The sequence below is a fragment of the Homarus americanus genome, unplaced genomic scaffold, assembly GCF_018991925.1.
Source record: "Homarus americanus isolate GMGI-L3 unplaced genomic scaffold, GMGI_Hamer_2.0 scaffold22250, whole genome shotgun sequence".
Taxonomy (NCBI): Eukaryota; Metazoa; Arthropoda; class Malacostraca; order Decapoda; family Nephropidae; genus Homarus; species Homarus americanus.
Genome location: NW_024741189.1, coordinates 11604453 through 11746273, shown reverse-complemented (window position 1 = coordinate 11746273; position 141821 = coordinate 11604453). Strand labels below are relative to the sequence as shown.

Genomic DNA, 141821 nt, shown 5'->3' with positions numbered 1-141821 from the left:
CGTTTCTATGATAAGTAGATAACAACTTCCCAGAAAGTAAAAATATTTCACATTTTCAGACACAAATTTCGTTTTCTATGATAATCTAGTTTGGAAAATATGTTAATATTTCCCCAAAGTCGATAATCTACTTCCACGAAGTTGCTAATCTACTTCCTGAAAAGTAGATAATCTACTTTTCAGGAAATGAATAACCAACTTTCCCGGAAAGTAGATATTTCCCATTTTCTATGATACAAATTTCCGTTTTCTATGATAAGTAAATATAACTTTCCCAGAAAGTAGAAATATTTCACATTTTCTGTGATACAAATTCCCGTTTTCTATGATAATCTAGTTTGGAAAATATGTTAATATTTCCCCAAAGTCGATAATCTACTTCACGAAAGTTGCTAATCTACTTTCCTGAAAAGTAGATAATCTACTTTTCGGAAGTGAATAACCAACTTTCGGATAGTAGATATTTCCCATTTTCTATGATACAAATTTTCCGTTTTCTATGATAAGTAGATAACCAACTTTCCCAGAAAGTAGAAATATTTCTCATTTTCTGATACAAATTTCCTGTTTTCTAGGTCCCAGTAGGTCGAAATAGGTCCAAAAGTAAAAAAAAATAAAAAGTTAGGTTAGGTTCTGCAGGGTTTTGTCCAACTTGGACAAAATTGGTTAGAATATTATATATTATCTTTTGTAAGCCTTGAATATCATAGGTCCACTGTGGCTAGGCTATTAGTATTTTTAAATGCTACATTAATGATTTAGTAAAGTTGTGCAATGTATTATTGCATTTTGTTTTTGCTTTTACTGTATGTCTGTACAGAAAAAAAGAATCGTCACTTTCCTCTGACTTCTTGTGTTATATTAAACTGCTTCAGTATTATAATTTAGAAGGATTTAGAACTTAGTATCACCCTTGCAATCACGGTGGTACCTTGTTAATTGATGACTAACTTTTAGGGTTCAGCAACCACTTTTACCCCTTTTTCTATCTATATATGTGCACTCCATTATATGCCAAGTTCTGTGGAAATATAAAAGATAGAACATTAGTGAGTTTCAATGTCAAGTCCATAGAAAACTATATTTTATCAGTTTTACCTTGTGATATTGTATAACAATTGAACTCGTTTGAAATTTGTTGTGTGTTTGTTTTCCCTAAGGATGGAGGTGAAAATAAACTCACAATGGCGTTTTCTATATCCAGTACCTTGTATATATTTCATTTAGTCCATATAGCACTCGGACTTTCAACATATAATCAATGACCTCACCAGCCAGGACTCGAATCTTGACCTTATGCGTGTGACCAGGGAATGCTACCACCCTACCACAGGTAGTGTACAACAGGCAATGCAACCTTCATAATCACACATTGGCACAACACATTAGTGGAACTAAACAGTACACAACAATAAGCCTAACCCACCACATAACAAGGGGTGAACGCTTGGAGCCGACTCATTCAGGGTGCCGGGATGAATGTCTGCAGATCAATGCCTTTGTTACCCCTGGCTACAAACTACAGACTCTGTACTCACCCCTGAAGATGTGAATTACACAGCCTTGAGAACTTCGTGTTTTCTTCTTTCCTTGTAGTTATCAGCATTATATATATATATATATATATATATATATATATATATATATATATATATATATAATATATATATATATATAAAAAAAAAAAAAAAAAAAAAAAAAAAAAAAAAAAAAAAAAAAAAAAAAAAAAAAACAAAACACCAAAACACAAACAAAACGGGGTGTATATGCGGAGGTGAGTCAAGTCCAATGGTCAGGTATTGGTAATGACCCTACAATCTCAAAAGCACTGCAGCAGTCGATAGTCGGGTCAGCACCTGTCTGTTGTGGACTTGATCTCCTCCCGTACAATCTCACCTGAGATGTGAGTACAGAAAGCGCTTGAGAACTTCGTGTTTTCTTCTTTCCTTGTGGTTATCAGCATATACCTGGATCACACGCACCCACAGTGATTTACTTACTCGTTAACCGAATCCATTGTTTCAATGGGTTTTTGGGTAATTTGTTCCAGCTCACCGAAAATTGCCTAAATTCAACCAAAAAGGTAGAATAGTACACTTACTCTGAGGTGTGTATGTAGAAGGCTCCTGGATGATGATGATGGGAATTAGAATGGGGGTGGAGAAGGGAGAAGAGAAGGCATTGGGGTGGAAGAGAAGTCACCCATCGCCATTTAACCCATAAAATTTTAGTTCTCTTGGTGTAATTCAAGATTATTTTCTTGAAATTAACACTGCACTGCATTATACATTGTCAATATGTAAAATCAATTTCAAAATGACCAATAATTTGCTTGCAAACACACAAAACAAACATTTAGTTGGAGTCTCAAGCAAGATATTACCTCCACTGAAAAGACACAGACTGACGCCTGTATGGCGAGCGAGGCTGGATGAACGCATAAAACTACAGTGGTTCATTACACTAATAATTGTTAAAATGACTAAAAAATTTATTATTAAACTTTTTTTTAGGAATAGTATAAAGTTCTTGATATTTGCTAAAATGGTAAGGAATTTAAGCCCTAGAACCGATTACCTACTGTATTGACGGACTAATACTACAGCTGGTGGACTGCCAAATGCAAGCGAAAACATGTTCGGTCGGATTAAAGAAACTGATGTCGAGGTTGCTCGTTAACGAGTTAAGAATCTTATGGAAGGTAACTAGATTAACAAAATCTAGATTAACGAGGACCACGTGTGTGTGTGTGTATATATATATATATATATATATATATATATATATATATATATATATATATATATATATATATATATATATATATATATATATATATATATATATATATATATATATATATATATATATATATATATATATATATATATATATATATATATATATATATATATAGTGCTCGTACAACTCAGTCCGTTCCAGAAGGTCGGATTCGTTACGAAACCATTGTTTCAATGGGTTTTGAATTGGTTCAGCTCACCGAAAATTTCCTAAATTAGACAAAAAAGGTAGAAAAGTACACTTACTTTGAGGGTTATGTAGAAGGCTCCTGGATGATGATGATGGGAATTAGAATAGGGGTGGAGAAGGAGAAGAGAAGGCATTGGGTGGAAGAGAAGTCCCTTGACGCCATACTCACCATAAAATTTTAGCTCTGGTCCAATTCAAGATTATTTTCAAATCAACACTGCACCATTATATATTGTCAATATAAAAAATATAACAAAATACCAATAATTTGCTTGGAAACAGAAAAAAAGCATTTAATTGAAGAATCTCAAGCAAGATATTACCTCCAGTGAAAACAGACACACTAATACCTGTTTGCTGTGTTAAAGGCTGGATGCCGTGCATTAAACTAGTCACTTTACCTTCAATTATGTTCAATAATTGTTAAAATGACTAAAAAATTGAATATTAAACTTTTAAAAATTATTGAATGGTATAAACTTCTTGATATTTACTAAAATAGTAAGGAATTTAAGCCCTAGAACCGATTAATGTATTGGCGGACTGATACTAAAGCTGGTTGCCCGGTCAGTGCCAGCGAAAACATGTTGAGGTCAGGTTAAGTAAGAACCGTTAACGGTGAGATCATATGGAAGGCGGTTCGTTAATGAAATTCTGCGTTAACGAGGGTGTTAAGTTAAGCGAGGGGGTCTTTTCGTAATATATATATATATATATATATATATATATATATATATATATATATATATATATATATATATATATATATATATATATATATATATATATATATATATATATATATATATATATATATTATATATATATATATATATAGCTAAGAGAAATTATTGTCCTAAGGGCAAAAACAAAGGGAATATATTTTCTTTGTACACAAGTAAAAATGTACACCCCACGGTCAGCAAATGTTATTCGCAGATTTGGCAATTCGCGGCTATCTTGAGAACCTTTAACCAGCACCTCTACAGTACTATTTAAGACCTTCATAAATTCTTACCCCACCCTGAGCAAGGAAGGGAGGGAAAAAAATCTGACGAGGGAGACTTGAACATCAAGCTTACAACTTACAGTAAATTTAAAATCCTTTTCAATGTCCATAATTTTTTTCAATAACTACTACTGAGGATTCCATGAAATTAACACCGCGTTCAAATCTGATTTTATCTTTTTATTCTGAAAGTGCAATTAAATCTTGTCTTATAGACCAATACCTTACATTAAATACAATAAAACCGAGATATAGCTGCACTCTCAGTTTGTATATAAGTTTACACAGACAGAGAAACACTTTACATACTCCTTAACTACTTGAAACAACTTCTTCCACAATAGTTGTAAGTATATCTCAATAGTTTCTGTACCACATCCCACACAAGTATCAGATGCAGTGTCAGATTCAACAACTTTTCTTGATGCATTAAGATTTATTATAATTCAGTTATGTCCTACATAGTATATGCCAAAGTGCAGCTATAAATGAAATACCAACTAAAATGGGAATGTTCAGCATGAAAACTAATGCAACTAATCTAGATTAAGTTTGAACCACTAAATGATGGAAATCCATCCATGGTCCAATGGTGCTCGTGAATATTTTATGTAAATGGACGTCTCCAGTTACCATTATTAAAACACATCATAAATCAATCACTGAATATTATCTCAACCCTTGCATCACTTGGAATAATTCTGTTTAAGTTATCTCCAAACCAATACATTTTTTTTGGCTTATTTGCTGGGTTATTTGAACCATGTCAAATCAGATTTCAAAGATCAAATGCAACATTTCAAGGCCTATTCTACTACCTGTACTGCACTCACATCAGGCATAGGTCCTTAGTAAGAATGAAACTATCAAATCTCAAGTTTGATGAGATATCTTAAGTAAAACCATTTATCTAAAGTCAGCTGAGATAAATTTGTATAGGTCATTTATATCAAAATATAATTAACAGTAAATAATCATGTCTATCTGACAGTACCCAAGTTTTTTCCTGTATAATTTTTCCACTTCAACAAATCCAATAATACAAATATTAGCGGTACTAAATGTACTGTACTAAGTAAGCCAAAGCCAAGTATCCACTCCCAATATTTTAGCCTGATTTGTAGACAAAGCGCGACCAATGATGAATTTTGTTGAAGAAAATTAGCCTTCACTACCATCTTTATGAGCAGATCAGAAACTTTAGACTACCTGACTATGGTGTGTGCATTGTACCTGGGTTTCTACAGGTGATGGTATAATTATTAAAACCCCAATTACTTGTTAAACAAATTTGTTATGGTTGTCTAATGACAGTCCAATTCATAGGAGATCTGGCTGTGCAACATTTACTAATTAATATACAGTAATTAGTTTTCTTCTACTGGTGTAAGTAACACTGTACATGTTGTCCAATCTAGCGCGGATGGTCATCATCTTCATCATATTGAGTTTGTCTCGGAGCCACCAGCACCTGGGCCATCCTCAAACTCTGACAAATTAACTTCTTCAGCATCTGTGGGAATTGGAGCTGCTGCTGGTCGTCCTCCCAAAATTGATTCTAATTCTGTGTGTAATAAGCTTGGCTTTATTGATTTTGTTTAATTCCACCAATGTAATAAATATTGTGTTTAAATGACAACCCAATTCACCTTTCTGTTTTTCTTTCTGTACAGTACTCGATAAAATATTATGCAGGATGGCTTGAATCAAGAACAAATACTTGTACAGTGGCCACACAAAGACATCCCCTTCATTTGCTGACATTTATTCATTATTCCTGCTAACAGAAATAGGTGCTGGCACTGTGGGTACTTCCTAAGACCCAAATATTTATCTGGCTTCTACCCATACCTTCACAAAAACTTAGAATCCATTGTACCCATTAATTGACTACTGCAATAATTTAAAATTTAAATAAAGTCTGACCTCAATGAGGATATCTGTCCACATATGAGTGGAAGCCTTATTTGTACATACCAGTAAAAATTCTAGAGATTTACATGGATAAAGAGAGTAATTGTGTTGCTGAAAATCTTCAAGATATGCTTTTTAAAAATATAATGACTAACATGAGAATGAAAACTTTATATGAATGGATACCCAAGCAAATAAAACTTGACGAGATCTAACTTACCTTAAGTTTTCTTCTGAAGGGCACTTAGGAACTCAACTTCAATACTAACATACAGATCTTTTCAAATGGATTTTGTAGATAGGCATCCTTCTATACTGCATACACCAAAACAAAAATAAACAAATACCAGTACATATAAGATTTTTAAAGGCCCGGCATCGTATCACAACTTAAGTACAGTATATATGCAAATAAAGTAAACTCTCTCTAACCCGGACCTGCTTAACCTCGATCCCATTCAAACCAGACTGAGTCCAGCACCATACACAAATACCCAACCCAGGAAACAACCAAAAATCCAATTTGTATAGGGGAAAGTTCTCAAAGCTTAGGGCTGCCACTGTGGTGGCACAGAAGGATAACTCGACTGCTGCCTCTTCAACACTTGTCTTAAATATGAATACAGTAGTGTGCAGTACATATAATCCATGAAATTAGCAGCAAAAACATAACCTTCAGTGGCATGTTAATTGTTAGTGTCCGGCAATCACCCCCCTGCCTCAACCAACCCATGATAATTTAACAATTAATAGGTAATTGTACAGTACTTTATTATTAACATGTACTAGGCTTTACTTTCATCAACAGACATATTATAGTAGTACAATGTATACCATAAGAAACACACTCTACTTTGTAATTTATTCTCTTGTCAAACTCTGATTATATTAGGGTTGTATTAAATAAAATATTTATGGCTATAAAAATTTATATACAGCACTGTATATACTTTTTATCCACGACATCTGTTTTAGTTGCATTGAAAGATAAATTTGATACATTAATGATCATTAATAAATTTCATACACCGATTTAAAAACATCCAAATATTAATACATGATATAATGATGTAAATATCTTATGAAAAACACGTAAGAAATGTTTATATCAGTCTATAAACTCAGCCTTTTATTAAGTTAGAAACACCCTTTTTTTTACCCAACAATCCAAGAACCATTTTCCCAAATAAATACATAAACATGAAAAAAAAAAAAATATACAAGATACAGGCCATCAAATGGAGATATTTTGGGGGGCCACGAGGCTTGAATAGAGCAGTGTAGCATAAGACACAATGCTGCCACATCAAGAGGAGACTTCTAAGTAAATAAAATTAGGTGCGCCAAAATAGCTAAATGAAAGAATACTTTTCCACACGAAAAAACCTTATTACTAAAATATGTCCATATGACATGAATACTGCACAGATGTAAAGACAAAGGCAAAAAATTACAGTAGGTTCGTGGTCTTAGTAGTGTGTGTGAACCCACCATCTTCAAAATTTCACCCTGCAATACTGTATAGGCATTAACAACCTCAGCCAAACCAGATAGCCCTTCTCAATTAATCAATTAGAGGAAGTTTACTGTACATACAGTGTGGCATTTAAAAAAAAAATTTATTTAGTTATTTATTAATGTAGTTAAATGAACTACTAAATTGTCAATACTCAAATCAAATCTTTGTCTTCAGCAAACTACTATCCCTCTCCAATACTGTACAAAAACACTACTATAAAGTACAAAATGTACTACCAAAGGCATCACAAATTATAAATCTACTAGAAATACTTAACATTAGAGAAAGGGTTACTTCTTACCTGGAACTAAAACTGATCCAGGAGGATGTTTGATGACTAAATCTCATCTAAATGTTTAATGAACCCACAGCCTAGAGTGTGACCGTCTGCTTCATCATGAGACTGCCAACCACGCTGGAGTTCATGCTTCCCAGAAATAATAATAAGGTGGTGATAAAGGTTTTAGAACTAAAGATTTTTGGTTTATCCAACACAACAGGAGCTTGACGTATGGCTAGTTCAACACACACGTACTGTACGTCTTACCTGGAGAACAATAATAACATCGCCGGGCTCAACTCCAGGCATCTGATCACCCTCACCACGGAAAGTAATACGTTGTTCATCTTTCATTCCTTTATCTACATGTACCTCCAGTAACTTCGTTTGTGGTGTAACCTTGCGACCCATACATACTTGGCATCGGTCACGCTCATTGATTACTTCACCTAAGAGAAGAAAGATGCAATGATTAACCATATTTTTTAATCATTTATAAAACCACTTATTATTCACATACTTCCTGCATTACCTCCCACTTTAAAAATTTACTTAACCAAGGCAACTTAGATCCACTAAACCTTTTACCCTAATTTTAAAAAGTAGTTATACATTAATCTTACTCAATACTTTTCAATTACATATCTGTATGTGACAAGTCTGGGAAAATTAATGATTGAGAGACATACCATGAATATTTTTATTCAGATTGCATTCACTATGCTGTTGAATGATACTAGTCACAAGATTTTTCTTTTCTTCCCCTCAAAGGTCACTATAAACACACAAACAGCTTCTCACCTTCCCCATCGCAATCTTGGCAACGACTCTGCATCTGTTGCACCATGCCTGGACCTAGCTGGGTAATGGTAACTTTGACCCCACGTCCACTACATGTCCGACATGGTTGCAGCGCTCCAGCCGGTCCACCCTCACTATCATCAGAATAATGGTCATTAAGCTCACTGTTCTTTCAAATTATTACACTTCTAACTTAACAATTACGCAAAATAAACGCATCTGATTATCAAATGTACCTAAAGAACACGGGTTAGACCAGTGATGATAAAAACATGGTCAATGATCCAAAACAAAAACAGATCTTTACGATGCTGCAGAAAATGTTTACATACAGTACTTACCCTCCACATGCAGTGCAGATGGTATTCTTTGAGAGTTGCAGTTTTGATACTTTTCCATTATACAAGTCCTCCAACGAAACTCTGAATAAAAGAAATAAAATATTAAGGTAAGTGAAAAACGAAAATAGAGTAGGAATCACTCACCGTCTATCTATCAATTCATTTTTAGGGGGGGAGAAGTCCATACACAGGAAGTTGTAGATCATCTCCAATATTAGAATATCACAGCAGTTTTCATTATATTAAATGACACGAGCCATATCTAAAACATCTCTGAGTCCATATGAGAGCAGCCATTCCTGCTCCAGGTTCACCTAGCCTAAGTGGGTGGAGTCACAACATAAATTTGGTTAAAAAACACAATAAAAAGGTTAGCTCTTTACCTTTTGTATATATTACAGTGGTCTTGCAATTTTCCTAATTTCTTTCTGTACAGCAGGTCGCTGATTTACACACAAGATACTGTCCCAAAAAGTGTGACATTATTCAGACAATATTGTATATTCCCAGGGCAGATTTTCGGTCACCCTAGCCCTATCCTAAACAGTGGTACCTCTCATCGGCACGAAACAGAGCAAACTACTAAGTTGAAGTGTTATATGGCATGTTAAGTTGGTATATAACATATTAAAGTGCTGTGCAGGTTTAAAATAAATTAAATTTTAAGTCATTCTAACCTAACTTTTTACTCGACTTCATTCAGTAGAATCTCTCATCATTCACAAACTACTAACTTTGTTATAATAGCATACTAAAGTATGTACTGGTAAAAAATAACAATGTGAATAACATTTTTTTAAACAATAAAACAATTATATATCACTAAACATTAAGCACCCCACCCAGAGCAGTGGTTTAGGTCCTCCCAGCTGACTAAAGCTGTGACGTCACACTTGAGTGATCGCCCGATTGTCACACCACAAACCACGGGAATGCCAAAATTATTTTCACCCTTCTTTAATAAGCATCACTTAAATAATTAAATCATAAAGATTCACAGACTTAAACTAATAAAGTATTTCCAAAATCACATCACTTTCTTCTCGGATGTCATTGTCAGGGTTACTCCTCCCCAGTCCCCCTCTCTTTTGCCTTGCCCCCAGCTTGTCTCTCTCCAGATTCCATACTTTTTGAATTTTCACATCTAAATTGATGGAAATACAGGATTTCTTAGATGCAGTATCCAGTACCAGCAGGACTGTTTGTAGGATCTTTTAATGTTGGGATCAAAACAAATCCACAAAGCGACACTAGTTGTTGTCATCAAGGTAGAAAGCATAAGATCAAAATTTTGCAGGCAGGCAACACTGGCCCCTCACCACCACACTGGTGGGGGCAAGATTTAAAACTACGCTAAGTCACACTTCAGCTACTTATATCAAATATTGTTCCCTAATTATATTATTAAACGTTATATCAAACAACGCCATTTGGTACGACATAAATCAGCGAATAAAGTGATATTTCCATTAGCCGGAACAATTGGTGCAGAGCACTTCTGGGAAGGAGAGATTTTCAGGTAATGAGACGACTCTCTCAAAGCTGGAAAAAATCCCTCATCCCCGGAATTTTCTTGGTAACAGAAAAATGTTCTTAGAAGTTCCAGATATTGCACATTAAATCATTTCTTGAGCCTGGAAAAATATCCCCATTCCCAGACTTTTCCAGATACCAGAATTTTTTCTCAGAATTTCCACAAAATGCACCTGATTTTCATCTCTCAAACCCAGAAAAAAAAACTAAATAAATAAATTAAAAATTCCCCCATCCCCAGAGTCTTCCAGATACTGGTGAATTTTTCTCGGAAGTTTTCAGAAAATGTGCCCCTCGGTAAATAGTACCCATTGCTGGAATTTTTGGTAAAATTCCAGGTTTGGGAGAGATTTTCAAAGAAATTTTCAATTCCGCCTATCAGAGAGTTGTGGTTAAGAGGGATTCCAGCTAACAGGGATATTAATGTAATTGCATTTTTCATTTTTTAAAATGTTTTATTTACATTTCATCAAAAATGTAAAGGGGGTTGCCCGACTTACGAATTCCCGCTGATATGAATGAGGTTAAACTTTAAATTTACAGTACTGTACTGTTTACGTATTTTATTTACCCGAGGACTTATTTTTTCTTTAATTTACTGAATTTTGTCATTATATTTCTCCTTTTGTCATAAATTAAGTTAGTTTATATGTATACAAGGACTTAGGCTATGATATAGTGGGATTTTAAATATTGTTCTGTAAGCACAGTATGCACATAGCATGTGTTCCGACTTACGCACATTTTCGACTTAAGAATGTCCTCAGGAACGGAAACCATTAATTACACAGGGACTCCCTGTGGATGCATTTAACTTTGAAGAATTCAAGTACAGAAGTGCACAAACTCTCTGTAATATGTGTAATACCAAAATCGTGGATAAAAATAGTACTGTACTGTAGTTAATGCCTTGAGTAAAAATTCTCAAAATTCTTAACATATTTGTGACCCTTCCTTCCCTGCAATGAGTTCAAATGTTATAACATACCCATGAACCCTAATGCCTGATACTTATAGGTGTCAAAAGATATTCTTTATAAAAAGGAAGTAAAGAAAAGAATTTTAACCTTTTAATGAAAATATTGTCAACAGGTGTTCTGCAAACCCGGAGAATATGGAATACAGTATACAGTCGTACTATATGTGGAAAACTTCAACAGGATGAGGCATCAGGGCACCCAGTAAGATATTATTCATCCCATCAAATAGAAGGATATCCCATACTGTACTCCTTATATAATTCTGCAGGTCACTTAAATAAACCATCTTCTACAAGGCTTTGGATGCAATTAAAAAGTAACTGGAAACCATCACTATGGCTGGAATGCCAATCAGGATCAAGGTACACACCTCCATTACCCGGTATACCTTCCAGTTTTTCATTCCCAACATCTTAAAATATTAAGAGAAAATGATCAACACTTACTTCAACCTATGAACAGTATTCTCGCCCCGTCTTGGTCCTCTTCTTTGTGCGTGCCGTAGGCCTCCTCCTCCAAATCCACCAAACAAACCACCAAATGGCCCACCTCCACCAAAGAAATGACCAAAGAGGTCTTCTGCCCCAGCAAAGTTGTTGTCTCCTTCCTGACGGACAATCAAACATTTTATTTGTATTAAATAACTTCATGTTTGGGAAAACTTAAAAACTTATGTAATAAAGTTGACTACCTGTACTTTAATTTTTTCAGCTATCAATGAAATATATAGCCATTAAAACTTCATAATGCCCAATCAGTAACTGACAAATTTTGATGTGAAACTAAAAAAATTCATAGATTTTCCTTCGCTAAAAAGACCATTTTCAAGAATAGCAATACTGTAACAACATGGACCAAGCCTAAGACCAGAAAATTCAGCTTTCTATGAAAATTAACTATATTTGTGGCCTTCCTTGGAACAGAAACCTGTCTGTTGGAAAACTAAGGGAGGGAGTTTGTCAGCTTAGAAAGGGAAGGTGCTTATTTTTTTCCTTAGCGCACCTCAGGAATTCCTTGCTTCATTAAACATTAGGATATTTTCTTCTTAATTTTAGATTGCCAGGTAAGGAATTAATGCAAGAGTATTCTTTTACTGCTTGTATGGTGGTCACCAGAAACCTAACGACCATGTAAACTGTAGGTTTACTGTATACTTAATTTGCTTTCGTACTGGTACCTAATATTTAATGATGAATTACTGTCACAAGTCACCCATTGTGTTAATGATGAATTACTGTCAAGTCACCCATTGTGTTAATGATGAATTACTGTCAAGTCACCCATTGTGTCAAAAGTGCACTTAAGCTTTATGCAAACATTAGTGTATAGAAGATTTACAAAAAATAAATAAATAAATAAAATACATTAACCCTATCATCGCTCTAAGCCATGATTGTAATTTAGTGCTGCAAAGATAAGACCACAATCTTGGGCCTGACAATTCTTATCTAATTTTCAAATCCTCTTATGTGGTACATTTATAGCTACAGTATTGTAACTTTATTAGTGAGAATATATGCACTTTTTTTGTTTGGTTATTCAGACCAAATAATAGTACATGGGGAAGTGACCACCATGGACATAAAGCACAGTGAAAGGGTAACTGAAATACAGTACCATACTCTATTCTCAAAATCTACTATCTCCAAATTTTGGACATCAACTTACCTGAAGCCCTTTCAAGCCATAACGGTCATAAATCTCACGTTTCTGGGGATCTGTTAGCACTTCATAGGCAAAGGAGATCTCTTTAAACTTATCACCAGCAGCAGGGTTTTTGTCTGGGTGGTATTCCTTAGCAAGCTTCCGATAATTCTGAGGAGAAATAAAACGGAAAAAATTTAAGACATCGTTGAGGGATGACATCAAGCACACAGTATTGGCGATTTTGCTCAATGGGCTAACAATAGTTAGCTAAACAGGTAAAATTTATTATTACAGTATATACATTATACTGTACTATTTCAGAAAATTACAGTACAGTACTAAACATCATTCTTACTACAGAAATCATCATTGTTTTACAGCCATTTTCCACTTGCATGAGTTAGCTGTGGTTACCTGATGGCAGCTCTCCATGCTGCACAGTCTCTTGCAGTTTCTCTTGTCAGGTTCCTAATGTCATGTCTTACAACCTCTCCCTATATCATTCTTAGCCTACCCCTGGTTCCCCTTCCCCCCACACTAAGGCTAATGCATCTTTTAACCCAATTGGTCTCACCCATTCTCTCCACATGCCCAAACCATCTCCACCTGCCTCTATGTAGGACTTTGCCAATACTGTACTGAACTCTCAATACCCAGTTGCCATATTGGCTCTGAACAAGGCCTTCTGTCTTACAGTGTCAGATTGCACACCCACCTTGCCAATCTCATTTCAGCTCACTCAAGTATACTTATGCCATCCTCTATAACTGCTCATATTTCACTGCCATACATCGCACTTGTCGCAACTGCCTCATACATTCTTCCTTTCACTCAGAGGGAAGGTCCTCTTGCTGTCAATAAAGGCAGAAGCCCCCTAAAATTCCTCCAGCCATTTCTGACTTGCAACTGAACAGGCTTCAGCATCCCCACTGGCACTAATCATGTCACCCAGGTAACAGAACTCCTTTACACCATTCAAGGACATCTCCCCAATGTTCTGTTTCTCCAGCCTTGCTGTGGTCACATGGTTACTTGCACATACAGAACACAAAGTCAGCAACATCCTGCAGTCTACCATCTACTCACTCTACTGCACCTCTTATCTACCCATCTTCCACACTCACACTCATTGTACAATATTTCTGCAGACAGCACAGTCATTTTCCACTTTCCACCATGGGTCCCTTTCCAAATAAAAAATCAATACTTTTGTTTTTGCCACATTCACTCAAGCCATTTTTGTCTCCATTCCATCCTTCCATTTCTTAAGACTTCTCCACTGCCTCTTCAATACAACAGTATCAGCTATCAGCACTAAGCCATCAGCATACAACTACTCCCAGGACAGGCCAATCCCAGTTCCGTGATACTGCCTCCAACACCATGATAAATACCTATAGAAAGTGGCTCAAGACATTAATTAGACCTTGCTAAGAATTGAGTTAAGTTTCCATACAAATAAAGCTGGTCAGTAGCAAAACACAGGTGTCCCTCATTTACACAGACTTCTCAACGACCACAAACTTCATTTATTCAGAGCTAAGGTTAACATGTACTCAGAAAACCATTGTGTATGTAATTTTCCTTGGCAGTAATGCATCAAGGAAAACACGTCAAGCACACCACCAGAGCACATAGGAGTTTGTGTGTAGACGTGTTTAATAGTACTCGTGTATCATCCCAAGAATCCCCGGGCTTTAAAGGGTTTAAGCCACCACATGCTATGTTTCATAGTTGGGGGGGGGGGGGGAAGAGAGAAGAAAGAAAGAAAGAGGGGGAGGAGAGAAAAAAAAAATCTGAAACCTGGCTTGATTTTTGTTTTGTGGTTGAGGTGTAAATTATTTTAATTACATCACCTTTTTTCATTATTTTCTGTGGTTTAAAAAAGGGAAACACAAGACTGCTTTTTTATTATTATTTCACTTTCTTTTCAAATAAAACAGATGCCATTATTTTATTAATTTGGAGAATTTTCATAAGAATTTCCAGTCTCATTGCTAGTTTTCTCTCGAGTATTTAAACCAAACTAAGGTTTCTTATGTCACTTTTTGTCCATGATATACACATTTAAGAAGTTAGTTTTTTCAATAAAAGCATGAATTTTCACTTTACAGTATACAGTAGACCCTTGCCATTCGCGATTTTGATGACTTGTGGTAAGCAGATGGTGGCTAGCTTGCAAGCCTTTTCCAGCAGCACAAGTCACCCCACACAGCATCTCGTGTTGTACTCTCAAACTTAGTATTTCTGTGTGAAGTGGCCCCTAAAAGACTGCCTAGTGTCAGTGCTAGTGGATTGAAATGTAAAAGGCAAAAGTCAGTGATGACCCTGATAAAGTTTTTAGATAAGTTAAAAGAGAGGCCGAGTGCTGCCGCAGCTGGTCAGTTGTTTGGTATAGGTATACAGTAGTGCACTAAGGTAGTATAATTTGCTATTTGCGGATTTGCCAATTCGTGCCATTTCTTGGAACCAATCCCTCGCGAATGGCAAGGGTCTACTGTATATATTTTCAAGGAACTCTTAAGAGTTTGATATGGAAAATTCCTGTCTATTTAACAAAGAAAAAGACCTGGAAAAGTTCTTATTTGACCATTCAATTTTTGTTGCAGAAATAACATTGACTGGGAAACAGCCTTTTGGCAATTTATGTTAAGTTAAATTAGTAATGTTTCACGTGTGGTTTTAAGTTACTGATGAGAAAAAAATACTGAAATCTGTTTTTATTAACCCAAAAATATCATCACACGATACAGCAATGCAAATATAGTACCTGAAGTCTCCAGTAATTGGTGAAACACAACTTTAAAGAGTAATACCTAACCCAAACTAACCTTCACAAAATAACCAAGGGGGAATCAAACTGGGAACTAGAAAGCTTTTGGTTAAAAATATACTGAGAACAAAAACATCAATGAAATTTAGAGTCACACCCAGCGACATAAGCTGTTACATTCAACGGTAATTTATGAGGAAACCACTCCCACCAGGAGGAGTTCGCTTTTGTCATTTTCTCCACAGATGTTATTACAGTTAAGAATTTTAAAAGAGGCAACTTTTTATTTTAATTTGTAGTATATTTTTGTTTCAGTTTTTCTCTATTTACTATTATAAATCACCTGATCACCTGTAGAGGACAAGACATGAAGGATGAAGTAAACTGCTGGATAAAACATGGAGAAAAACTGATGACACTAAAATTAAGTCTGTACGTGCTTTGTACGCGGAGAAATTATTTATTTATCACAAAAACTCCTCCGAAAAATCTGGTGTTGTAACTGCGTGTTGTTTGTTTACAACAGACATGCTTGGCACAAGCATACTCTCATGTCCACAAAAAATGTTACAGTCATTGGTACTAGATATCAAAATAAATACTTTTTGTTTAATATGGTAGGGGGTCCAGCTTGGTGGTGGCAGTGGAGTTCCCATACATTAACCATTAAACAGCTGGGGTACCTGGCTACACAGGAACTTGAATAAATATCCTGTACAGTATAGGCTGTGGATATTTATACAGTTGTCGGTTAAAGTGTTTTTTTTTTTTAGACGAACATCAGGATTCGATACAAATGGACGAAACTTTGTGAAAATGTTATTTGCAATTAATTAAATAGATAAAGGAAATAAGAATGCCCAAAACCTATTAGAACTTGGGCTAACCAACCTAACCTAAAGTAACTTACATAACACCACCCAACTTAACAGTAAAACCTTTTAAAACATACATGACACTGAATGAAATCTTGTTTCCATTTATTCATTTAATAGATTGTAAATCACATTTCTACAAAGTATCATCCAATTTCTATCTACTCCTGGTGTTGGTCTAAAAAAAAAAACCTAACCGACAACCAGACAAATATTCACAGCTTTACAGTAACATTTGTTTCGTGGCAAAATAACCGGTAAAGGTGTAGAAGAGGGTGATCACCAGAAGGAATTGTCTGAATCGGTTGAAAATTTTTCTACACTCTAATATTTTAAACACAAAAATGGAAACGACAATGCTGGAACCTAATAGAACCTGACCTAACATACCCATAGGTTGGGTATGTTAGGTCAGGTTTTATTAGGTTCTGTGCATTATCGTGTTAATTTATGCGCTAAACAACTTACCTTAATATTGAGGTTGATATACATCAGCAATGGCGAGGAGGTTTATGTGGAAGAGTTCATCATTTAGGAAACGTCTCTTGAAAAGAGATTCGAGATAAAAAAAAAATAGCGCCGGGAGGAGAATTGTGAAGCAGGATAGAGTAAATAAAAAGATTGTCAGATTCTATTACGTTCTATGCATTGTCGTTTCCATCTGTATTTAACATGTTACTACCATTATATAAATAAATAAATACAAAATGATGCATAGAACCTAATAAAACCTGACCTAACATACCCGGGTATGTTAGGTCAGGTTCTATGCATTGTCGTTTAAATTTTTGTTTAGCATGATATTATTGTGTAAAAAAAAAATTCAACCAATTAGGACAATTCCTTCTGGTGATCACCCTCTTCTACATCTTTACCATATATATTTTTTCAAGAAATATTATATTTGGTTTACAACCTTGTTTTTGCAAGAAATTAAAAATGTAATTATTGACCTTGTAAAATTCAAAGGAATAAAATTAAATTCCGTACAGTACAAAGTTGCTGAGTGGCAGCCACTTAAACTAGAATTGAGAACTCTTGTTATTAGAACTTCACATAAACGTAGTCATCCACTCCATCTTCCTACTTCCAAGTCACACTACAATTAACATGTGTCTCCACTTTTATCACGTCTGTATCACACAATGAACCTAAATTTCACTACAGAAACATTTTTTTGATGTAACAAGACAACTTGCAGTTGAAAAATCACAGGAAGATCAGTCTATAACATACACTTCTACTTACGGTGCTCGGCAGTTATAATACATTAATTAACATTATATATACATCTAAAATATCCCATCTTTATACTTACTCTACGGATTTCGGTATCTGAAGCAGTTCTTGAGACATTTAAAGCTTCGTACAGTTTATTGTCCGCCATTCTGCTGTGTGTCCAGGCAATAGACGCCGAGTGGCCTTCACCCTCGTGTGTACTGTGCTCGAATATTCCACCTCCGACACACACGCCACAAGCGCCTTCACCACCACCCAATACCTTATAACAGAGTCGGATTCCTCTCTTTCCTCTGTTACTCATGAATATAAGGGATTCACTCAATAAGTCTTACAAAAGAGAGGATATTTTGTTATTAAGACTTCTTACTTGTTTTAAAGCCCACTGATATTGTCATTAAATATTTATTTCTGATGGAATTTCATGTATTTATTACATATTTTGTGAAATAGAGCGGCTGTCTGTATGATCATGGGAATGTAACTGTGATGCAATGTCTGCCTAAGGTCTTGTTCGTTGTTTTGTCCATGGAATGAATATCTTTCCTTCGGTTTTGACAGTATCGTTAGTATAAGTATAGCAATTCAAGCACCTAAAACAAACAACAATTAAAGAAACTATATTCAAATGTAAGTAATTCATGTTAAAAAATAAAGCTGAGTTTCTTCCTTTCATATGTTCCTATGTTACAACCAGAGGTGAATCTCGCATAATTTTAAATTGTTATTTCTTACAGAGTCTGCAGACATCAGAGAGGCTGAAGGCCTTTGAAATGTTATATTTGAATGCTAGGAATAAGCTACTTTTTAATTATGTTTTATTTTATCATATTCGCCACTTATTAACTTACTAGTCGTTTGGGCGGTTTATCCAGTGTTAGTACAGGAGGAAACCGGGGACCGGGAAACCCGTGGTGTTTGGTAGGGTCTCACTGGATACACCCTTCCTTCTCTTGTGTCCGGGCCGAGGGCGAGGTTCTAACCCTTGAAGTTGGTGAATCATGAGAGACTGAAGAAATTTGCCAAGGAGGGAGGGGACTTTGAATGCAACATCACGAGTATTGTTAATATACGAAATAACTAATATTTTTCTGTACATTTATGAAGAGCTTATGATGCTTGTATTTTTATTTCGAAAAAAGTAAATCTATTGTTATTGTTTTTTCCCGTTATATTTTTGTAATAATTTATAAGACCAATAGGGGTTCGCCGCAGGGTGTCAAATTCATGGCCCTTGGAATGGTCTGGTGTGGCCCACGGGATGACGGTAAAATTCATCAACCTGTGAAATTATGATAGAAATAGATATGAAGGGAAAATGTAGATATGAATAAGTCAGTAAATTCCGAAATGATCTTTACACCATTGTGGCAATAATTGAATTTATATTGTTAATGCTAGTAATAACACTATTCATTTTATCTTCTTCACCAAAAGATCGGCTCGTTAGCCGCCCGGGCGATCGGTCACGTCTCTGTCACGCACTGTTGGCAAATACTGGGCATGCACCGGCTCCTGAATGTACCTGAACCCGCTCCAGTGTTGGTCAAGTCTTCTCTTGAAAGAGCTCACACTCGGTGCCGTCACAACACTCTCTGGTATATTATTCCAAGAGTTTACAACCCTCACTTCGAAAAAGTTTGCCCTCACGGTTTTCTGGACTTGCGGCTTCTTCAATCTTGAGCTGTGACCCCTTGTGGGGCGAGCGTCCGCCAGCTCCAAGTAAGGACACTCAACTGAGTAGTGCCCCCTGAGATGCTTATACACCTCAACTAGGTCCCCCCCTTGCCCGTCTGTAGTATAAGCTAGGCAAGTTCAGGCGCTCCAACCTCTCAGGGTAGCTGAGGTGCCGAAGTGCAGGCACCAGTGTGGTAAAGGGGAAATGCTTATGAATCAAAATCACTAAATAATTAAAAAAAACGAAGCCGCAACCATTACCACACATTCATTACAATGCGTGCTTTTGGGCTGTTCAATTTGGAAGTACTTATGGGTGAGAACAAATTACAATTATTCTCTCGGGTGAAGATAAATAAATCTTAAGTACCGAACCCGTATTACTGAAGCACTTGGATGCCATCCTCCTCCGATACTGAGATTTTGAAAAAAAAATATATTTTTTGGCCAAAAATGACAAATATTGTAAGTTTTATGCCTTACAGATACTCCTGAACAAGCTGATTAAGGATCTGTTGACCAAAATTTTATATCTGGATTATTACTTGTTCAAATGACTTGCAAAAGTAATTAAAATTTTCTAAAAGCCATTTGAACAAGTAATAATCCAGATATCAAATTTTGGTCAACAGATCCTAAATCAGCATGTTCAGGAGTACCTATACTGAGATTTTGAAAAAAATCAATTTTTTTTTGCCAAAAATCCTATAAGGCCGGATTAACCATGAGGCACTAGCCTCAGGCCCCTCGACTCTCAGGGGCCCCCAAATCCAAACATTTTCGAAGTTGAAGCATATAAAACATGAACTTCATTCAACGATGTCCTAGCAACGTCTCAATTTTCTGTCTCTTATGAACATTAAATGTGTTATTTTGCAGAAGCTTAATATTGATGAAATCATTGATAAATTTGGGTATGTTTTGTTCTTGTTATTTATATATACCTTGAGGGTAGGGGTCCCCAAGTTGATCTGTGCCTCAGGCCACTATTAAGCTTAATCCAGCCCTGATAATGTAGATATCAAATTTTGGTAAACAGATCCTTAATCAGCATGTTCAGGAGTACCTATACTGAGATTTTGAACAAAATCTATTTTTTGGTCGAAAATGAAAAAAAATTGTCTTATGCCTTACAGGATTTTTGGCCAAAAAATAGATTTTGTTCAAAATCTCAGTATAGGTACTCCTGAACATGCTGATTTAGGATCTGTTTACCAAAATTTGATATCTGCATTATTACTTATTCAAATGACTTATAATTTTTTTCATTTTCGGAGAATGACAGTATGAAATATGATCTCAAAGTTCAACTGGAATTAGTTGTCAGTACCTATTCCAGTGACCTGGAAGCATCTATTCTAGATAAATTTTTGCAATTTAAAGACATTTTGTCTTCTGAACCTGACAGGTCAGTGACAAACATCTCCACTTTGCTGAGGTCCAAAGATGGCATTTTGACAACTGCCTTTCCAAACATTAGTATCTTGGTAAGAATTTTCCTTACCATCCCCATTACAAATTGTGAAGGAGAGGTCTTTCTCTACTCTATCTAGGGTGAAAAATCACCTGAGGTCTACCATGGGACAAACCAGATTAAACTCACTTTCATTATAATGCATTGAATCTGGCCTCCTACAATCCCTTGATACAAACAGTATCATTGAAAAATTTTCCATGAAAAAAGTGGTTAGAATTTATTTTGAAATTCTCACAGTTTGCTATACAGTACTTCATGTGCTTGCAAAATTGATTATGCTTCAAGTTAATTGTATTTCTTTTATTATTCCCATATATAAGATGTACATGATATAAAACTAATTTGATTAAAAGTAATGATGTGTCACATTGTGTTGAAATTCTTATTTCTTACATTATGATATTATGTAATATTTGATGACATTTGGCCATTGCAAAATAATTACAGTAAAATTTATATACAGTATATATATATATATATATATATATATATATATATATATATATTATATATATATATATATATATATATATATATATATATATATATATATATATATATATATATATATATATATATATATATATATATATATATATATATATATATATATATATATATATATATATATATATATATATATATATATATATTGATTATTGAAACATGCAAACAATTCTATAAATTTGGGGGCCCACAAGTAGAGTAAATCCGGCCCTGTGGGCGACTGTATTTATGATATTCTAAGTATGGATTTTATTGTTTGTCATAGCAGTAAATATGGCAGCTATATATTACTGAACAGAGGTCGAAGGACATGCACCACTCACGATAACTGAGCATGAGGCATAAGTCTTGAGATAAAGATTATGCACGAGTTGAGTTGTCAATTAAACAAATATCCAACACAAAGTATTTTGTCCCGCCTGGACATTCAAAATATGCAGCAAAAAACAAGATAGTTGAAGAACATCACCAGGGGTTGCCTAAGTGAATGCTCAGGAACGTCAACCAGGCTTTTAAGGGTTAAAAAGATGAATTGCATGTGAAAGTGAATACCATAGGTATGCCTGTCTATTAGGGACACTGCGGATACAGCACTGTACACTGTATACTTAGCCTTTGGTAGTAGTAGTAGTTTATTGACAAATTATAAATACATGGTAAATATATACAAAGAATTCAAAATAAATGTTCGTCCATTAAAATATTTTAAATCAAAACATAACATCTAAGGTGCAATTTTAAACTTAACTAGATTCCTAGTACCTCATGTACATAATTACATAATTCAGGCACATATACATTTTCATTTACTGGAGAAGGTCAGCATATGATACCTTTCACGACAATGTGCAGAGAGCGTACAATCAATCAGCATGTCGTTCATTTTGTACACGACTGTCGTTACACTGACATAATCCCAACTCTGCTGGCGTGCGACTCCACCTACCTGTCTCTACTTTAAGGTTGTGCGACATTAGTCTCAGCCTGGTGAACGACTCGCGCTGAAAATCCGTGATAAACTTCTTACTTAAATATACCTCATGCACTATCATAAAAGAGTTCAGATTGGATATGTATGTAGCAAATTTTGTAGCGCCAGCTGACCTCTCCATTACCAGATTCGCCACTCTGTCTAGTGGGTTTGTGTTACAGTTTAAGGTAATTGCTCTCGCCATGAATCTAAATCCTGGTGTATTTAATATCCTACATAAATCATATACAAAATGAAGAGGTTATTCCACGTCCATTATCTCATGTTTTAATTTCATAAACTTGCACCTCCTCTTTGCGATAATGTCTTGCACTGGGGTAATACCTGACTTGATCATGCAAATTCATACTCGTGTTTTTCCTCATGCCTAACAAGCACTTCACCAGTTTATTATATTGTTTTTCCAATTCTTTCAAGTTATTGGTCAGCCACGACTCAGAACCGTATAATAATGATGACGTTACTGCAGAATCAAATACTTTTTTCTTGTATACAAATGGCATTTGTTTGTTGGCTGCAAAAAAAAACCTGGAAAACTTATTGACCGTGGCTTCACTTGCTGTCTGGTGCAAAGACAGTACACTATCCATTTTTCCAGTCGGTGAACCAAGCCCCGAGGTACAAGTACCTGGGTGTATAGCTCATCTCAATTCCCTCTATCGTCAGACAAAGTGTATATATTTCTTGGCCGTTAACCACAAATTTAGTTTTCTTTTCATTTAGCACCATTCCATACTCTTTACAATATTGTAATACAATGCTGAGTTTCTTTTTATACATCTCCTTATTTATTGCCACTATTACAGCATCATCCATCAATAGTAAACCATGTAAGTTACCCAAGAAACCGTCTGTAGCAATTGCTCTCTTTATCATTTTTATCATATGACCAAAATATATAATAAACAATAAACAGCTCGTCTGAGCTCCCTGGCTGACCCCGATAGACGCATCAACTATTGCTACTTTTAATACATTTTTTGTACACGTATACGGACTTTATCGCTTTTAACATTACTTTTCCACATCCTAAGCTCTTAAGGTGGCCTATCAGCTTCCTACGAGGGACTCTGTCATAAGCTTTACTAAAATCTAAAAAAACACATACTGTATAACAACTTTTTTTATAAACAGCATAATCACACAATAACCTTAAGTAATAATCTGTTCAATATATCCTCTACTTTTTTGTGCACCGGCTTCACATTTATCTCTATTACACCATAATCGAAGTCTGTTCAATATTAACGTACAGTATCATATATTTTCACTAAAGTATCAATTATGCTAATTCCTCTATAGTTATTACACACCATTCTGTTTCCAGACTTAAACAAAACAACCAGTTTGTTAAAACACTACATCATCGGATACCATATGCCAGTGAACATAACATTAAATACTGTCAAGATAAACAATATCCATGATACAGGTAATTTACTAATTATGCCTGGGTATATCCCACTGTAACTCTTTTTTTGTTCATGCTTGTAATAACCTGGTCCAATTCTTGAATAGTAAACAGGTCATCTAATACTCTTCACCATCGTCAAATCCTATGTCTTGGACGTTCGTTGGGTTGAAAAGTTTTTCAGTGTTCTTTAAATTGTTCATCATCCGGTTGTTTCACATTAGATAACTCAATGTTTCCTTTCCAATTAATCGGTTTCCAAATCAATTTAAAATCGTTTTCATCCAATAATCTTTTCCATCGCGGTTGAGTCTCATCCCACACATTTCCATATCCTGGTTGTTGCTTGGCGAACCTGTTAGCTGTGTTCATAATGATGTGACATCCCTCTGAGATAGCTGCACCGACGTCTTCATCACCAGTCACATTGGGTGGTTCCATGTCTCGTAGTGCACTCGCCAGCTCTTCAGTGTCAATTGCCTGATGACACAGAGTCTTCCATAATTTGTACTGTGTCGGTGGTCGGTAGTATGAATGTCCTAACGCTGATGACCTTTCTAACAGCCGGGCTGCAGACACAGGAATATTGTTGTCACTTATTAACATGATGCAGAGTGGGGCGTGGTCGGAGCCTCCAACATCCTGACACACATCCAGTTCTTAAATTAATATTATGCATTCATCCTTCGTGATACACAAGTCAATTTCAGATATCCATGTATCCCTCCGTTTAAATGATAAATTGCCTTCTAACTGCTTTCCGCTACATGTTAGGTGGTTAGCTACAACCATACAGTTGTTGATACACATATTTACCAGTGCTCTGCCGTAGTTATTGACAGTATAATCCTTTACTCCACTGTACTCATATTTCACCATTCTGATCCGTGATGCGCGCCTCGCGTTGAAATCTCTGATTGCGATCACTTTCCCGGGTCCCACAGTGTGCGCAGCAAGTGCACCGTAGTGTGATGGCTGGTAATACGGTGAATCCTCTGGAGGTATGTACACGCCACCTAGCTTGAGGCTCGGTGATCCAGACATCACCACCCAGATCTGGCCTTCGGTATTGGTGTCTACACAAGAGATGTTTTCTGATAATTTGCAGCTAACAAGCATCACTACTCCTCCTCTGTGATGCCCTTCCTTTGATACATTGATATAAATATTAAATCCAGGTACACTCAATTGGAAATATTTGTTTCTAATAGTCAAACTATGTCAAAATTGAGAACAAATTTCAAAATATTTGGCTCCTGGAGTTTATCCTTAAGTCCGGCAATGTTCCATGAACGCAATTTTAACTTGTAAACAGCATCATGTTGTTTACTAGTTAGAAAGACGAGGTGAATACCTGTCTATGATGACGCCGTCCCTCCACAACACTCGATTCTTCCAATCATAATGTATATTCACTCCAACGTTTTCAGGTTTCTCCTTTTCTTCCCGTTCCAGCATCTGAAGACATGCTGCCTCCTTCCTCACAGCTGGGTACACATCCTTCTTAATATATATAGTCAACATTGGTTCTCTGTCGTTTATCAGCTGTTTTACCACTCTCAAAATCCTGTCCCTCTTCCTCTGGTCTTCTACCGTTACATGAATCGGTCTCTTCTTGTGTTCGTTGGGCTGGTCCAGCCACCTCACCTCCCAATTCACTAGGAAGACGGCATCCTGATATCCAGCAGCCTCCAGTACCTTTCGTATCTTATCGTTGTCCGTCTCTCCCGTTTCATCAGCATCCTCTGACAATCCTGTCATCACCAAGTTTCGTCGCCGTTCCTTATTATCCAATGATTCCAGGAATAATTGCTGTTGGTGAATGATTTCATAAGCTTGATCCAGCCTGTCGGATAAACATTTCACCTCTTGCTTCAGTCCTTTCATCTCGGTTAACTCCTCTTTCAAACTCCGAAGCCCCACGAGTAAGACAGAATTTGGTGGTTCTTCAATTCTCTCGGCATTAACTAACGTTTCAGTTGAGCATGGTGAGTTTATTAATTTCATTAGATGCAATTGCTGTACTGTTTCTGCACAAACATATCCAGACATTTTTGGCAAGCGTGTGGTACACAAGGAAGCAAATGGCCAGTACTGCTCTCAACTGCATTCACTTCCCCAGTTGTAAATTTAGGTATACAGTACTATCTATCATAAAAGAAGGGTGGAGAAAGAATTTGTTTTTACTCAATACAATACTTATAATAGCTAATCCACCACTCATTCACAAACCCAGTAACAAATGCAAGTCTTAGTCACTGATAGCATCACTATTGTGAGAAGAGTAAAGATCATCACAAGGAGGGATTTTACAGCCTTCACAAAGCACCCATACTGTAGACCCACAATAACTGTTGGAAATAAATTCTGAACTATAACTAAACAGTCAGATGAACCAATCATTAATTACTTGCAGTAAGAATTTCATCAACAGATAGTCTTACTATTAATGTAACCCTCCTAGATTAGGGAAAAATTAGCTGAAGTAGCAGAAGACAAGTGAGATGCTTGAGTTGGCAGACTGATGAAATTTTTTCTAATATCAAAATGCTTCTCTTACTACTGCCTACAATGTTTTATGGCAGTCAGCTGATGGACAATCTACAACATGTTTTTAATGATTCTTTTGTTTAAGAACCTCTGGCTTGAGGCTTAGCCATCAAACTTGCAAACAGTCTGGTGAGGTTGACTTCTGAGTATGCATTTAACTTCAGCACCCGTTGTACTTCTGCATGGAGGATGTTGTAAGCTTTACGAACAGTGTCATCTCGAAGACCTGGGGACAAATTCATGTTGTTATATACATATTGTGCATCTTGAACAAAATTACATGTACTGTACAGTATTTGAAATAAAATTCTGTCATAGAACCCTACCTCTATTTCTGTCTTGTTCTGTACACACACTGCAAATTAGTTACAGAAAATAAAATGCACAAAAACATTAATTCACTACATTCTGTATTTTTTTTTTAATTAGTTTCCCGGTACATATCTATTTTGATGATCTGACAGCTTGATAGCACCTGTGTAAGACCTTAGCCTTTCAACATCTACTATTTGATACACTCAACCACCTGAGTAAAGCTGATACTCACGGTCATCTTTATTCTTCTGGCATGCTTTATGGTAGTCGAAGATGTAATCATAGAAGCACAGCTGCTTGTAGAGCTGTGATTCAGTATACTGCAAAGAAAATAAAAAGTTTTCAAAAGCTTATGCAAAGTTAACCTCCATCAATTCTTAATCACAATAGCTAAAATACACAAATTCATTACAATTATTTCTACTTATTGATAGAAATGTTGGACTGGTCTGAACATAGGCATACTATGATAGGCACATATTACAGATACTTTTGTTATCTATGTTAGAACACAAAACACTCCAACAGAATTAAACATTCTAATTCTTCTTCCCAACACCAGTCATTTTTTTTTTCAAAATTATTATTTTCACACTCATTGGCTGAAGTACTTACATGATCCTGAAAACTGATTTGGTAATCGGTAATCATGTATAGTATACCTGCATTTTGTAATCATCAACTCCTGTACAATGTAAGAAATTTATGAAAATTGGGAAGGATGCTTCAGAGATTAATTGCATAAATGCATTATGGAGAAAATTGTGAGTATAGAAAGATCAACAGATGTGAAAGAGAAGCTGGAAATCAGAAAAAGAAATGGCAATGGTAATCACTATAAACACAACAGCTATGAGATTATTAAATGTTGGATGAATTAGTAGGAACTATGAGATTATTAAATGTTGGATGAATTAGTAGGAATACTCATATTGCAAGTTACTTACCTCCCTGAAGAGAACTCCCCGTTCACATGAGTTGCATACGGGAAAACCCTTTGAAAAGTGAAGTGGCAGTCGTCGAGTTCTATTACTGCAACCAGGGTCTTCACAAATCAGCCATCCCTGAATAATACACACCGTAGGTATAGACAAAATAATTTCACCATAATTTTTAATACCCCAATGTACCATGCACATTTAATTTTTAATTAATGAACATATTATATGAAGTGCAAGTTGCTTCAAATAAGAGTGAACTTACACTGTAGTACTTTTTAATATGATTCCTTATGTCCAGTCTTAATTTATTGAGAATTGGAGCTGTGTGGGAGTAGATTTCAAATTTGCATTTAGGATTTGGACAATTTTTCAAGGCCACTTCTAGGTTGGAACCAGTACCCTGAAAATAAAAGAATATGAGACTGAATAGAAACCTTAATTTTAACCAAGGTTAAGAGAAAGATAACCTTATCCATGGTTCCCAGGCAAACCCAGATTATAGATCAATTTAGCAGTAGCATTGACCTTCAGAAAGCAGTCATGTGTACAGTAGCTAAAAAAAAAGTATGTGCATATTGTGTGTTAAACACAGATTATAGGTATTGGGATATGGGTGTTGTCTTTTTATACTATGTGATAGTAATCACTTAACTGTTTATTTTATTCCTATATGCCAACTCACCCGTGTTGGATACTGATTGACAGTGGGTGAAGACATGCATGCCAACCCTCCCGAGACATCACGAGTTGTACGTATAATTTCAGATGTCATCGGACCCACCCTGTTGCAAACTTTTTTTTTGCTACTGTACATGCCTTAGTTCATCACAACAAAATGAAAATGAAGATAAAAATAAGAACAATAATGTCCTCATATCAGTTTGAGACTAAGTAACCATCTTAGTGTGATATAAGGTACCAAGATGTCATGTGTACATAAATAATATAAATGACAATTCCTGCTCCTTTCACAAGTTACAATATAAGACCCCTCATAAAAGCTATTACCACAAAATGTATGTAAAAATAAGTAATATGCTATAATTAAAAGAAATATTTACTAGATACAAGGAAAAACATTAAGGCCACTTGCATTGCAGTGCAGCTAAGATTACTAGGAGCCAAGCATAGTTTGGCAGAAAATTGTGTTGAGGGAGAAGTTTGAATAGTAGGTCCACATAACTTCTCTCCCTCATCTGATATGTAAATCTGTGTTTCCCTTGTAGAACCTTTTCTCAGACTACACCCTATTATACAAAGTGAGAAAAGGGTATAGTATGTGAGTTCACCTAGGAAGGTATATAGCTCTCAATTTATTTTATACATATCCATGAGTTGTCTCAATTTTACAATAAACCTATGATGAGATATAAACTATGTCATATCAGAGGTAAGAAAGTTTTTGGTAATGCAAAATCATAAATAGTTACAGTATTTTTAAAGCACATGGATGGCCTAAGAAAACTCTGAAGTTATTCCCAACCTTTAGGTTTAACCCATTAAATTTCTTAAAAGAATGGTAATACTCGGAAGGATAATTTGATTTATAAACCCTGGTACAGCTATGCAAGGATGAGTTGGCACTGTAATTTATAGAAGACAAAGAGGACAATCCATTTGCCTCAATGTGCTGAGCTCGACTGTCTAATGAGATATTTGCTATATCACATGTATCACATAAAAGGACATATCACCCACCACTCCACGAAAAGCGGAGTCCATAGTAATAATCGTGTCACACTCTGAAGATGGGCACTTGAACGTAAACCTCTCACACATGCGATATCGCTCTTCATCTGAAACCTGAGAGGATGAGATATCATCATCTTCTTCAACTTGTCCAAACTGTTTTGAAACTCGATATCCAGAAGGATCCAGGCCTATGGATTAAGGAAATACAAACTAATAAAACTGACAAATTATCAAAACACATAGTGTATTTTCAGCCATAAGGTTATATATACTATATATTTTTTAAATCTGTGGAAAGGTATGCAGTTCATTAGTCACATCTTTATATATATTCAGAAATTATAATGGCCAAACTGGTAAATTAAGTAAAAACCCACATTGGGGAAATAAAAGGTGAAATCTTGGGAGCTGGTATGTTTCGGTCCTAGTACTTGTATTTGGACCGAAAAATAACTTTATTAATTAGTTACCAATGTGTAATATTGCTTCTCTGATCTACCACTTCTTTAAAAGGCAGCATAACAGCAAACAATTTTGTTCATTGATTTTGCATCCAGACATTCTATTCAGTATTCTACTACATTTGAAAAACTCCCTAAGCACCACATAAAATATTCCCCTTCTCTATTCATCAAAACATTTAAAAGTTACAATCATTCCTAAGTCTTGCTCTTACCAGAAGCTTAAGTCTTTATGTAAAAGGCAAACACACACACACACACACCTTAAAAGCAATATCCTCTGTTTTACATAGGTAGGGCAAGACAAGCTCTATGTTAGTATAGTATACAGCATCAATAACTTTACCATTGTTTCAAATATATATTGCCTCTGAGATGTAGTTAATCTAAACTAATATTGCAACCACCTACCAAGGCACTCGGCTATTCTTGCAGCATCAGTCCCCTCTATGGGGTCACAAAGGCGAGACACAACAGGGTGAATCTGATGCGCCAAGTAGTATTTCTTGTCTATCACCAAGGATGAATTGGATTTTAGCTCGTCCACATGATAAGCTCGCTGAACTGCAGCTAAATTGCTGCCATCCTATAGAATGGAAAATATAATATTATTAATGGTTGATGGACTATTTTACAGGGTAGGCATTCATTTATTTATTTTTTTATTTTTTTGCTGCAAGGTGGCCAAAATGTAAAACAAAGACAACCTATCCTTCATCCATTCACTCTCCACGCTGTCATCTTCCCATACACTACTCACAATATTTTTCTTTTTAACTATTACCAGCCTTTGACTGCATGGCACAGTTTTTATTAATCCGGAAATTTTGATGTTAAAGCACTTCTGTCCCTTATAAGATTTTATTTTTTGCCTAGAAGCATAATCTTGACCTGACAAATTAAGCAGAAATTTATAAGCCTCAGTCGCTCCTGGAAAAACAATGAAAGGAGTCAATTGGTGATGCCAAAACTGGCAGACTTCCTGTAGTCTCCTTTCTCCTAATGACAATTTACTAAGGCATCACTTACACCACCACATACTAAGACCCAACATACTTTATATCCTTCAAAAGTTTCAAATTACTTTCTGTCCCCAGTCACCTTCTGCTACTTGTACTTTTCTATCCAGTTCCTCACCTTCCATGTAACAGATACAACTGTATATCAAATATCAGCACAAACACCAACTTCACAATGTATCATAAACTACTTCATATCGAATACCGGCAAACATACTAACCTCACATATAACATAAGCTACAGTATCCCCCTGACGCAATTTCTTTCCTCCTCGAGAGTTCACACGAATAGCCACCTGAACATGTGGAAGACTCTTCTTGTCAGGGTAATCTTCTGGGTTCTTGGTTAAAGTCTTGGTAATGGCCAGAGTCCCAAGGTCAAACTGTCCAACATTGTAGCAAAAAGTTGTGTCAACAAGAAAAGTTAAAGATTATGTGTTTAATATCTCCATAAAAAAAGGGTAATGGGTAAAGTAAAGTTATTACTGTACAGTGAATCCACAGTTATCTGGACTAACTAGGGAGAGGTGGTGTTCACATTAGCCAAAAGTCTGGATTATTCAAAATAGAGAAAAGAATCTACAGTACATTATTCAGTGTAAATAAAGCATAATAAATCTATTCAACCCAAAATATTACTATACTTAATATAAACCCTGTAAATGATCAATAGTAGATAGAGAACATCTTTTGGCTGTTTCTAAGTCATTCTTGTTGACACTAAAATACAAAGACTGACATCGAACTTTAATGCAAATAGCTTTATTTTTCTTGATTATCAGACACTGTTTGCTAAGATATGTCAAACTCCTACATGATCTTTGTTCCAGCAATACCTGTTTCAAGATTATCTATTATTTTTAACTTGACTGAAACAGTTATACACACATTTTCTTTTTACCCCACTCTTCCATTCTTGGAACCCATTTTAAACACTTTTTAATAGGCTAAAAGTTTTAAAGGACAAAAGAGTTTGTGGACATTTGCTCACAGCTCCCCACTACATAGAAGATAAACACCAACTGACACCCAGCAGTTGCCAAACCAGCTGGCTAATCTGGAATCACTGGTGCCTGAATGACCGTACAGTACTTACAAATGAAAAGTGTCAAAACCTTCAATGCAATACATTAAGTGAAAGACATTGATTTCACATCATTTTGTTGATTGGTGGATTTGAGGGATATGAATCACTGTACAGTACCTACTGAATAATAAAAATACATGTAATAACACCAATTTAGTTTTTAAATTTCAACACATCATCAGTAATCCTCCAGGTTACGGAAGGGTTGCGTCCTTAAAATGTTGACTGTAATGCGAACTCTATTTTCCCATTAACTTCCATTATATTATGATATAATATGATAATACACAAAACCCTTGAATTTAACTCGCCACAAATGACGTAGTGCTGCATGAGGTGAGGTGGTGCGATGGGAGTTATTGGGAGATGTAGCAAGCCTTAATGTTTTCTTAACCCAGCTAAGTTTTTCTCCCACATCACACCTCCATAAAACATCAAGTTTTGTATCCAAAATAACAATTCCTCTACGAGCTCTTTTAGTACTACTGTTTTCACTTGCACTTGGTGGCCTCTTTCCACAAATCTTGAATATGGGTAATACACTGGAAAGTCTTGAATAAGATATGTGCCTAAGTGTTAATTCCAAGAGCTGGGGTCAAGACATCAAGCATACACACTGGGAGATATAAACAAACGGAGTCCAGTGGTGTGGGAATGCTGCGTACCAACGTTTGGTGATAGCAAACACCAAGAAACCCACACTAAATTAATTATAATTTTGGCCATTTTTTTCCTTCTATATTGTGATTTTTGTGTTGAAAATTAAGAAAATTTACCCCATTCCGTAAGATCAAATTTACGGGCCGTGGTCATAATTTACAAATTCTGTGTGGACAAATTTCTGTAACGTGGGGGATATCTGTATTACCTTGCTGGCTTCCAGGTCAGCTTTAAGACGCTCTAAGTGCATATGGATATTTTCAAGGCGTTCATCTGGACCTTGATCAGAGAGAAGCTGTGACACAATGTGCCTGTGGAGAGAATACAAAAGTTGTGAGATACAATATCAACAAATCATTTATCCATAACTTCTCCTTCACCTAATGGGCCATTTTCTGCATAGTAGCCCATGTAAATATTACACAAACCACGATCAATCAATACACTGAGTACATGCACACACACACACACACAATCTTTCTATTTCTCTTTAATCATTAATATAATTACACTTTTCACACTTCAAACATTAAGAATCTAAACTCCATTATTAATTAAAACTTACTTTCCACAATCTGATGCAAGTTGGGACCAATCACGTCTCACAATATCTAGACCTTTGAGTTCTTGTTCCTCCACCACTTGACCATTTGGAAGTCTAGTGACTGTGAGGGCTGCATATTTCTTTTTCTTGAGAAGGAGCATATACTTAAACACACCATCCACTTCTAGTTCCAATAACCTGTACAGCTTGTTGACTTCTGATTTGATCTATTAAAGTATTAATTGGGAATTAAAACAAATACTGTACTAGGACCTCATCTTCAAGTCTATGATGATTAAATCTGTAACCCCGAGAATATGAAACATCTGTAAACACATATAGGGTACACATAATATTCATTGTCTTCAGATTATACTATCAGTGCCCCTTTTTTTTAATATACAGTGCTAAAGCTGAATATAGTACAGTATACGAGAAATTGTAAATTCATTACCAATGTATATGTGTTCATGTCTGTTTGAGAAGAAACATTTACATTAATGTAGTCAGATAATAACCTAGATACAGCACTGACAGCAGGTAGTGGACTCAAAGCCTTGGGATTAAATATTTTCTAAAGAGAATGCACAGGCAGATCTAAAAATTACAGCAATTCTGTAAAAAAATAAGACAATAAATACTTACTTTATGACCCAGTTTGAAAACCTGGTCATAATCTGTGCAGTTGCTGTTGATCATGATGGAGTCTGTGTCACCGTATATAACATCAAAATTCATCTTCTGAACAAGGTCCCGCGTGTTCAGTAAAATATCTCGTCCCTTTTCTGAAACGTGCACAATTTATCAATCTCATTAACTTAAAACACACTTATGTTTTTTGTTTTCATTTTTAATCACATTTACTTTTCTTTTTAATTTGCTAGTGTTGACCACCCTCTTACCTGTCACCAGAGCTGCAAGATGACGTGCAAAGAATCTGGAGAAGGAGAATCCGAGGCATCCATACATGCTGTTGGCTGTCAGTTTCAGAGCCTTTTGTCGGATGTCATACTGTGGGGAATATTACTGGCTGTTAAATTAAGTACAGTAAGCCTGGAGGTAAAGAAGGAACTCAAGAGCTAATATAACACTGCCTACTTTCTTTCCTTTCAAAGTTTCACCATGTTCCGCATCTAACAACAACATATAGAAATCATTTATATATAACTCATCCAAATCAATAGTTTACTGTACCTATATCCCAAATTCAGAGTAAACCTACAATTCTTTACCTCCACTTTATATTCAATAATTAATAAATGACATCCAAGAATAAAAAAAATACTGCATAGTCGACCTGCAATTTTTTTGCAATTTAACACAAACTGTTTCAACTAACAATTTAAAGCCTGGTCTTGAATATCTTCACCACACATGTTTGTATATTAAGGGATCATGTGAGGTCTTCTGGGGCAAATGATTTTTCCAATGCATACTTCTGTAGCTATACACTATATCAGATCCAATAAAAATGTACCAATTTTCACCAAGAAACTCTTTTTTTCACTATTGTAAATCTCTCCATGCACTAATAACCACACTCAATCACCCATTTTTCATTTATTTACAATACCATTAGAAATGTTTATCTTTACAATTCATAATTTCTTCATCCCATTCACTCTCAAAATGTGTCACAAAAGAGCTCGTTTTATAATATCCTTCTGTTACATATTATTCATACTTAACCTTTTCTTTAGCCTATAGGAAATTTTTGCACTATAGCACATTACACATATTATAAGCAACATGACCAATATAAACACATACACACAAGTAAATAAATATTACCTTCTAAGACTATAGCTGCAGTTCAAGATATATCTAGCAATTGCAGCATTACTTATGAATTAAAATGATTATGACTGAATCAATTCAATCTTGTGATGCTTTAATTTATCTGAAAAGAGTTAAATATGAACAAAATATTGAAAGGGTCCCGTTTGATGGTGTATCGGCCCAACTATACTTGATAAACATTATATACATCAAGAGATATCCTTTATGTAAATATCAGTCATGATCTAAATAGTAACTTCTGTATTATGAATTCTTATATGAAACTTCTTTAGTTTGGCTTTACTTAATACTAAATTCTTGTCATTGAGGGTTGGGCTTGAAAAAGAAATTAGCTAACAAGAGAGATGGGAAGGATAAAGCTTAACTACATTCTCTAAGTATGTAAAACAATTATTCCCAAACCTGCAGCTTCAAATCATTAGATAGATCTGGCTGCTTCATCATCTGCTTGACTTGTTTCCTGCTCTCCACTAACTTTCGAATCTCTGTTGGTAACACTCCTGGCTCCAATTCCTGATCTGGTAGTGCTGGTAACTCTTCATTAGCCTGTCAAATGGGAAAAGCAAGATTATTAATGTGTACTTGACTTCATTTATATTTGATTTCAATTAAAGTAACAATTCTAGGAAGAAAATACCCAAAGATATAGCAACTAAAATTATGCACTCCACTTGTGGTTATATATATAAAAAAAAATTATGCAGTACATCATCTACAGCTCTAGCTATAATAAACAAGTCCAGCTACTCTTATTAAAGTACAGTAACTACAGTATAACAATTACAATGACAAAACACTGGACATGACAGAAGTTCATGGGCAGCAAATCAAAATGTTTCCTTTCAAGATTGATTAGTCCATCCTGCAAGTACTTTCCCACTATGATAAAGGGATGAAGGGTAGCCAGAATCAGGAACAAACACAGTACAGTTTATATCTTACTTCATTTAATATTGGTTACTCTCACTAACTGTTGTAAGATATACTCTGCACTAGTTAGCCCCTTCCAAAACAAAGCCCAAAGTTGTCCATCTGGTTTAGCTGTCACTTCATATGCTACACAATGGGGGCAGCTATAAAAATTAAAAGCACCTACTGTAAATTTTAAAATATTACCTCTCCATTCATCTGTTGGACTGTGGTAAAGCAGATGTTGTATTCCTGGATGATACTTGGATATAGAGAGTTGAAGTCCATTAACAAGATATACTTGTCATAGAAACCCTTCTTAGGTTCCAGGACTAAACCACCAGTGTATGCAGGTTTTCGCTTCCCCTTTCCCTCCTTTTCATTATCTTCCTCCTCACCAATTTTGTTGTCATTTGAGGGAACCTATTGAGTTAATATGAAAGTCTGAACAAGTCACAATAAAACAGAAATGACCAATAATTAATAAAGGCTAAAAAGACTTTGGATAACATACAGAAAGTAATACTGAATGTTGTTTCAACTCCCATGAATGCTTCTAGTAGTAGTATATGTTAATTATTACTTCAACAAGAAATGAAAATAACACGTATGTCTGATATACAAAGGACTTAACTAAAGTACCTTTTGGTTGGCTTTGCTGTACTGCTTGTCAGGAACAATAAAGTTCTTTTCAGTAAATGCATGAAGCAGGAGAAACTCATTTCTCTCTGATCGACCACCAAGTAGTGTACGTGACATTATGTTTCCTGTTGGAAAATATAATATTTAATAAATATCAAATACCTCTGCTATACTGTACTATATATTGCCTGCCAAGGACATTATGGTAAAGTGATAACTAAGCTTATTTTCATACCTTCCTGATGAGAATAACAAATCCCAGGGAAAAACCTTACTTCTAACTTCATACAGAATTGCTGGTAAAACCATATCTCCTTCTTTTCTCAAATATAATCATTTTAAGATTAATAATGAGCTATAATTCAGAAACACTGAATATGAATTATATGAAATGATCAATGACTTCAGTGAAGGCATCAGAAGACTGACACAAGCATGCTGTTTTCTAAAGAGGCCAAGGGGCAAAGCTTTGGCTAGTGTCTTGCTCTCCAGAGTGCATCCAGGATTTTAGTGTAACCTGATCTAATCTGCATGATTAGTCATTTAGTACTGTAATTTCTTATGAAAGAGCAAAAATTGCACAATTGGTTGGAAGCAACCCAGGAGTGGGTTGCAATGGACCAGAGGTTTACTGAACACATACTCATCAATGACCCTGAAACATTCTATCTTTATCACCCTTTTGTGCTTTGGCACAGGGAAGCCAGAATCAAGAGAAGCACAGGCAATCGCACATTGTCATTTGCCCTGGTTGCCTTATAACACATGTTCTACTATGACATTCCTAGTCCATCTTTACTCCACTCCTACTTTTATATATAATGCACCCCGTATAGTGGATCAAGAATACAGAGACAACATATGGGGCCAGTGGTAGAGCACACCCGCACAAATTGGAGGGGGGAGGGGGGAATTACCTCACTCACTTTCTTATACCCTCAACTTCCATATGCTGCCTACAAATTTAATATCTATATATGTATTTCTTACCAGCTATGTTTGTTATTTGTAGAGCTAGAGGCAGTACATTCAACTCGCACATAAGTCGGAGAACATACAACGCATCTTGCATGGTTAGTGACACAAGCTGAAGTAATGTTGATGATGATCTGCAAATGACAAATTAGTCACTCATCTATACAAGACTTGAGATATTCTATGAAACAAGTATAATATTATCAGCTAAAGTGAAATCTCAAGTTATGGTAAATGTACAAAGCTGAAGCATCTTTTCCATTGTAGAAATACTTACTCATACATCTTTTTTACTTCTTCTACAGTTAATGCCTTAAACTGGTCCACAGGTACACGAAGAACTTGCAAGACCAATGCTCCCAGATCATAACTTTTGGCTCTGATAAGCTCTTTAGAGGAGATCTTTAAGTCACTAACAAGACGACCGCACATTGCTATTTTCTCTGCAAATCCCTTCCCCTGTGTTAAGAGATACATTTAGAAAAACTGGATGATAAGATTATCCTTTTCACATCTATCTATAAACAATAATTCATATCTGCAGCCTATTAAAAAAAATAAAAAAAATAAAATAAAATAAAAATAAATCCAGTTAAAATCTTGTTAACCCCTTCACTCTGGGGACACCACTTATAATATTCTATTTGGCTAACACCAGATGATTTCTTTCAGCAGAAGGAAACCTGTATACAAGTGGTTAATGAGAAACTGTGGGGCTCACATAACAAGAACTTGCTACCCCTCCAAGAGCATTAAAAAAATGGAAACCCTTTTAAGGCAATTCCATACCTAAGGTGACTACAGTACAGGGATATAAAATTTCAGACTGTAATATTAATGTTCAAAGATAATAAGGAATACTAACCGTTAACTTTGGCATTTGTGTCCGCCTCAGTCGACCAAGACGAGACCAATGAGGAATTTTATTAATACCGACACGGTGGAGCAGCACACTCAGGTCGAATCCAAAGAAATCATGACCTACGACAATATCAGGATCTATCTTGTATATTTTAGCCAACAGGAAGCCCAGAAGAGCTCTCTCAGTATCAATCTTCTCAACTTTTACACGGTGTTTGTTGAGAACATCCTTCAGGTCCCAGGGCCAAGTAACATCTACTGGGTGTGTCATTGCTATTGAAAATATGAATAGAGTTAGCAATGGAGGTACATATCTGGATTTATAAATAACATAAACATTAAATACCAAGATGATAATCACTTCTATAACATTTGTGTATGCTCTTCCTCAGAGCTACTAATACCCTGTCTGTTCTCCTTTCTATCAATTAATATTATACTGTGCTGTATTTACAAATTTCTTTTCTCCATTCTCTACCCTCAATTTGAACCTGACCACTCAGGCCACACACATCTGCACAGTATACACTGCTGATGTCCTACTCAATATAAATTTGGGGGAAGGATAAACAACTGACTGACAGTGCTACATTATTTGGTGTGAATGGGGTCTTATTGTGGAAGGGAGCACCATAGTCGAATGCATTATACCAGTAAGAACAAAACAATGGCAAAAATGAAATGTCTGTGTAAGTGAGCTGGAGGATGGGTTGGGTGTGTACAACGATATCACTGAAATCTAAAAACGGAATACTGTATCAGGCAATTTCTAATGGCAGTAAATTAATGCATTGTGCAAATGATACAAGGGAAAGGATATTTAGATTGTCAAGGAAGCAAAAAATACTTTTCACTTCAAGACCAGAGGATTAACCTCCATTATAGAATAACTGAATGATTGAAATGAATAATACTAATACTTACCGTACTTGAAACTTTCAAAACTGCTGCACTTGAAGTCGTAACCAAAGGATATGCTGAATAGTGGTAATACATATCTATAGGCTATACATAACTAAAGGCTACAAATAAAAAAACTGTAAATGTACTGTAAAGCATATTCTATGATAAAGAGAATAATGAGAAAAATATTCCTATTACAATTATAAATATAGTATTAAGACTCACCACAAAAGTGAGTTTGAAATGGAGGTTGTGGCGGAGCTTTGTCAAGTGGAAACTCGTAATGAACAAGACAGGACACCATCGCTACTTCATTCTGGTAAGTCTTGGGGTTCACTGTTGTCCGCATGCTTATGGTCATCACTACCATAGGAGGAGTAGCCAAACCTGATACTGGTGTCACATAGTCTGGTTTCAACGACACTGCCTGGATGTAGAACATTACGAGCATTAACATGTTAAGATCCTTTTCTCTCCATATATAAGCAATTATAGCAAAGACCCACCTGAAAATTCCCCAAACCCCCTCCAGTTCTCGGAGATATGTTGTCATAGGTGTCTCACTCAGACATATAGTTTTTTTTCTTCTTCAAGTTTGGTGAAACTGTGAGAGAACTTAATCACAATTATCCTGTCTAAATGCAGACAAACTGTACTTTCAGCTATGATCATCTCAGTGGAACCATTTTGGTATTGTCCATCATCCAACACATTTGTCACAACATTCTGCAGGAAGCTATTTTGACTCTTATGCAAAATGTTGATTGTAATTAACAGTATAGTAACATTAACTAAAACCATCAACTTCAAGTGTTCATAACCCACCCAACCATAATTTAGGCAAATTTCCCTGACACCTTGTTGAAAGCAGTGCAAGAACTTGGTTACATAATATTGTTTTCAATATTAATAAAATATATGTGCAAACATCTTTCAACTTAAGATCCTGATCTCCAGAACTTGAAAGTCTTTCGTCACACTTGATCAAACAACATACAGCCCACCTATCTTAAGTGAAAAACCAGTTACTGATTTTTTTTAACGGGAAATAGCCCACCTGGGCACAGGTCATCGACCCACAACAGGGCTTAGGGGGCAAAAAAATAAGAGTAAAAAGAAATAAAAATAGAAAAGAAAAGATTATATTAATCTACACCACGAAGATGTCATAAAACCAGCTTTTTGAAGTGCGACAGATTGTACGAGTATGGAAACACAGAAGAAGGCAGAGCATTCCACAGTTTAGCTGTGTGAGGAAAGAAGGATGTACTACAGGTTGTACCTCTCTAGTCCGGCAACCTCGGGACCTGACCGGTGCCGGACCATGGAAATTCACCCTTTTCCTGGATAGATAGTGGCTTGTGCTGATGCTTGGAAGCACTAGCACCACTTTCTCTGCATCATGGTCTCTTTGAAGACATATTGAAGGGTTAAATGTTGTATAGTAGCTTCTCAAATTTTGCGAGTTTTTAATTCTTAACGTATTTTACTGGAACACACACAAAAAAATAAATAAATAAAAATTTTGACGGCGGAAACTTGAATTTCGACGGGTTTGAATGGCCCGCCAACGTGCAGACGACGTTCATAATCGTGTAAACAGCGTCATTTATCTTATGTACAAAAGATTCATTATTGTTTATTACTGAGTGTCTTTTTTATTGAATTAATGTTTATGTGTGCAAAATGAGCAATACAATTCATTAATAATACGTAGAATATTAAAACACACGAGGAAATGACACAGCATTGTTTTCGTTGATTACAAAACCAGTGACTGACTGGTTCTACATATAAAACTGAAGAAAATAAGACCTTGGCTGTAGCTGTAGTAAAATTAATATGGTTGTTTTAAGTAATGTTATTTAATGTTAATAAATGGAATAATAGAAGTAGCTAATGATAATGGTAAAGAAAAAAGAGAGATCGCGTACGTAAGTGCGCATGCGCACACGTGAAAACATATCGTCATTACTTTACTTAAGAATATGAAAGCAACACTTATTTACTGTTCATATACATTTTAATTAGTGTTTCTGAATTTGTTTTTATTGAATTAATGTTTGTGTGTGCAAAATTAACAATACAATTTGTTAATAATACGTGGAATATTAGAGGAGATGAGACGGCTGCCGGCATTGTTTATGTTAAAGCTTACAAAACCAGTGACTAATTGGTTCTACATATAAAACTGAAGAAAATAAGACCCTGATTTTAGCTGTAGAAAAATTAATGTAAAACAATTAATATGGTTGTTTGAAGTACCTGTAATGTTATTTAATGTTAATAAATGGAACAATATAAGTAGCTAACCATTAATGGTGAAAAAAAGTGAGACTGCGAGTATGTAAGTGCGCACATGTGAAAACATATCGTCATTACTCTACATAAGAATATGAAAGCAACACTTATTTACTGCTCATATATATTGAAGGGTTAAATGTTGTACTCTGTATAGACAAGCAGAGAGAGAGAGAGCAGCCGAACTGCCGGATGTAAACAAACCTTAATTTCCCGCGGCTTTTTTTCTTTAAGGGGATTAGCGCACCCGGGCATAGGTCACTGACCCACATTGGGGCCTGAGGGGCAAAAATTTCATACTCCTTTAATAATAATAATAATTCAGACAAGTAAAAAAAAAAAAAAGCTGCCTATCTACCTATTGGACAAACTAAAATCGTTCCGAACCACAGAATGCCGGACGAGAGAGGTACAACCTGTATAACGGGTTATTCTAGTGTGATCAACATCCACAGAGAAACGGTGGGCATCGCGGGCAAGGCGAGTGTTACGAGCCCACGGCCTTGCCGGTGGCACACAGGATGCCAAATCCACCGAACATTGCCCGTTAAAGTACCTGTAAAAGAGAGAGTGAAGCAACATTGCGGCGAAGAGAAAGGGAAGAAAGATTATCAACTTTCTCTCTCTGAGTTCTATAACAGATACATGAACTAACCTCTATTTTACACCAAGACACAGCTGGAGATGGTAACTGAGGTAACTTTACATCCAGCCATCCCGGGCCTTTGATTTGCCGATCAAGTAAGAATATTTCCAAGGGGGATGTATTGGTGCCAAAAACATGACTGAATGTATTACCACGCAAATCATTGGGAAGAACTGGAAGGTTGGCCTGTAACACAGCAAACTCAAAATTAAACACATATTAGTAGCATCTATCTTTCTCTCTCTAATTTTAATAATAATAATAAGAACAATAACTTAACTGCAAAGCCCATGCCATGTTAACATAATAGCTCTACCTTTAGAGAAAGAGTACGATACATACCCGGTATGCAACTCTAGTAACACAGAAACTACGAGAAAAAACAACAACAACAAATGTATGATCATTATTTTACTTTTGAGAATAATCTTCAAGATATATGACAAGAACTGGATAAAGAAAGTTACTCAACAGAAATCAAATACTGTATACAGTAATGCCAACAGACAAACACCACAATTTTCTACATAATGGTGAACTATAAAAACAAAATGACCCATGAAAACATGGTTTTCGAGGAATAACTTACAGAATAACGGACTTCTAAATATTCTGATTCTTGAGGAACTTCAGACTTTTCAAAAGCATACTTCTTGGTGACCGTCCTTGACCTGAACTGAAGAATCTTGAATTTGTTTGACACAGTGGAGTCAAACTCTTCATAAACATCCATCATAGTTATGTCGCCCAATTCTTCATTGGTCTTCAGATTAACTTTCTGAAATATGAACAGAACCATGAAAAAATATTCCAGCCACCACATTTCTTGAAACAACTTCTTTTACAGAGCCGGCTCACCCCACAACCGAACACTTAGGGCACCTCTCAATCTCTAGGGGGTCCTTAAGCAATGTCTTTCTAATTTATTTCTACCCTTTTAAAAATCCCGAAAGGGCTAATGGTTTTCAAACTGGCTCAGGCTCGCAGCTGGGCCGATGAAGCATACCAATGCCAAAAGCATGATAATTGTCTATACAGTGTGAAAAATTTACAGCATATATTTTTTTTTGTGGTGGTGGTGGGGCAGATAGAATTTATCAATGACTATTTGTCATGTATAACATCAATGTTTACTGTTATTTATTGTTTGTTTTTGCCCATGCACATTGTGCCTATATGTATGATGTATGTGTGATAGTGTGCAATGAAATTCAGATGTCCTTAAATAAACGATTTAGGCTTATATGAGTTTGAATGCAACTGGGCAGCGTACAATGAGGAAAGGGAGTGGGCTAAACAAAATCCTGCTTAGGGCCCCGAAACAGGTAGGACCAGCCCTGTGCTTTTAGGTTAACGACAGTATATAAAAGCTCAGAACATGTTACAGTACTTCAGAAAGAAGGAATCAGAAACATAAATAAATTATGAATGTATTTGTCAGCTTTCTGCTGGTACTGAAGTGATTTTAATTTCAGTGATCACCTTTTTTTTTCTTCCAAACAAGCTTGTGTTCTGAAACTCCAAGACAATTCATTTCCAGGCTTAAAACGATTCTGATGCATTCCTTTAGCGGTTTTACACCAAGGCTTTGAGGTATTTTTTCATTGCATTTAAATAAAGAAAGTAATATTTACCTGGTAATAAATGAAATAAGATAAGAGATAACCCCTAGATCATAAAAAATAATTACCTTTTTTCGAGGTAAGATGTATATTCTTCTCTCTACATTCTTGACAGTGACACAACAGCTGATATGGGTCTGAGCTGATTCGACCCACACCTTGCCAAACAGGTAGACTATTCCTGGTTGCTTGAAGTAATCTTCATAGGCATCCAACCAATAAAATCGCAAAACCTGTGGAATTCATATGAACATCATGAAGGAATATCGTTTTTCTGGTTCTAGTCATTTGGATAAATAAAGATTAGTTATAGGTAAAGACACTGTTATTGAAATATTAATATCATGTATACCTGAAAAAGATGATAACAACCAAGCACTTCAATAAAGAGCAAGGATCAATTTAACATAACATATGAGCCAACAAGCCTGAGAATGTTCCTCCCAATCTAAACATTCTAATAAGTTTTAACTTAAGCCATAAATTAAATGGCTGATTCCCCTGACCAAGACCAAAGAACTAACTGTAAATAGATAAATTTTGCCTGATGCTTGGTTTCACTGTGTCCTATAGAACTTTAGTTACTGTATGGAATCCATCTACTGTACTTATAGATGGATGGATGGATGGACAGCATCACAAATTGCCCCCAATACCAAAATATTTTGGTCAATAGGAGCCAATAACAGGGATATCTACCTGGTCTCCTTCGGCATTAGTGGTAAGAGGGAGCTGGGATGAATCAATCTGGACATCCTGGTTGAACTGTGCTTCTTTTAACTCTCCCTTGATAGTTTCCCATCCAGTTGCTAGTTGGCTTTCATCAACTTTGGGTCTGTGGAAAAGATATACATAAAACAAATATCATAAAAATGAAGCCCAAGTATGAAAATTTGCTTGAAATTGAAATAAAAAGTGCAGCCGTCACAAATAGGACAGCAGCACAGTGCCTTATTAGCTAAAAAAAATGGATTACAGAATTTCAATAATGTTCTTACATGTCTACACTTTCTCTTAATAGGCTTTCTTTACAAAACATTCAATCGATCTCCCTCACTCCCTCTGAACAATACCCCTAATGCCATGGAAAAGCAAAAACAAAAAATCCACCTTGCTGAAAATCCTCTGTTAGAGTCAGTTTTCAATCCATCATCCCTTTCTTCTTTCTTTTCTTCATATATTTCCATCTTTTTTTCTTTTATACTCCCTGATTCTTTCATTTCCTCATCAACAATCAATGCCTCCATCTGTAAAAACATTGCCATATTAAATTTTGAATGACTATACAACTACTGTACAGTATTAAAACTATAAAGCTTAACTCTATCCACTGGTAAGTCAAAGGCTTACTACCAACCATATCAGCAACATATACGTCATATTCTTATTCAATCTCATTTGTATATGCAGTATACTTGCAAGAATTTCATTCAATAATTATCTTCATCTTAAAAGAATAAAGAATAGAGTTATTTTCTGGGCCACACAACTCAACTGAGTATGCAAAGAAGCAATGTGAATTAATGTGGAAGCTAGAGGCTAAAGATTTTTTTCTGTACACTGTGTATGCTATTTGAGGAGATGAACAAGTGTGGGTAGAATCCAGTACAGGTATTTGTATTTGTTTTAAACTTTCCTGTTGCCTTCTTCACATGTTTTACATTGCTCTCCTAATAAATTCCCATTTTTTTAGGCTTCTAGATACTGTACTTCCAGTAGATAGAGTTCTGTCAGACAATCTTAAATCTATGATCAGCAACACTGATATAAAAAAGTTAAGTTCAATAAACATTTCAACCTACAGTGTAAGTGTCCCCATAGAATAATGATGATAAAGAAAATCCTTAGAAACAAATCCTGAGATTCCATCCCTCTAAAAACCTATATGTATTGTATTCTATTCAGAAAAATTCTATAACTAAATGCACTCCTCAAGGCACTATAATGTATCAGGCCCAACACATCCATATTTCAGTCTATCACACCTAATAATACTCCTGTTCATTATATTATTGCCACATGTAGCAGTCTCACCTTGTGCTTCTAGGACTCAAAATTATGGAAAAAAAAAAATCTTCAAATCCCAAACTTTTCTCTTTTCCTAACCCCCCTACTCCTCAAAGTTTGGAAATGACCATGAAGCTTCACAAACTTCCCAGAGAAACCCTTGTGTAAATGGTGAACAGTAATACCAATATTCAGTCTGTATTAATTCTCCCAGTGATGACGGTAACCTAAGTCATTACCACAGTAGGATTCTTAGAGGAGAAATGCAGAATTTTTCCATCCAAATATACCTGTATATGTAGGTACTACAGGTATACCATACACTCACATTTTCCATATCAAAGTCCCCATCCATAATATCCATGGAATCAAACTGCTCAATTTGCTGAGATGGTGGATCCTCTTTTATGTCCAATGACCTCTTAGCCTGTGAAAGAGAAACCACTGAAGTTATAAAAAAAAGCTGTTACTACAAACTAAAGTAATTAATGATACTAGTATTGTATATAAATTTAGCTGCTGACCACTCAAAAACAAATGACATTAAATTCAGTACAGTACTTGAATTATTTACAAGATTATCAGAATCCTTCACCCCCCAACATAATGACCCAAATAAATATCCAAACAGTACCCTAGGAGAAGCCCCCTTGACAACATTCTCTTCAGATATACTGCGAGGCTTGAGTAGATTAAGGGATGCCTTGGCTCGGATGGGAGTGGTGATCTGAGGTCTGGCAAAAGGGTTCACTGGCCCTTTATTTGCAACCGGAGAGGCTTTAGGCTTCTCTTTTTTGAGGAAGGTAGGTCGTGGTGGGCGGACTGTGTCAGGTTCTTTGTCAAGGTCTTGTAAGATGTCCCCGAGGACATCATCATCATCAAGTCGCACAAGTGTCTGATAATAAATAATTTTAATTGTCAGTGAGCTACGTGGAGAGAGAGAGAGAGAGAATTCTACAGGAGGAATGTATGTTTGATGATAAAGAGGGAGTTCAGAGACAGTAAAATAATTCTTACTTCAACTTCTGGCAGTGAAATATAAATTGAGAATGGAACAAAATGCTCTAAAATTCATACTAAAGAGGTAATTTAAGTGAGGGTTACCAGAATGGAAAGGATAGGCAATAGTTTGGTGAATAGGGCACTTGGAATGGCAGGGAAGACAGGCAATGCAAACTGTGGAGTGGTAGAGGTTCACTAGGATGGTTCCTTACATCAGAAAGATGTAAAGGAGATACATGGAATAAAGAGGATATACAGTATTTGATATATTTAACAAATGTTTAGTAAGAGGGACACTGCCTACATCGTGGAAGGAAAAGGTAGAGCAGGGGATGAAATAAGGGAAATAGAGGGGAAAGAATGCATGTATTATAATAATAAGGCAGACTGGAGACTCTTCCATCTTAGCCAATCCCCTTACACGGGAGGTTCTGGCATAAGTGAAACATCGTACAGTATATGAGAATAACAAAATATATTGCTTTTAACAAGAGGAATATTTCCACATCACATTCAACTTGGCAATTCATCATATACAGCTTAGCAATTGAACACACAACTAATCAGTTAATAAAACATAACTTTGTAGCTTTTCATACCTCAGCCTTTTTCCTCTTTGCAGGCATGTTGATCAGCATGTTTTTTATATTCCCTGAGCCGTGCCGGACAGTTGATGTCCCCGACGACTTCTCACTGGATCCTTTAAACCTTTTACCAATTTTAGCTTTTCCCTTTTTTGACAGGAATATGTCACCATCATTGTCTTCATCAAAGATTTCTCTGCCATCTTCCACATACCCTGAACCATCTTGAGAAAATATTTTTCTTTTAAATAAATTTTACATTGCATTAAAATCCAAATTCAGTACACTGTATATGAAAGAATTCCTTGAAGCATTTTTGTTTACCAAGGTGTGCTTTTATGAGGCCAATAGCAGACAGGGCAGTTTGTTGATTATCTAAATGTAAACATGGCAAAATAAAAATAAGTTCAGTTGGATAACATACAGATCAAGTGAAAATTTATACACTCCTGGTATCATGTGAAGATTAGCTCCTTCAGTCTATTTCACAGAAAGATTAACCCAACGCTAATTAACTAATATAACATAGAATAACATGATCTAATTAATTCAACCCAACTCCCCAGGCAGTCAGGGTGTTTAATCACAAGTTGAAAAAAGGTGGGAGAGGAAGAGGGCGGGTAACCTTCACACGATTTCTGTACCTAAATTTGACAGCACATTTAGTCTGGGAGCAACCTGACAAAATATACTGAAATCAAGTACCACAATTGGGATAAATAAAGGTACACTGTTCCCATCATTAGACCATCTTTGAAATGCTTGTACAAAACAAGTTATTCATGCACTTCTCTTTCTTGAATACAATGATGTAAATACAGTCCAGCGCTGTATAACTATACTCATCATTTTATGGCTATTTTCCACACCACACTTTCTTAGAGCAACTAGCATACCTTGATTCTATATAAATTACTTGCATACTACAAATAAATTTTCTAGATAATTGTGAATTTTTACCATCATCAATAATCCAATCCTCTTCTAGGCGATCTTGTCGTCTCTTGGAATATTCACGCTCATCTACTTCCTCATAAACATTCTTAACTCCAGCAATCTGTAAAATACAAAGGATTGATCCTGAATGCCTATTTTCAAGCTAAGCCTACTGTCATGCATCACTATGCTTATTATACTGTACTATGCACTGATAAGCACTTGAGAGATTTAGTCAGTGGCAATATGATCACTCTGTGTTAAGGGAAGATGAGGTTAAATGAAGGCAATGTACTGTACAGGTATTAAAAACTATCAAATCAAGAGCAAAGCAAACACATCAAAATGGTTTTAAATTAAGAAAAATTTAGATTCATGAAGGCAACAGGTAAACACTGGTTTAGAAATAGTTGTGATTCAGTGGAACATGTTAACAAACATCTTTAACTCAAATTTGTTGGATTGTTTCAATTACATATTGGCTGGAAACATACATGGGTAAAATTGGTTGGGTGTAAACAGTGGCTGCCTAGTAGGACCAACAGGCCCAATGCAGTTCCTCTATTCTTACCATATGTTCTTAATGGGGAGGAACAACTAAGTGTGCGCTAATTCCAAGGATAGATCTAATCAGTGCATATCATCTGGTGACTAATATTCTAGAGGTGTACAGCATGCCAGGTAGAAGGAAAAATAAATAAAAAGTAAATATGTTAATAATAAAATACAGCACTCTTTTGTTTATTATTTACCCCCCCCCCCCTTTTTTTAACTTACTTCATATTTATGTTTGGATCCCTTTAAATCCTTGAGTCTTTGTAGTGCAGCAAATCGACCATGTTTATCTTTAAGAGTTCGGCGGGATCTTGAAGTTGCCAGGCTCTCAGCAGACTCGTTGGACACTGAATTGAGAAATTCACATTTTCAAGGTGATCTGTAATGCTGTAATGCTGTAATTTCACACATCTGGCCAAAAACACCAAAGAAAGTCCTTTGTGACAACATCAGGAGTAAAGTTGTTTCTCAGACCCTGTGCTTCCTTTGTTACCACATACTGTAATCATTTATCCAAATGGATCCTGGTCATCGATTTCAATTAATACGGTATTGCAGTGAGGGCAACTTCATTATAACCTGAGAAAACCACAACTAAAGTGCAATTATTTCAATACAGTAATATCTCCGTGAGCTGGAATCCCCCAAACCCAGAATTCTCTGATAGCCGGAATTGAAATTTTCCAATACCCAAAAAATTCCGGATTAATTCCGGGGATGGTGGAGCATTTTTCTGGGTTTGAGAGATGAAAATCAGATGCATTTTCTGGAAATTCCGAGAAAATTTTTCCGTTACCCAGAAAATTCGGGGGACGAGGGATATTTTTCCGGGTTCGAGACATGATGTAATGAGCAACTTCTGGAAATTCCGAGAACATTTTTCTGTTACCCGGAAAATTCCAGGGATGAGGGATTTTTTTACGGCTCTGAGTCACCTTATTACCCTGAAATCTCTCATTCATGGAAGTGCTCTGCACCAATTGTTCCGGCTAACGGGGATATCACTGCATTGTTATTACTCATGCAAGCCTGGAAGAAGACAGACTTTTTTTAGGAAATTAGAAGTGGTGATATTTTTTCTTCATATTCATCCCACAGCTTCCAGAGACAGACTTATTTGTCATGATTTACTTTTCTTGTGCATGATTTTAGCAAGTGCTCAGCAACTAGTTGTAATTGCAAATCAACCAAGGTGGTGAAGAAAAAATACCTTCATTTGTTCTGTATTTTGTTTATTTATTAATGTTTTAATCGTTTTCTTTATTAAATAATTAATAATCATGTATAATAATAACACAATAAATTTCGAGTCGGTATACATGTGTAATTTCTATTCGTGTAAAATAATAACTTACAATTTATCACTATAATACCAGTGACTAACGGTCTGTCAGTGGATTCTTTGGTGATGAACCGGGTTGGTGACGAAATGGAGTGTATCCGTAGACCTAATAGATCCTACCTAACCAACCAAAGAAACCTAACTAACCTTACCCAACTTCCTAGCCGGGGGATGTGGACCCCCTTCATATTAAACAGAAAATACCGAGCCAATCAGAGTGCACTCACGGTAAAATAACATTAATAGGAACTTAGCCGGTCATGGCAAAATATCCACTATGAATAAACATTACAGACATTACATAGGCCAAAGTGGGCACAATTAAATGCATATATCTTTAAGAATTACACAGTATTTAGTTAACATAATTATACAGAACACTTTAAGTTGTCAGGCTGAAGATTGTACCAAATTGACATTGTGAATCCTTTTTCGCGTATAACATTGAGAAAATAGTAAAATACAAATTTCGCTGATTCACTGTATTTGTAGACAGGAACTTGTGTATATATCTCACCCTTTTCTCCTTCTGTCTCCATTATGTGTGACAATAATACTACACACAGTAGGAACTTCTCAGGTCATGAAATTGCGCGCGAAGATCATAAACAATAACAACAATCCGGGACAGTATCGTCTCAGACACGTGTATTCTGAAACGCCCAGATTTTCAGTCTCGGACTATCTCTTTTGAACTAAAACGCGGGAAACTGAATTTGAGTTCCTCCTGGAATAGTCTTTTAAAAGGCCCCTATACGTCATTAATAATTCATTAATTTTTTTACATTATTAGCATATATGATTAGTGGTGCTTGCAATAATATTTCTCAATTATATGCAAAAGGTAGTCACGAAACATCGATTCAATATTTTTTTTTTAATTTTAATGGAACCTGGACGGGGGCCCTGTTGCGTCGTAGCATAAGTAGTGTTGGAACCAAATCATATGTCTGTCGTAGTGGTCCCGGCGAAAATGGCGGGTGATCAGGAACAATTTCAGCAACTTCTAACTGGATTATTAAGTGTAGATAACAAAATTCGACAACAGGCCGAGGTGAGTACAATTTGAACATACGAAGATGCATTTGCACAACAATAAGACCGTAAACATTTGTTGAAAGTCGAGAAAAATCTGTCGATGGCAAAGCATGGCGACGACACAGGTCCAACGTGGTTCCAGCTTGACTGTGTTGATTCTTTATCTTTGCGCTGGTAATAAATGAACTCAATAAAGTTGGGCGGTTTTGATTAGTATACGTTTTTGCTATTCATTGCTACGTAATTATTATATAGTAAAATTTTGGAATGTCCCCAAATTTTCAGAAATGTCATTCTAGTCACTCTTGAAGTGTTCAATAACCTACTTTGTTCTTGCTGCATGGAAGGATTTTCTTTAACCCTTTGCCTGCATGGTGAAAATCAACCACTTCTCTGAAAGGTCATTAAGTGGACAACGCTTGCACTTTAAAGCATAATCAGTCGTACTTTTTTTTGTCATGTTAATTGAAGCATTATGGCAAAATGAACTGGGTTTTAATGCCCGTTATGGCCTTTTCAGTGAAAAAAATAATAATAAGGTTGGTCTTAGAATCGCTCTTAAACAGTCGATAATTACAAGTTGTTCTGGTTGTTTCTTATTTTGCTTAAAATTCGTTATACCGGAATATAGCAGCTTTCACCCTCATATTAGAAACCTATACAGTTATGGGTGTAGGCAAATTGCCTTGCATGTTACCTCAGTTTTTTTTTGTGTAACAATTAGGTGACTTATGGTAAAACCTTTTGAAAACACTTGGCATCGTCCAGCAATGTCTTCTAAAAAAATATCAATCTCAATTTTATATCTTCGTAGTGTAGATTAATATAATCTTTTTCTTTTCTATTTTTAATTTATTGTTACTCTTATATTTTCGCCCATTAGGCCTCTTTGTCGCTGACCCGTAAAAAAGAAAAGAAAAAAACACTACATTGAATTTACCCGTACGACTCAGACAAATTTCTGGTAGAAGCCTTATGCCTGTCACCAGCTCTTGATGTGTGTGTGCATGGTCATGGCGTTGCTCCAGTCTCGGCATTTTGCAAAATATTTTTGCTTAAAAATTTATTATGTCGATGAGTCTTCCAGACCACATCTGACCTATTTTTGAATTGCATTGGATATTTTGCCATGACTGGCTATTTTTTTACTAACTATTTTACCATGAATGCGCTCTGGGTGTTATTGCAGTTTCAGCCCCAACTCTCTCTGAGCAATTTTGTGATTACCATTAGTTATATCAAGTCAAGAGGAACAACTTTTTCTAATACCATTTCTGTTGCAAATGGATATTAACCGAGATAATAAATTCACGGTAGAAATTAACAAATCTGCAGTCACCGCATGTCGTCTGTTTTTCATCTGACCCGCTCGGTCTGAGCGTACTCATGCGTCCACAAAAACGTAAAATTACACCATGATGCTACAACAAAGTTGCTTTTATTGGTACCAGATATCAAAATAAGTAAATTCTGTTTAATATGGCGGGGACAGCTATGAAGTTTGGTAGGTTTCTTTGGTTAGTTTGTTGAGGTTTTATGGGGAGATGAGAACTCCAAAATGACCCATTTCCAATGGAAATGGAGGTCAAATTCGAATGAATCTCACCATAGACCATGGGTAAAAAAAAAAATTATGGTCAAACAGTACTGTGGTTGGGGCTGAAACTGCAAATTTACTGCTGTTTTGTTCATTGCTAATGGACAATTGGCTAATCAATGCACTCACGGTAAAATAGCGTTAGTAGGAACTTAGCTGGTCACTGCATAATACAGTATCCACCACCTTTTTTAATTTAGTAACTGATTTAGAGTTTGCCACTACAGTACAGTATGGTATGTATTACAGGCAGGCTGTTACAGTTGTCAGCCACTTTTGCAGAAAGTATATTTCCTTATGCTCATTCCTGATCTTTTTTTTTCTTTTTCTTTTTTATTATTATTATTATTACTATTATAATGATAATAATAATAGTGGAGTTGACTTCTATTAAAATAAGTTTTCATGTGCCTATTTTGAAAATTATATGTTGCTCATAATCTTTAAGCACTCAGTATGGTAAATTGTCACTTTATGCCCGATCACGAAATCTATGACTGAAATTTTTACAGTAGTTTTTCTTACACTGGATATTTTGCCATGACTAGCTAAGTTCCTACTAATGCTATTTTACAGTGAGTGCACTCTAATTGGCTAATTGTCCATTACCGGCAAAGAAAGTGTCATAATATCCACTGCGTTCATTTATTCTATAGATGTTTGAATGATAGGAAAATAGAAACAATACACAGGTTAGGAGACTAGGTGTGGTTGTGTTTGGTTCTAATAGGTTCTGTGCATTGTTTTAATTTCATTAGCTAATGAGAGTGCACTCGCAGTAAAATAGTGTTACTACAAACTTCTGGTCATGGCAAAGTATCCACTGCCTTTTTCTTATGTTTTTCATTATGATTTGAAAGAATCTGACCTATATTTTTTTGCCCTAATGCTTATTTTTTTAGATGTGACCAAGATTTGTAGAAAGTGGGCAGGGCTTCTTGATGATGGGGAAAAATGTGGGTCAATACTGTGTGTGTGTGTGTGTGTGTGTGTGTGTGTATATATATATATATATATATATATATATATATATATATATATATATATATATATATATATATATATATATATATATATATATATATATATTTATATTTATATTTATATATATATATATATATATATATATATATATATATTTATATATATATATATACACAATTATAAACAATTAAACAAAAATTTTATTACTTAGTATCATCCAAAGAACATCTGTGGAAAAAATTACTGAAATCAAACAGCTTATGGTGCTAGCCATGCTTCAGTATTACCCCCACCACACCTTAAGAAAAGGGGGGGGGGGAGAAACACTGAACAAACATTTGAAAACCTGACCTAACCTAGGAAAGTCGCGAGAGCCATAACTCGGATAAATACGGATAGGTGAATTTTTTGCGCATTTGTACATCTCAATAGATATGAACTTTCCTCTGGTTGGTCAAAGCAGATCATGTGATAGAAATTTGAATATAATATTCCATAAGAATCTGTTAAGTGAGCTTAGTCCATCAATGTTGTACAAGTATCTTAGTTGTTTCCAGATCACATCCACTAAATGTAAACATGATGCACTACATACAAATCCAGGTTCACAATCATTTCATGTGCATCCATTGGATAAATACGGTAAGAATTTTGTTAAAATGGGTTATAATATAGGTTGGAAAGGTTAGGTTGGTTCACAAAGAAAATTTATTTTAGTTCCGGTCATAAATTTATGGTTCGGGCATAAAATGAATCTTTGCCCTCATTCATATGTACTCGACCTTCTGCATGTGACAGTGGGAAGTTAAAAAAAATTCAATCTTTCTTCACATGTTGGACCTTTTAATGATGACAGCAGCCTGTTAGGTCATCATTGGCCGTTTTATTTATGGAAGTGGCTATGGAGCCAGGAATTCCCAGCTGGGAAGACTGGAGGCTATGTCGTCAAGATGTTGAGTTAGGTTGGAAGACTCATGTATCCAGATGTTTTTATTTTTATTTAATTTTTTTAAGGGTTAGGTAAAACTTACTCCAAATGAACTAAAAAACATTAAGTTCCTTTGTTTAATTGCTAGAGCTAGGGCCATGATACTTGAGTTGTTGGGTTAAGTTCTTGATGATCTTTTTTGTTTGGCGTGTTTTTACCCCACAATTTCCTTCTGCATTACCTGTGTACTTCAAAGCCCTTCCCTCTGTGTGATCAAAATTGTATTGATAAACTTAAATCCTGGGATTTCCTGTTTTTAAAAAAGATTGTGTTTTCAATTGTACTGTACACTCACCTGCTGATTTTTTAGTAAAATAATTAGCTGTTACCCCCCAAAAAAATATTTACTAGCTTGAGATAGTGGTGCTACTTTGAAATACTGTGTGTGTACATATGTACATTTATGTCTGTTCATATGTTCAAGTTTCCATTCGGTGGGAAAGCACAAGGGTCGTTAGTTCTACCAACGTGCAATAGATGGCATTAGTGCGCTGCTCCCAGCAGAGCCATAGAGAGTGAGTTCGGTCAACTTGGTGGTCTAACCTTATTGCCTGAGCCGGTGCCATGTTACTCAGTGGATGATCATGTTTATTAATAAAATTGTCTTACAGGTTTACAATTGGATAAGCATGTCTATAAACTATGCAGTTATATAGTTCAGCATGAATATAGTCAATCGGAGTATACTGTTTCCTGTGTGACAATTGTAAACAGTAAGGCAACTTGACCAAGGATAGCCAACAAAGCTGTCAGGTGCTTATTTCCAGGAGGGTTCCTGCTTTATCACACTAAGTAAATATGCCTTGCATGGTGTGTATTTGATATTACATGTGCTTTACCATTAACTTTTAGTCCTTCAGTATCACTTATAACTTCTCTCACCAAGAAATCTGAATACAGTATATAGTATACCCCATACTGTACCATGTTGGAGATATTACAGCCTTGCCTTACTCCGTCTAACTGGATCAATTAACAAGATCATTATTTACTAGCAGCAGCCACCTGTTGCCAGTAAAGATTTTAAAATTCTAATGTCGCCTTCCTTAATGCCTATTTTTTCCAAGATCACTGTAAGTTTAGTGTGCTTTACATTATTAAAAGCTTTTTCAAAATCAACTCGGCTGATGTACAAAGTTTCTTTGGGTCCTTAAAGCCCCTTTTATTCACTTAAATTCTCAACCCAAATATAGCTTCTCTAGTTCCTTTTCCCTTTCTAAACCCATTTTGCTCTTCAGATAACCCACTTTCTATTCTAAACTTTATTCTACTTAAAATTATGCTTAATAAAACTTTGCAGGCATAACTCATTGATGAATATGGATTTACATTTGTACTGTACAGTATATAAAATTCATTACATATACAGTACAGTATATATAATTAATCAATTTAATAATAATAATGAGGACCATTTCATTAATAAAGGTTTCTCCATATAATGTGCTTTTAAATATAAATCCAATCATTATGTGGGAGACATCCTGAGAACAGCAGGTGCACTGCCAGAGAAGACCTCTATCCGCTGTTTAACAACAAGGCGCTCGGTTGGCCGATCTCTATCTACGGCTCCGACTCTCAGCATTCCCGGCCAAGAGGCAGCCATTTTACTTGTCTCGTTCGCAGCATCATGGCGGTGATAGTTCATTTCATGTGGCTTATGATCATTATTGACCCTAATATGTCCAAGAAACTTAAAGGTAGTGCCGGTGATGAAAGTGTGAGTAAGAAAAGATGTACGATTACAATGGAAATGAAAGTGGCGATTATAAAGTGGAAAGATGTGAATTGCTCAACTGTTGGTGTGATTTTAAAAGACAGAAAGAATTATGGAGCATGTGAAACATTCAGTGCCTATGCAATCAACCATCATAAGTAAGAAAAGAGAAAAATTGCATGATGAGATGGAAAAATCTGCGGGGTTTGTGGCTGGACGACCAAAATCAACATTGTATGATGGAGTACTGTGCTGTGGGAGTGCTTTACATAAGGTAATTTTCATATTTAACACATTGTTGAAAAGCAATAGAGGTGAATTTGGATTTACGAACAAAAGGTTCTTTACGAACAGACCTCCAGAAACAATTATGTTCATAAGTAGGGGGCTGCATATGTATGTATATACAGGATGAGTCAAAGGTCTTCATACAGAGGCAAAATTATCACTTTATTATGCAATCACTCGTAAGTCACAAAATATGCTCTTTGTGGGCACCATTACATTTCAGCAAGATGGGGTGCCACCCCATTACTGTATCCATGTGTGCCAGTGGCTGGATCAGCAGTTTCTGGCTCACTGGATTGGTCATCTTGGTCCCGTGGAGCGGCCTCCGGACCTCACCCCTCTTGATTTTTACTTTTGGGGGCACTTGAAGGCCATGGTGTATCAGGTGAAGATATAAAACACTGACCACCTAAAGAAATGCATTCGTGATGAGTGTGCACGCATAACACCAGACTTGTTCACGCGTGTTCGCCGTGAGTGGGAGGAACGCATCCGTATGTGCATTCAGTGTAATGGTGCCCACATAAGCATATTTTGTGACTTACAAGTGATTGCATAATAAAGTGATCATTATGCATGTGTATGGAGACTTTTGACTTGCCCTGTAGTACAGTATATGTATGTGTGTGTGAAAATAAATCACTGTAGGTAAGTGTGATCCACGTTTCTTGTTTCCTGTGTTATCAGCATATACAATTATATATATATATATATATATATATATATATATATATATATATATATATATATATATATATATATATATATATATATATATATATATATACTGATAACCAATATATATATACTGTATATGTGTGTGCGTGCGTGCGTGCAAGTAAATCACTGTAGGTGCGCGTGGTCCAAGTATATGCTGATAACCACAATGAACTGTGTGGTTATCAGCATATATATATATATATATATATATATATATATATATATATATATATATATATATATATATATATATATATATATATATATATATATATATATATATATATATATATATATATATATATATATATATATATATATATATATATATATATATATATATATATATATATATATATATATGCTGATAACCACAAGGAAAGAAGAAAACACGAAATTCTCAAGCGCTTTCGTGTAATTCACATCTTCAGGGGTGAGTACTCACCCCTGAAGATGTGAATTACACGAAAGCGCTTGGGAATTTCGTGTTTTCTTCTTTCCTTGTGGTTATCAGCATATACCTAGATCACGCGCACCTACAGTGATTTACTTACATAAATATATATACATACATGTATGAATAGCTCAGTTGCCTCTAATGATGTCTTGAATAAAGACGAAAGCTAAGGTGCTCCATTGTTTCCCCTTTCCCGTGTGATTTTATCAAGATATGAATAGCTGTATAGATTGTATTTGTCAGTACAGTAGATGAGGTACTTTAAAATATCCGATACAATTCTGCTGGAACTATATTAGTGCTAACATTGCATATTGGGTTCTATTTTAATCTTTTCGTGTCACTGAAAGTCCGCTGCACTGTAGAAGAAGAGAACAACACAATAATGAGAGCACTATATACAGGGGTATAGTATTTCAACCATAACCTATGGTCCTCTTCATCAGGGGACTACAGGTTATTCAAAATACTTTACTGTGCAGTGCTTTTGATTTTCCGTGGCTTATCTTCTCATACAGTAGGATTTTAGTGTAATAATTTATGTGGTTTTACATACCATCATCAGTTGTCCATATACTGTACTGTACTGTATGTAGTACTGTATAGTGCCTACAGTATTTAAAATAAACCATGAAATTCGAAGATGGTAATAGATTCCATCCCAGAAAAATGGGCTTTTGAAAACTGGTAAAGGGAAATTGTAACTTTGTAGCCCCTTGCAACCTTTCAGAAATGCTTGGGAGTCAAACCATAGACACCGAAGAAATTTTTGTAATGGAATAGCTAGGCAAATGAGTCGTCAGTAAAACACTCAAATCTTAACAATTTGGTATCAGCATGTACTGTACAGTATTTTGCATTGGTTCATATTCACTAACTATTTCCTTGCACTATAATTAGTTTAAGCCAGGAAAGTATATATGATTGCACAATAAATGCGAATTTGGGAAGCATAAAAAATTGCTAAAATTAGTTGTCTTGTGCCTGATGGGTATGAGGAATAAACCCACCTTTGGAGTGGAGTGATGGTAGGGTCATTGTATCTATATGAAGAGTCGTCATTGCCCTCAATGATACGATCATTTGTACTGCACCACAAGAGGATATGTTTGGTGAAGTGTACCCACATTTTGACAGGTAGCAGGGTAATAATGTCGGGGCCATTCTATGGAAATACCTCCAGGATGGATTCCTGGACAAACAAGCTTAGATATTTACTGTACAGTGAAATTTTTCAAGCATCTATAGCACAGCAATAGTGGTCTTTTTAAACTGGCATATCAGGCAATCTCCAAATTTAAGAAGCTTTTGTCATTATGTTATAGGTCATGGTGAGTGACTGCTACACGATAGATTTCATAACTTCTTTGGGGCTGAAATATTTGTGTGTTGTACGGTGCAATTTTTTTTTCTAATATGGTATTTGAAATTGTAAAAAGAAAAATTGCATCATTAGATAGGTACATGTAGGCTTCCATGTGATGTAAGCATTAGGCTTGGCTTCACAACTGGGTGACTGTAAACCCTTTGAGCTGTGAGAAATTGTTGCTTGAAGCAGTACAGTACAGGGTATCATCTCTAAAATTATCTGTTCAAAGATTGTTGACAAATAATTGTATTATTACTGTATTTGGTATACGTAGGTTAACTATAAATTAGATTGTTTTTACTCTGGGGATATTTGAATTTTACCTTAACGAGCTGTGTAATCATGTTAGTCAAGGAGAATATTAATTGTAATTTAGAAAACAATAAACTGGTTTGTGTAGTCTGATCAGGGATTGGGTTACTGGAAGCTCGAGGTGACATGATGTACATGTCCATCAATCGCGTGTTCCCAGTCATGAAAATATCACGCCACTTGCAAAGTGTATTATTTATGTGCGAATAACTGAGAATTGTACATATACAGTAGTACTGTATTCTGTCAATCCATCCTTCGATTGTCAACACGAATTTAGGTGTGACATGTTTAGATTAGGTCAAGGTATGCGAGATAATGTTAACAGTATTGGTATAAGTGAAGCATTTTGTTTATTTATTGTATGAATTTACAGTTAGGCCCAAGTTATCTATAGTCGCGAGGGCGGTCTATACATGTAATTCCTTTCGAGTCCCGCGTTCTTCAGAAGCTGCTTATTGTGCAAGTATGATAACGAGTCGGTTTGTTTGCATGGTACCAACGTGAAATTATTGGATGTGTGTGTGAATGGGCTAGGACTAGCAGCACCCAATGGTCATTACATAGTGCACCCACACTACACGTTCGCCCGTATTTGTTATCGCGTTTAGAGGTACTGTACCAGAATACTCTGTCCTGCGGTTCATAGCCTTTTAGTATGCCACAAGCCCGTGGATGGCTGATCATTTGTTGCTAGTATTCAAATACGTGTACCCAAGTTTTTTTTTATTTATTTATTTATTTTTTTATTTTTTTTTTCAAATTTGTAATCTTTAATGTTTCGGTCAATTGGCTGGATAAAATATCAACCTAATGGCAGTGTGCTTGATATTCAGATGGTAGTTTCAGCTTTAAAGAGCTTCCGTTGTTTTCCTGGCATTTCAAGCCCATGACCTTTGTAAATATTGAAATGTCTAGTGTACCTTGGCATTGTTCCAGGAGTTACACAGCTTGTCTATATCATTGGTAGGCGCGTTCTCTTAATTACTGTAAATGAAAATAATAAAGTCTAGTGTAGGTCTCTAAATTGTTAACGGTTTCACCTTTTTTTTTTTTCGTTTCATTTGTAATATGTTCATATATGGTGGGTGATGTAAAGAGGATGGGGAGGGAAAAGGAGAAACGTGGTGGCGTGGGTCGCCGTGGAAAGTTGAGAAGGGGAGTTGTAGTCACTTAGGAGACGTGTCATGTTGCAGTTCAGAGTGGCTCTGACTAAAGGGTGCTTCTGCAACCTGCTGTCTTTCCCTCCAAAACCACCTCGCTCATAATATCTTATTTACTGAAGCACGCATGGGGTGGCATGTCCAGTAGTTGTATATTGTTACACTGACTTTTCGGGGATTAGCCCACCGGGGCACAGGTCACTGACCCACATCAGGGCCTGGGGGGGGGGATTAAATAATAATAATATCTATTATTATTTTTATCATTACAACAATTAATAAAATTATTAGTAGATTAATAATAATAACCATATATAAATAAAAAAAACGAAAAAATAAATCAAGAGTGAGAAACGATATACATTATGTATGGAGTGTTGTCCAAGTAAGAGAAACAATTGAGACCCTGCAATTGTGTGTAAATGAGGCAGAAAGTCAGATCGGCAACCTCGGACTTGGTCACAATTTTCGTGATGTCATATGGCAGCAGGATCTACCATTAGACCACATATTGTTTCCAATATCTTTCTAGGCGGTAGTACCTCCCTTTTTGGTAGCTGTTTACTACCGATTACATAATATTGCATAAGTAATGCCACACACGTGTGTGTGGGGTGGGATGGCGTATAGGGTTGATATGGGAACTAGGGGAGCCAAACGTTATGCACCGTTACAGAGCTCTTAATATTTCCTTGAGTATCGATTGGTGCAACACAAACTGACGAATACACTGCATATTACGAGTCTGTGTAGGATGGAGTAACAGGAAAATGCACGTGGTGCACCTTATCTGCGTGACATACGTGGTGCATGCGGCAATCGGTCACATTCTGCTTGCATTACTCACACTTCCTACAACTCTCGCACGGTATCCACCCCTCCCTTGTCCAACATGAATAATTTCTCACTCGCGCTCTCTCTTACAAATCTTTTTGCAGTAACATACAGTTGGGCGAGCGTCTGTACTGTACTTGGTGCGCTACCACAACCCTTCATCGGTCGTCCGGTATTAATGGTGTGTGTGTACATGGCGTTCGTGCTGGCAACGGATAGCATATGTCATTCTTTAGATTATCTGCGGGTTCGGCGCAACGTCCCATCTCCCGTCATTACAGGGTGTGACCGAGGGTGGAGTCGATTGTGTTGATGATGTCCCCACGCGACGTGATGTTTAGCGTTGGCGTAGGATTTTCATTTGAGCCAAGAACATTTACATCGTCTGGTCTTTGTTTTGTTAGTCTGCTCACTGTTGTTGGCTGTCGTTTTAAAAGTCCCTCATTTTTTTTTTCTTATATTATGGCGAGAAGTGAAATGTCATGGCGTTTTCAGTATCCGGCATTTGTTCTGATGGTGAGGGTGGGGAGTTATACGCGAAATAAGTTTGATTGAAAATTTTGCAGCTGAGGAGTGGCAGCCTCACAAAAGGTTTTCAAGATCGTAAAGGCTACACATGTATGGTTTGGTTGTTCTTGGCATTTCATTACATTTATAACAGCCAGTAGATTACTTTATTCGCTAAGATAGATGCCCCTTTTGTTTTGTTAGGGGTAACTTATGATGGTATTTATTTTTTCCTTGATATGATGCAGCAATAGGTTGCCTTGGGTGATAACATCACTTTATGGAGGGGTGCCAATATAAAGGGAGGAACTGATTTTGGAGACCTTAGGAAGCTCTTAAAACGTGGGGAGCACGCCTCGACTGACTTAACTAGTGAGTCACTGGGCAAGAGGCTGAGACAGCCGCCTCCCCCTCCCACCACACCCCCCTTGCTAGCTCACCCACTACCCTCTTCACGCCCTCACTCAGTGTTGATACAGTTTGCAGTGGTACATCATAGTATACAAACTGTATACTAAACTTGCTCACTAATCTTATTTAAGAAGCAACACAAGTGTTCACAGTACCCCTAGAGCTTTGTGTGTAGGTGAAACGTCTTGACATTAACTTCATTGATTTTTTTTCTATCTAAGGATCTGGGCTTACTTGGCAGTGCTCGATTCTAAATATACTGTATATACCCTATGAGAGACGAGTAAGCGAATTGTGATGACCGAGCACAGATTGGGGGCTTAGTGTGGGGTTATAATTACTAAGTGTAAATGCGAGGCATGTGTGAGCTGAGTTAAGAGGAACTAGCTAGTGGGTTGGCTCTGGCGACGGCTGTAGGTGGCAACAGGTTCTCCTGTCATGGTCCACCCCCCACCACTGTTGCACCTTACTCAGATTTATCTTTAACTCACTCTGAGGTTTTATATCTTGTTTTTTGGAGGATGGTGGGTTATCATGAAAGCAAATCTTATCATGGCTGCCCACATGCCGAATTATCTCCGAAGGACGAAAACCCGTTGTGAAGTAGCGGGAACATAGTTTAATTCGATGATGCCAAGTTCTAACCCATCCTTTGATAACATGAAGATGGTTATAATTTGGCCGTGAGGGAGAATTTTTACACGAGTCGTCATGCAGTTATGTACCGTAGTGTGCGGATCCACAGAAAGGATGTTGCCGTACCCCGTTGTGTTCACATCTGGCTGGCGCTGTGTAAGGAAAAGTGTACTGCAGCACTAGGACGTATAAGGCCGAGGTTGGCGCGGTTGGGTTGAGAAGGGCCCTGGGCGGTGTGTTTACATTCACCGCGGAGACTCAGAACGAGTCGGGGTCTGGGCTGGCTGGGACACCCTAGGGAAAAGTTACCAAGTTCCTAACATCTCTTAACATACTCACAGTACTGCAGTATCCCGGTGTCACCACAAAGTGAGAGGAAGGAAAAATTGGCGCTTAAGATTGTGACCAACCTGTATGTGATTCTCTTAGGAGAGGGGGGTTCCTGTCCTGGGGATTGTGAAGGACAAGGTAGCTTGAGTCTGGAGGCTGTCACATGTTTATATAAGACAGGAAACAAGACAATCTAATCTTAGACAGTTCAGTGTTAAGATTTCTACCCCCTGAATAGCACGTGGAAGAATTTTTGTTGGAGGCTGTAGATACAAAACGTTTATCTCGTATACAGTAAGGTACAGCATATTACCATTGGGAAATGTACGTCAACATCTTTGTTAGCCGGTTATCTAACCTACTCTAACCTCGCCGCCCCCCCCTCTCCATATATATATATATATATATATATATATATATATATATATATATATATATATATATATATATATATATATGTGTGTATGTGTGTGTGTGTGTGTGTAAGGTTGGTTAATCTTTAGGTGAAATAAGCTGGGGTGCAGATTCTTCAGGTGATCCTAGATTTTTATTAGTGCATTTTCAACGTGATTTTTTATTTTTTGAAGGTAATTGTAATGAAATGTGGAGAACAGAACGCCTCTTGCAGTGGCTGTGGTAAAGGAATTTTTAGCCAAGTTCAGTTATCAATGACGCATCATGTGTATATACACAGGGACCCACATGGCGCTTGTGTGGTGCGATTGGGTAATGTAATGTTGGCGTGGGAGTCGTAACACCCGCTGATCACATCAATGTTCGCGATTGGTACATATCGCACTTTTGTTCAGTAGGTGGATAGTGTATACTTTTAATACAAATTGAAGTGAGGTCACGGATACCTGTTATGTGCAATATGGATGTAACTGTCGTTGCTCTTGTTTCAATTGGATTGTGGAGGAATTGGTTCGATGAAGAAAAGCAGTTTAACTTCTGGCATTGGACATGTTTCGTGTAGAGATGGAATTTATTACAAGCTACCAGTATCTCTCTCTCTTTCTTTCTTTCTTTCTTTTATAGATCCAGTCTTTTATAATGAACAGTTTTGATATGGATAATTACTGGTGGTAGCGTGTTTGACCCAGTCAGTGAGAGAAACTTGCCGACCTCCCAACACACCAGTGCATGGATTTGTATTCATTGGAAATCATCATACAAGTTCACACTTGTTCAACATTTACGTAGACAGTGCAGAGGTATACATATTTACACAGTAGATAGATATAGGTAGTGATAGCCCAAGATAGCCATTAAGGGCCAATCTCCCTAGCTAGGAGGTCCTTCTCGCGTTCAAATACTAACAGCATCATCACTGCTTCCTTGAGAGACGTAGATGAGGGGTGATGGTGTGAAAATGGAAGACGAGGTTAACTAAAGGTGATATGAATAAGTCGCGCAAACGAACAAATCAGGAGCGAACATACAGCAACTGTTTAAACGGGAGAAATTTTAGATTTAGGAATGTTTCGGTTTGAAACTCCGGTTGTGGATCATTGTAACAAACTACCCAACAGATTCATTAACTAGAACTCGTTGGGAAGTTTCAAATATAAGATGGACTGATTTTTTGATGGATGGTCGGGCGTAACAGCTGCTGCTTAGCATGGGCTTAAAGGCCTAACACAATTTTTCTTATACAAGTTTTTTTTTTTTAGGATTTTGTCAATATTTAGGGTTCTGTGTAGTTTAAATGAGTAGGTCAAGGTCATGCTGTTTGTATATCCCAAAATATTTTTTTTTACGTATTGTCGTGGATGCTGTGCCCAGATAGTGGAATAGAAAAAGAGGCGTTGTACAGTATTTTTTCCAGAATTTCGTAATTTTCTTTGATTAAAAACTTCACACTTGTATTTGTATGCCCCACAACAGAGGCGTCGTGGCAACTACAAGTAGAGTGAAATTGTGTCTATCCGTCAGTCAGGTTATTATGCTTCCCTTTCTAATTCCTAAACCTACATAAAGGCCAAACAATCCCATCTTTTTGTGACTGGTGCAACACTGGCCGCCATCATCACACTTGAGTATCATGAATGCTGTTTGGTGTGGTAATGGACCAGTGTGTTGGCTTGATCTCTCGTCAGTTCCGCTCCGGCATTGTAACAGGTTCAGCTCCGAACCACTCTACCTCTCATAATTTGGCCAGTTTAATTTTATGTAAGTTTTTATTTGTACATAAGCTGTTATTTGCACTAGGACCGAAAATAAGTCAACATAATATTTGAGTCTTTCGATGCTTAACTAACAAAGGAATTTGGCATTAAAGGAAAAGTAAAGACCATCATACCGGACACGATAACTCACGTCAAGTTGACCTTGTGTGTGTGTGTGTGTTAGAATGACATGTTGCATCTTTCGCGTTTGACGAATATCCTAGACACTGACCGTAGCCATGGCAAACATTCCAGGCTTTCACGTTGACTGCCATAAATGGCTTTACTGCAGCAACACTGGATTGGATGTAGGTGGTGATTTATTGAAATTCAGGAGGCGATATTCTGGGTAATGTCTTGAATATCCTCCGAAAACGAGTTGTGTGGCCTCGCACTGGACAGCTGTTCCCTGGTATTGGACGTTTAAGACTGGTTGGGCGTCATAGTTTTACTGATCATGTAACGTCACATGAACTACTGGTTATATAACATCGCGCCAGCTAACCGCTCACTCTTAACTCTCCAGACCGAAAATGTCAGGACAGATAATCTCTTCAGCTAAAATGTCAGAGGCGGAATCACCCAGCTCACCGCTCTGAACTTTTTAGCTTCGCGTTGGTTAATGAAATTTCTCACATTCTGCCCCGCGGGTATCCGTATGACATTACTGTATCTTTGGTGGGGGGCCGAATTACACTCACACTAGCTTCTTTTTTTCTCTCCATATACTGTACATGCTGGTCAGCCAGAACTCGACGGCGGAAATTTCAGCTTTACGCGTAATCAGATGAGAGCTTCGAATAGAAAGCAAGACTCAAACGAATAAATGATATCCAGCTGGATGTGTTTCTAGTCAAAATTAGTTGCGAACACGGGGAATGGGGGCGGCATATCAGACTACAACCACCCACACTTGGTGCTTTGTTGTCATACTGTACTGTAAGCGCCGCTACTATGCACGCGAGTGTCCTTCGGGCCACACACTCACGCACGTATGTTTTGTCATTATATAATTAGAGGATTTTTTTAATTTTCAACACTTAGGGGTGTTTTGTCCACCTTTTTTTTTCTCGCTCGAATCGTCATTAATTGCCGCTTGCAGTCCCCAACCTTATTTGGTTAAGTTACCTTGCCTGGCTCCTAGGATTTTTTTATTATTTATTTTATTTTTTTACGTATCTCAGATAGATTTAGTACATTCGACCTTTAGCTACCGAATTCATACATTACTTGTCAATTTGTGTTAATAATGTTAATTGATTTTCCACTTCATTTCTTGGTCAGTTTATGTTTATTAGTTAGCTGCAGAGAATATACAGTATATAGGTATGATGACAGACAGTTAAAAATTTGAGGGAGAACCAGTTTGTTCATAGTTCATCCCCTGGTTGAAGGGTATATTCTGCGAGGTTGGAGATGTGGGTGGATATTCCAGATTATGTTGCCTGTGGACAGTCATCTTGAGGCTGGCTAGTTTTATTTTGCGGCGGTTGGGGTTGTTGGAGAGCCTTGGTGAGAGTGGGTTTGTTTATATAATATATATATATATATATATATATATATATATATATATATATATATATATATATATAAAAGTTTATATTCGCATGTAGCTGTAAGTATGTATCTGCGTGTAGGTATATGATGGTAGGATATGGTGTATTGTTGGTGTTGTGATGGAAGCAGTAGTAAGGTGTGTACACGAGAGCGACGGAGCGTGCACACCGCATTGTCCACTCACCCACCTCGCCTCCCCTTGTCTTGACGTTCTCTCCTCACCTTCACCACTCTTCCCCCACCTCTCACGCACGCCTTCCATCCCCTCCCCATGGCTGTTCCCAGCCTCCCCTTCTCTGCCACGAAGTTCTCACCCTCGTACTAATTCTGTTCATCCCTCTCCTCTCCGTTCTTTCTTATTCCCCGTCAAAGTTTTCCCATTGGTACTTACAATTAAAATTTTTCTGACCTATTTCCACGTATCCGCATTTTTCCTTTGACCTATATCCGCGTATCCGCATACCTGTTCCATACCCCATTCTCTTTGAGTATTAAATTGTTGTACAGGTAGGGCGAAGGTTGGTGATTTTGAGTGGGTCTTTAGTAGAGATTGTGTTGAAGTTGGTGTTAGCTGTAAGTTGGCGGCGGTGGGGGTCCCCAGCACCAGCCCGACGCCCGAGGCGGAGCGTCTCGCCTGAAGGAACATCAGGGGAGCAGCGGGAGGGCAGCAGCAGCAGGCGGGCAGCAGGTGACGGCTGGGCAGCCTTGTCATGCACTCCATACCTACCTGCCTCAATGCCTTCAATCCTCTCCATCTTCACCGTTCCAAAGTTTGGCCTAATGTGCATTTTGGCGTAGTTGAAATACTATATGAGTTCTGGTAACGACTATCTCGTCAGCAAACATTAGTCACCACCACTTGATAACAGTTCAAAGTACAGTACACATCCCATGATAACGTATGTTACCATGTTCTCTTTTTATCCACTCCTTTATATTTTAAGTAACATGGTGAAAGGTGTTGATAACTGGTCGTGAGTGGACTGCATTTGTACAGAACTTCGATTATTAAAAGTATCGGCATGTAATTCCTTTTCCTAATGAATTTACTGTGCAATATTATCACATACGTCAGAGAATATACAGTAAATACGTATGTGGTAAGAGCGAAGAGCATCATTCATGCTTCAGTGCAGTCTATCCGTGAAATGCAATTGTTGGTACAATATTTTTAATAATATGGAAGAGTCGCGAAAATACATTGGAGATAAAGGGCTCCGTGTTTTGTGTGGTAACTTTGGTGGTAAGGGAGTAGATAAATTATTGGTGATTACAGAAGTGACATGGGTCTTACAAGTTGTTGTTTTCTGTCTAACGTGAATTTGGTCGTAGATTCATTTCATGTAAGGTGAAATATGAGAGAGGGAAATGGGCTGGGGGAGGGGGGGGGGTGCGTGAGTCAGCCTGGTGTTGTAGTGGACTCCAGTACCTTGTGGTGGACACGAGAGCCGCCTCCCTGAGGCTGATGGTCAGGAAGCTCCCCCCACGCCGCTCTATCCGCTCACCCCACCTCCATTGTCGTCCCCACTATGCACCCATTACCACCCCCTGATTCACTCAATAGGTATCCTCGTGTTGATGTGCTCATGTTCACACAATGGAGCTCAGGAAAGGGCGTGTTTGTTTTTCGTGAGCGTAACCCGAGTGTAGACAAACATAAAAATGCGGAGTGTGTAGCACAGGATTTACTCCCCACTGAATACTAATTCATCATGGCTGTTGATAATCACATCAGTATTCAAAGAGGACGTAGTGTTTAAGTTTTATTGACAAAATTATTATAGAATACGAGAAACATGTTAGAAGGTACAAATCCATCAGTATTTTATTGATATCAGTACTTAACTGTTTTTAAGGTAATGGTAAATACAATTACATCGTTTTGGTCACTTAATATTGTAAGTTTTCTAGTTGGGGAAGAAATTAAGATTACTATCAAGATGGGGTGGATGTGGATAGGTAAGAGAAGTGGGGAAGATGAGGCGAGATGTTACCATGGGGACGGCGGGACGTGCGGTGGGGGAGGTCAGTGACCCTGGTGCACACACCCCAGCCAGGCCTCTCAAACCCACCCACAAAACCATTATCTCTTCCAACCACTACCATGACCCACACTGCCGCCACCACTGCTAACTGATGATCACCCATAACCATTTATTGATCTCGTCACCCAACACCACCACTACACATTGTCACCCTAAACCACTACTACCCAGTCACCCTACACCACTTCTACTACCCAGTCACCCTACACCACTTCTACTACCCAGTCACCCTACACTAATTCTACTACCCAGTCACCCTACACCACTTCTACTACCCAGTCACCCTACACCACTTCTACTACCCAGTCCCCCTACACTACTTCTACTACCCAGTCACCCTACACTACTTCTACTACCCAGTCCCCCTACACTACTTCTACTACCCAGTCACCCTACACTACTTCTACTACCCAGTCCCCCTACACTACTTCTACTACCCAGTCACCCTACACTACTTCTACTACCCAGTCACCCTACACTACTACACTCGCCCTACACCACCACTACCCATTGTCACACTGCCACCTCTCATCTTCACCATTAGGAGTCGTCGTCACCACCGTTCATCATCGTCACTACTCATGGACACCACCACATCGTTCATTGTCCTTCCTCCACCCCACAAGAATAAATATTACGTCTTCATCTTAGGCTTGTGTATGTCTTAAGTTCATTAGTATGTAAGATTGTGATGTAGTTAAGATTCAAACTGCAGGTGTTACATGCTCGTTGTTGAGCAGCTGAAGCTGACTACACGGGTAGTTGTGGACGCTAGTTATGTTGTTATAGTTGTCGTTGATGAATGGTCTTTTGGCTAAGGTCACATTTTAAGCATTGTCAACTTGTTTGTAGTTCGTGATTCTGTATCAAGATTGAGGGAGTGAGTGAAGTACCGGTAACTAATATTGTGTAAATGCTTCTGGATATTGGTATTGCCTCAGCTCAACCTCCGCTCACTCGTCCTTAATATAATAAGCAAGTATCGGTTATTAATTCTTTTGTGGCATTACGACTGTTCCATAATATTTCTGGTCTGGACCTTGAAGTCAATAATCACGCTTTGTTGCTCATTGTACAAGAGAATTTCCTACAGCTGTTAAGTCACCATAGTTGAGTGGAGGATACTGTGATCCTTATCTCAAGCTGCCACGTTGGCAGCCCATAAGATACCGGTTTATGATTATTAACTTAACCTGAACTTAACCTGTTACTGTGGAGCTGAGGTGTGACGCAGATGTTACCTGTTTATTGTTACAACATAGCTTCTGATCTGGCAAGGGCACAAAATTATATTGTGTCTTTAGGACTCGGATTTTATTTTTTTATGACCAAGTTACGAAAGCGATGACTAAAGATGTAAAAGAAAATTGTGTACACATAAATATTTCGCGTTTTTAACTCAGGTGTTCTACAAGTTGTGACGATATTCGTCATTTCTATGTATATGTGGCAGTTTTTACCAACGTCTCTATTATAAATGCTTTATAATTATTACTGGCGACACTGAGATGGGAGTGTTGTTTCAAGCTTAGTCAATCAGTTTTGCATGACAACCAATCGTAAATCTCATCATGAAACGAAATTTTCCCAGTCCAGTCAAACGTGATATGACAGGCTTTTTGGTGAAAGTCGGGTGTTGGGCGAAGAATTTTGCTTTAACGGTAAATTTTAAATACGGCACATGTACAGTAAATTTTCACTTGCCGATAATATTTAATATATCATGCCTTTGTTCTTTGTTTTACTGGATTATGCTTATTTTCGCTTGAATTCGTGATTTATAAAATCAGCAGTTTAGTCTGATAGGTGGATTTATATAGTGTACTGGATGTGAAATTATGGTGTTTTAATTAGTGTGTGTGTGTTTGAGACGCTACCACCGACCTTGAATCATGGGAATGCACATTACTTGGTTTACCTAATTATCATGGACGTCAGATATGGCAGGTTTATGTTGCCATATCACCTGTGGTAATGGCAGGCACCCCGGCATTCATACTGATTCTGCTGCATTAGACAGTCGGCCCCTTTTGTAGTGCATATACCTGGATGATTACTGCCACCATCTGAAGAGTGCATATTACTTACCTCGCTTAAAAGATCTCATACAAAACTCGGAAATTTTGGTTGATGACAGCTCCCAAGTTAGATCTCGTCATAACTGTAATCCAAAATTTGCAACAGCGTGCGCCAGGCTTCAGTATGCTGTTGAGGTGTTTATCAGCTGCGAGCAGGTTGTACGTGTCTTGTGTGATAGAATACGGTCTAGTTATTTAGTGCTTGATTTTCATTCTTCTTTGGGTTGAATGCCTTTTTCAGTTTCGGGGTGATCGCGTGCCATGTCTTCGTTTTTATACTCTGCCTGTCTTGCATCAACCACCCTCAGACTAACATATGTCAATACATTATTAGTTGTTGTAATCCATGTCATATATGTCATTCCTGTTGGGCGGTTCTCAGCAACTTGTAATGTCTTTCTTCCCCAAGTAACTTGCTTACGTCTCGCCACGTGTACGTACCATTTCTTCTAATAATGGTCTTTAAAATTTACTCCGTGTCTCATACTATTAAGAATACTATCGTAAAAATGTCTTTTGACGACTTTTATGCTTGCGGAAAGGATTCTACGTGAAGAGGATGCCCATGAGATTGTGCCGATATGATAAAAGTCTACTAGCTCAGGTAACATCACGTTACAGTGCTTTTTGTGTGTTACGTGTTAAGGTTTTGATTGTGTACAGTACGTGTGGAGTGATCAACATATTGAGAATTTTGTGGAATGTGCCATCCTAGGTGTTGGAGTTGAAGGGGAAGTTGAAGCAGACAGAACTCGGGTGTGTGTGGGCGTCCCCGCGCTGGCTTGTGATGCGTTGTCAATATTGGCAGAGGGTTGAAGCACTGTGTTGCGGTTTGACGGTGGATCCCCCACTTCCGTTGTCGGAGGGCGGCTGCTGCTGGCGCTCACCACACCTCACTGTTCCTCTTCGCTGTCACCAACATTCTTATCAACACCTAATTTCTTCCAAGACTCATTTGTTTCATGCTAAAGCAATATGCTTTGGTTTTCTTAAGATTAACAATTACTGTCAACATTCTCCATTTTGGTAGAAAAAGCTATAATTATTATTAGCATGATACCATAGCTGCATGCCAATGAGGTCATAATAGCTGTTTGTATTCCCCCAGTTATCCACCGTGAAAGCAGATGTAAAGTTATTGGCATCATTATGAGTTGTGGGTGTTTTTTGGTCTTATATAATTGCACAAACAAGCAAATAATGTAAATGGATTCATCTTTGAGTTCACATTTTATGGTAACGTTCATATAAATTAACAGTATAGAATGGATTGCGTGAGACACTTTATCAGCTGTATAAATACTGTATGTTGATTAGCGCGAGATCTTAAGATGCAAAAAGGAGCCATAAATACTGTATATGAATTATGTATGCATACACGTGAATCACTGATGGGGAAAGATGACACAAATCGTGAATTTTCTACCCGAGTCGTATCTTTATTTGTCGGGAAGAGAACTGACCTGTCAACCTTGAAATGAGTTGTAACGCTATTTCTCATCTAAGATATTCAGTATGTAATAAACGAATTTGTTTATGCTTTCACTTTGAAAAGACGACAGTGTGTTGGCTGCCAAGCTGTTTTAAGGTGGAGGCGACCTGCTGGGTTACTTCCGCTGGTGTCGTCACCTCCCCCCCCTGATTTTTCTTCTCCACCTATAATTGTTTCCGGCTTCCTACGTCTTAGAATGGCATATTTTTAGAAGGCATTAATTTGGATATCAGAGTTTGTATATTCTGTCAACACTATTAAGATATTTAGTAGTTACTGGTAAAATAAGTTGGATTGGTGACCGGTATGGAATGCGAGCGAGTTTTAACTTTAAAAAATACTCGATGGGTTTTTTGTGTGTGTGTGTTTTTACTCCAAACGGGTAATTACTGTACAAAATAGCGATAATTTCTATAGATATTGCAATCTGTTCTGTCGCTAATTCAAACCTACGTCGTAGGAATGACAAGTAGATAAATGTAATACAAACTGCTGTCATTTAAACTGGGCGGTGATGAAATGTACAGTACTGCAATTGTTTTGGGGCAGTTTATATTAAAACACTGAAATTTGGCTCAAAAGGAACAGTTATTGTGGACTGGGGAAGTTGTGGAATTCAATATTTAATATACAATGTTTACAGCAGAAAGCACACACGATCAAAAAAGTATGCCGCAACGTAACCACCAACTTGAACTATGCTACACATTGCTCGCAAGATTAATGTATTTTCTTCTGAATATTCATATAATAACAATATTTACCCTGAATAAAACAGGAAATGTCGTTAGCAATGTCCATCGTCTGTTGTCAGATTTTTTCGCGCGAATTGTGCAGATATACTTTTGGGATCGTGTGTACATTATGTATGAAGAAAAATTAGAATAGTCCCATTTAAATTGTTGGGGAGAAGGGGACTGCGTGTATAAGCGAGCGTGTGCTGTTGATTTGTAGCACTTGCCAATGGTCACTGACGGGTCTTACAGTTCTGTCCACTTTATGTTCGCGTTGGGTGGTGGTGGTAGATTCTCAGCGTGTACCCGAGTGGAAGGAATACTCTCTTTATTGTGTATGTATTTACTGTATGGGAAGCTTGAATGTGTGAACCATCTTTGTGTTTAAATATATTTATTCTATTGTAGGACGTATGGTAATATAATGTTTGATTTCTCATTTGACCGGAGAGGCTGCATAAGGGTACGTCGACTCAAATTGACTCGCTGTTCACGCCGAAGTACTGTTGTGAACATTCCTCATCGTGTGCATAGGACACAACTTTTTTATACTTATGAACTCAATGGTTGTAACTATTAGGATTGTACCAAATTAAATGATGGGACAAGGTGATAGTTTTTTATGTTTATCATTGTTAAATTATTCCACATTGTTCAAGATATACTGCGACTACAATTTTGGACGAAGCCAAGCTTGGAAAAGGGTTTGTGATATTTTACACCATGAAGCGGCCGTTAAAGAGGATGCCCCTATCCACCATTGAGTTTTGGTGTCTAGCAGGCCATTTACCTCATCCTTGTTCACACTTGGGGTTCAACACCATCAGGAGGTTCTTATCTTAGGGTTACCTTTTGCGTTTATTCACATTCACCTATTAACATATTTTACTGTTTAATTTTGATTATCATGTGTGGCTATGTATATTAACCAAAAATAAGTGCCTGAAGCCTGCTAAAATTAGATGAAAAGTTAACGTTGAGAATCCTAGGGCATAAGTGTGTAAGGCGAATGCTATTGTTCCGCAAATTAAGGGTAGCTTATACATTTAATAGTTTGTTGAATAAATTATAACTACTGTATATAACTATCTGTAACATGAGTTGTAAGCTTGGCGGATTTATAGCCTCATATCTCATATTGTATCAGCTGAACTTGGTGGGTATCAGAAAACCAGTTTTGTATAAGGCTTAACAAACGTATGTTTAACAGGATTGAGATGCAAAAGTAATTGGGAATTAGAAGGATTATGGGAAGGACACGGTTATTTTTAGCAGTTGGTGTATCAGAATGATGATGGACTACGGGGTAAAAACTGGTCTTAATTTGGTTGTTGGACACGTCAAGTAAGAACAGTGATGGCTTGGCATCGGCTGGTGGTGTAGGGTGGCCAGTGTTGAGGGAGCAGGTCATTTGCACCCGCCAGTTTCAGACGGTATGTGAATGTGTCCTTACCCCAACAGGCGTAATGAAAACTTAGTTTCGCCCGTTCATTGTTACCAGTCTTTAGCTTGCTTAAAATGCTAACCGTTAAACAGTCTTTCGTGGAGTAGGTTGTTTTCGCCCGAAAATAAAGATGCATATCATGAGAGGATTAATCTTCTTGGAATGAGTGGTGGTAGATACCGTTATCTATGTCGAATTTAGCCCTGGCGTCACCGTACTATCCGTTCTATATTGTGAAGCAGATTTATAACTACCTGTACTGTATACAAGAATTTTGTCTCGCTATGAAGACGAGTCTATCAAAGTGTGACCCTACCGTTGTGAACAGTCTAAGGCTGGGGCCCCAGGCGGTGGGGAGACTTGGTTCATAGACCCTTTGTAGCCCACTCTTGGTTTTGGCGGGAAGTAAATTCTTAGTCACGTTTTCTCATTTGCACATATCGTTTCTCTCTTTTAAGATATGTTTGATGAGCTGAAGGGTTATAAACGCTGTTATGCAATTAGATAGAACTTACAGGGTAAGGCATAGTTATTGACTAAAAAAAATAGTGTCCTGTAAGACAGCATCATCAGAGATCTCCCTCACACAGCAGTGTTACTAAAGGGAAGTTTATGTTTATTTTTATTCACGCATTATTTCTTTAACATAGTCTTTTGTCAAGAATCACTTGCCCGGACTAAATTATCGGTGTAATGTTGTTGATCTACATACGATTTATTACCTTTTTCAGAGTTAGATGATATTGGTGTTTTTAAGTGGATGGTAAGACTGCCTGGGCTCACAGTTTGAAGGTCAGAGTCTTCTGGCTGGTGCTACAAATGTTTGGTACTTTTATCTTGTGTTTTTGCGTTTTATCTTTACACTTGATTGCTAAAATGTGCAAAAGTAGTCGAGACTAATTTTAAGTAATAGGTAAAAAAAAATTGTTCGATATATACTGTCGCTGCAGTCTGCTTTATCAAGGAAATTTTGGCCATTCATCATCCACGAAAGGAACCTTGCTGAGGATACGGAACTTTTTGTCTCCCGACATGGTATCCAGCAGTCTTGTCAGGGATATATTTAAGAACTTGTTCCAGATCCTGTTTATCAAGTTCATGTAATCATTTCCTAAAATGGTTTAAGCTGAAGAATTCGCGAATTTAGTGCTCATAATGCAGGTTGGGAAGATTCTTTGTTTTTGCATAAGTGGTCGTAGCATACATATTAAGATAGTAACGAAGAGATGTGTTGGATATTGTGCTTAGTGGTGAGGATGTATAGCTCCTTTAATGTGGTAAGGGAGACTACATGGTATTTTAAGATAGTGGTGGGTTGTGGGGGAGATTGCCTGTACAGTATTACCACGGTTGGGGAGGCCGTATGGTGGGATGAATGGATACAGTGTATTGCCATGGGGGGGGGGAGAAGGATTTCGAGTGTCACCATAGTTGGGGAGGCTATATGATATAGTACAAGTATGGTGGGGAGACTGGGTATATTTTAAGTTGCTTCCATAGCAATGGAGGCTGGGCATATTGGAAGTTAGCTTCTACCATGGTGGGAGACGCTGGGTATATGTTGTATAAATAGGACAGTCTTAATGTAATATTGTGAAATGAGAAGAGAAGAAGGTTCACTTATTATGGTTGTTTACTGCCACTCAAGTACAAGGCGCTACCGTACATGATTCACAAATGTTCTTTAAGCCATATGTAACCTGAACCCTGTAATCCACCCTTCTTTCTCGTGGTCTTTGTCAGTGGTACCTTCAACTATACTGTTGTGAATCGTAACTTATCTTGATGCCATGCACTATAACAAATGGATTTTTTTAAAGTTTAACGGATGTATTATAAGTTACATCTCCTTTACAGAATACATATGACCAAATAGCTGCGGAGACAAAGTTCCAGTTATTGTTGACCAATGTAGTAAACAAGACAGCGAGTGAAGATGCGCGTACTATGGCTGCTGTGCTCCTTAGAAGACTTCTTACAACCAGTTTTGATGAAGTCTTTCCTACTGTAAGTAAAGGACTTGACATTTTTGTTTAATAAAGTATAATTTAGTGTTTATTTTTCTTATATTATTTAACAAAATATATATTGTGGTTTACCTCAAGACAGTGGCACCTTGGGTTTATTAAAGAATTCATATTTGCCATTTTTATTTCAGTTACCACCCGAAGCCCAAGGACAAGTTAGAGCACAGCTCCTTTCATCAGTACAACAGGAGGAAGATGGAAATATGCGTAAGAAACTATGTGATATCATCAGTGAACTTGCACACAACATGATTGATGATGAGGGTAACAACAAGTGGCCAGAGTTCCTCCAGTTTCTTTTTGAAAGTGCAAGTTCCCCTTCCATTGCACACAAGGAGATTGCTCTCACTCTATTCAGGTGAGATAATTATTGGAGAGTCCTGCTTTTCCTTATAATTATAATCTTCATGTTGTCCTTGCATTGTATATGGTATTAGTAATGATTAAACAAATAAGTTATGTTTTCAACCACACTCAGTGCTCTGTATAGTTGTGGACATTTTTTATATTTTAGTTAGTATTTGCCAGACTCCAATATAAAGAGCATTCCATGTATCTTTCATCCTAGTCAGGTCTTGGAGGCTCATACTTACGTGTGATGTGTAGTTTACAATTTTACATAATGTAAATAATTCTTACAGTATGTCTCTCTATTGCATCTACTGCTTCAGCTAATCATCCAGGTTCTTGCTGAATGCATACAGTTACCTCTATCACTTACTTGTATGTAATCATTTGTGACAAAAACAGACACAACCCTTAGCTTTTTCCCACGTTGCACGGGGTAGCCAGACTCGTGGGCAATGCAGATTCTTCTATTGCTGTTTTTTGCTGTTGTTTGTTTCCTCTGACTGCAGTAACAGCTGTGTGCTGCTAAGGTTTTTGTGTTCTGCAGTATGGTCTAAAGATTCCCATCTGGTCTACCCATTGCTTCGTACGATCCAATATTAATTACCCATCAGTAGCATGTCCATCCCTATAAACTACAGTGCTTGATACTAGGATCTACAGTCACCGCAACAGAAGTTGAGACCTAGGTGTGATAGAAACAAAATAGGCAATTACTCTATTTATACAAAAATACAGATTGGAAATGCATCCGTAGGACCCAGTCATCTCTTCCCTGGCCTTCACCACATTAGACAACCTTTTCGGCATGCTTTCACACAGGTGTCCATCTCGTGTGTCCACACTTTTTTAATCTCCTCGTCATGCAGGTGAGACAGAGAGGAAATGCCACGGTCCTTGATCTTACTTTTCATCTCTTTCCAGGCATTCTCAATGGGGTTTAGATCAGGACTGTTTCCTGGCCACTCTAGCACTGAAATACCCTTCTCCCGGAGGAAATCAGTCACTTTCTTGGCGCAGTGGCAAGGAGTGCCATCATGCATATAAATGTCAGTTTCGTGAATTTCGTAAATGTCCAATAAATGATCTTTAAGAACCTCAAGTTAGCACATGCCATTCATAGTTATATTTTTAGGGAGAAAGTACAGTCCTCCACACCCCTTGTTTCCACTGAAGCTCCTCCACACCCCCTTGTTACCACTGAAGCTACCCCACACCAGGCTGTGGTCGAAGGGCCTTCTGACGCACACGATGATAAGTTATGATTTAAGAAGTGCTTTCGTCGGACCACATAACCTTCTTCCACTGCACCACAGTCCAATGACAGTATTTTTTAGCAAAGGCGAATCTCCTGTGGCACATGGTAGGGGTGAGAAGCGGCTTGAGTGCCACCACACGGTTGGGCATGTGAAGGTCTTTTTGCAGGCTGTGTTGAATCCCATGAATGGAAAGGTTTTTCAGCTGGGCTGCCGTGAGTCGTGGGTTCTTGAGTAAAGAATTCTTCAGGAGATTTGTGGCAGGAGAAGTCCTTAGGGGGGTCCACGATGAACTTTGTGCACTGGAACAGCTCTGGGTGGCAGGTCCCGGGTGACTGCGAGGGGACGCGTGACAGTTGCTTTTGAGCTGCAAGTACTACAACAAATTTCGACAATATAAGCACTTTTCCCTCCCTTAAAGCCAATATTCTTGCCTTTTCCTCGACTGTCAGTGGTTTGGGGCCCATCCTGGATCACTCAGATGCACACAGGGCAGTGTGATGCAGCAGGGAAGGAAAATGAGGGCCGCAAGAAGTCGAGGCATTGACATTGCATGCTCCCTCTTCTACAACTGGTGGGGCACTGAGGTCTCCGTATGGCCAGAGGCTTGTGAGGATGTTACCAAATGTTTCCAGAATTTCAACTAGATCTGAGGATGATATTTGGTGCAATATTGTTGAGGTCAAACCGAACTCATAATACAGGGGAAGGTCTCAACTTTCGTTGCGGTGATTGTATTATCATGCACACATTCTGCTGCATCCTGTACCTCTCACTCCATCCTTTCACAGGCTCACTGGTCTTCCCTTCTACTATCCACCTCTTAATTAAACACTTTTTTTTTTTGCTAATGAATCAATTCCTTATCCATTAAAATGTCCATGCCACCAAAAGAAACCTTGGTCAGCACTCTGTCCAATATTCCTTTCACATCTTTATTTTATTTGTTTCATACTCCTTACATTTTATTGACCCTACACCATGATCTCTAGCACAGTTCCATCAATTCTGACTTCATCCCCTTGCATCTAGAGTACATGCTTCACATCTTCACTCTATTGTCTATTTCTGTCATCACTCATCTCATGCATTGTTCTCACTGCACCAGCTACCTTCTGTACCACAACTGCTTCATGTTTCAATGTGTCACCCATTTTTCCATTCACTGGTAGTCTACTCCCAGATACCTAATCACTTCTCTTCTTCCAGTCTCCATTCAAGGTAACATTTATTCCTCTTGGTCTCTCACCTCTGGGGGAATTTTTTTTTTTTCATAGCTCATCTTTATCAAGAAACATTCAAGGTCATTCACAACTATTTGCAAGTATGTACAAGTAACTTTTTTCATGAATCTGCCACCAGAGAAATGCCATCTGCAAACACTAGTTGACTTACCTCATAATTGTTCCGAACATCCCTTTCAGTCAAATCTCCTCCTCCGTCACTCTTACTCTCTCCTCTCTAACTGCTCCACCCATGAAAATATTGAATAACCTTGACATTAAACGTTCCCTTTTTAATTTAGCTTCAATACTTACCACATTGCTTACCTTCTCAGACACTCCTAACTTCACACCCCTTATTTTTCATTTGTATATTTTTCCTTTGCTCTTCACTTTTGATTTTATCAAAGCTACGGCATCTAGTTTCATTTGATTAATCAGCTCGTCATTACTTAAGTCAGTTTTCATTTCATCCTTGTTACGTTCAGACAACATGAATCTTTTTTGCTTGTGTGTTTGTGTAATTTTTCTTTTTAATTAATTAATTAATGCAGTGCTGTGGATTGATATACCAACCCCATGCCCCATGAGCTAATTTTTTCAATGGTGTTACTACTACATCCTGGTACAGTATATATTACCAGTAATTACAAAGCCTTCATCTTTTGCATAACCATTTTTATCCATTGACAACTCAGATCCCACTGTTCTCCCAATCCATGCAGAATATGTCTGCTCTTAGGCTTCCAAATGGCTAACCTAGAAATTTTATTTTCCAATCATGTTTAACCAATGCATTAATAAGCTTACTAACATGCCTTTAATTAAGCAGAATTTACCCATACTTCTTATCATAAGGTCACAACTCATGGATATTTGTACGGCAGTGAATTTTCTACTCTTGATTTACCCAACTCGGCCTTTCAAATGCTTTAAAGAACATCATTGTAGGGAATATACAGTACTTCTTGGGACCCAATTTTTGTGGGTGGTGTTTTGTTTTCTGCTTTTATGACGGTGCTCTTGGCCCTTGGCATTAAGCACAGTATAAAAGAAGACTCGTTTAATTTTAACAGCTTGGTACCTGGAGTATTTGGCAATCAGCAACAGCAGCATTTGGGGATGATAAAAGCCATGCTAACCACCTCACTGGCAGACTCTTCTAACCCTCCTGTACAAGCTCTAGCTGTTAAGGCCACAGCGGCTTTTATTCTCCTTCATGACAACGAGCCAAATATCCAGAAGAATTTTGCTGATCTTCTGCCTCAATTCCTTCAGGTAATTTAGTATATGTTGTTATCTTTTAGGTGTTACTGTTGTAGTTATGACCTAATGTCTGCCATAGCAAGTCTCATTATCCCACAAAGTCTATTGGGGTAAAATAAAGAAATCCCTTGAAAATGTCAGCTGCTATTGATTTATTTGTTAAGCCTTTTCAACAAACTAAAGCCCTTTAAAATGGTCTTGGAAACAGCACACACCACTTCAACCTAGTCGAGTACATGGGTCCTCCATATGCCATCTGTTGTTGACCATAAGCTGTTATTTCAAGGCTTTCTAATCTCAAAGACAAGACTGGTGGTTTTTGAGGGGAAGATAACCTGTTTATTTTTCTAGGCTTTTGGTCTCTGGATCCAGAGGGCTTTTCAAGTAAAGAAAGGTTAATGTGAAGATTGAGAGTACAAGTATTCTGCTCAAAATTGGGCCAAGATTTTCTGTGGTAAAGGTTCAGAATGTGTTGGCTTGTGCTATATTTTTACTTGTAATAGAGGGAATCATCTCCTTGTGGGACACTTTTAAGGTGGTTTTACAGCTAGTGTCAGAACATTCCTGTTCTGTCAAGGTCATGAAGTATACATTACAGGTACTGTACTTGATCAAGAAATTTGAGTGACATTAAAATGTGTTTTCCCTCTGGGATTTACCCCAATGGTAAATCTATTGTGATGTGGGGCTATCATCATGAACTGTATTCGTGTCATAGCTAGGTTTGTGTACAGAAAGTTTCTGTAGGGAAAAGTAAATTCTCTTTAGATATAAATGCCTGGTAATAGCTTGACCTGCAGTTAAATGGTACAGTAATCAAGAATTGTCCCCTAATCATGTTTTTATCAAAGACAAATTTTTCTTGCAGATAATTGCCAATAGCATCCAAGTTGGTGAAGATGATGCTCTCTTAAAGTGCTTGGTAGACTTGGCAGAAAGTTGCCCCAAATTCTTGAGGCCACAAGTGGAAACCATACTTCAACTAGCAATTAAGGTAAAAGTGTGTGTGTGTAATAATAATAATAATAATAATAATAATAATAATAATAATAATTAACGGTTTATTGACAAAGTTCTGCAGCCCGAAGGCTGAAAATATACATTGGACAAAAATGACTTATCACAAACAAAGACATGGGGTAGGTGGGTCATTTAACAAAAGCTTTCTTTACTGAAAGAAGAAGGAACATGAATTGAACACACAAATTATTATAGTTTACAGTTGATGGCCCAGGCCTGGGCTGGTCATTGAGACACCAGGCGGTGTGGTGTTCACGTGGTGTAGTAACTCGTCCTCGGGTGTTGATATGAAGAACCTCACGTGGTTATGGAGACATCAGGTGGTGTGATGTTCATGTGGCGCGGTAACTCTTCCTCGGGTGTTGATATGAAGGACCTTACATGGTCATGGAGACATTGGGTGGTGTGGTGTTCACATGGTGTAGTAACTCGTCCTTGGGTATTTTTGTTTTCACAGATTTTCTACTGATGATTCACCAGCTGTAAGCCCATTGAATTATAATACAAAACATTCTCTCCAACTCTAATCAGTGTTGTTAGTCTACTTCCCACATTTAATTTCCCAGCATTTATATATCTGTACCGCTGTATGATATTACAGGTATTAATGCAACATTTTAGTGATCAATTTGTAATTTTGCAGGCTCTGCCAGATCCAAACGTGGGTGATAGTTGGAAACACCTGCTCTTAGAGACGATTGTAACGCTGGCTGAGACTGCCCCTGCTATGGTACGCAAAGCTGGAGCAAAGTACATGAACACACTCATACCTCAGATGCTCAACATGATGACCGATTTAGAGGATGAAGAAGTAAGTTATGTTATACATATTTTAAAAGTCCAAAGCAAAATTAAATGTGATTATAATCTTTTTGCATTATAATTGCTTCTATAACAGTCCTTTGTTCACATACGGTCGAGCAACTATATTTGCATAATTTCTTATGGTGGAGTGCCAATTTGAGACCTCATTATGTAATTTTTATTCACAGGAGTGGAGTGTAAGCGATGAACAAGCAGAAGAAGACAATGATAGCAATTCTGTGGTTGCTGAGTCCTCTTTGGATCGTCTGGCATGTGGTCTTGGTGGTAAGACAGTATTGCCACATATAAATGCAACTCTGTCTCAGATGCTACAGAGTGATAGCTGGAAATGTCGCCATGCTGCACTTATGGCAATATCAGCTGTTGGGGAGGGATGCCACAAGCAGATGGAGGGCATGTTACCTCAAGTATGTAGTGAATGAACACATGTTCTTCCATTATGCTTTTCTCAAACTTCAGTTGTAAATACTAGGTAAACCTGGGCACTGTGTGCCTAATTCTGGTGAAGGGGATTAGCAACAATTAGAACCTTACTTTTGCCCCAAATATTATATTCTGGTATGAGGAGTTTGAGATTTGCATGATATCTAGCTGTTAGTTAAACCCCATGCAATTAAGAAAATTGGGACAGGGTCTGTTTGCTTATGACAAAAATGCCAACTGAGCCGGTATATTTACAAGTACGGCATCTAGGTAAATAAGTGAAAAGCTTCAGGGTGATGCTTTTTATTGACTCTTATCATAAGCTTTTTCAAGATCCAGCAGTGCCACACAAAATTCTTTCCTTTCAAAAACTTATCTCTCATGTTACTTCAACAGGAAACAGCTTAATATAAATATATATATATATATATATATATATATATATATATATATATATATATATATATATATATATATATATATATATATATATATATATATATATATATATACAGTATTATTACCATTTGTAATTTATTGCTATTTCTAAAAATGTCATCAATGTTACAGATTATGGATGCAGTTATTCGATTTCTTCATGATCCTCATCCTAGAGTCCGTTATGCTGCTTGCAATGCCATTGGTCAGATGGCAACAGACTTTGCACCAATATTCCAGAAAAAGTTCCATGAAATTGTTGTTCCGGGTCTTCTCCATGTCATGGATGATGGTGTGAATCCTAGAGTTCAGGTAAGTAAATTAGTCTGTAACAAAAACCACAGCATTCATAACTAAGTTGTCTGTTTGCTGGATAAAGAGAACAATTTGAGACATTAAAGCAATATCTGGTCTTGATTTTCATCATCTTTCAACATGCTAGTATGAATGTATTACAGTATTACTATGTTGCATCACATTTAGTTGGGGAAAGAATAAGTGTGATTGACCAATCTGTAGGTAATTTAACCCAATAACTGCACCAATTGGAAAATCAAGGGGACCCCACAAATGAAAAAAAAAAAAATATGAAATTAAGAAATTTCAGAAACCATAAAAACCATAAAAAAAATTATACTCATCATGGGTGGCAAGTTATGAGTATGATGTGAGGCAAAGAGTAACTGAAGTGTTGGGCCCTTGTTGTGATGATAACGGCATGGTTGTGGTGGTGTAGCGGTGGAGTTTTTTGTGGTGCAATGTGGGTGAGCAGTCACTGAGGACAGGAGGAGGGTAATGAGGCATAAATCATTCCATGATGATGATTGCAAGTTGATATAAGCTATGCCAGCCTTGTGTCTCATTAGAGTGTCTACCAATCATCTACTTTCCATTCTTCGTAAAGAATGATTTTTGGTGGACTGCTTTAATTTTATGGCACCAGTTTAAGGGTTAATTACTGTATATGGTCATATTTTCTCTATAAACAGGCTCATGCCGGAGCTGCTCTTGTGAATTTCTCTGAGGTGTGCCCAAAGAATATCCTTACTACATACCTCCCAACAATTATTGCTAAGCTGGAGGGCATTCTTGCTGCAAAGTTCAAGGAGGTAAGCCATGGTTTAGTGTTAAATGTTATACAAGTTTAAAATTAATGTTTTGTTTGGGCCCTAGAAGTGCTATCATATTTTGTACTTGCATATATTTTTTACAAGTACTGTATATTAAAAAAAAAATTATTATTACTCATTTCTCTTCTTCAGTTAATGGAGTGTGGAACAAAATTGGTCTTAGAACAAGTTGTGACTACAGTTGCATCAGTGGCTGACACAGCTGAGGAGAAGTTTGTGGAGTATTATGATCGATTCATCCCTTGCCTCATGTACATTATTGAAAATGCCAATTCTACGGACTTGAGACTACTACGAGGAAAAACTATTGAGTGTGTGTCACTTATTGGTCTTGCAGTTGGAGCAGATAAGGTAATAAGTGGTGCAAAGTTGCAGTTTATATACATCATGTTTGTAATGCCAGCACAATACTAATGATTCAGAAGATTTGAAGTTATTACTAGTCATTTGTAATTTGAAAACTAGAATCACTGGATTTACATTTCTTTACCTCTTATTACCATATCATTTTATTTTATTTTGTAGAAACCTTTTGATCTGTCTAGCCATGTGTCGTAAATTATGGCAATTCCTTCAGTTCTTGACAGATGCTGGGAAGATGATGGATCTACTACTAAAAGCCCAGACTAACCAGGAAGAAATGGCTGATGATGATCCACAAGTATCTTACCTTATCTCTGCCTGGGCTCGTATTTGCAAGATTATGGGCAAACGCTTTGAGCCATACCTACCACTTGTTATGGGACCAGTTTTGAAGACTGCCTCTTTGAAACCTGAAGTAAGAATATATATATATATATACAGTGGTCCCTCAGTTAACAAACACAATTCGTTCCAGAAGGTCGTTCGTTAACCGAAATCATTGTTTCAATGGATTTTTGGGTAATTGGTTCCAGCTCACCGAAAATTACATACAAACTAAAAATAAATGCAGTAAATTTCACTGACTTTGAGGTGTGCATGTAGAAGGCTCCTGGTTGATGATGATGATGGGAATTAGAAGGGGTGGAGGAGAAGGGAGAAGAGAAGGCATTGGGGTGGAAGAGAAGTCACTCCATGCTGCCATTTCACCCATAAAATTTTAGTTCGCTTGGTGTAATTCCAGATTGTTTTCTTTAAATAACACTGCACTGCATTATATATTGTCAATATGTAAAATAAAATTCAAAATGACCAATAATTTGACTGGAAACAGAAAAAAGTGTAATTGGTAATTTGGATGTTAATCGATTTGCTGATCGTATTCCGGGGTAATGGTTAGCCAGTGTGGTTGGCGAGTTGTCCGGTCTTCTCGGACTATTCCTTGACACTGTGTTTTAATAGGGGAAAATAGGGGAAATTCCTTTGTGGCAAATTATAAATTTCTTGTCTTTGTTATAGCAGAGTAAATATAAAAAAAAATCTAATTCCTGATGATGAGATGACTTGTATGCAAGACTTGTAATTACTTTTAACTTCCTATATTCTAATTTGTAATGTACTGTACTTTAATTTCTTTGCACAAAAGATCATCACAGGCTTACAAATACCCTGTACTGTACTTTTACTCTATGTTCAGTTTAAGCAGAGGAGGTGTTGTACAGTAGTCACCCATCCCATGTGTGTGCGTGAGGAGGACTCTAGTGTTAAATTGAAACTGGACTTGTAATTTTTTAGAGATAATTTTCTCTCATTTTTTAAGTTGGGGAGCAAAAATCAGATATTAAGGTCAGTAGAACATGTAACATAGTGGCCAGAAGGGGTACTCTCACTCAGTGTGCAATCATTTTTATTTTTCTTAATTGCTTCCTATGTCGACATCATTAAAAAGAAAATAATGACTAAGTTTCATCATATTAGTATTTCTACTAATATTTTATTTTACTACTACAGGTTGCTCTGTTAGACAATGAAGATATGAATGCAGTTGATGGTGACGATGACTGGCAGTTTGTGTCTATTGGGGAGCAGCAGAACTTTGGTATTCGCACAGCTGGACTTGAGGAAAAAGCCACTGCTTGCCAGATGTTAGTATGTTATGCAAGAGAACTAAAGGAAGGCTTTGCCGACTACACAGAACAAGTAAGAAAAATCTGTGATATTGTTAATTTACAGCTCCTCCCCGACTTACAACGGGGTTAGGGACCTAAACCCAGGTCGTAAGTCAAAAATGCTTAAATAATACATAGAAAATCTAAAATGGGTGTCTCTTTCTTCACAGCACCACAAAACTCTCACTTTTAAGCTTGCCAGCCATTTTAAAGTGAATTACAAACGAAAATTTTGTCAATACATAGCGCAATCACTGACGTCGGGACTCGAAAATACGTAATTTGACAAAATTTTGGTACGACTGAGGCAGGTCGTAAGTCGGGGAGGAGCTGTATATTTAATGATGGAAATTTGATTTAGAAGGGGATATTTTAAAGTTTCTCTTGGTTTAAGTAACTTTTAATAATTTTAAGATGTAATCACACAGAGAAAAGGGTGATTCACCATTTTGTAAGACTAAATTTTATTTTATTTTTTTCTATTATTAGTATTTATGCTGTCGAGTTAATTTTGTTACAATCTTCTCAGGTTGTGAAACTAATGGTTCCAATGCTCAAATTCTACTTCCACGATGGAGTAAGGACAGCAGCAGCAGAGTCTCTTCCATTCCTCTTAGAATGTGCAAAGATTAAGGGACCACAGTACTTGGCTGAAATGTGGCAGTATATGTGCCCAGAGCTACTAAAGGCAATAGAGACAGAGCCTGAAAGTGAGGTTTTGTCAGAACACATGTATGCCATGGCTAAGTGCATAGAAGTCCTTGGAATGGGTTGTCTTACAAATGACCAAATTAATGAACTGATTAGAATAATTGATAAATCTCTTAAGGAACATTTTGAACGAGCTGTCAAAAGACAAGAACAGCGTAAGGATGAAGATTATGATGAGGTATGTAACATTTTATTTTTGGCATGTTATTAGGTGATGTTACTTACTGATTACTGTTTTGTTTGGATATGTACAACACTAAAATAGAATTTAAAAAAAAATATTTAGAAATTGCAGTACAGTATGTCATATTGTTGTAGGATGTTGGTCATTCAGTCATTTATTTGTTTCAATGTGTATGCTTTAAAACTGAAACATTGCTTATTTAGTTGGAAGTATTTTGTAATTTTTAAGAGGGGGTGTTATCTCCCCATGGCCTTGTAGAGAATTCATAACTTTTAGTTGAGGATTGTAGTGCATTTACTTAGCTAAGGTAAATAATTTTTTGGGCTAGACCGAGAAAAGATGTCATAAAGGGCTGACTAAAAGTGAAATGGATTGATTTCTGAAAAGCAGAAGTGTATATAATTACTGTAGAGCATAGGGTCTTGTGTTTTGTGAGGATATTATAGCAATAAAGTAATGGATGACCACAATGGAAGAAAAAGAGGTATTTTTTCTTGATTCTGGAATGCCCCCCCCTTTCATTTAATCTTAAAATCACTTGCTTTCAGATCATAATCATAAAATTTTAAAAATTACATTTACTATGCAAATGAGACAATTTTAGAGAGTAGTAATTCATAAGTAATATTTCATTGAGTATTAATGCAGAAATATTTTTTATTTGCAGGTTGTAGAAGAACAGCTTTTAGATGAAGATGATGAAGATGTGTACGTTTTAAGTAAAGTTGCTGATATCACTCATGCGCTTTTTGCAGCTTATGGTCAGCATTTCTTCCCATTCTTTGATGCTCTTCTTCCACACTTCGTGAAACTTTTAGGGGATGACAGACCTTGGCCAGACCACCAGTGGGGACTCTGTATTTTTGATGATGTGATAGAATACGGAGGTCCAGCCTGTGACAAATACACCGATCACTTTTTACAGGTAAGTTGTCTTGAATTATTGTCTCAGTTTTTCCAATCAGTTGGGGTTGCTAATTGGTGATCAAAATCTATTGAACTAGATTACAAAATTATATCAAAATACAGTAATATCTCCGTTAGCCAGAATCCCTCAAACCTGGAACTCTCCAATAGCCAGAAATGAAATTTGCTTGGAATTTTTCTGGGAAAGTTTTCTCAATTCTGGGTTTGGGATCAAAATCCGAGGTTGAAAATTCCGAGAAAAAATCTGGAAATCTTAACACTTATTTCTGGGTCTGGGAATAAATTTTCAGGGCCATTTATATTCATGCCTTGCTTCGCTATAGTAACAAAGACCAGCTGGGATGCCAATTCCCTAACAACGCTCCCCACCCCCTGCAATCGGTACTTTCCCGCTCGCTCAGCTATGTCATGTGCAAAGAAATGTGTATTCCCTATATGTGTTTGCCCTTAGGACAATTATTTCTTTTACTTTTTTCACAATATGTATGTAGGATGGTGTGTGCATGTAACTGAGTAAAAATAAATGAAAAAGGTTACATAGCATGGTGGTTACTTTTGAGTCTAATCTGGCTACAATGCCATGATTAAGCACTACTGTATTATATCAGTAAACACTATAAATAGCCTTAAATCCAGTGAAATATGGCAGGGAGGAGAGTTACAAGAGCAGACAACTCAACTAGCGTCACTCGCCTCATTCACTCCCCATACTCGCACCTGTTGCCAGGTGTAGGATTGAAATGCATATGGGAGAAGTACATATCTTGTAAGCTAATTTGAAAAAGGTGATGGGCACAGTGATAACAAATTATATAAACCAGGCATTTACCTACGATGGAATAATGAGAAACATTGTATCATTACTAGAGTGAATGAAATAATGTTCCCACAAACAACAATTGACAACTCTTGGTTTCCCGCTTCGGGCGCCTGTGTCCCGCACGCTGTCATCTTAGTTAAACGGGCCTAAGATGATCTTTGCTCAATTTTGGGAATGCTTCTTCACCCCTGGAACCCCCACATTTTGTCTGAATCTTCAAGGGTTCACTGTACTTGAAAATACAGTGTAATCTTGAAGACATGCATATGTAGTCATGTCTTATTTGAGGGACATCTCAAGCTGTCTGCTGGACTCAATAAACTTTCAGACAGACAAGAATATTGTAAGCTAGTGCATCAAAAGAGAAATATGTATTGTCCATGATTTAAGTGCATGCAGTTTTTAAGTGGAATGACATTGAATTAAACATAGAAATACACTTGAACAACAGAAGGTTGTTTGCACTGTAGTATATAAATACCTGTACCTTTAGTGCCACTCATTTAATCAATTTCCTCTACTGTAGATACAGTTGTTAAATAATAAGAATTATTTTCAAATATGATGGATACATAGTTGAATATTTTTTATTTCAGGCTTTACTAAAGTTTGTAACGGATAAGCAGGGCGAGGTCCGACAAGCAGCTGCATATGGTTGTGGTGTATTGGGTCAGTTTGCTGGTCCAGCATTTGCACCTGTGTGTGCTCAGGCTATTCCTCTCTTGGTGCAAGTTATACAGAGCCCAGATGCACGCAATGAAGTCAATCTCAATCCCACAGAGAATGCTATTGCTGCCGTAACTAAAGTTCTTAAGTATAATCCGTCGGCAATAAATATTGATGAGGTGAGTTTTCGCCTTGTATACTGTATGTACAGCCTCACCACTAAGCTCATGCTAATAAACTCTCAATCACACTGAGCACTATATTGTATAAATTACTACAGTGTTTTTGTACACTACAGACCCATCAGAAAAGATGTGAAGATATTTAGATTTGAATCTGTACAGTATTAGGCAGTCCAACAATTATACAGTATATATATCATAGAATCTCGGACGTGTATGTAGAGCTTCAGCATTGCACTTTTGTAGGTTAACGACATTGCATTTTAGTATTACTTTATTCATTATATATAAACCAGAAAATCACCAGCATAATCTTATGAAATACAAAATGAGCAGGCATCTGGTAATTTAATACATATTTCCTCAGGTGATTCCAGTATGGATGTCATGGCTCCCTGTTTGGGAAGACACTGATGAAGCACCACATGTTTATGGGTATTTGTGTGACTTGATTGATGGCAACCACCCACTTGTCCTTGGACCAAACAATGCGAACCTGCCACGGCTCATGGCTATATTCTCCGAGGTACGTCTTTTATTTTGTATCTTTTTCCTGTGACTTTGTACTCTTTCACCTTCCTGTAATGGTCAGGTTTTTCATGGGAGAAATAAGGCATTTGATAGTCAGTTAATATGAGATGAAAATTTTCATGTTCACTGTACTATAAAATATTTGCTATATCAGTCATTTGGTGGTTGGATAAAATGAGTATCTTTAGAATATTCATGGCCTCCTAAATGTCTGTGATAGAAATTGGGTTAATACTGTTTGGTTCATATCTCTAATATTTTTAATTTCCTTACTCACAGGCATTCAAGAGAGAGGCAGTAGAGAAGGAAGCGGAAGTAACCAAACGAATGCTCAACATCGTACGGCAGTTACAAGCCAACCCAGACATGTTCCAGGCATGCATTAATCAGTTAACACAAGAGCAGCAAGTTGCACTTCACCAATACCTTACCACGTAGTTCATTATTCATTGTCTTGTAGGCCTTCAATTGTTTAGCTTGTTTCAGTTACAATGAAAGCATGTTATCAATTTGCTACAATTAGAATTGAAATGTTGATAGTGTACCTTTGCTAATGTATCCAGAGCACGATGTATCTTCACAGAATCACCTATTGCATCATTTTTCTATTATCACTATTCACTCATGAGGTTCCCTTCAGTGCCCACCGGCATTAAAGGAAGGCTTAAGGACAGTACGAAGGCTTTAGAGAAGTTTACTGCATTACACATCCTTGCTGATGTTGAAGTTTATAAAATTATACAAGACAACCCTTGGTAGAAATCATATATTCCTGTGGCATAAAGGACAGGGTAAAGTTTCCCCAAGTGGAATTACTAAGCTACTGTACAGTGTGATTCTAAAGCAAGAAATGTTATTTAACTTATTGTTAATTAAATTGTTTGATAGAAATTCATATTTAATAGTATATTAAGTAAATTTTTAAATATTACACAAAATTTCATGTGCAGTTTCCTATGTTCATCAGAGGCATTTAGAATAGTTCATAATAATGAGTTTGCTCTGATATTTTAATATCATACACTGCGTGTATAGTAAAATATATATTTATAAGTAGTGAATTTTTCCTACTGATTCCATTTTTTGATTGGAGGATTGTTTAGGGAATGGATAGTAAATTTTTTTGTCCACTTGATCATAAGAAGAGCGGGGATATTCATGGACTCAGGGTTTGGGAACTAAGCTACCCAGAGACATTTTTAATGGATCATATAATACATGGATATGGATGTTCATTAATTTTGATGTCATATGATCTGAATGGTGAACATAGTCTATTTATTTGTTTTGGATCATTCCAAATTGTGTAAGTAGCTAAACGGGTGAATATGGTGGTCCAGTGTGTGCTAAGTGCACGCTCATCCCTAATTACTATCTCTGTGGGACACGTTCACAGCATGTGCACTGTGTTGTAGTCCCTCTCCAAACATGCTCGCTTACCCTTGTTAGTAAATGGCTGGTTTGGGATATGATATTCATTGTGTGCATTTTTTATTTATATTTGTTATCGCTGTTTTCTGTGGAAAACTAATATAATCCAGTGATATTTAATGTAGTGATGTCCATTACCATTACTAATCTGTTTTACAAGATATTGTCTTTTACAGATTTGTAAGGGTTAACATTCTCATATTGGAATATATTTTTTTGTTGAAATTGGATTAACAGGGGTAAACATTGTAACTTACCCCTTACTCTTGTCTGGCAATGTACTCTGGATAAAAACACTTCTTGTGGGTGCTCTGCCTTTCGTACATTTTTTCATATATTGCTTGATAATGTCTGTCAGAGAGATGGAGTTCTAGTATGATGGTTAGTGTTTTGGCTTGCTTTGAGTGTTTGGTTGCAAATTATGATATTGTATTTGACGAAAACTTTAATTGTCGCAATTGCATTTGATTGGCAGACCAGTGTAGATAGAAATTGTGATTGTTGACAGTGGCTAATATGTAGATTTTTTATGATTATTGTCTTTTACTTTCTTTTTTCTTTTACACAAATCTAATGGTGAACATAATTTTCATCCTCAAAAGACAGTTTTTATGCCCTCATTTATTTTTTAAGTTTGAATCTTAGCAGCCATGTTTTGGAAGCAGAGCACCTTTAACACATCAGTATAAGTACCAAAGAAAAGCTTGCGGAATCCCATAGTTTGGTGTCTTCAACATTATCCCAAATTCTGGAACCCCTTCAGCTTACTTCTTACCAAACTTTCATGCTCATGTTTCTAGTTTCTGATTACTCTAATGAAACTTTTGGGTACTTTTGTGTGTTCAAGAATTCATTTTTAATGCAAATGAATCTTAATTATTGGAGAATGCAAAAAGCCTTGGTTTGTCTACTTGATCTCCATAATATCTACTCATTAATTTCACCATCATCAATCAGATTTGAGGTTTCAATTTACCTCCTCTTTTTTCTGCTCTATGAGTGGAGAATTTTCTTGCCTTATAGAAAGTTACGAAGTTGTTTGGCTTCAAGGGCCACTTAATCGTAAGAAATATTGCTGAAGTAGTGGTGTGGAATTTGGTGGTTCATACCTCTGCATGTCACACTGTCTCAGGTCCCAACTTCTGATGCTGCTCTTCCCTGGTCATGTGCTGTGGGCCTATTTTTATACATATCTAGCCAGCTCACATCTAGGGTTTTTTAGAGGCTTGAGAAGTGGGGATTCACACAATCGCTCGTTTCATTACAGTTTATGTACCTCAGAATAGTAATTTGGGGCCCTTTTCATTTGCATTGTACATAAATCTTGGGTTGTCTGGCTCCTTTGTTGTTCTGTGAGCTCATGCATACCCTTTCCAATTTTTTTTTCTTTTTTGTATACCAGGGTATTTTGGCATTCACACGTCTCCTAGCCTGATTCCTTCCAGTCAGCCCTCAGCAGCTAGTATTATTTTAACTTATGAGTGGTCTATGAAGATCCTGCCAGGCATTAATTTCCAGTAGTTAAGTTAAAGATCTGCATATTTTAATCCAAAACATGTATATATATTTATAGAATATTAAATCCCTTTAAATATAATTTAGTATTTCCATTAGTTGAGAGAAAAGGGTGTAATTATGTTGAACACGTCGATGAAATTGGTACTATGTTCGGTGATATCAGAATCTTATGCTCACAGGCTTACAGATCTATGCATGAGTGGCTGGCTTTAATAAAGGGTTATGTAGACCATTTGTTGATTATGAAAGGATATTTGAAACTTGAAGAATTATAGAATACACTTATTGGCTGTCTTGAGTAAGCTGTGATAATTTCCAAACACACTTTCTAAACAAGACGTCCATTAAGGTATATGTAATATTTGAAACCATTATTATCTAATCTGAACTTAGTAATTTTTCAGAACATGAGCTTTTTACTAAATTTGTTAAAGAGGCCTATTGTACATAAACTTCCACTCAGTATCAATAAATTGTATCATCTGCAAATTTTGTTTTTATGTTCTTAATATATTTTATTGTACTGGTTACCATCTAATGTTCAAAGTTTTTACAACCTCTGAATTTCACCCCTGAAAATACAAAGGCTATACTGTATAGTATAGTAACGTGTGTCAACATGCATTGTGTACTTTTTTATTATATAATATATATAATACACACATGGGGCTGATGAAAAAGTTTAGTAAATGATGGAATTACACAGCCTTTATATTTTATTGAACAAACAATACTGTATACCGGTATTAAGTAATTACTTCTTATTGTACTGGTTATAATCTCAATATTAAATTTCTCTATTTACTCAGGATTTCACCCCTGATAATACAAAGGCTATAGTACTACTGTACTAATGTTTGTTGACATTCATTGTGTACATGGATCTATAGTGTGTGTGTGGCTAACCCATGCAAATGTGGAAAATGGCTGTAAAATGTCATTGATAATGTCGATACCACAAAACATTTAAATCCACACCATGACTGACTTAAAAATTGTAGATAAGCTGCCTTACAGTGGGTGTCCCACCTAATCACAGGGTACTGTTTTTAACATCACCCCCAGGGCCAGCATCATTGGCTGCCCACCCCATGGGCACAAACAAGAATGTCTGTTTCTGTAAGGACAGGAAGTCTTAATGGGGTGCATGGAAATGCTTTGTGGTACCATGGGGGGTGAGGCAGGGTGGCACCTTTCAAAATGGAAATGGGTCTACAGCCTATGGGTGACTAGGAGGGCAGCTAGGTGTCATTTTATTACTGTGTGGGTTAGTATATGTAATGAATCCTGAAAAGGGGTGCCATAGGTTTGATGTCCTCATTTTGTGATAAAGTAAACAACATATTGTAGATTAAACAATTTATTTGTAACATAGAGGCAGTGTGAATGTCACTACCTGTACTCAACTGCTTTTACCCCCTCTAACTGAATTTAGGTACCCATCCACATCTGGGATGAACCAGCAATCCTAACAACAGGAGGGAAATGCTTTATCCACTTAGCTGTAACATCTCATAAGGGTTGTAAATGACTTACTAAATATTACATGAATTTTTATATGAAATATTTTAAGTGTTAATCCTGTTACTCTTTATATCTGAGACTTTCAAGAACATTTTAACTTGGCCAAGTACACTACTGAGAAATACAAGTGTGTGTGGTGAAGATGTTGGGTTGCCTTGGGAAGTATTTACAGGTAAACCTCTGTGTACGATGTCCCAATATACAATAATTCGCGTTAACGATGATATATTAAGATCACACCCCTATTTGCGATGTAAACAAACTTGCATTAATGATGATCATCTCACCAACTCAGAATATGGAACACATCACTCACTTCATTTGTCAACTGAGGCGTCTTCTACCTGAATGCCGCATCATGACCATATGGTAAACTACAGTCCAGCCATTGTTTTGTCTTGATTACATTTGTGTAAGAAATTGGATCTCAATATTGATCATTCTTCAGTGTTATTTAGCATCAACTTTTTTTTTTTTACCATACAGTGAGAGGACATCAATAAAGTTTATATTGTATACTCTGTTTTGGTGACTGAAGTAATTATTATTATCTTTTTTTCATGACTGAAAAGTGCTTTGCCTCTGTTTGTGAACACGAGGTGAGTTGCAGCAACTGCCATCATTATTTTTATTGTTATTTTTCCTTACAGTTACAGGAAATTACAAAGCTTCAGTGTACTGTACTGTATAGGTACTCATTTATAGTGACAAGTGTTTTCTCTCCTTTAGTGACGCTTTAATAATTGTGGTTTACTTTCGCTGACTGAAGTGTCTTTCTTTTTGCTTTAGTGACTGAAGTGTTTTTTGCACTGACTCTAGTGGTTTTCCTACTTTAGTGAATAGGAGGTGCTTTTGCTCTTTCTGAAGTGATTCCCCTGCTTTAGTGACTGTGAAGTGTTTTGCACTGACTGAAGTGCTTTCACTGACTTAAGTGCTTCCTCTGCTTTAGTGACTGAAGTGTTTTTGCACTGATTGTGTGAACTGCTGTCCCTGCTTATTGACTGTAAAGTGTTTTCACGCTGCCAGTGAAGTGCATTTCCCTGGCTTAGTGACTGAAGTGCTTTCCCTCTGTTTATGTGACAGTGAAGTGAGCAGTGTAATTTTGAAATTGTCTAGCAAGCATTTTGCTCATCATCTTTTAAGGTCAGGATGAAGGCTACACTTCCAGTCCCCACTCTTCAGACCCCTCAAAGTCTATATGAGACTCAGGTTGAGGTCTCCACTCCACCTTAAAAGTCCCCTTAAGCTGGGATCCCATTTATGCATTTGCAGTGCATTTTTGGTATATGTTTGCAGTATGCATGTGTTAAATTGCCTTGGAAAATGAACACCCCTGTTTCCATTTGCAGTTACGGGAATAGGACAGGAAAGGTGGTTCCCAGTGCATCAAAACTACGATGTATTTACGGTATATGAATAGGATGATTTGCTATTAATTATCCTAGTTTTGTATAAGATAATGCGTGATGCAAAGGAAAACGGTCAAGGAAACATTGATGGTGGGTGCATAAATTGCTGCTGAATCGGTCCAAATTTGGAGCCTACAATACTTTGGTAAGAGCTAAGCTTGGCTGAAGAAAATTTCAAAGAATATTTTTGTTTAAACAGACAACAATTTGCACATGTTCTCTGGTTGAGGATGATTTGGTGAAACACTGCAGGAACAGAGAAGTCATTTGCCCAAGGCAACGACTTGCATTATGTATAAGGAAAGTCATGCATAATTAAAACATCGGGACCATAGATAAATAATAGTGACACAAAAATGTGTATTACAAAGAACCCTTTTATTGAGACCACGAGCCTTAATTTTAGAATATATGTGTCAAAAGTGTATGGATCTAGTTAAATATATAAATGTTGATGCATACTTAATTACTTGATTAAATAACACTTGCTAGGTTTATAAATATATTACATAAATGCATTACAAGAATAGGTATTTTGGGAGGATATATACCGGTACTGAGTGAACTGATGAAACTATTTTACGGGGATTAGCCCATCCCGGCACAGGTCAATGACTCGCATCAGGACCTGGGGCGAAAATATATTAATTAATAAATAGTAATACAGTATACAAGAAAAATGAAAATTAAATAATAATAATAGAAATAAATATAATAGAAAATAAAATAAAATAATAAAGAACCATAAATAAATACAAAAATTTAAAATAAAAGATCAAGAGTGAGAAACGATAAATGTATGTTGTGTTGTCAAAGTAAGAAACAAGTGAGACCCTGCAATTCCATGAGACAGAAAGTCAGATCAGCAACCTGGGAATTGGTCACAATTTTCGTGATGCCATATGGCAGCAGGGTCTACCATTAGACAACACATTATACTTCCAATATCCTCCCTGTTTGATAGCAGACAATAGTTCGCACATGCTCTATCCCTGGTTGAGGAGGATTTGGTGAAACATTGCTGGAACAGAGAAGTCGTTTGCTCAAGGCAGCGACTTGCAATATGTATAAGGTGAGTCAAATAGGAAATAATAGGAACCGTAGACAAATACAGTGTATTAAGTGACAATGATTAGTATTCCAGTGAACCTTTTATTGATCATGAACCTTCATTTCAGAACAGTTGTATCAAAAATATATGAATCTCGTAAAATGATATACATGTACAAAGGTTTTTAAATGTATTATATAAATGCATTACAAAAATAGGTTGGGGTATATTCTGAGTGAAATCAACTTCTCAGTGTCCTCGACAGAAAACTTTTTCCTCCAGGCATTTTGCTGAGTGTGGAGAGCAAACACGGACAGTTACGTTACAGTGGGATTCCTGCATCCATTTACATACGTTTGCGTTTTCAATCGCTACAGGGAGCAGTTGACATGTACTGCAAACGAATAACGCTAACCTAACCGTGCCAATGGAAACAATCGTGTACATTTCAATGTGATCTATTTTTGGCGCTAACGCGTTAATGGAATCCTAGCTAAAGACGTAGGGAGGCGAGGCACATTTCAGAAGTGTGACGATGGGAAGAATAACTGTACAGTATATAAATATAAGGCGTGCCGGCAAGAAGACCACTCCATGTCCAGAGCGAACACAGCCAGGTACCGCTCTCAACAGTCAGTCAGTTGGCGTCGCGCGCACACCAGCAGCACAGAACTGTTTCATCTCCCTCCAACATCCTGCTGGCCCGTGACGCTCACCCTACTGTCGTGTCGGATAGTGGAGCGAACACAAACTTGGAATTTTTTTATATTCGTGTATTCGTGTAATCCGTCGGAAAAGGTGACAAATCCAAATAGAACTACTCGAGAATGGCTCTTGTACATCCAGTAAATAATTCTGTTCTTTATGGATCGCTTCACCAATTACCCTACGCTGCCACTGCCATCAGCAACAGGAAGGATGCAACTCTAGTTACCGGGGAAGATGGAGACATCCCTTTAAGTACCGTGGACGCCTTCAAAGAAACTTGGGAGGTAGAGGGCAAGGATGCAGGGTATAAAAACTCATTGGGGATTGAAGCTATAGCCATCTTTACCGCCATCACCTATCTCATCAGGGTATTAGCTGATGTTGCTCAACGAATTCGCAACGGAAGATCCTTCACCATCGACCCCATTATCATTATTTCAGATATGATCGAAAATGCAGCAAAGCTTTACGGCGAGACCAGCGTAGCGTCGGAGAGAATGGACGCTACTTGACAGGAAACGGGGGCCAAGGTGAAGATTCGGAAACTAGTACATGGAAAATTCTAGATTATCACTTTTATCTTCAAATTTTTTCGATATAATTATGTAATTAAATGTTTTATTTATACTTGATATTTACAATAATATTAATATAAACGAGTTCTGTAAAAACTATTTTTAAGTATGTTATAGGTAACAGTACAGTACTAATGATTTATTGGGTGTTATACCAGTCAGTGAATTAACCATGTGACGGATTGTTGTCGGGTCAGAGTAAAGGTTGGTAACCCTTACCAATGTGCCTAACACCAACAAATGGAGTGACGACACCTGAAGGTTTTGTACTAGATGTTGCTTCAGCTTATTGGTTCTACACTTTAAACGGTCTGGGATGTTGATGTATGTTTATTAACTTCAGTTCTGCCTTCAAGCCTCCTCGCCACACTACTAATAGTTGCAGGTTCTACACTACAGTCACTGAAGACTCTTATTAGCCTCACTAAAACTATGTACATTTTGTAGGCTTTTGACCATACAGTTGCAATGTTTATAAAATATGATAACGAATCTTGTCTCAGTAATATTGTTCTTGAAGACTCCTAGCCCCTCAAACACAATGTTTCATCTTTTTATAAATCGTTAGTAAAGGTACTCGGACTATTATATAAGCATAAACGCTAGTTATATAGTTTTGTTTAAGATGAGTTATTTTGATGAATACCATCAGCTAATCTGTGAGTTATTAATGTCCTCATAATAAAACATTTTACTCAAATTGTATTTTCTAATTATCCTGACATGAAAACTTGTGAATTATATATATATATATATATATATATATAACGACCCTGAATACTTATAGCCCATGGTTACGTCTATTTTTAAACTGTTGACCACTGCGGACCGTACTTGTACTTGGTAAACTTGTATATTAATTTTGGTTAAGTTCATTTTCAATTCTACTCTTTTTTTATGCTTCATTCAGTTCTCGTATTTGTATCTAATGTTGTCAAGCAAATTTTTCAGAAGATAAGCAAACAAGGGGTATTTGGCGTTAAATATTAAAGTAGTACAGCTGCATTTGGTGTGATGAAAACAAGATGAAGTTAGCAGAAACAAATTCATTTACGTCGGGACCGCTGACAATCTTGTTTCTTCCTCAGTAAGATGTTATAAAATTCTTAGTGTCGGTGTTAAGAGCTTTGAGTAATTTGAGTGTAGAAGTAGCATTCTCGTGTATGTCACTCTTAGATTTTCCGTTCATGTCACTTATAACGTCAATGTAAACCTCTTCAACACCTTGAGTCCTCAAAATATTTAAAGGAATCCAGGAAAAAAGAATCACAGAAAAAACCTAACCTAACCTAAAATACGTGTAATGCCATCATATATAAATTGTGTTGTCAACGTGTACAAGTCATGTATTGTCAGCAGTAGTAAGTAGTAGGCAGCTACCAAACAGGGAGGTACTACCACCTGGGAAGATATTGGAAGCATGATGTGTGGTCTAATGGTAGACCCTGCTGCCATATGGCATCACGAAAATTGTGACCAAGTCCCAGGTTGCTGATCTGACTTTCTGCCTCATTTACACACAATTGCAGGGTCTCAATTGTTTCTCTTACTATTGACAACATAACATACATACTGTATATTGTTTCTAACTCTTAATATTTGTTTTTTTCATTTTTGTATTTCTTTATGGTTCTTTATTTTTATTATTATTATTATTATTATTATTATATTATTATTATTATTATTATTATTATTATTATTGTATTTTTTATTATAAATTTTACTTATCTGAATTATTATTATTATTATTATTATTATTATTATTATTATTATTATTATTATTATTTTTAATAATAATAATATTATTATTATTACAACTTCGCCCCCCAGGTCCCGATGTGGGTCAGTGACCTGTGCCCGGGTGGGGTAATCTCCGTAAAAAAAAAAAAAAAAATATTTGTTTTATTACTTGAACTGTTCGTGATATTTAAATCAAATGTGACTTTTTCCAAGCCAAAATTGTGACTTCCTGTGACTATTTCCGTTCACCATTTAAAGCGAAGACCGAGTGAATACAGTGGTCGATGGTTTGCGCCTAGCACACTCCAAATCAACCCAACCGTGATTGAGTAGTGGGTAGCAAACTTTACAGTTAGAGAAGGTAAAGGTGGTCGAGTACAGTGCCGCCCACACTGTCTCCTTGTAATACGAATAATGATTTCATGTATTAGACTTGTGTGTATTATCCCCAGCGCCCCAAACGGGCTGCCAGGCGTCTGATACCCACTCATATATTTTGAATACTTTTTTGATAACCTAGAAATAAAATATGGCAATGCAAATACTTATAATTACACCTCCTCGGGTGATGAACGAGATTCCACTATCCAGCATGCATTCCCTCTCTGGATTGCTATGTTAAGGCGCTGGAACAAGTAGAGCGATGCTCTGGAGTCTCCGGTGGTTTCGATGAGTCTGAAACCCAGCTCATTCAGGAACTTTAGGGCCTTGGTACCCCAGACGCCTAGGGTCTTTGATCCAATTAGGATTAGGGCAAGGCAATATTTTATGCCAAGGTTCGTATACTGTACTTCCCTCCCTCTGGCATCCCTAAAGTTTCGTGCCCTCCCCGTTCCTGTTGCACTGAGGTGAAGGTAAGTAGGCGCCAAGGTAGAATACTGTTTATATTTTTATTCTTTGAAATTCAAAATTCCAAGCAAAGTGATTCAAAGTTTAAAGACGGATATTCCTTTAAATAGATAAAATGCCATTGGTCATTGGAGTTGTGTGTGTGTGTAACCTCCAAAGTCTAGATGCTGCGGGTCCTGCTATATTCACGCCTGCTGCGTTTCACTAGCGTGAAGTAACGGGCCCGGTGAATAGTGCGGTGAACAACCCGAGGTGAATGATGACGAGGCAATTACCACCAACAGAGACTACCAATGGCATTCCATGACAAAACCAAGTGAACAAAATCTCACTACGTGAAGTTTCTTGAATTCTCTAATATCCTGTTAGATTAGGTTATGTTAGGTTAAGGTCTGTGAGGTTACGTTAGGTTGTTAGGTTCTGTAAGGGTAACGTTTGGTTGGGCAAGGTGGGAACCTTGGGACAGTTCTTCCTATCGTTTACCACCACGGCAGCTATCAAACAGGGAGGTACTACCGCCTGGGAAGATATTGGAAGCATAATGTGTTGTCTAATGGTAGACTCTGCTGTCATATGGCATCAAAAAAATTGTGACCAAGTCCCAGGGTGCTGATCTGACTTTTTGCCTCGTTTACACACAATTGCAGGGCTTCAATTGTTTCTCTTATTTTGACAACACAACATACATATATCGTTTCTCATTATTGAGCTTTTATTTAAAATTTTGTATTCGTTTATTTTCCTTTATTATTATCATTATTATATTATATTTTTATTTAATATTTTATAAGTTTTATTAAATATTATTATAATTAGTATTATTATATTATATTTGTATTAAATATTTGTTTTTTATTAATTATTATTATTATATTTTCGCCCCCAGGTTCTGATGTGGGTCATTGACCTGTGCTCTGGTGGGTTAATCCCATAAAAAACAAAAAACAAAAACAGGTTAGGCGACTCACTGAAATATGTAAGGTAAAGGCGCCTGGGAATAACGTATGAAGCCAAAACGTGTTCAAAATTCGATCCCTGTCATAATGGGCAGAATGGCAGTACTGTATTCAGTAAAAAGTTAAGCTGGGAATGTGGCCACCTGTAAGAGAAAAAGAAAAGAAAAACCATCACATTTCTTGGATTTTTAATTGGTAAACTTTTGCATGGATATCTTATGATACTTTTTTCTTCATAAACCATCACAAATCTAAATGTTACATAAGGTTAATAATAAATAATCCTTGGAAAACGACTGTAAACCTTAGCAAAACATGATAGGTGCCCTACAAATCTACAGTGTTTGGGACTATAAACAAGGGTATTAAAATTTTTTATATATTTATATGAGTAAAGTTTTAGTGTAATAAGTGGCATATTTCTCAGGACTTGGTTATTAAGCCAGGAGAAGAGATCCTCAGGTAGTACAGTACTGTACAGGTACATCAAAGTTAGTAACAGTAACAAGAGTATTCTCGGAGGTGAGTCCAGAATTGGTTCCGGCAGGTGTGCACATCATCCTAAGCGGGGTGGTCGAGGAGCGCCTGTCCCAGCACCTGTTCAACAGTTGAAAGTGCCGTCATTACTCTGTGGGACAGTATATCCACTTCGTCGTCGGCTGACCGTCGGAGTGACCTGCCGTTTCTCACCCTGCTGATGATATCCGCAATAACGCGAACAAGGAATGTGAGTGTAAGTAGAATTGCGATGCCCTCCAGGGTTATGTTGCTTCCCCCAGTTCTGCTCTCTCTCTGGGCTGATGTATATCTCAGGCCGACCTCGTGAGTCTTTGGGAAGATGTGGTCCTTCTTGCTGTCATGTGCCATAATGGTGTGGAGCGACGAGACTGTGTGCTCGAAAGCAAATATGGTACGTCACTGCCACACAGTTTATGGGAGCAGGTACCACACTTCACTAATACTGTACAGTACCTTGGTGCCGTGTTCACCTGCCTTCACACATTCTCTCCTACCAAAATTACCGAATTTTTACCTTCAGAAGCACTGCAGTGACTTTTTTTTTGCCTTTTCATTGGTTTTTTTTTACTCTACGTGAGACTTTTACATTTCTTAATCAAATTGTTATATTTATGATTGATTTTCTTGCAACTGTGTTGATATCAGTCTACATCACTTAATCTTGTAAAAAATTTCAACTACGATCCACTATTTTCCTGTTTATTGTACACCCTCATTATGATTCTGAGTTGGTTGAACTCGGCGTGGCGCGTCTCGTGTTTTGCTCTGGACTTTCCACTAACTGCAACAGATGATTGTTGTCCAGGAGTCTCCAGTAGAGGCACGTGTAATGTGTGGCTGTTAATCGGGACCGTCCCGAAGCAGCAGCACAGACAGCAACCAGCGTCAGCGGCACACTGAGGGTCTGAAGCTTCTCGCAGCCCCACTCATTTCGAAAGTGTGGCTGCGTCCCTGGTGTTACTCTTTGTCAGCTAGTAACTCAGCGCGTACAGGCGTTCAGTAATAGCCTCAAGTAAGTATTTACGGCATAACGTATACAGGTTTTTCTGGTTGTAGAGTCAAAAAGGGGGCTTTGTTACCATCATCATGGTCAAATATCTTGAATAAGTGTTTTCCACTGGTAACTGACGAGCAAGCCACAGATTTCGTTATGCCAGGTAAACGCAGTATTATTGATTTCATTATATTTTTAAACAAAGACATCGTATTTAATGTTACTATCAGCATTACATCGCTTGGTACCTACTACACAATGGTCATATAACATTCAACCTTATCCTACTTTGCAAACAGAAACCATGAAACTTCTAGCCTTCTCCCCAGATGCCAGATATACAGGTATTGGTCTTAACTGAGTAAGGGTAATGATCATAGAACAGGCAGATGATTTTTTAAAGAAATGATCAATGTGGTTGAAGGTTGCCGAAAATGTCTAGACTCTTGGTTATCAACGCACTGATTAGGCTTAAGCTTTTCATCGCAACAGTTGTATCACTGTTTAGTATTTTCCCTCTGTGAAAGTTATGAAAAACATTCTTTAAATTTATGTTTATTTTGGCAGAAATTAATAACTTTTGAGTTACAAACTCAGCAGCGTATGTACTTAACACTTCGAGTAAGACCATCAGTTTAAAGCTGGATAAGAAGATAATTTTCATTGTCAGTATTTAGCTAACAGTAGTGAATGTCATTTAAAAATCTCTGCAATCCTTGAAAATTAGAAGACCATCTAATTAAAGCAAGATTTGTTTATGTGGTGGTGTTCCCATTTCCCCAAACCCCCGCCGATATTCACTCTCAGTCTTAGCAGTTTAGTGGGTGGGTATCTGGGTGAGGGAGGTGCCGTTAACGGCTCAGACATAGGTGGGAATGACAACGCGAGGAGTGTGCAGCATGAACTGATAAACAGATAAGTTAAGCTATGACAATCCTTGTATTTACGGCAGTTGTATTTATCTGCACAGTTTAGATACAAGCTTAACATTCAAAATAATTGTTTTCGTGCATTTATTTTTCAGTACATAAACATAGTCAACACACTTGATATAAACGTGAGATTGTACAATATAAACATTGATTTACTACATGTGCCTCGTACTGAACACTGCAAGAAAAGTTGTATACCCTTTATGTAAATTACGTTGCACAGTACAAGCACCGTTACTTTCCGCCACACGTGCTGTGGGGGCGTTGCCTGTTGTCGGCATGGGAGTCAAGATCCAGTGAGTTATGTGAGTAGCGGAACTTGTACCCGGGTGTCTGCAGGAACAGTTGGCAAGCCAGGTAAACATTTTACTACAATAGTATCAACAGTGATATTGTACATGGACATTAGAAACAATTATACGTGTCTTGCATCAAATCCAACACTTCCAGCTGTATTTTAATAGCGGTTAACGGTAAGGGCAGATACCGTATCAAAGGTTAGTGACATGTAGGGTAGATTAAAATGCTCGTAAATTACGGCAGAAAATTAGTTCATGTTTAATTACCAAATAAGATTTAAATAAGCGAAATAAAAATATTTATTTTACTGAGGTGGGAAAACTGCATTTTACAAATATAACTAATGAATATACACTGTAACTAGGTAGTCATTTACACTAAGTTTGTCAAATGATTCCGAACTCATAACGCTCGTTATTCAAGTTATGATGGCATGAGTTCTATCAGTAATACCGGTAGAAAAACGACTCACGTATAGATCAATTCGTTTCCACCGTAACCAGTTATCAGGAGTCATACAGTCAGTACCACTCACTACGGCCCCTTCTCCCCCCTCCCCCTCATTCTCCAGCAGACTACAACATCGTAATAGGGAAAGTAGAAGTTCTTGCATTTGGCCCAAAGGAGAGAACGGGAAGGGGGTGGGTGGGGAGTTTTAGTGTGACTTGGGTGCTAAGGAAGGAACCGTAAGATCCTTCGGTTAGCACATTCCTCCTCCCTTCCCCCGCTACCCACCATGACAAATGAATTTAAGTTTGTACAGAGCCACCACCCCTGCTGGTACCAGAGGCAGACGCACAGGTTTCAGGAAGCTAAGGAAACGTTTATGAGGACTGAGGACAATGGGGCCTTCGATTGTTGTCTTGTCCTGAATGTCCTAGTAACGTATGCAGAAAATGTCACGGAGCCACGTTTTGTCATCTACTCAATTAATTCATCCATCACCTCGCTCCAATTTCGCTTCTTATACTCTAACATTCCATGGTCATCCTTCGACATAAACACTCATTAATACAACATCTTAAATGTATTGTAACATGGAAACTATGCACAATCTGACATTTTACAATAGAGACATTGTGGCTTAGAATTATCGAAGGATTTCATCCTCCAATTTTAATGTACTCTTTGCTGAATCACCCTGTATATATATATATATATATATATATATATATATATATATATATATATATATATATATATATATATATATATATATATATATATATAATGCATGTGTTTTTTACGCTATTTTTTCGGAATTAGGACACCATGGTACAGGTTTATGACCCACATCAGGGCCTGGGGGCGAAAATATGATGATAATAATAATAATAATAATAATAATAATAATAATAATAATAATATATAGATATTTTGCCCCTCCTAAGATGTCCCCACACAACGCTTCCGTGACGCCTGCTGGACCACCACTCCACGACCCCCTGACGGAGACACGATGATCCTCCCCATACTGGCCAGATATTTCGTAAATAATATTGATTATGTGTTTAAGGAATATCCTTCCTTCCTTAGGCTTTAGTAAGCCCCTTTATAATATTTATACTGTATATACTTGTCACACTTGCCAGATGCTTCTGGTGTCATTGTACAGGGGTACCTAGTGACAGCACTAGGATCCCGCTTCCTCTATCAAGGAATAAACAATTGAAATTGAAATTGATATTTTGCGCCATATACAATGCACATCACGTTGTACTACATATATTCATTATATTTATTTTGAGGATTCCGCTTAATCATGGATATTTAACGATCAAGATTTAAAGAATAACTCAGAGGAAAAAGATCATTCTGTTAATCCGTTTCAGCGTGATAACAATACGTGCTTAAAAAAAGAAATTATAATTTCGTAATGAGCATTACACTAGAATCGATCAACTTGAGGCTCATATTTATTTGGAGACACACATCCCCAAAGAAGTTACAAGTGGGATGATGTGGATAATGTGTAGTGCAAGATACTGAAGCGCTCCCTATGCCAGGACATCCCAGCCCTATACCCTTTATTGTGAATCACACTAAACTGTTACCTATATACTTAAATGCATACATATAGTTTTTCCAGAATAATAGGTTATTCCACAGGATTCAATAAGGGTAACAGAGAAGGCCGGGAGGACTAGTAGACAGGGGTGACGTTGATGCGAGAGATGTGGTCCTTCTCTGAGGCCTTTTTGAGAGCCATCTTGGGCGGAAGGTCACTCACCAGGGTAGTGCCCCCGCGCTTGTAGTACAGCACTTCTGCTGCCAGGGCGATCATGGCCAGGGCCAACCCGATCAGTGTGGCTATGAAGACTCCACCTGCAAACGTAGACCAATTCACTCTATATATATATATATATATATATATATATATATATATATATATATATATATTAAACACCCGTGGAAACTTTAGTAAAGAAATGTATGTAACATTACGTAGCAAGATGTGGTAAAGGCAGTAATCACTCTTAATGATAGATTCGCTTGTGGTTGGCGAGTCTCACCGTGAGAACATTCCAAAATCTTAATAATACGTGGTGAATTTACCTCCTAACTTACAGTGCAATCAGCCTGACCACTTGACCTACACACCCTCTCAGAAAAAAGTTGCGTCGAGAGTGAGAATAGTTTGAAATAATTTCATGCCATAAAACTGAATGCAAGAAAAACAACAGTTCGACAGTGAGGGTGACGAGCCTTGACGGCTGTAGTCTAGTAACGTTTTGTTGGGATACAGTTGCCGATCCAGTGAACTCTGTCATCCTATCCTTAATGCTAACTCAATACCAAATTCACTGAGCTGCTGTGTGCAAGTGCCCACCTTATAACTGCTCGCCCTAATATATATATTTTTTAAAACCCTGGCCTGTCGGGTAATTTATGTTTCTAATTAATTGGAACAATTTGGAAGGAGGTGGGGGGGGGGAGTTGTTATGTGCCAATACCCTCATATCCAATCTTATCCTTCCCTGGCCTTACATGCTATAAATTATATATTTTATAAGATTTTGTAAAATATGACATATAGATATATCTAAAGACGTATGAGTTTTAGTTATCTATCAAAAAGTCAATGAATGTTGTAAGCATTTTTTATGAATCGCAGTATCTGTTTAATATACAGCATTTAAAAGATTATCACATTACATTGTGAGTGATACCACAACAATGATACAACAGTAAGATGGTTTTCCGGCGTCACATTTTCCTGTCGTATTAAAACGACACCACCCACACCTGTTGCACGTATAGTGTGTGAGTGTGTGTGTGAATCTATAGTTTGTAACCGAAGGCTTAAGTAATTAGACCTTGACGTAACCAAATTACAGAGCTTGTAAGTTCATTGCCGTCACCCCACCGACCATTAACTACCACGTCTGTCACTATTTTGAGGTGGTATGGCAAGTCCTGGACCTTACATGATAAGTATGGATGAATCCTGTAACTATACTTTAGTGACAAGACAAGACCAAGAAAATGCATATTAAGACGGAGGACTTCTTAGTCACTATACTGTGGTGACAACATCAAGATAATACATATTATATATAGAGGGACCCTGAAGACTATACTGCAATATTACAGTATGTTCAAGACAATACACGGTAAGGGGTGTCAAATCTCAACTGATAGTGACATTACTCACCCTGGTAGTATGGTACAGAATAATATTCGACACCCACTCACTCAAGTAACATACCCGCCACTTCATGAGATCATCCCTATTACAAGTGACTAAAATAATTAAGAATTGAGGAAAGTCTTCGTAGGAAGCCAAAATCTTCATGCACAAGCAAGTTAGAAGAATAACAGTTAGCCCTCTTGCGAGCTGCGGTCGTGAAGCAGAGCATGTAGGTCGTGACAAACTAGAGGCAGCGCTCAGCAGACTGTGATAAATTGTGATATGAACATTAAGTTTTAGTAATATAACCTGTGTAATCTTGGGTCTCGTGGTGAGTATTTCCGCAGCGAGGGCTACCAGGACCACCAGTAGACCCACCAGGGTACCGATAAAGACTCCACCTGGGGACCACAATCACCTCACTCTACACTTCCTCCAGCATCAATACAGTGATATACAGTATTTGTCATATTTTTTAAAGAAATCGTCTTTACTTGATAGCGAGCCAGAAAAACTTAGATTACGGCAGGATTCGCACAAGTATTCACATACAAAAGTTTAAAATTATATCTCTTGGGTACAGCTTGTGTCATCCCAAAATTACGGTAGCATCTGTTCCTATCTGTCACCTTGTACTTTTAAAGTTTGTGTATTTTAGTCATTTAATAGTATACTGCCATTATTTCAGACATTTTTCGTATCAAACGATACTCTAAATTAAAGTGTTTCTTTTGGTAAACCATAACGGTCCTGGTCTTGGTAGAGGTGATGACTGCTGGCCGCCCGCATTACTTATACTACTGACACATTACTTCATTAATTTGATTCCAATAATTTTAAGTTAACAGCAGTTCCTTCGTGCTCTGCTCACTTTAGGTTTATTTTGTTCATTAAGTTATTACATTATGACTTTTTAGTTAAGTAGAGATTGGTCAAATAGAGATATTGAGGGAGAAAAGAAAAACGGCTATGTATAATGTGGTATCTGCAGAAGCATTCTGTGGAAACTGACGGAGAAGGAGACTGACCGAGGCTCTGAAGTGTGATGCCCTCAGAGTCGTTATCGTTGGGGCAGGACCCGCGGGCGGACGAGTTCCAGAACTGTGCCGACAGAGCCTCAAAGTACCGGTCCTTCTGCAGCTCCAGAATTCTGAAATCCACAACGCCACACAAATGAAGCAAAGAAAACTTCGGATAGTACATTTGTTTATCAAAATAGGTCAGAATACCAACCAAGGAATTAATAATTTAGTTTTTAACGAGTTGCACTGGTGTTGACAGCTCGGAGGAAGAACAGATAATACAGTATTTATATTCAGAGAGAAAGTATTGACGCGAGAAGCTCAATATGAACGTGAAGGAGAGTTAGGATTTGAATCCGTTGATCACGTTGATTAAAACTGGAGAAAAAACTCCCCACAAGGAACCTATTTATAACATCTGTTGCTTAGTGCACGAAAATTTAATTACTGTCTCAAAGTACTCACGCCCTGCTGATCTCATCCTGAAGGTGGCTTCCCTGTTGTACGGCAATGGCATATGGCTGTTCGGCAAAAGGCTCCCCAACCTCTGTCAGCAGACAATTGTGGTACACTTCGTAGCGGATCTCCGACGCGTCGTGGATAAAAGCAAATTCTCCATTCTTGTCTTTTAACACCTGTGTATAAGAGAGGTCGCTTGCTGTGGTCTTATAGTTGATATTGTCTCTGCTGCAACCTCATAATTCGCCTCTGCCCACATATTGATTTTTTTTTGTATCGAGGTGTATAATTATATTTCCAGTATATCTCTTGAGTACTTATTAGCGATTCACATTATTTGAGAAGGGCAAAGTGACTTTTTTATAACAGTTATCGAGTGAGGAAAATATGATATAACTTGTATTAAAAGTTTATAGAACTTGAATTTAAGTAGATCTTATTTTTTAGATAGTATCCAGACTAGAACTAATGAATGTCGGTCCAATACCTGATACTAACCCCAGCGTACTGGCGTCTTACCTTCTCAAAGCCGAATTTAGCGCGTTCCACGGGGCCAGACTCCTGGATGACCTGTAAGATGTGCGTGTACTGCTCCTTGATGGGGTAGTCCCACACACGGTACTTGCTCTGGTCACTTGTGCTGTTTAGGGTGAGCTCCTTCCATACCCTGAACAGAGTAAGGGAAATGATAAGACCATCACACTCATCTACCACTTGGGCTGATTCTCCCTCAGTCAAAATATCAAACCCGAATTTGGTTGGTTCACGCATCAATAACCCCTCTCCCCACATTCCCTTAACACAATGCAGGGAGAGTCGTGACCAACAAGGTTTTTCTTGGGATGGTTGATTATCGTTTCTCTGGTCATCACAGTAAATTCTCCTTATTGATAGCAAGACACGCATATAAATTAAGAATAAAATGAAATTAATGCAAGCTAATTTTGTTTAATATTATCGTACGTTCCTGAAGTGTAATATCACAATTTAAATACTTTTATCCTTCTAATGATAGCAAATGACATCATATGCAAGTTTACAGTATATACAATAAACTTGACTAATAACAGTTTCACAGGACACAAACACAGAACTGAACACAATACTGTATTCTGAATCTTGTGACACCGCAGACAACGTGCACTGCGTGCAGTTACTCATCTCACCCCTCCACAGCACATCAAAATTTAAAAACAACGAACAAATACGATACACGAAATGCCATGCAAATGTAGGGTGTACAATACATTGGTATCACTGTACATCATTAACAGAGCAACAAGCAAATGCAAGTATAGGACACAAATATACAATGTATAATACAAATCTAGAATTACCTGCGATCTTTCCTTTAGAATAGTGGAAATGATTCAGTGGTGAATTTCAATAAAACGTAAAGTATACTGTAATAGTCTTTGTAAAAGGAATATTCGATATCTGACTGACCTCACTATATACACATATCTCATCTTCCTCCCTCTTGAAGGACCAAAAGATGAGCGAGTTCTTCCTGGTTTATCAACAATATTATATATATATATATATATATATATATATATATATATATATATATATATATATATATATATATATATATATATATATATATATATATATATATATATATATATATATATATATATATATATATATATATATATATATATATATTACAGCTCACCAGTCACGCGTTAACTTTTGGACTTGAAAGAACACGTCACTCCCAAAGTAACTGAGGACATGAAAAGAAATATCAGGGCAGTGCAGTACAAGGTGTTTCAGGACGGCGGGTCACTATAATGAGCTGCTCTCCTCTCTAACAGCCGCAGCTAGACTGACGATTTATGTCCTTACAGCCTATTTCGATTAACTCTTAAGGAGTAGTGTAGCGCTAAGAGAAACTCCTACCACTCAATGGGTTAAGAGTGTCCGAACTGTCGACAATAACTAAAACACGGAAGACAATATTTTGAGTTGAATTCAAGTTAAATTTGCTCGAAGATGATTTAGTTTATTTACATTTGATGCGACAGCTGATGTACTGTATGTTGATACTAATTAATACTTTCTTTGTGGTTTTAAAGCTTGTTTAATAATTCATTACCTTATCAATATAGTCAGGCGAGGTTTCTAGGAATTAATGGAATTTAGTCTTATACCGGGAATATGACCGTATAAAAGAAATTTATTAGGGATCGTATGGGAAAAGGAATTGTGAAATAAACCGGTGAGCATCCGCATAACTTGGTCACTGAATACAGTGTAGAAGATTCCCTAGACTCGTCCTCCTTACCTACCGTGCCCAAGGTCGTTTGTAAAATTAAATAACACAAAGCAATATATTCACAAATTATTAGAACATACACATACACAGTTTATGCAGATCAGGAAAGTTGAAGATAAGACGAGTGTACGTAAGAGCTGACAGGTGATAAAAGGAAAGAGGTGAGAAGAAGCAGACTAACACCAGACAAAAGAGAGCGGGGGAGGCAGTGTCTGGCCCACCGCTACCTGAACAGCTCGTCCTCTGCCTTAGCCATGTTGTGGAAGTACTCGTAAATGGCCGAGTTCCGAGTGGTAGTGAAGTTAATCTTGGCCTGGTGAGCTAAAGCTTCCAGGGACTGCACCGGGGACTGGAGGAGAGGCAGACATCAGTCACACCATCACGCGTCACACCCGCTGAGGTCCTACTGCCACATTCACAGACACAGACACCCACACTACTTCACTGACGCTACATAATAGTGTCCCGGCAAAATCCCTTTAGCTAAAATCTAATCATACAATTTCACACGTGATAAAATTCCATACATGAAAATAATGAGAAAAACTCCAACATTTCAAGGTTATTTAGATCTTAACACCATTAGCTTCGATTGGGGGAAATATTTTCCTGCAACTCTGTCCGCGACACAGCTCACAAGATAACAGCTACAAGGGATTAATAATGATGACGGGCGCTAGGTGACATGTTGGAACACTACAGGATGAGTCGGGCCAGTTCTCTCTGGACCCTCATTTGACGTAAATCTGCTGATTGTAGTAAAAAAATTATACACATTAATAATAATTATCTTAAAATTTTGAAAATAAACTTTAAACAATTTAAACGGTATATTTTCTATTTACATGTCAATCCAACTTCACTGACTGACTGTGTCCTGCCCACATGCTTCTACTTCTAGACTACCCAAAAGAATCCAGACATTCCCTCAACATCACTCTACACAACCTCAGTCGCCCACATAGCATGAATATTTATATATCCACACTTTCGTTTTGTTCTTATGAAAATACAGTATAGTTGTACCGGATACATATTGTAACTTTAATCGGTTGTAAATAAAGTGGGACTACAGAAAGACAGGTAAAAAGTGCCTGAAATGGCAAGGATTGGCATTGTAAATCCTTCATGATAGCAAAATGTTCAGGAGCTACGCGGCACCTGGGAGGACGTTGATGCGAAGACAGCTACGAGAAAGCTATGTTATATAGAACCCGAAGAACAGTTAGTAGTAACAACTGGAGATCCCGTTAACAGTGATGATGTAGCGGTCTCTACTACTACACAATGGTCTGGCTTGAGAATCTTTTGTTTGTTTCACTCCAAATAGTTTCTATATAAAAAAACACATGCAAAACTTGATTACCGACGTCAGAAACGGCATTGAAAAAAATTTACATGCCATGCAAAAATTTGTTGGCGTGATTCTACTGTGAAGTTTAAAAAGAAAAGAAAAATACAAAAACAAGCAACTTGCAGTGCAAGTTCAAAAATCAGAGCAATAAAATATAGTTCTTTCGCTACTCATAACACTCTGTTTTACTGTGAGTGTACCGGTAGAGCTCTTCCTCGGCGGCGGCCATGTTGGCGAAGTACTGGTAGGTGGCAGTGGACTGGAGCACCGTGTAGTTGATCTTGCTCTGCCCCGCCAGCTCGTCCAAGGAGCTCACTGGCGTCTGGAGGCGCCCACCACCACGTTAATGCCTTTTCCACACACTCTAGCATCTCCCTCCTTCTTTCACTACCTCCTCCACACTTATACGGCATCTTGTCGCACTCAGCCACTAACAGCTCTCTTCTCGAATACCTCCTCTTGCTTATCTCATTTCACTACTACCTCACCATTTTTTATTCCTCACCTGAGCTACACTCTTATATAACTACAACTTTATTTTGCTTTTCTCCATTCTCAGACAACTTTCTATGCCTGACACTAATCTGGTTCCCCGGGAATACTGCACACACGCACACACACACAGTTCTGTGCTAATCAATTTATATGGATTAGAAGTAAGTCTAGTTTTCGTGCTAGGGAGCTACACCATGATTTATTGCCAGAGCCGGTAAATAATTGTTTCACATAAAATATTGGTGGAAGTATGGGCTCGTGAGATAAGGGTCTCTAACCTGCATGCGCTCGACAGTGAGGAAGGCCGCGAGGTTCGCGGTGAAGGTTGCTAACATGAGCACTACGAAGAGCCAGTAGGCGGCCACCAACGTCCGCCCACTTAGGGCTTTGGGTGCTTCCCCGCCACCTTGCGGCGTGAACGACGTCAGGGCGAACCAAAAACTCTCCTTCAGGGTAAACTTCCTACGAGAATGTAAATTTACTAATAAGGTGCCCGAGAACGTCGACAACAGATTATCTACAGCAGCTTAGAATTTATTTTCGTATGCATTTTTTTTATTTGACTTAACTATATATAACACTAACAAAACCCAATTTACCGTTGCAATTTATTTCCATTTTCTTTTTATATAAACAGTGGTAAGACTCAGTAAAATGATGGTGGTCAAACCTGCATTGCGGAGGGTAGAGATCGGGGTTATTTTGGGCGGAGTACGGAGAATAACGGTCGAGGAGCCAGATCATGATGCCTGTCACTACCAGCGCCGCCACAATCGACACCCATACCTCCGCCCTCAGCACCGTCATGAACTTGAAAAGGTTTTCCTCCCGTTGGCGCTTCTGAATCACTGCCAGACGAGAAAAACACATCAAAACACCTGGATATACAGGAAACAGGATAGTGTAATGTGTAGAATACAAAAGACAACAACGTGTAGAAAGCGAGAGGTTGGGCTTATAGTAAACAAACGACTTTGACGCATAAAAAACAAGAGACTCGGACACAGGAAGAAAAGAAGAACTGGATATAACAGAAACAGGTAGAAACAAGAATAACCTTGCAACACAGACACACATTCACACATGCTATATATATATAACGTCACCTAGAATACTTTGCTCATGTTGTATTGTATTTGGATGACACACTTAGGAAGGTACCGGCGCTGAAATACGTCCTAATAAAATGCTGGAGGAAGGAGCGTGCCTTCTGATGGACAAAATTGAATAATGAGGAAATATGGAGTCACACGATACACAGGAAGAAATAGGGAGACATTAGATTACATCCAGACAAACATGAGAGAGGACCTAGCGCTGGGTAATGCACTGACCAATGGAGATGCCGGACTGGTCGAAGTATGGTGCCACGAAGTCGATCACCTCCTCCCGCTCCGAGGTCATGGTCAGTGGTGCCACGATAATGTCAGTCACCTGTCGAGCATCACACCTGCCTCAGTAACGATTTTCAATAATATGTGACAGAAGTAGCGGTGGCCTGTGAAGGTTCCCATAATTCATCACAAATGTTGGTAATGATGGTGCATTTTGCCTCTCCTTAGTGCAAGTAACATAGTGAATTTTGCGCTATCTCGCTTCTCCTCTAAGTAGAGCTCACATTGTCACAATTGATTCGGTCCATATTTTGATGGTAATCACAGTATTTGTCAACGCGATGTGAGTTGGTTTGCTAACACACATCATTGATAAACTGTTAAAGTTCAGCAGCAATGGTGACTACCAACAGAAAGTTGTTTGATGATTATTACTTCAGATGTTCGTGTCTGCTTTTCTTAAGACTATTGTAAAGGAAAAATGACCGCCGCTAAAGTCCTTCTTGCTCAAGACGCATTTTATCTCAGGGTTCAGTGGTGTAAGATCCCATCTTCTTACGTTAAGTATTGGAAGTCGAAAAGTATAAGTGGAACATGAGATGGATATATGTGTGCTGTACTGTTATATAACGACATGATTTAGGTTACCCATACTATGGACGGCTTACGATCTAGTACTGTATATTGTTTTCCTTAAAAGTTATAAAACAGGGATTTAACCGAGAAAGATCTGTATAAAAAAATGTGTTTTGGACAGTTAGCTCACCCCATTAGACAGGTCACCGACGAGGCCATTCCAGGAGCCGTTCTTCTGCCTGGCGCCGTACTGACCGTCATCAGGGAACTTTAACTCGAAATCGAATTTCATGTGCTCGGCGAGGCGGGCGGACAACTCCACACAGTAGCCTATGTAGTTGGCGGGGTCAATACTGCTCGAACTCTCTCCTTCTTTCCCTGTCTTGGGGCTCACCCACGGCCGAGACTGTCCAGGACAACAACACTATATATATCATGTAGATCCACAATGGAAAAGTGGATAAGATAAACCTTGATAAAATCACACAGAAAAAAGGGAAACAATGGAGTACCTTAGCTTTCGTCTTTATTCAAGACATCTTCAGAGGCAACTGAATTACAAGGACTGAGAGAGGCTTATGTACACAGGGTGACCTTTACAAAACACACACACACACACACACACACACACACACACACACACACACACACATATATATATATATATATATATATATATATATATATATATATATATATATATATATATATATATATATATATATATATATATATATATATATATATATATATATATATATATATATATATATATATATATATTTACAGCTAGCTGAATCAAATGAGAAAAAATGAGGAGGGGGGACAGATGTGAGCAAAATGGGGCAGGAGCGGTATTTTACCATGATGGTGCCGATCTTGAAGTGCCTCCTGATGGGGGAGTGCTCGTACTGTGGGTTGAGGACCAGCTCCTTGCTTGTGTTCCAGCTGCCCACGACTGAGGTAGCGCTGCTGTTGATGGCTATGATGTCGAACTTGAGCTCTGGCACTGTCTGTAGTTTATCTGCATTCCAAACCACATTAGGCCATGAGCCCAACTCCTGAACACAGAAAGATGTAACAATTGAGTAAAGGTAAAAGCTAACGACAAGTTTTCTTTTCATTCATTATTCATTTCTTGTTCATTAACTTTCCTATTTTTTTTTGTTTACAAAATTGAGTGTCGTTTCTCAACAGTTAAAGGATACAATTTGCTCTTCTTATTCTTGAAATTCAACTTCGGATAAAGACTAATACCGTCAAACTATACGGTAAACATTGTGACACAAACTCTGCAGACAAACACATGTGACGACACGTATCTGGGACCTTCCTGGTGACTGACTCTCCTTGACCCTGTGCAACCCCCTTTGAGATTTACCGTGACCCCATTTGACCCTTTGTGACTGTCTTAAATCTTGTAATTCCCCATTTCGTGCCACCTGGCTGTCTCCCACAGGTGGCTCAGCGAGTGGGCCTCACCGTCTGGAAGGCGGAGTAGAAGGAGGCGGTTGAGGGCGGATCTGTGACCGGTTCTTCACACGTTCCCTGCACATTCGTGGCGCCGTTTGCCTTCAGTGCCTTCGTCAGCGTCAGCATGGTGTTAACTGTCAGCTCTTTGGGGATCTGTGAACCAGAATACGTGAACGATGTTTTGTTTACTGTCAATTATGTCATACTAACACGATATCACATACTATGCATGAGCCTACGTACCACAAGGCTGTCACAGTCGCAGAAGTTCTGGCGGTTCCTGACAGTGCAGCAGACCTCCTCGACGGGTGTCATCATGGTGACTCCCGTTGACCCCATCAACAACCCACGGCTGAGTGGTGAGGGAACGATTCACTCAGATTCATTCTAATCCAAAGTATCCGTGAAATTATATCTTTTTTATAAATTAATTGGAATTACGTGAAGATTAGGCATCCCAGCTTATTTCACCTCATGATTAAACTCTTTAACGCTAACCTAACCAAATTTAATCCAACCGCTAACCTAACTTCACAGGTTGCTTAGGCTGTTTAATCATCTACACGTGATCCATAAGTTACCCTAACTGTTTGATTAAGCTGAAGCACAAAAATGACAACTTTAACGAGTTACTAAGCGTTTACTTACACCAGTTAGGAAACGATATTAGTTTCTGAACGTTGTTCCTGTGCTTTAGGTTAAGAAAGCATAATATTGAAACAGGTCAAAATATAATATTTTTTCTTCTCCATAAAGATGTAATCGAAATTGTCAACATAACTATTGAACACGAAAACAGTATCATATCTTAGTCTGCACTATAAAATTGTCGCATTTGTCATATTATTATTATTATTATTATTATTATTATTATTATTATTATTATTATTATTATTATTATTATTATTATTATTATTATTATTATTATTATTATTATTATTATTATTATTATTATTATTATATTTTTATTATTATTATTATATATTATTATTATTATTATTATTATTATTATTATTATTATTATTATTATTATTATTATTATTATTATTATTATTATTATTACTGTGTATTTAACGAGTATTTATACAAAGGGTACATTTAAGTTAGTAATGACTGGATTTAGTGTGGAGTATAAAGTGTATTTGCTTTAGTGAAACAACGATATAGTGCTTTTCATGCCTGATGTTTTATGTGTGGTTGTGTTGGCATTAACATTAACGTGAGAACCGGAACTAACTCCGTCACCAACACTACACATCTGAGTTACCACATACCCTGAGCTACCACCTCCACCACACACCTGAGCTAACACCATCACCACCACACACCTGTACCGACTCTCGCCTGTCTGCCACACAATAGACTAATATCTTGTATAAATTATATTATCAACAAAGAGTGAAGCCCAGTGTGATATCGATTACACGTCTGTGTACATTCAATATATACACATGTGTACATAGTATACATACTTCCCTACACACACACACACACACACACACACACACACACACACCCGAAACATTTCCATATTCGTCCCTGCATACATACACATGGAACATTCCCATTCCCATATGCACGCCTACATGTTGTATACGCAGGCAGTATTCACATACGTACATCCAATAATTATTTATGTTCTGGACATACTGTATATCCGTGCATACACAAACTGAATTCTAAAACACATGTACTGTACTGTTTATGCAAATTCCGTACAGTATATACAAACAAAAACAGGCAAGAACCCAACATACACATGAGAAAATTTGCACATATATACACTGATGTGTTGAATAATATACACACACACACACACACAACTTGACACAAGTAATGACGGCTATTATTCACGGCAACTATGAATATTTCAGGGCTGGCGCCTCACATACTGGTCACTGGATAAGTAGCTCCCTCACCATAACACACACACACACACACCTGCTAACCACAACACACACACCACACCTGCGAACCACACAGCCCACACACCACTCACCGCTCAGTATATACCAGCCCACACTGCCCACACACCGCTCAATACACACCAACACAGCCCACACACCACTCAGTACCAACCCACACACCCACACACAGCCCACACCGCTCAGTATATACCCGCCCACACACTGCTCAATATCTAATCACGGCAAGAGTGTCTCACTTACTCATGGTCTCACACTTACGGTTTGTAGCTAAATTAATGATAAGAAAATTGGGTTTCTGGAACAGGCGTTGGAGTGTGTTCGTAGGAGTGTGCCTGCTGGAGTGTGTTCGTAGGAGTGTGTCTGCTGGAGTGTGTTCGTAGTAGTGTGGTTGCTGGAGTGTGTTCGTAGGAGTGTGTTTGCTTAAGTGTGTTCATCAGAGTGTGTTTTCTGGAGTGTTTTCGTAGGAGTGTGCTCGCTGGAGTGTGTTTGTAAGTTACTCCTAACCTAACTTAGACTAAACCTAACTTATCCCTAAATCATTGTAAGTATCTTAGCAAATCCCGACTCTGTTTTGTAAAGAAACTCTCACAGGCGTAAACAAGAGGGCTCGGACAACTCACTCGAAGTCATCTTGTTTGTGGTCTGTGGCTACGAGCGTCCAGCGGGAGTCTCGGGTCACCAACTTATTCTGTACCGCCTGTAGGGAACACAAGGTCAGTAGAGGTGAAACGAGGTCAGTAGAAGATGCGTAAGAATTGTGAGAATGACACGGATGGGATTAGATAATTATTAAGGTCGTGCTTGAGGTAAAGATTTCACCGTCATCATATTCTCATTATTCTTAGAACTACGAGGCAAATTAAATTGATCATCCGCCACTCACCCATCGCCCTATCACTTAACACCTCCGTCACCGTCACCCGTTACCTACCAACCCCTTCACCCACCCACCACCCCTGTCACTCACAGCACCACCCGCCAAGCATCTCCCCCCTCCCCCCATCACCCACCTTAGTGAAGAGCTTAGAGAGTTCCTCGGTGGTGCCCAGGATGACGTAGTAGGAAGGGGAGGGCCTCATCTTCTTGAGGGTCTCGGTGGTAGACTCGTCGACGCCGGAGAGAACGATCACCCGTACTACTGACCCCTCCACCAGGTAGTAGAGGGCCTGGTCCAGCTCTGAGGTGGAGACTATTGATGACCACACACACACACACACATCTTCACCTTTCATTACATCATTCTATCCTTGTCTTAGTTTTCTTATCTCTCTTATCTGTTATCTTTTATCTCTCACTTGTCTCTTATGCTCTCCTCCATCCCTGCCTTACATCGGTCATTGCTCTCACTTCTCTTCTGTTTCCTAATTTTTATCTTATTTCATTTTATACCTTTCTTTCCTTTACACCCATTTTCCCCAGTTTTATTTAACTTATCTCTTTCCTCTATTCCTCCCTCACACCCTTCACTTCTTAATTCCCTTCCTGTTTATCACACATTTCTCTCAACTGTCCTTTCCTCCTCCTCCTCCTTCCTCTTCTGTCACATTTAAATTTCCTAATTTTTTCTCTATTTCTCACTTTCATTTGCCTTCTATCTCTTCACCATCTCTCGCATTCGTCATCTTCTTCACCTTTCTCCTTTCCCTCACCTCCCTCAACCACCCTGGAGGAATATTTTAATGTGAAAGCATAATTGGTTAAGAACGAGGAGGAACATAAATGACCGATCACGTAACGGAGGATAATGGAGGGTATGAGGAAAGAAGAGTTGGAAGCGATGTAGGCGACTAGAAAATAAAGGTTAGATAGACGCAGAAGGATAATAACGATGAATAAAGAGAAGAGATCGATAAAAGACAATTCTGGTGGTTAGGTAGCAAGGGATGTGGTGCCAAGAGGATGGGGTGGAGATAAGATCATACTCACGGGCCTCCGAGCCAAAGATGAGGGCAGCGTCCGTGGCGTTGCGGCTACGGAGGAGGTCGTCAGTGGCGGCCATCCACTGATAGTTAGACACCTGCAATCTTAAGTAAGGGACGCCGTGGGCTGCTGCGGTGTCCCGGGCGTGCGTCCACCCTCCCGCCGTCATGTCCATCACCACAGCCACTCCGTTATACAGCGCCGAGCACACTGTAATCGTCACATATGCTGGCTCATACAAGTTTACTGTGCTGATACTGGCTGATACCTTGCTTACTGTACACTTTAAAACCGGGTGTAACTGTACAGTAGCCAAAACAACTGTCTGTGCATACTTTGTGGGAAACAATATGAGACCATGGACGATAAATTTTGGTATATGATGGCTGTCGCTAGTCATACGTAAAATTTTGGAGCATATCGACCCCCACCTGCACAGATAGTTGCTTTAGTTACTGTACACTGTATACGGTATTTTTCTTGGTTTACTTCAAAACAATATACTATACTGACTTTTAACTAGTTTGTATTAGTACGTAATGTCTGGAACTTATCTTTTTATTACTGTACTACTACACACAGCCTTATACAGCACCTGGTTTACTTTACCTATCTACTGACTTAAACCCAGCCTTACGTTTATCCTTGCCGTCGTTCTCATTGTCGAGTGACACCTTGACTATTTCTTGCGAGAGGCTCAGGCCCGTCTTCCTCTGTGCCTGCGACACGGCCTCCTCCAACCAGCTCACACCCTCTTGCAGCGACTCGTCTAAAATGCTCACTGCAAGACACGAAACGAGATATTCCTTTGTGATTTTACTGTATTTAACTCTTCATGGTCGACGTAGCAACTTGCTTAAAATTACGTTACCCTGTCTTCATTATTCGACAGGAAGAAACTCAGGTCGTAACCCCAAGCAGTTGATACACCTCCTTATATAGACTTTTGGTTGACTGGAACTTAATAGTATTTAAGTGTGTGTGTGTGTGTGTGTGTGTGTGTGAGGTCGAGTAACGGATGCCACGTTAAACGGTACCCCCAGAGGAGCAACAATGTTGACTTGGTCTTCAAGGAAACATTGATTCTCCTGAGGAAACACTAGCCATTGAGTAAGTTAGAAAACATTGAAAAGTTGCTGTCAGATATCATCCTTCATAATTTCCAAGAACATGTACTGTACCTCGATCCTGAGCATTTGAACATTTACCTATGGTGATCTGAGCGAGGGCTGTCGGCACCAGCAGGAGAAGACAGGAAAGTGGCGCAGCTAGGAGAACCCTCATCTCGTTGGTGCTGTTGGTGATGTTGTTGGGCGTGTACTGGCTCGGGTGGTGTTGATGGTGGTGGTGGTGTTGCTCGTGTTTTGGTTAAGGTGGTGATGTTGACTGAGGCGCTCTCTCCACCACTACACGTCAGCCGTTCACCACCCTGACACCTCCACTCCACACTCACATGCACTGCTATCGTACACCCGCTGTAATTCCTGAAATTAACGTAAAAAAATATCCGTATGATAACTCTTTATCGACATTAACATTAGTAATAAAATCAACGTTTACTGAAATATTAGTTTACATTTATTGTTGTGAAGAGTTTGACCAATAGTTATCTAGTATGTGTGCCTTCGTGTGTCTGGAAAGCAGTATTGGTGGAAGGCCAAACATCACCAGACAACCATGATCATAAATAACACATAAATAACACTCACAGGGGTCACTACTTTAATATTATATACTTGACCTCTAGTTCCTCGGCCACTGTTGAATCGTCACAGAGTTTGGTGTACAACTTTCTCGTCTTTTCTTACAAGTTTGAGGTCTTTCAGTGGCGACATTTGGACATTACTCATAAGAAGAACAAGTTTTGAAGAAGACAAGAACTGTTGGCCTAACTTCAGGTAACATCTCAGGTTGTTGTCACTCAGGTATTTATTTCAGCCAGAATGTATTGATTGGAGCCGTGTTGGGTTGGAGTCCCTGACGAGTGACTGGCTAGAGACGTGCAGGTGATGGTTCTTTACCTGTATATATTCAGCACTCTTATGTACCTTCGTGAATTATTACGGTACAGTATAATACTTCGCCACGCCACAATAAACAGTCCCTGGCGAGTCGTGATGTCATAATGGTATATATTTCAACCGTTTGTCTTTGCAAGTTTCATTATCAGCCGTTTGTTAGTTATCACTCGTATGTCAACCGATTATCTGACCGCGCGCGCGCGTGAGTGTGTGTGTGTGTGTGTGTGTGTGTGTGTGTGTGTCAGAGAGAGAGGGAGAAGTATAGCTGTAAAAACACGTTCCACACACACACACACTTATTCATCACTAATACACCCGTCATCATCTCTCCCTCGCTACGCACACCACCACACACTCCTCACACTGCTCCATCGTATTCACCAAACCAGCTCTCCTAAGCACAAACTGTAAAATAAATATGATATTGATAACTTGTGATTTAATGTTAATTCATTTAGTGCATTTCTGTCAGCTTGCCAATACACAGCAACATTATTCAATTGCGACAAGCTTAAATATCAATGAATCCTCAGCATAGAAGCCCAGTTAGAATTGTGATAACCTTTGAAAAGTTATTTAGTCTACGTATATTTTATAGACAGGGTAATATTTACTGTATACATATATATATATCGACCAGTATACTATATATTATTTAAAAATCATCTTATTCTTCTTCTTCCTTTTATTTTATGTCAAGATAGGTTAGCCTATAGGTTAGATTATGTCAGGTCAGATTAGGTTTGGTTTGGTTGGTTCAGGTTAGGTGAGGATAGATTATTACTAAAAAAGAATTAGAAAAATCTCTGGTATTTACAGGCTCTCCGTAATATTTAGCCATCGTCTCCACACCACAGCTGTCTCGTTCCTAGACCAATACTGTAGCTTCCTCAGTAACATAACACGGCGTTCCTACCCGCTCGTCTCTCCTCAATGGTATCTTAGTAATAGCCTCTGGTTGTCTCCTTCGTGTGTTTCTCACCAGTAGCCTCTCGAAGTCTCCTTCATTTGGGTGATCAAGGAGACCACGCATGCCAGATGACACGCACACACAGATACCGTACCTACTTTTACGGGTACACTGGCACTATGTTTGACGTGTGGTCTGTATGTCACAGAAACAGAATGTACTATTTTTATACAGCACATTCACGTGCCAGACTTAACACAGCCTTTACATCGTGCGGTCACAAAATAAAGCCTCGCTAAATTATTCGCTGAATGAGCTCACTTCTCCCTAACACAACGTCCAGAAAATCATTATACATATATACACAACTTTCCCGGCGATATTGAACCCCGGACCCGAACTCAGCAAATGATATGGTTAAGTTATGTTTAGGATAAGTTAAGAGTAAGGTAACTTAATTAGGTTAGGTTAGGGGAGGTTATAGTACATTCGGGGTATATTGGGTTAGTTAAACTAGGTTACGTAAAGTTACGTTTCAAGATGCAGCACATGTTCGAGGTCGGGATAAAGCAGACGCTTCTCGGCTTGACGAACAATATGCGTATATAGCAAGAACTTTTTAGTGTCTTACACTTACTCAGTGAAACATTGGTAGTCGCACAAGAGGTAGTAAGAAGTAGGCAACTATCAAACAGGGAGGTACTTCCGCCTGGGAAGATATCGGGAGCATAATGTGTTGTCTAATGTCTGATGTCATAATGGCATCCCAGAAATTGTGACAAAGTCCCAGGTTGGTGATCTGACTGTCTTTCTGCCTCATCTACACACAATTACAGGGTCTCAGATGTTTCCCTTTTTTATGGTGCAATTGGTTTCTCTCCCCCCCCACCCCTGTGCACGGGTGGGCTAATCCCCATTAAAAAATAAATCCTCCTCCACTTTCTTACGGCGCTGGAGAGAAAAAAACAGTGAGTGTAAGGAAGAACGCGCCAGTATTAATTTGTGATGAGCGTTGTCGATTAGTGGCGAGGTTGTCGACGGAGTAGCTCGATAGTGTTTTGTTATCTGTGGCACGCCTGCCTTTCCTCAGCATAATGATGCGTCACTGAGGATCCAATTACCTCAGGTGGCAAACTTAATACCTTTGGCGCTCAATAACTCTAATTACTGATTACATATGCTGTTTGAAGCTCATATCAATCTAACACACACACACACACACACACACATATATATATATATATATATATATATATATATATATATATATATATATATATATATATATATATATATATATATATATATATATATATATATATATTTATTTATATACTGCATATGAGGATGGGAAGTGATGATCTAATGTGTGGAGATAATCGAATGATAAGGAAAAGAGGATTGAGTAGATGGGACCTTCGTGTCCTAGCTTTACAGAAAACAAAGTTAAAAGACTCTAAGAGAAAGAAAATTCTATGTACTTTACACTAAAACTTTACATAACTAAACGCTGGACAACGTTTCTGGTACTACACTGTGTATGTGTATCTAGCTATACATCCAAGGCCCGTCATCAGTAGTGAATGAGACCCGGGAGTGCCATACGTATACTGTAAGTAATGAGTGCGGCGGGTGTGCGTGACGTATAAATAGTTAAGACGTATTGAACACAGGCCCGTTACACAAATTATCTTCAAGCGGGAGACGACCTAGAAAGAGAGGGTGTAGACTGTGGAGGAAGAGGGAGGAAGAGTACAGGGAGGTAAGGGAGGGGGAGTGAAGGGAGAACAGAAACCTGACACGGTCGAAGCGTCCCAAAACAGTAAGGACACACGCTACCTCTGGTGACTAGATTTTGCCCAAGGACTACGGCCTTGCCTTAGTTGACGTTTGATTGTTTCATGTTTTTTTTTAGAATACTCGTAAGGTTAAAGTTTTACTGTGGTCAGGTATAACAAAATGAACGCCTTATGTTCTCATATTTATCCACCAAAAATAAGGTGAAATAGCAAAAAAAAAAAAAAAATCGGGGGTGCTGGGCATTTCGCTGATGACATAGACGAAGCAACTCAATTTTTGAACTTATTAGCAATGCAAAGATTTTCCTTTTGCCAGAAATGGCAAGATGAATGTCTGAGGGTACTCTGGACAACTGGATATTGTTTACTTATGAAAATAGAGCAAGTTTCTCTAGGGCGTCTAGGCGTTAAGCATCACGATCGTCGACGGTGAATTAAGTGATGTAACTCTATTTTTTCTTATATTTTGGGCAATATAATTGTTTTCTTTTGTCAGGCGAGGCAAGGAAAATGTCTTGCGGTCTTCTGGATGACCTAATATTGACTGACATTGCAGAATTAAGAAACTACAAGAAATCTTCCTGCGCGTCTTGAAACAAGCACGGTGTTGATACCTGAAACCCACGCACCGGTGTACTTAACTTTTTTTTTTCAAGATCAGGGGCGGATCCAGTAATATCAAAAGGGAGAGGAGGTCCAAGAAGTTGTGGATGAGCAAACATGGCGAGCACAGTGAACACCACCCAGCTGGGGGTTTTGGAGGGCGTTGTAAGTTCCCAGATTTTTTTTTCTGACCAATATCATGGGCATTTTGAGGCCATTTTCAAGCCAAGTGCACTTGATATTAGGAGATATTCTAATGTCAATAGTAATTACTGTTAACTATGCAAAAATGTCTGAATGCTATACTACATTAAAGAAAAAGTATTGAAATTTTTTGATGAAAAGGGGGGTCCGGACCCCCAGGACTCCCCCTGGATTCGCTTCTTAAGATTATTTAATATGTTCAGATCTTTTTGGCCACATCTTGTAGATACCTGGATATCGACAAACTTCCAGAATTAAGAATATACAAAAGAAATATGAACTCTTCAAACAAGTTGTCGGCTAGCCTAAGATTTAGGAGTAATGATAAATAGGACTCTTAAACCAAGTAAACAATGTGTATTTGCTCGAAATAAGGTCAACAACGTACTTTGATTCATTCAAAGGAATGTTAGTTACAAGACTAACGAGGTTATCCTAATTACCTTCATCATTGTAGCCGCTGCCCCTGTTATTTAGGGTAAACAGAGATATGATTCATAGTAAGTATGATTTACCACTGTGTATGAACACACACGAGAAACTACATTTATTGAAACTACTCTATTTTCACAGACAAAACTCTTGTGAAGCAATTGTGTGAACATAAACTATATTATGTTCGGATTACACTGTTGACATAAAACGCAGATAATCGTAATATTTGACCGTACGTATATGGTAGGGCATTTTGTGTCCCGTGACTGCACCCTGGAACAAGGCTATAATACGGTGTCGCCGACATTTGCTCATAAGATAAATGATCACAAGACAAATGCTCACAACATTAATGGAAAGGTTAGGGTAGGTTAGGTTTGCCTTGTGAGCAAATTTCGTGGAACCCTCCTATAATACACGTACCCTGGGCGTCACCCAACAACACACGGTAGTGCCATGTAAACACTAGGAAATCAATAGCTAATTTCGAGGGAGAAAATGACGTCAGCGTGAATCACAAAATGGAAACACTGATTTATGTTGTAGGAATATGTTAAGGTGCGGCTGTGTCAGACGCGGGAGCCTGCAGGTGCTCGTACTTGGCACCAGGCCCTTTAAGGGGAACTACGTAGAGATTGGCGCAGTACATAACTAACATTTTGTTCATGAGAAGAAAAACCTCTTTCAAGTGAAGTACCTTGATACTAACCATTGACCTCTACTGCCTGCAGAATTCATTTACTATTTTATTGTTCAAACTTCAAACCACCTGCAACGTCAAGTCAAAATTGGTGTGATCGTTTTTTAATACACACACACACACACACCTTGTATCACGTATGTTACTTGTATATTATTTGTCAATCAAGTGATCCATTCCCCAATTATGTAACTATATTTTCAGCCTCTTGGCTGCATGTTCTTTCAATAAATCGTTAATTATTATTATTATTATTTTTATTATTATTATTATTACACAGTGAAGCCAAAGACAGCTGTCTTTGGCTGCAGTACAGATAAGCTATTACTACTGTCAGCATTATCAAAGTTCGTAAGGAAAGGCTCTTCTGCTGAGATACTAAAGAGAAAGGAGTACAGGTACAGTAGCTAAAACAACTATCTGTGCAGGTGCCCCGAAATTTTACGTGTGACTAGTGACAGCCCTCATATACCAAAATTTATCGTCCATGGTCTCATAATGTTTCCCACAAAGTATGCACAGACAGTTGTTTTAGCTACTGTACCTCCATAGGTTAACTGTTTTTATCCTCTTGTCCCCCAAAATTACTAATCCCGGGCTAATATACAGTTCTATCTGTTTTCGAGACGACAGACACCTAGATATGCCTGACTTGATACGAGAAGCAAAGACTACCAATTTGTTTAGCTTGGCATCATTTGTTTCCCTTGAAGTTCTCCCGGCACTTCACAAATTGCTGTAGTGGAATCAAGAGTCCCATTAGATCTGCTGATAGCCTCCCTTCCTAACGCGTCCTCTTCACCCTGCTAATGCCCGGGTGACTGTGTCGCTACGGTTCTTTTATGGCCATCTGTTGTTGGGGGTCGGCATTGTGGACGTGGCTTTATGTGTGTTAGAGGTTACTATAGTAGGTGAGGCCTCTGTGTCGTGAATAGTACCAGAGTGAATATGGCCCCCAGTGAGTTGAAGGCCATTTAAGTACTAAAGAACAAATGCTTGGTTAATATTAAAGCTAAATACCAAGGCTAATAACTCAAGTTTTTTTTTTAGATATTACTGCATAGCTACCAAGAGACGTTAAGTAAATATTCCAGCACAATGAGAAATGTCTTCGTATAAGAACCTTGAATATGGCTGACGTAAACACATCGTCTACTCTTTGTATATTTAACGGAATCGACTGAGTTTTATGGCTTTGTTGTGTGAGCATGACGCGCACTCTGTGTGGGTTGATATGTGCGTGTGTCACCTACCACCACCAGTATCCCCCCCGCCACTACCACCACTATTACCAACTCCACTATAACCAAACACACAAGCCCTACTTCCACAGCACAGTATCGTAGAGATATTACCATTGACAAGTGCCGCAAACAGTACCGTAAACAAGGTGCCACAAACATATCACAAACACAGTGCCTCAAACAACACTACAAACACAGTACCACATAATTTTTCTCTGCATCACTCAGAATCATCGTAGTGTAACATGAGGGATGTATTAAGTAATAAAGGATTCAGAATGAGACTCACAGGAGCCACTTGAGAGTCTCTAGTAATATATAAGTAGTGATAAGATACAGCTGAGTTTGGTTCTGGCTGCGACACTCCTCCAGGTGCCAATATACAAAGGAACTCTTGGTTTTGCGAAAGCGGACTTGTATTGGTGACAGTAGAGGAGAGGTGTGATAGATATTTCCGCTAAGAATCTTTAATTTTAGGACGTTTCGCTCTAAATTTGGCCTAACGTAACCTAACCAGAATTAACCTCGTTAATTTAAAACGTGCGGGTCGAAATTTCCAGTGAATGGGAGATGTAACAGACTGTAAGACTTTTCTGTCACGGACACAGCATATGATGTTTTCGATCTGGACCTCTTGGAGGCTCCAAGTCGGCACTGCTTTTGAAACCTACAGCATGTTTAAATCTCCCCTATTTAGATGAGTCTTTGTCCATGTTCAACAGTCACCTTAAAAGTTCACATTTAACATGACACTCATAATTTTTGTCCCATAGATACACAATTAACGTCTTCTGGACAACATTTCTAAAACAGTATTATAACAATTCAGAACCCCCTAAAATGACCCATGAACCCAATTTAACATCCAGTCAGACAAAAAGAACATTCGGATTTGAAACGGTCTGAGGAGAAATATACAATCAAATAGATAGGTAGTTACGTCGTAGAACCTCGTCCATCACCTAAGATGCGTGTAGATAGAAGGTAATTAATCCCTTTCTCTTGATCCTTCTTGATATTCATTAATCTCTGAATCTTCAATAAATTAAAACGCTTAATTACAAGTATCGAATACTTACTCCAGATGACCTTAGTTGGACTTTCCTCTCCCCTCTTCACGCTTTAACTTGTCGAACAGCTTTTAGTATAAAATCAGGGAGGCGTGGTAAGGCGTAGTGTCCTACGCGGCAGTCGTGTGCTAAGTGTAGGGTGCGTGGTGTGTAGTGTAGTGGTGGCGCGCACGATTGACCCTGCACGCACACTCCGCTCCACCCTGACACTTTATTACTACTAATAAAGCTCTCTACTACACGGTGCTGAAAAGCTAGTACAATACATAAATTCCTGGTCGACGTGGCTGATACTGACGGTCATGGATAAGATGATAATTTTAAGGTATACTTTTACCAAAGACCAGTTTACTTTTTATCCTCTTTGCCATTGATCGGCTCGTTAGTCGCTTGGGCAGTCGGTCACGTCTCTGGGCATGTACTGGCTCCTGAATGTATCTGAACCTGTTCCAGTGTTGGTCAAGTCTGAAAGAGCTCACACTCGGTGCCATCACAAATTCACAACACTGGCAGGTTGTTCCAAGAGTTCACAATTCCCACTTCGAAAAAGTTTGCCATCACAGTTTTCTGGACTTGTGGCTTCTTCAACCTTGAGAATCACATAACTATAGATATATGCCACATCTAAGATAAATAAGTGTAATGAAAAACTTAAAGTAAAAAGTAAAGTATAATAAGTGAATAAGAGATGAAATCAAAATCTTAAGAGCGGTTATTGAGCTACAGTATATTCAGTAACAGATGTAATATTAGTTGTGATAGTTAATAAGCTGAGATTATCATAGTCCTGCCAACTGTACTGTCAACATCACTAATGGATGGATCCTGGTAGACAATAGCCCACAGTAACCAAATTTTAACATAAGAAAACATAAAAATAAAGAAAGCTGCAGTACTCTCATCGACTTACACTCAAACAATATCAGTCATATATCTGTTTAACCCCCTGAAACTTCCCGCCCCATAAGGGGTCACAGCTCAAGGTTGAAGAAACCTCAAGTCCAGAAATTTGTTAGGGCAAATTTTTTCGGAGTAAGAATTGTAAACTCTTGGAACAATCTGCCAGTGTGTTGTGACGGCACCGAGTGTGAGCTCTTTCAAGACCAGACTTGACCAACACTGCCGCAGGCCCGCAGGTACAGGTATTTTCTGTAGCCAATACGTGCCCAGTACTTTCCAAAAGTGCGTAACAAAGACGTGACCGACCACCCAAGCGGCTAACGAATTATATATATTTTCAAGACTGAAAGCTGGAACTTAGTCATTTTATTACTGCTTTCTTCTTTTTGTGGATATCATGAAGATTAGGTCTACCTGCCCACTTGCTTTTGATGTTTTCTCAACTTATATTTGTCTACCACCTAGGTCCCTTATTTATGTTATTTCATGTACTGTACAACATGGTATTGCCTCTTCTTTTATTTAAGGATAATAATTGTTCGTAAAAAAATAAATATATAAATGTATAAGCAGACGATCATGTAGGTTTATACAATGGCTGATAAGAATAAAAATGTACAGTATATGCTTTTGACAGGCGTCTACGCTAACGACAAGCTCGTTCTCTAGACAACAACACGTTTTCTATGATGACCTTAAATATTTATGGTAAAATTAATTCAAGAGATGGCGCAGCAGTCAGGGCTGAACGTTCATTAAATGTAGTACAGGTTTCTCTATATATTCCTTCCTTGGTATAACATTTCATTGTGACGTAATTAGCTACCCATTTGCTTGAGTGAGCCGTGAGGGAAGGACGTGCTGTGACTGGCTGTTGTGTGGTGATCAAATTTGTAGTCTTTTTATATTAAATTATTTTAACACAAGCTTATGTCGCAACTGTCCTCTGTGGTAAGTAAATTGCTGGTATTTTTATTCTCGTAATTAAGTTACATGTGATGTTAGAGAGTTGGCCAATCACCGCCATGGAAGTTTGTCAACACAAGTGGATACTGAGAGTTTTATTCCGTCATCAAATGGAGATTTAGGTGAAAATGTTTTATGAAAAGGTAAATACGAAGATAAACTCCGTCACTTTATATATTATGATACTTTTGATGAAAAAAACGATTCATCTCAAAGGGATGAAGTGACATGTCATCCCCACCCCTGCCCAGGAATGTCCCTCTCAGGACTCACATAAATCCCTAATACAGATATATCTCATATAATCAATTATAGTATGTGCTGTAGTTACATTCTAGATGCAAAAATTCTATATTTCTTTAATATTTCATCTATTTTCCTATTTTTAAACTTCCATTAAACATTATTTATCTGGGCATTTCTATATACATTAAGCAATGGGCATTCCAGTATATAATGTGGCAGGGTATGGGATCTGGATGTTCTACAAACTCTACATTCCTTATCCTGTTCACTTCTCTCAGCTCCAAGTTCCCAGTAATATTTATATCCTAATCTTAACCTCATATACAGTACACTCAATCTTTCCACCTGCTCCTATCTTACCCATATGTAAAATTTGTGTTCACGAGAACATGATGGTAACGTTTCATTGTTTCACTTTTCTCATATATTTCATTCCTTTTTAAATTATCATCTATTGATTGTATTTTCCGCAATTTGCTCCTTAAGTGTTTCAAAGTTTTAATATGTCGATCTCGGCCTTTTCCGCGGCTCTTTTTACTATTTATTACTGTATATCTAGTGCTTCATTAAGACCAATCCCCACACGTGAAGGGACCCATACAAATCGAACACTATGATCTTTTTTCCTTATTGTATTTACTAATTTTCTACATGAACCAATAATGTGTTCAAAGACTGACTCCCGCTGTTCAAAGAATCCAAAGCTGCCCTACTATCAACAAAAAATATGCATTTTTATTCCTCTTCATAACATTTTCCAATCCTACTAACACTGCATATAACTCAGCTTGTGTTGATGATATAAAATTGCTCAGCCTGAGTCCAATTTTGGTGTCATCAGTACCTTGTTCTGTGTACTGTCTTATAAGGATCCCACACCCTGCCCTGCCACTTGACACAACTGAACCGTCACAATATACATGCAATGTGTTTATTTTAGGCAAATTACTAATCTTATTCCCATATAAAGGCCTTAACTGTCCTGGTTCATGTAATGATTTCTTTCCTTAGTGTTGAGAGGCACAATGTCTAACACTACTTCTTGTTCTATCCGGGGTGGATCCTTACAACTTTCGCAACAGCTGTACACCAGTCTGTCAGATTAAATTTTTTAATAATATTTACTAATCCATTCATGTATCCTCTCTTGCCTTGCCTCCAGAAGGTCCTTTTATTTTTTAAACCATAATTTATATCTTGTACAAATTTACCCCCACTATTCCCACTCATTAATCGAACTGCTGCAACTGTATTAATTTCATTGACCCTCTGTGAAATGCTCTGTAACCTTAGTTGCATTTTCATTATCTCAATCATTGCATTCTTTTGACATCCTAAAATTATTCACATTGCTTCATTTTGCATGATCTCAAGGCAACTGCCTTATTTTGGTGTCATCCGCAAACTTGCTTACCGTATGTCACTGCTGATCTCGGTATCTTGATCGTTTATGTAGATTGTGAACAAGAGTGGGCCCAGTACTGACCCCTGGGAAACCCTACTAGTTACGTAGCCCCATTCAGATTTAAAACCATCAACGCTGACCCTCTGTGTTCTATCGGTGAGCCATGATTTTATCCAATTTAAAACTTTCCCCTCAATACCACGAGCTTTAACTTTTCTCAGAAGCCTCTGATGCGGTACTCTGTCAAATGCTTTGCTAAAGTCTAAGTAAATAATGTCGTATTTTTTGTCATTATCTACTACCCCATAGACTTTCCTAAAAAAATCAGCAGATTTGTAAAGACAAGATTTTCCCTTTGTAAATCCATGTTGAGAGTCATAGATTGATTTGTTTTTCTCTAAATGCGATCTGATGCTATTTGCTGTAATTGATTCAAGAAATTTCCACACTACAGTACTGAATTCAAACTAATCAACCGGTAATTTGACGCTGATGCTCTGTCTCCCTTTTTTAATATGGGTACTAAATTTACCTGTCTCCACAAGTCTGGCACAACTCCCGTGTCTAATGATTCTGTAAATAAATTTACGAGGGTCCGCTAATCTGTCCCTTACACTCTCAAAACTCGAGGGAAAATTTCTTCCGGCCCTGGGTGATTTTGACTTCTTTAATTTATTTATCTTCTTAAGAACATCCTCTTTTCTGACAGTGATATCCTTTAGTTTCTCTTCTTCATTTCCCATAATAGTTCTACCTCTGGTGTTTCCTCGTGAATTTCTTCTGCGTGTGTGAAAATAACAGTGGTATTGATGTTAGCTGCACACCTTATAGACGCTGAAAACGCAATCACAATGAGATTCATCTCATTACCTGGAAATGTCTCATCCCTGGAAGTGCTCTGCACCAATTATTCCAGTTAACAGGGTTATCACTATTTATCATCTTTTCTATTACCGGTATTACAGTAATCCGCTGAGCTTTTCCTGGTATACTCTCTAGACTGATTGCTTTGTAGTTTTTCTTTACTTTTCATATGGTATTAACAGATCATAGTATCTTTATTTTCAGCCATAATTTCTCTGTACAGTCTGGGTCAAAAGTCTTGAACACTTGACAGTATTTGGCATGTAAGTACCCGAAGATCCTAGGTATTAAGGAGAGTTTTATCCCATTTTGTGGTTCAGGCATAATATGTGATGACAAGTAGTGTTAATAGTATATCCCAATCATATACTGTATATATAACTCACAAGTAGATGCCAGATATTGCTAAGTGTTCCAGACTTTTGACTCCAACTGTACATACAGTAGCTACCTTCAAAATTAATATTGTATTTAAACAATTCTCTGGTGCTGGTGAAACATATTATGATTAAATATAAGAAAAATAAGATGAAATGAAACTCGGAAAAAGATTTATAAAATATGTACTTATTTGCTGAATAGTATATGTTGAAAACAGTATTACACTAAAAAAAAACATGCACCATATTTATACTGCATACAGTAGTACGTGTATATCTTAAATAACTACTTTATTTATCTAATATTACACATTATTAAGGTGATGAAATCAAGTTACACAGAAAACTTAAAAAAAGAGTAATTAAACCTGAAGATTGCACATCACATGATTGAAAACTGATGCAAATGATATAGAGAGATAATCGAATTTTATAACAAATGACTTAAACCAGATCTATTTCCTAATGATAAATACTGTACAGCACAGTGATATAAAAGAGATCTTCCATGTTATCTCTTGTTCCTACATTTTGGACTTCAGATTTCTAAATTCTGTTGTTATTTTATCAATTCTATTGTTTATGCATTTATTTTGGTCTCTTATTTCACTGTATATCTTAGAATTAATAGTGATATCTCTGTTAACCGGAACAATTGGTGCAGAGCACTTCCGGGAATGAGAGATTTTCGGGTAACGAGACGAATCTCCCAAATCTGGAAAAAATCCCTCATCCGCGTAATTTTCCGAGTAACAAAAATATTTTGTCAGAAGTTCCAGAAATTGCCCATTACATCATCCCGCAAACCTAGAAAAATATCCCCCACCCCTGGAATTTTCTGGGTATCGGTAAAATTTTCTCTGGTTTCCGGAAAATATGCCCCTTGGAAAATCTTTCCCAGCGCTGGAATTTTCTGGAAAATATCCAACTTTGGGAACGATTTTCCGAGAAAATTTCAATTCCAACTGTCGGAGAGTTTCAGGTTTGAGGGATTCCGGCTAATGGAGATATTAGTGTATTTTGGTCTTTAATTTGAGTTAGTATCTGAGACATATCTACCAATCTTTCTTGAATTATCACCATCTGTGGCACACCAGCACAGGATAATGAGTGACCCCTATGTATCTCATTCTGTCCTGAGACCTTTGTTTTCTTATGCCTGTAAGTTATGTCAGGATTAGTTACTGGCATCTGTGGAGTACCAGCCTCAGAACTGCTTTGATAGATGTGTTACGTTATGTTATCCCCCTTCCTGAATATTAGATCAGAAAAATTAAGTGTTTAGGTTATGTTATGTTTCATTATGTTTATTTAATACTGTATAAGAATCTTAGTTTAATTTTAAGTAATTTTTTATTTCACCGCTTATCAGCGCAATAATATCTCCGTTTGCCGGAATCCCTCAAACCCGGAACTCTCCGAGGGCCGTAATTGAAATTTTTCCAGAAAATCGTTCCCAAAGCACGAATTTTCTGAAAAATTCTTGCTTTGGGAACGATTTTCCAAGGGACACATTTTCTGGAAAATTCCAAGAAAATTTTTTCAGTACAGTAGGGTCGGGATATATCGCGAGATAGGATCCAAGGATGTTTGCTATACTGTATACTAAATCAATGGGGAAAATAGGGTTAGGTTCTGGAGGCCAATAAAAGTGACTAAACTTGACATAAAATGGCATAGTAAAGTTAGCAGAATTTAATTTACATTGCTGGAATCCTTGCTAGACAGCGAATAATTTGAATATAGACATCATTTATTTTCCACAAGATATAAAGAATTTAATCTTTTAGAGTATATTTAAGTACTGTACAGTTTTTCAACTCCTATTTTTGGCCGATTTAGGGGATTTTTAGGAGTGTTTCTGACTCTATACAGTTTTTGGCTTTATGCGAGGTCCCAAGAACATAACCCCACGTAAGTTGTGAGTCTACTGTAAATAAATTTATCGCTATATATTGGAAAATGTCGATATAAAACAATCATTATATAAAGTCACTATATATCCCGACCCTACTGTATACCTGGAAAATTCCGGGGATGGGGAAGTTTTTTTTCTGGGTTTGAGAGATGATTGATGTAATGTGCAACTTCTGGAACTTCTGATAATATTTTTCCATTCCCCGCAAAAATTCCGGGAATGAGGGATTTTTTCCTGCTTTGAGAGTCATCTCGCTACCCGGAAATCTCTCATTCCCGGAAGTGCTCTGCACCAATTGTTCTGGTTAACGGAGATATCACTTTACTAGCCATTTGGGCAGTTGGTCTGTTCTTTGTTAGTACTGTACTCTGTTATGATGTTTATTATCCAGCGTTAGTACTGGAGAAAACCTGCCATGTTTGGTAATGTCACACTGGATAACACCTTTTCCACGTACTGTATGTCCGAGGTCGGGACTCAAACCCAGGACATGGTGGGTGAGAGATATGTGTGTTATCACTGTAGGGAATAAATTGTTCTTTCAAGAGGATAAGTTAGCATACTCAAAAGGTAAAGTCATCATAATCAAGGTTTTAAATCATTATATTGAAAGGGATTAAGTTATACTCGAGGGATTAGATGATCATACTCAAGGGATTAAATCATCATACTCAAAGGGTTAAATCATCATATTGAAAGGATTAGGTTATACTCGAGGGATTAAATCATCGTATTGAAAGGGTTAAGTTATACTCGAGGGATTAAATCATCATACTCCCAGGGCTGTACTATAGTGGTGAACATTATGCTGAAGGGTCATACGTACATCAACAAAAAATAAGTAAACATAAGAACATATTTAAGTACAGTACATTGTCTTTTATTTCAGCTATGGACTGTGGTAATGTGATATCCCTGAAGAGGCTGAACGAGGGTCCCTTATGCTGTTGGGTGGGTGGATGGTAGGGAGAGTTGGGTCAGTTGGTGGAAGGGAGGGCTGGGTGGGATGCACTGTTGAGTGGGAGGAAGGGTGTATGGGTGGGAGGTAAGGTGTATTCATGGAAGTGAGTGTGTGTGTAGATGCGAAGTCCTCCTATCCACATGCCCTTCCTCCCATCCACACACCCTTCCTCCCATCCACACACCCTTCCTCCCATCAACACACACCCTTCCTCCCATCCACACACACCCTTCCTCCCATCCACACACACCCTTCCTTCCATCCACACACACCCTTCCTTCCATCCACACACACCCTTCCTTCCATCCACACACCCTTCCTTCCATCCACACACCCTTCCTCTCATCCACACACCCTTCCACACACCCTTCCTCTCATCCACACACCTTCCTCTCATCCACACACCTTCCTCTCATCCACACCCCTTCCTCTCATCCACACACCCTTCCTCCCATCCACACACCCTTCCTCTCATCCACACACCCCTCCATCCTCTCCCCATCTTCCATCCACACACCCTTCCTCTCATCCACACACCCTCATCCACACACCCTTCCCATCCACACACATCCACACACCCTTCCTCTCATCCACACACCCTTCATCCACACACCCTTCCTCTCATCCACACACCCTCCCTCTCATCCACACACCTTCCATCCACCATCCACACACATCCTTCCTCTCATCCACACACATCTCTCATCCACACACTCTCCTCTCATCCACACACCCTGAGGGTCTTTTTAAATCTTTTCAGATTGTGTGGCTGTCTTAGGTGAATGGCTGGCTGGCTCGCTCAGGTGGACGGCTGGCTGGCTCGCTCAGGTGGACGGCTGGCTGGCTCAGGTGAATGGTTGACTGGCTGAGGCGAACCTCTGGCAGGACAAGAACCCCACCAAACAGGTAAAGTACTTGTGACAATATGTAATGTCTATATGTAAGGTATTTATGGACATTGTCTGAAACTTTTTGTATTCCAGGTGTGTGGCTGACTGTGGACCCACGACAAGGTGCTTCCTGGAGGTGGTAAAGGTAAAACTTATTTGTATAATAGTTGTAACAGCACCATAATTAGAAGTAGATACACAGTAGTAACTCCGCCTTGTTCAACTGAACATGCCGGTCCCCAGCCCGGATAAAGGAGGAGGGCTACTGCAGTGTTTCAAGATCACCAATTCATAAACTCTTCGTTTTCCGACCAATTTATTATACAAGGTACAGTAACTTATATTTTATCAAGACCATGTTTACTGTATTTTCTCCAAGACCAACAATGTAGTATTTTAGCTTTTTATAGATAGGTAGTATTGAAGAAATGAGATACAGTACTTACATTGATACTCACTACCACTTGATATGATCATGTTCATATTTGTAGATGGAATTCTCAAAAAATCAAAGGAATTGTATATTTAAAGTATTTTTTATTTTCATTTGTATTATACACACACACACACACACATATATATATATATATATATATATATATATATATATATATATATATATATATATATATATATATATATATATATATATATATATATATATACGTTAAAGTATGAAATAACAGCCTAGAAATTTGATACAAGATTTACAAAAGTGAGTGAGCGAGCAGGCAGGTGGGAGGGAGTGAGCGGGTGTGATATTTGCTCGGTTTACACCGTTCAACAACCTTCTCACATCTGTCCCAGGCTGGAGTTTGGGCCCAGGACAGTGTTGAGAGACTCTACCACTGTACTACCAACACCCACTATACTTTAGTGGGAGTTGGGAGTGGGGGCAAGTAGGTGGGGGCAGGTAGGTGGGGGTGTGATATTTGCTAGGTTTACACCTTTCAACACCCTTCTCACATCTGTCCCAGGCTGGAGTTTGGGCCCAGGACAGGGTTGAGAGAGAGCCTACCACTGTACCACCAACACTCACTATACTTTAGGTCAAATTTTTTCATTTCAAAACCTTACAATTTTAAACATTATAGTTGGATTTCAAGGTCTTCAACTTCACATTTTGTTGCGCAGTTAATTTATAATTTGATCTATAATTAACAAGGATTGTTTTCTAAATTTTTAGGCAAAACCGACTTCCAACAATTGGTGTGGTGTCCAGATTGTCATCATTCAGTAAAATCCCTACTGTACTTTACTATGTATACATTACGTTCAAAATAAGTATGTACACAATCAAAACCTTATCTTCACGGACAGGGCCTATAAATTTAAAAATAAACACTGACACCTGTTGTCTCGGGGAGGTTTTCAAAATCCTTCGCCCGAGGTGTCAGTCTAACACCATAAAGATGCATTTTTGATGATGTACATCTTGTGATAGCTACACTAAATTGAGATATTACAATGCTATCTGTAGGTACAGTTCTGTTCTTTAGTTTTGATTATGCATGCCCAATAGGTCATCACATGGGCATTAGTTTGTAACAGTTCTACTTTGGTTGGCACTTGAAAGTCAATTAGTGATAAGTATGCATGGGCTATCATGTTGACATCAATAGGAGCCATATACAGTTCATGTTACCTTCATGTTTCAAGTTCAGTTTACAAGATTATTATTATTCTACTTTTCCAAAATTGGAGTATAAAAGAGGTCAAATTTATTCATTGTTTATTTGATTATGTACAGATATTGTATAATGAGAGCCAACTCATCATAATCTCAATACAAGTGCCAACCATTACATAATATATCTAACTTTTTCTTAAACTGTGTGGCTTGACTCGAGGACATCGGATATATTTCCGTTCTCCCTCGAGGGTCCCTACTCAAGATCACTCCCACTCTCACATCAATCGGACGTATTTTAGAAGAGCTACTTTAAGACAGCCTCCATCCTCATTTAACACTCATAGCGACAGTGATAATCCTTTTTGAAAGTGTATATAGAAATCTTTGATAATAAATACACAAAAGAAACCTATTGGATTAAGTTACTGAAGACCCAATAAACTTTGATCTATATTTTAGTGCGTCTAGAATATAAGGTAATATGTGCTAAGGCTA

General features: G+C 37.7%; 4 protein-coding genes across 6 annotated transcripts; 1 reads left to right on the top strand and 3 right to left on the bottom strand.

The window, feature by feature from the left end:
• Window positions 1-7899: 7899 nt before the first annotated feature.
• LOC121875628 (dnaJ homolog subfamily A member 2-like) lies at window positions 7900-18132 on the bottom strand. The gene is made up of 6 exons (XM_042380232.1): window positions 17982-18132; window positions 13037-13183; window positions 11815-11975; window positions 8856-8936; window positions 8515-8648; window positions 7900-8162 (listed from the first exon to the last, which is right to left on the bottom strand). Exons 1-6 carry the CDS (start codon window positions 18048-18050, stop codon window positions 7954-7956), a joined length of 801 nt encoding a protein of 266 aa, XP_042236166.1. The 5' UTR covers window positions 18051-18132; the 3' UTR covers window positions 7900-7953.
• A 7998-nt stretch (window positions 18133-26130) lies between these two features.
• Window positions 26131-50924, bottom strand: LOC121875639 (DNA polymerase alpha catalytic subunit-like). The gene is made up of 29 exons (XM_042380250.1): window positions 50837-50924; window positions 49200-49324; window positions 48447-48543; window positions 47502-47710; window positions 46535-46795; window positions 46229-46327; window positions 45004-45140; window positions 44593-44728; window positions 43962-44126; window positions 42861-43049; window positions 42281-42457; window positions 39550-39751; window positions 38426-38694; window positions 37838-38019; window positions 37576-37694; window positions 36586-36710; window positions 36151-36366; window positions 35437-35580; window positions 34137-34245; window positions 33880-34019; window positions 33256-33461; window positions 32899-33001; window positions 31165-31326; window positions 30336-30510; window positions 29470-29651; window positions 28034-28171; window positions 27778-27894; window positions 27063-27150; window positions 26131-26741 (listed from the first exon to the last, which is right to left on the bottom strand). The coding sequence occupies exons 1-29, from the start codon at window positions 50856-50858 to the stop codon at window positions 26596-26598; spliced, it is 4440 nt and encodes a 1479-aa protein (XP_042236184.1). The 5' UTR covers window positions 50859-50924; the 3' UTR covers window positions 26131-26595.
• A 314-nt stretch (window positions 50925-51238) lies between these two features.
• Window positions 51239-94633, top strand: LOC121875736 (importin-5-like). Its single transcript, XM_042380400.1, has 17 exons — window positions 51239-51373; window positions 77046-77195; window positions 77347-77573; window positions 81119-81320; window positions 82177-82302; window positions 82972-83139; window positions 83321-83560; window positions 84147-84326; window positions 85004-85123; window positions 85277-85495; window positions 85722-85922; window positions 87017-87205; window positions 87704-88063; window positions 88737-88994; window positions 90413-90661; window positions 91032-91190; window positions 91475-94633. The coding sequence occupies exons 1-17, from the start codon at window positions 51266-51268 to the stop codon at window positions 91631-91633; spliced, it is 3315 nt and encodes a 1104-aa protein (XP_042236334.1). The 5' UTR covers window positions 51239-51265; the 3' UTR covers window positions 91634-94633.
• Window positions 94634-107293: 12660 nt separating this feature from the next.
• Window positions 107294-131285, bottom strand: LOC121875741 (ionotropic receptor 25a-like). Of its 3 annotated transcripts, none has more exons than XM_042380404.1 (18): window positions 131173-131285; window positions 123386-123661; window positions 122815-122958; window positions 122184-122387; window positions 121268-121434; window positions 120878-120954; window positions 118573-118681; window positions 118339-118482; window positions 117720-117917; window positions 117047-117262; window positions 116281-116380; window positions 115617-115794; window positions 115225-115408; window positions 114652-114773; window positions 111333-111480; window positions 110820-110989; window positions 110361-110482; window positions 107294-108026 (listed from the first exon to the last, which is right to left on the bottom strand). In XM_042380404.1, the coding sequence occupies exons 2-18, from the start codon at window positions 123459-123461 to the stop codon at window positions 107845-107847; spliced, it is 2541 nt and encodes an 846-aa protein (XP_042236338.1). In that variant the 5' UTR covers window positions 123462-123661; window positions 131173-131285; the 3' UTR covers window positions 107294-107844. The 3 variants fall into 3 exon arrangements, with proteins under 3 accessions (XP_042236338.1, XP_042236339.1, XP_042236341.1); XM_042380405.1 differs by lacking the exon at window positions 114652-114773 and adding an exon at window positions 113325-113446; XM_042380407.1 differs by lacking the exons at window positions 114652-114773; window positions 115225-115408.
• Between the last annotated feature and the right edge of the window lie 10536 nt (window positions 131286-141821).

Coding starts and splice junctions, on each gene's coding strand:
- LOC121875628 (XM_042380232.1), bottom strand. CDS start 18,050: ATGGCGGACAATAAACTGTACGAAGCTTTAAATGTCTCAAGAACTGCT. Junction 11,976..13,036: donor ATGGCTTGAAAGGGCTTCAG/GTAAGTTGATGT, acceptor ATTGTCCGTCAG/GAAGGAGACAACAACTTTGC. Junction 8,649..8,855: donor ATCTGCACTGCATGTGGAGG/GTAAGTACTGTA, acceptor TTCTGATGATAG/TGAGGGTGGACCGGCTGGAG.
- LOC121875639 (XM_042380250.1), bottom strand. CDS start 50,858: ATGGAGACAGAAGGAGAAAAGG. Junction 43,050..43,961: donor ACATCTTACCTCGAAAAAAG/GTAATTATTTTT, acceptor TTCATATTTCAG/AAAGTTAATCTGAAGACCAA. Junction 30,511..31,164: donor TAGCTTATGTTATATGTGAG/GTTAGTATGTTT, acceptor TCCATTCTATAG/GATGGCAGCAATTTAGCTGC.
- LOC121875736 (XM_042380400.1), top strand. CDS start 51,266: ATGTCTGTCGTAGTGGTCCCGGCGAAAATGGCGGGTGATCAGGAACAA. Junction 77,196..77,346: donor TTGATGAAGTCTTTCCTACT/GTAAGTAAAGGA, acceptor TTTTTATTTCAG/TTACCACCCGAAGCCCAAGG. Junction 83,561..84,146: donor TGGAGGGCATGTTACCTCAA/GTATGTAGTGAA, acceptor TCAATGTTACAG/ATTATGGATGCAGTTATTCG.
- LOC121875741 (XM_042380404.1), bottom strand. CDS start 123,461: ATGAGGGTTCTCCTAGCTGCGCCACTTTCCTGTCTTCTCCTGCTGGTG. Junction 122,388..122,814: donor GAACGACGGCAAGGATAAAC/GTAAGGCTGGGT, acceptor TGACGATTACAG/TGTGCTCGGCGCTGTATAAC. Junction 115,409..115,616: donor CTCTACCCTCCGCAATGCAG/GTTTGACCACCA, acceptor ACATTCTCGTAG/GAAGTTTACCCTGAAGGAGA.